The sequence below is a fragment of the Corapipo altera genome, unplaced genomic scaffold, assembly GCF_003945725.1.
Source record: "Corapipo altera isolate COAL_440 unplaced genomic scaffold, ASM394572v1 RXGC01000072.1, whole genome shotgun sequence".
Classification (NCBI taxonomy): domain Eukaryota; kingdom Metazoa; phylum Chordata; class Aves; order Passeriformes; family Pipridae; genus Corapipo; species Corapipo altera.
The window spans coordinates 2,033,105-2,168,376 of record NW_020884943.1 but is presented as its reverse complement, the minus strand read 5'-3'; the positions used below and the strand labels follow the sequence as shown (position 1 = coordinate 2,168,376).

The 135,272-nt window shown below is 38.2% G+C and overlaps 3 protein-coding genes and 1 long non-coding RNA gene across 8 annotated transcripts in view; 1 reads left to right on the top strand and 3 right to left on the bottom strand.

Annotated features, from left to right (window-relative positions):
• The window catches only part of FANCF (FA complementation group F), a 1,734-nt gene extending 1,359 nt beyond the window's left edge, over positions 1 to 375 (bottom strand). The window contains exon 1 of the mRNA XM_027662234.1: positions 2 to 375. Within this exon, the coding sequence (XP_027518035.1) occupies positions 2 to 369 (368 nt within the window). The 5' untranslated portion in view covers positions 370 to 375. The remainder of the gene's footprint in view (position 1) is intronic.
• Positions 376 to 17,115: 16,740 nt separating this feature from the next.
• Positions 17,116 to 101,596, top strand: GAS2 (growth arrest specific 2). 4 transcript variants are annotated; one of them, XM_027662049.1, is made up of 9 exons: positions 17,116 to 17,447; positions 27,224 to 27,385; positions 35,034 to 35,158; positions 51,820 to 51,961; positions 59,039 to 59,071; positions 60,590 to 60,653; positions 65,213 to 65,357; positions 68,673 to 68,780; positions 100,427 to 101,596. In XM_027662049.1, the coding sequence occupies exons 2-9, from the start codon at positions 27,244 to 27,246 to the stop codon at positions 100,643 to 100,645; spliced, it is 978 nt and encodes a 325-aa protein (XP_027517850.1). In that variant the 5' UTR covers positions 17,116 to 17,447; positions 27,224 to 27,243; the 3' UTR covers positions 100,646 to 101,596. The 4 variants fall into 4 exon arrangements, with proteins under 4 accessions (XP_027517850.1, XP_027517849.1, XP_027517852.1 ...); XM_027662048.1 differs by having other exon boundaries at positions 17,117 to 17,415; XM_027662050.1 differs by lacking the exon at positions 17,116 to 17,447 and adding an exon at positions 17,757 to 17,890.
• A 3,777-nt stretch (positions 101,597 to 105,373) lies between these two features.
• SVIP (small VCP interacting protein) lies at positions 105,374 to 110,556 on the bottom strand. Its single transcript, XM_027662052.1, has 4 exons — positions 110,454 to 110,556; positions 109,494 to 109,544; positions 107,531 to 107,644; positions 105,374 to 106,729 (listed from the first exon to the last, which is right to left on the bottom strand). The coding sequence occupies exons 1-4, from the start codon at positions 110,514 to 110,516 to the stop codon at positions 106,715 to 106,717; spliced, it is 243 nt and encodes an 80-aa protein (XP_027517853.1). The 5' UTR covers positions 110,517 to 110,556; the 3' UTR covers positions 105,374 to 106,714.
• Positions 110,557 to 113,279: 2,723 nt separating this feature from the next.
• LOC113956057 lies at positions 113,280 to 122,515 on the bottom strand. 2 transcript variants are annotated; one of them, XR_003530731.1, is made up of 3 exons: positions 122,472 to 122,515; positions 114,772 to 114,972; positions 113,280 to 113,789 (listed from the first exon to the last, which is right to left on the bottom strand). It is a non-coding gene; the product is annotated as an uncharacterized LOC113956057 (long non-coding RNA). The 2 variants fall into 2 exon arrangements; XR_003530732.1 differs by lacking the exon at positions 122,472 to 122,515 and adding an exon at positions 121,550 to 121,586.
• Positions 122,516 to 135,272: the final 12,757 nt, after the last annotated feature.

The following is a 135,272-nucleotide window of genomic DNA, read 5'->3' as shown; positions in this document are numbered from 1 at the left end:
CAGCGCCAGCCCGCGGGGCTCGGGACCGGCCCCCGCGCCGGGCGGCAGCAGCAGGCGGCGGAGCAGGCGGCGGCAGGCGGCGGGCGGCAGAGCGCGGTTCTCCAGCAGCGCCAGCCCCAGCAGCTCCGGGCAGCGGCCCAGGGCGGAGAAGCCGAGCGGAGGTGAGCACGGCTGAGCCCGGCGCAGCCGCCGCCCGAGGGCCTCCCGGAGCTGGGGCCGCGCACGGAACCGGTCGTGGACGTGCTGGAAGTAGCGGGCCCACTCGAGAGCCCTGTCCAGGGCCGGGGCGTCCCAGTGCCGCACCAGCGCCGAGCGGGACAGGGCGAGCAGCGCGGGCAGCTCCGCCACCCGCCCCAGCACGGCCGCCATCGTGCCGCCTTGCCGCCCTCGCTTCGAGCGGCGCCCCGCCCCCCCGCGCGGGCCAATCCGAGACGCGCGGGGGCGGTACTTGCAACTCTATTGGCTGAGCGGGACGTCAATCCCGTGCCGAGCAAGCTTTTCTTAAAGGAGCCGCAACCCGCTGTCAGCGCCAGTCAGTGATGGGCCCTCAGCCGAGAGCGGGAAATAGAGCGAAATTAAAGACAAAAACCGAGCACGATTAAATGTTGGGTTTTGGTTTTGCTTTTTTTTCAGAGTGGTTTTTTCTTTGTGTGTCTGTGTGTGTTTATTTTTTTTTCTTTTTTAAACTAAAGCCTCGCCTTTTAGGCCCTTCACCATTTTCATAACCCTCTTTTGGACGCTCTCTAATAGCTTTATATCTTTATTATATTTCGTCGCCCAAAACCGCACGCGGGGCTCGAGGTGAGAGCAAGGCAGGGCAATCACCTCCCTGGGCCACACAGTCTGTCTGTGCTAAGAGGTGCAGAACAATAAAGCGATCAACAACTTGCTTCTACTGCTTTCTTTTCCACTAAGGAAAACTGAAGTGTGTGAACAGAGCCGCTGAACCCATCGGAGTTCCGTGTCTCACTAGGAACATGCTCAGGCCTTGTCCCATGTCCACAGATCCTTGCCCTAAAGGTAACTTCAAAGCTGTTGGTGAGCATCTTCTCTGATTCACATCACCCTTGGAAAACAAAGCAAAAGGCAGATTAAGAAAATTGTGAATAAGGGTTTAGATACGAGGCTCCCCTCTTCAGACCCCCCTGCGGACTGTCCTAGATGGTTGCTTAGGAAAAATCTTTCTCAAGCACTCTCACGAAAACAGAGCTCTCATCTGAGTTATCATATTTTCTTATTTCACTCATCTATTTAAAAATCCATGGGGCTACTGGCTTGATGGTTGAGATCAGCTGGAGGTTAAGGGCCTAATACAGGCATTGCAGTGAAATTCTATGGCCCTTCTGCTTGAAGGAGCTCATAACAGCCCCTCCACATCTATGATACCTTAAAATAAGGTATCATTCTAAAATGCACGTTTTTCTCCTGAAAAATCTCTTTTAAGATTTCTGTTAGCTATTTCTGGAATAATAAACATAAAATTTTCTACAGGTGTCTTGAGATTTGTTACATTGTTAACAATGGAATTGCTTTTGTAATTAATAAATTCATAATGACCCATCATCTGCTTTGCCTTTACATTCCAAAGCATGTTATAAAATAATATACATTGAAGGGAAGATGGAGCATGCAAACTTGGTAGATACAAGTGCAAACACTTTGGGATGTTACTTAGTGTTTTACTGAAATGAAAAAGTGACAGAAATTGAAGTTGTTGGAATATAATTAAATATTATATATATAGTATCTAATATGTCATATATAATATTCTTTATATATATAGGCCTCTCAGGTTTTGTACAGCACCTCTTGAATGGGGGGCTTTGGCGTAGAGGAAGAAAGCAGTTTCAGTGAATTCCAGACCCTTGGTTTATTTTAGTGAAGGATATTTTTGGAGATACATATGCTTGATGTCATACAGAAGAGATATTTCACTTTACTTCAGAAAACTTTTCACAAGAATTCTTTCACATTACTGTTCTTTTCTTTCTTGGATAAAGAATATGGGTTTATATCCTGTGAATGTCTCCGTGTGTTTCAGTTGAAAGAAATCAAATAATCACATTTGCAGCATCAGGAAACTAACAAAAACAGGTTGTGAAAGTCTAACTAGCCTGGGAAAAACACTGAGTAATATGGTATCTGGAATACTCTTGCATGTGAAAGGCGATGGCCTGTGTGTTCTAATGAGTCTCTGTAGAGCTGATTGAAAAGTGGAATTTCCATTTTATGGAAAACTCTGAATATTTCAGCATTGGTTTTGTCTCAGGTTAGGGTGAAAAGTCTAAATATCAGCATTTTTCATCAAAGCGGCACAGGTTGACATCTGTGTAATAAAATGGTTCGTGCAAAAAGACATTTATGTATTTCTAGATATCTGGAGTCTCCAATCATGATGGGGATGCATATAATGAAAAATAGAGCCTAATTTGAAGAAGCTGCAGTGTTTTGCATAAGGACCCATTAGAAAATTAACTCAGGGAACAAACAAAACAAACAAGGTATCAGTGAGACTGGTATGATAAATTGTTACGCTACAGTAGCCCATAAAACCAATAATTCTTTACCCACACTCGCCATTGAAGGAACTCCTTTTCTACTCTGAATTTTGTGTTATTATTTGAGAACCTGGCCATTCTCAGAATGTATTTTAGGATCTTCCACTGCAAGAGTGGAATCTATTTATCAGTTGATTGGTCTGCTGGTTGTGGTGCCACGCAGCAATCAAATTAAATTGAATTCCCTTCTTACAGGTGAATTACTTGCACATAACTTTTACGAGCTGGTGCTCTCTTTTCCATGAGCAGTCTTAGTTCTAGCCAAGTAATAGCTGGCACAGCCCTAGGGTTCTCCCACCATCAGCATGATTACTAAACATCAAAATTTGTAGTTTGTAGTTACTGTCTATCAACTCATGATAAGACAATTGCTACCTAATAGTAATGCTGAGTTGCATAGGTATTGTTTAAAAGTATCTGTACAGTGCTAAGCTGCCTTTCTACCTGAGGAACCCCTATAGGATAGTTGAGACATACTTAAAAAGTACTGAGAGACTGAGGAGGTGAGGTGGAGAGTTGATGTTGGGGAAGGGGATAGGAAAAGGAAAGGTTGGGTTAGGATGTCAGGATATGCAGTAAGAGCACAGAGATGGGTGGATAGAATGGTGAGTGGATTTTCAGATAGCAGTATGTGGGGGGGTGGGGGGGTGCTTTCCTGCTTAGCTTGATTACTTTTTAAAAAAAGAAACTGAAAGTTTAATTCTGGGCCTCCCATAGATCTTTGGTTGTTTGATATCAATCTGCTTCCTCTAGTAATGATTCTTGCAGTAGTCTCTCATACTGTTCCAGGGTGTGCTTGGATGTGTATTTCATGTTATATAAACTGTGCAGTCTCTTTATTTTTACCTAACAAGAAATGAAACCCGCAATGATACCTTAAAGAAAATCACACAGAAGAATTATCACTTGGTTACACAGTCTGAAAAAGCAACCTCTTTGTTTTGCCTTGTTTGAAAGCAAAGAAGAAAACAGAAGAGAAAACAGGGTGTATTTTGAATGATAGGCTAGAGCACAGATTTACAATCACAACACACTGGATTGTTTAAGATCTCTGCTGTATGCCTCCTCTAAGTAGCTCTGATAGTATGAATGGGGGTGGCCAGTGTTCCTTGTGTTGTTGAGTTTGCCTCTGTTTTGTTGTTTTGTTTTGTTTTGTTTTTTCCCAGATGAAGTTTATTTTTTCATTTAACCTCTAAAATAAGCATTAAAATAAGAAAAGAGTTTTGAGCCTATTTGTCTGTGTTAAGCCCTAGTAAATGTTCCTCTGTTACAGCTTCTGATTGATAAGATACATGGCAAAGAAAGCTGTTGAGGAAGTAACAGCAATGTCAGATACAGACTCTGGGAAGTCATTTCCACAGTTCCCTGAAAACAAGCCCACTATTCAGTGAAGCACTGCAAAACAGCTTCACAAGCCTTGCATTTTATATGAATTACTGTGGTGTTTTATCTAAGCTGAGAAGTCAAGTAAAAGATTCATAAGAAGTTTTATGGAACTAGTGAGTTTCTTCACTCTACTTACGGAGCCAGTAAAATTCACTCTGGCAGGAAATAATCAGTTTTGAAGGAAAATTGGTCAGAGTAGCCAAAAGTCTGGATTTCATTGTTATATTTTCCTTCCTCTCAGAAGTCACATTGGCTGTAACGTGGTTATACTAATTGCACCGAATAGAAATTTAGGACATTGCTTACTCATTATAACTGGCATTATAAAACTCTGAAATGGTCTTCCCTTAGGTAGGGGGTGTTATCGTAAATTACAAAAAATTAATATGTTGAGAGAGATGTATGATAATCCATATTTCTGGCACTAATATTCACTTTTTAACTGTAATGAGATTTGTTTAGCTGCCTCAAATTGTGTGCTAGGCACAAGTTTGCCACACTCATTATCTAGTGGCTTATTCATAGTGAAGGCTCTGAATCTGTGAACCATTCTCGCAGAATTTATTTCTATTTCTGCAACAAACTCTGTGGAAAACTGAGATACCTGGCAGACTATGTCAGCCCTTCTGTATCTTCTGCTGCGGTACTCAGATTTATTTATTTATTTTTTTGGTAAATGTAGTCTCATTATCACAAGAAAGAGCAAGGCTGTGGTTGGCTTTTGGAATGAGAACAGATCAAACTGCACAATAAAGGTGATGAACCTATTAATTTGTACATCAGAGTGAGCCTCGGGCTGTACAAAAGGCATGTCTGTCATCAGGGGGATTTCCCCTGAAACCTCTTTGTAAGTCCTGCATATGCTGATTGTGGTGTAGCAGTGTTTTGGTAGCAATGCCCATTTTGATGCCTTAGACATGATTTCAGTGACAGGTGTCAACGGCCAAGCAGCAGTTTTGTAATTTTTTATAATTCACAAGAGTGAAAACTGATTGAAAATCAGTGTGTTTAAAGAGTGCTATACATAACACGTCACTGAGAGAACCTAAACCCTGCTCTAATTAGGAATTTCACCTCTGTCTGGCTATATCAAAAGTGAATTTTTAGGAAAATTATATAAAAAGACAGACTTTGCTGCCTACTCCCACTTCTAGTTTTAATACTATGAGGACTACAGTAGCAGAGCTACTAAGCTAAGGTACAGCTCTTCAGTATCACAAGTATAATTGGGTAGCAAGTGCAGTCTCCTTTTTCTAACTGTGAATAATTAATTAGAAGTGGTGAAGTTAGTTAGAGACTTCCCTTGCACTGGATGAGCCCTGTAAAATGACCACGTGTGCCTTCCAAAACACAGCTACAGTTGTTGTGTGTGTATTAGCTACGACTAGTTTTGCCTTAAAAGTTGTTTGAGCTAATGCATTTTTAGGTTAATCTGTTGTGGGATAAGAGCCTGTGCTAAGGTTGTTCAGCTGGTGAATGGTGAAGTATTAAACTGCTTGCTTTGATCACTTGCTTTTGTTTGCAATGCCTTTTAGAGAGATTTGATTTTAGCTGCTTATGTTAAGTATTTTTCTTATAGGATCAGGTGCACACATTCAGCCTGCTGAGACAGCTTGAACCCAGCTCCCCTTTTTAGGGTGCCTGTTAAGAAGTGTCTTAAAGAGCTATCTGTTTTAGTGATCACCTTATCAGGATCATCTGAAAATAATATTCCATAAAACTTGAGTCATAAAGACTGGCTATGGCTAAAGGTTTGGAATTTTGATCTATAATACTGTAGTACTTGTATGAAGTGAAGCATACTCAGACTAAGCTTAGTCTAACATCACGAGCTTAGTATTTAATGACTAAGTGTCTGTAAGAATATTGGAGTAAAAAAAATGTATGTTTGAGAATAGCAACCAAAAACTCTTTCCTACCTGTAGATTCTGTATATTTTCCTGACAGCTAAACTTCTGTCATACACAAGAGTACAGGGAGATCTTATATACATATTTTTATCTTAGATTTGGTTATATTTTTCACTTGCATTAAAAACATACAGAAACTTCATTGCAAGACAACTATGCATAGAGCTATTTATATATATATGTCTGGGTTCTAATAGCATAAATCACTTAGATTATTCACTTTCATTGCCCTGATATCCTCAGAACATCTCAAAATTGTCAGATATCACTCATTTGGAGCTCTGTACAGTGTCGTCATGAATAGTGCACGTCTGTGTATACAGAGAGAGCTGCATTAAAACACACATATGCACATGCTGGATAGACATTTCTTCTTTTTTTGGAGTGATAAGACTTTTATGTATCTGTTGTTTCCATTTTCATGTCTCCAAAGCTTTTATGTGAATTTTTCCAGCACATTTCTCATTATTCTCTCAACCTTTCCTCTGCTGAATGGCTGGGGCTTCCAGACATATAACCTGAAATGTCCTGGGAGAATTTACATAAAAACAATAAAACCAAGGAAATGGAAACCACAGAATATATACATAAATTTTTTTTTAATCTTTGCTAAGAAGCTCATTGGCTAATATTTACAAAGGAATCCGATTTTCCATTTTAACATCCTTTTCACTGTGAAGCAAATGTGGGAGAGTGGGATGGTAAGAATCATTCCTGAAGTGAATGAGGGCTTATATGTGAATCTCGTTAATGGTTAAAAGATCTTACTTTTTTCTGCCCTAGTATATCAAAAAGAACATCCCATGAAAAAACAAATTACATAGTTGCCTGAATTAAACAAGTGGTAACGCAAAGCTTTGAAGGGATTTTCCTCGCTACTTAAGAAAAGCATAAGGGTTTTTTTGTTTCTTTGTTTATTTCTCTGAACACGTATAAAAGAAGACTGGATTCTGTTATCTATACTTTTAGTATCCTCTGAAAGCAGATCATTAACACTGACACAGCTGCTTCTAGGATCAATAGTATAGTATAGTAAATTTTGGTTTCTATTGAGAGCTGCTTGTTAATAATGTTGTGTACCTGTCTCAAAAATGCCTCTGTAAGGTTTGTCAGGACCTTCCTGATGGTAAGTTCATATCACAGAAACCACTACCATAACTGTCATGTTGGCCTTATATTGATGTTTTCTGCAGAAAGGGCAGGTTAAATAAAGACTTAAAGGTTTTTTCCCAGCTCCAGAGTTTTTAACTTAATGGTGTCCTTCAAGAAGTTTTTACCATATTTCACAGAAAATAGAGGTACTTAATTAGTAAAAAGGCCCAGAAACCAAAATGCTTTTGTTGTGGCAGTTTCTACAGCAGTTAGGTTTGTGTACTTCATGTTAATTCCATATTATTTGGGCTGTCTGACTTCATTCCTCGCCCGGTGCACTCACAGATTTGTATAATGACAAAGACTGGAGCCTTTGCATGTATCCAAAACCCATCACAACATAGGTAATACATGTATTAGAATACGCTAGTTCATAGATGATCCTGAGATGTTGCCATTAGCTTTCCCAATTAGCAGTGTTACGACAGTGACTTGTACTTGCAGAAAAGAATATTAATGGGTTTAAAAAAAAAAAAAAAAGGCAGCAGAGGTGAAATTCCAGCACACAGGATATTTGCATAAACATAAAAGCCAGCAGAAGAAAATCGTTGTGCAGTGCATACCTGTGGATGGGGTGAAGGTGATGGATGAAGATGAATTCCTAGAATTAAAGAAAATGTCTAAAAGAGAACCCTTTGGTAAAGGTCTGTCTTTTGGGTTTTTTTGTGTGAATAAGTAACAGTTACCCAGTATTAAACGTGGAAATGGCTCTATTTTCTTTGGTGGTCTTTGCTATCAAACAGTGATTTCATTATGAATGAGAGGCTAGAATTTTCTGCTGAATGAAGTTATGAAATAAAGGTACTCGAGCTAAATCTAAATGTTAGTTTAGATAAAATCATTATGTTTTGTTTAATATTTTTGACTTAATTTTTAAATGAACATTTTAAAATGAAAATATTTTAAAGTTTTTAAAAAGGAAACATTAGGTTATATAAAATTTCAAAAGAATTCCAATTCTGTAGTAATGCTGAGGAAGGAGGGTTTCTTTTACCTCAACTGATTTTTACTCTAAGCAGAGAGTTTATCTGGGAGGTTTGACTTCATGTAAGGTATTTTCCATTCTTCCATTGAAATATTTTGACCCTTCTCATAGTGGTTTGAATGGATGATCACTGATTTGAACTGCTCTTCCCTAACTTGATCTTTTCAAAGGACTTGGGGAAGAAAGGAGGGGTCTTGTCCATCACTGTTCTTTACCAAAATTGAGATACAAGGCCTGGTTCAAAATTACCATTTCTCTTGCCAGTGTGTGAAGACATGGAATTGGAGATGAAAAAACCCCTGCCTGGTAGGATGCAGTGGTTCCTCAGAGAGCAGGCTTAGCATGGATCTACATCCAAACAGAAAATGATTGTTTCTCCTTTTGCTTACATTATATTTTTTGTTTATTTTTCTGGATATATAACTGTTTCTAACAGCATTTTGTTCGTCGTGGTTTGCAAGTCCTTTCTTTTACAGTTTTTGAAATCATTCCTATGTGAAAACTTTGCAATGTGTGTATTTAGGCTTCATACCAATCATGCAAGGTTCAAGTTATACACAGGTCATTGGTTCCAGGTCATTTGTCCTGTGAATAGATGCCTTCGGCCCAACTCGCCACTATCAGCTAATGCATCACTGTCCTGGTAACTTGGATTACCCAGATGGGAAGTACTGACAAAAATATTGGTCAAAAGTAACAATATTGACGTTATTTCATTTTTAAATTTCTATTTTTACATGTTGTTTTCATTAGTGAATTGCAAACAGTGACTTCAATGCCGTTCCAAGCGTCTCTCCAGTTATTATATTAATGGACATAAACACAAGTTTAATCCGCCAGGTTTGCTCATGGATTTCCTATTAAATTTTTCTCCAAAGTGATTCAGTATCCCAGTTCATAACAGCAAAATCAAGGGGAAATGTGCCAAATCCCTGGGGAGAGTTTTGGAAAACTGGGAATCTCTTTTTCATTTTATTTTATTTTTCAATGTCTTTTCAAAGAAGGCTATTCCAGACTCTCATTTTCAAAAATGTACATGTTGTGGGCCCGGAATTCTTTGTGCTTGCTCAGTAGTGCAAGTTTTTTTACTTTCACAGTATTGTAATCTCTTGGCTTTATTAGCATTTCTCCTGATTTGCCTTTTATAGCGTCTCACGAAGAAGCAGCCACTGAACTCAGGCTATCCATAGGATAGGAAATATTATCTGCTCTACTTAGGCTACCTATTTATTATTAGGTTAATAACCTGTTTTTTCTTATTAGAGTAATAAAAATTAAAGTTAGCCTAAGAAAGTTATAACTTTATCTATGTCCAGTAAGACTTAGTGTATGTTACAGCAGATGTGTATCACCAGTTATGCCATGGGAGATCACTGCGTATTTTTGTTTACCTTACATTTTTTTCTACAGATCAAATTTCACATCCATATCTACTGGGATGGAAATAGAGGTCCTTAGGATGGATTTAGACCCCAGAAATTGCATGTATTAAGACCGAAGTATTTCAGATCACACTGTCTTTCCCATTTATTTTTTGTTGAATGAAGCCTGAGTGCCACAGATACACAGTGCAGTGTATCATTCAGATAACCAATCTGAATATTCAGTCCTAATTGTTTGGTCTACTTTGTTCCTAATTCTTCTCACTTGTAAGACCTACAGTATTTAGCACAAGTGTTTTTTCACATTTGTTGAATTATTTCTTGATGTCATTATTTTGTGAGTTCTTTGGCTGGACTTGTGATAGATGAAGAAAAAGAAATTTACTAAATTTAAAGATCACACAGAATGATTTTTAATACTGGCATTCTGATCCTGGTCTTATTTGTAAGCATGGTTATAATGCTCTGAAGGCTAAAAAACTAGCTTTCTATCTCTAGCTTTCTCTCCTCATTATTGGTTTTGAGCATCTGGTTTCGAGGTTGGTCTGTAATTTGATCTTACTCAAATTTTCTCCACGCATTTTCAGAAACATATGTCATTAATGAGGGGAGCTGAGTAACTGGTCTCACCATTGCCTGTAATTCAGCCTATGACAGGCAGCAGGAAAGCAGAACAGTTTTGGCCAGCCCCAATTAGGAAAACATGCCCAAGGCATTGGCTATGGCATAAACAGGGCTGTGTCAGGCTCCTCCCAAGAGGAAAACTAAAAGCGTACACACACCGTCAAAAAAATCCCAACTCCGCTGATACGGTTAACAGCAAGAATAAAGAATCATTCCCAATGAAGAGAAAGGTAAACTGGAAAAGGATGATCTGTGGATTGCAGCTGCTGAAGTACCATGCTAAAAAATATAAACACTAGTCTTTTTTCAGGAATTAGATATTCCCTTATTGCGTTTCAGATTGTAATGCTGTCAACTGGGAATTTTCTCCTGAAGGAAACATGTCCTTACGTGAAGTGTAATGTCACAGAGATGATTCTGCAGTTGGTCAACTACTTCAGAGCAAGAGGAATGCTTGCAAAAAGAGGTAATACATTAAAAAAGTGATATTTCTAATTTATGTTGAATCTTCTGTCTGTGACACCAAAATGTTTAATAGGTGTCTCTTATCTCACAACCCTCATGAGACATACTTGATAGTCGTGTTATAGATTGGAACTCTGAAGCATCTGGAAGATTAAGTAACTTTCCCAAGATCACACATAGATTTCTTGTTTTGGTATGACAGCAAGTGATAACCAGAGCCAAGATTATTCCCAAACCAGCTTACTTCCCTTCTCCTTTAGCATTTTACCAGATATGTGGCTCGAAGGATAAGGAAGAAGTAAAGACAGAGAAGGGAATTATGTATAGGACCCTTCTATAAATTAAATTAATAAATCAAGCTCATCTTTATATAATTTTTGTTGTCCACTTGCATCAGACTACTTTATGAGACAAAGTTTTTATGAATACATCTATTTTTTATATGAGAAACCTGAAATAAAAAGAGATTTAACAAAACTCATACAGTACATAAATTTACAGAGCTGGGGAAAGGAACTGAATCTTCCAACCCATGAAGGACAGGAATATCTTATTAAATTAGCTGGCATTCACACTCTTTCATTTGGCAATGTAGGACACTGCAGAGGGAATGGTGTTCTTTCCATTAGGAATGCTTTGATGATGACACTTTAACAGAAGAATGAGAAGGAATGCTGCACTCAAAGCATTCCTTAAGGTATAAGATTGACTGCTTGAAGTGAGCAGTTGGGAAAAAAAATCCTGGAAAAAAGTAGCAATACACGTAGTATCTCAACAATAGTTGTCTCACATAGGGTACTTCTGTATGCCACATATTTGCTTTGGGATAGAGCTTGGCATTTTCATTTAGAGGTATCAGATCACTACCTCTCTTACTGAAAGACATTTTTCCCCATTCAGTACAATATTATGAAAATGTCTCAGTGGTGTGGGCAAATATCAGTGTGGACTATCATGTCTCAGTGGTGTGGTTATTATGACGTTAGGAAGACTTTGAATTGAGTCCATAGGACCGTAAGAAGAGATTTAAAGCTATATCTCTAGTTATCTGTAGTTCTCTCAGATTTGGAAAAACTGCTGGTAATTTTGTTCTTATGAACTGGGTACAAAAAAAGCCTCATCTGATTTTATTAATGCCAAAGGGAGTTTCACTGTGAGTGACATTAGCGACAGAATTGGGCCCGGTTTACTGTAAATAAAACTCAACAAACTATTTTCATGTGAAGTCCAACAACAAGGGGAATAAGTTAAAGGGAAGGAAAATGGAAGCAACGAATCTTAATGACCTCAAGAGAAACTTAGGTCAAGAGAAGGAAGACACTGAGGGCAAAGAGAAGAAGAGGGAAGGCATGAATTTGACCAGCCAAGGGGGAAACAGGTGGGAAAGTGTTACTACTCTGTTTAAACTAATTTCTGAGTTCTTGAATAATGAATTGGTCTTCAGGTATTTTTGGTCTGGAAATTTTATTACTTTCAAGGAACTGCAACGTGTGCATCTGAACTCTTTGTAAATTGCCTCCCAAAGCACAGCATTTATCTGCTAATTCCTATGAAAATTAGTTTCTTTTGATTCAGCTCCTATAAAAGAAGAAGCTGATAAAATTATTCCAAAGCACTTCCAGAACACTTACAAGAAGACAATGTGGTTGTGGTAGCTGTTGGTCTGTTTGCATCCTTTTTTTCTCGTTGCTGTTCTTGGGCTGTCAGCAGTCAAAATCTGATGCTTCTCTGTGACCTCAGATGGCATCTTATTTTAATGATTTTTCCATCCCAAGTAGAGACCAACCACAAAATCTGAGTCACTGAGGTCCTCATACTTTAGAAAAAATTAAGAACAACAATCTGCTTCGTTAATGTTTGAGGCACTGGTTTGTTTAAAGAGAGATTATGGCACTTTTATTGTCAAACAGAACATAGACTTTGGCCCAGTAATCATTGCGTCAACCCCAGTAGTTTTCTCGGTGTGTCAACTGCATGTTCTGGATCCATGAATAAACTATTACGACACTCAGCCAAAACACACTTTTGTGTATAAATCAGAATTGTGAGCACTTATTCTATAATGTTTGTCCCAGTGATGTACATATGATACACCTGGAACTTCTGAGCAGTCGGTGTATGCTGGTGCACAGTATGTCAATTCATTATAGAAATTATAGGATTATAGGATTATAGAAACCCGTGTTATTTGCTCAGACTTCATCCAGGTGAAGATCACTCCAAAAGATTAGAAGTAGGTATTCTTTAGTAAATGTGATGCAGATGAAACAGTTAACTTGTATTTGGACTTGTGATGGTGAAAATTTTTTTCCCTGAGATTTTCGTATTTAAGATCAAACCCAAAGTTTCATGGAAATTGTAATTATTTTTAGTTAGGTATAATTATATGGGTAGAAAGTACAGTTCTTTTGTAGTAAGTTTACAAGATGCAAGGACAAAACATACTACTTTTATGGCAAAGGACTTGTTTGAAGTTCATTAGTAGAGCTTTAAAATGAGGGTTCCACTGCAGGTTTGGTAAAAGTTCAGTTGACCATGAAGTCACTGTGTGTGTTGAACTGAACTGAGGATAGAATTAACTTACAGCTTGTCTTATTGTCATGCTAATTAAACAGAAAATTATGCATAACTGAAATAATTTTAAGTTCTATCCATTTCATTTTTTCCACTAGTCTTAAAATTGCCATACACAGGAAACATTTTAACTAGGATTTGTACATTTTATTCCAACTCTTTTAGAAAAAATTTAAAATAGGTGTATCTGGCACTGGTTAGTGCAATATATTTCAGTGAGTTCCACAAGGTTATATTTATTGATCTCAGGCCTGCAAGGCTATTGACTACTCTCCATTCATTAAAAGGCAAGGAAGACATGGAAATTTTTGGCAAAGTAAGTACTGTAATATTGGGACAATGATGGGTGATTTATGAAACACGTTCTGCACTCATTGTGGCTGCTCATATTCTTGACTCAAGTATCAGCAGTTTTTAGTCATCTGACCCTTCATCTTTCGAATTTTAACTTCTGTGGCATGAACTGAAAAAACAAAGAGAACAGAGGAAATGGTATTTCTGCATTCCAAACTTGCTTAATTTTCAGTTAAATAATTTAATTGTAGAGTTTCTGTAATGGCAAAAAGCAAGAAAATCAACAGGTATAATATTCTCCACTCAGTACACACTTCGCTCATCATTTCTGCTGCTCAGCTCGCTCAGTTGCTCTCTCCCATCTCTCTTTTAGTTGACCAAGGTATGTCCTCTTTTATGTATGTGCTTTACAAGTCATTATAGGAATGGGATGCCAGTCATTAATTTAATTGTATCCATTACATTTGACTGATTTTATACAGGTCAGTTGTGACACTGATTACACAGTGAAGAAGGAATATTTGGGAAATTTGGAAAATCATCAGGAAAGTGTGATTTACAGATGTGAAAAACCAGATGCCTGTGTCTCTTCTCTGCCTTCTGAGAACTTCATCCTTCTCTCTACACTGTCTTTCTCTCGGTCCCTTTTCTTCCTCCCATTCAGTGACTGCTGCTTCAGCTCCTTGGGCACTGAGAACCCTTTGATATAGGTAATTTTCTTTCCCATTTGTAAGGGATCTGCAAGGTACCTTCATAAGAAAATCCTGATATTGTCACAGAAGGATATAGCATCCACACATCCTCAGGGGTGGTGATTATAGACAGTTTACAGAAAAGGGCTGAGGAATTTCACATATTAAAATGGGCCATTGTGGTCATCCTTGCTGACCTCGTGCTCCAGAATTTCATCTCTAATAGATATATATAATAGATATGCATCAAGGTTTATGATGTGCAACCAAGTAAGAGTAAATCTTTAAGAATCTTTAATCCTGAATTTTTGTCCTAAACCATAGAAAGATTATGGGAATTTGCTGCATCTCAGACACCTGTATACATCTTCCATCTCTTACAAGAATTAATTTTAACCATTAGGAAGGAAAGATTATCTAAATGACAATGTGTAGAACCATTTTGTCGTGGTAATAGTATTGCTCAGCCTTCCTACATGCAACAACAAGCTTCACCTTCCTCAGTCACTATAAGTCCTCCCTCTCTGTCCCTAATTTTTCCTACGTCTGTCTTCAAATAATTGTTTATTCATATGCCCATTCATCCTCTTATTTTTTTGGAAGTAAACTGTCAAAAATGTTATCAGAACATGTGGACACTAGAAGTTGAAAGTGTGGGGACCTAAGATTGATTTTGTGGAGGACCAGTGAAAATTACAGCATTTCACAAGGAAACTTTTGTGTATTTCCTCTAAAAGGGTTAGTGGCAAGGTATGGAAATAACCTTATGTAGGAAAGGTGTTTGTGTTGGGGCTCCAAAGTTCCTGTGTCAAATTTGAAAGCCAAATTCTAATGCTAAAGTGTGAAGGAAGTGTGAATCTTATGCATCCATAACTGTGATGTTACAACTGAAGCTTCCCCAGCATTCCTATGAGGGACATGTCAGTGCACCCCTGGCACTGTGTTTCCATCACTCTTGCTCGTGTAGGATTTAATCCAACCCTCAGTGTTCTGTTTTTCTTAGCCATTATACTGAGTGTTGCATTTGCTTGTCTGCTTTCAATACTCATTAGAAAAAGGTCCATAGATAGTATCCATGAATGCAAACTGTATCACCTGTTGTTAGCTTATTCTTTGGTACAAACTGACCATACCAAGATATGCACAACCAGCTTCACCTTCAAGATCTTACAACTCCTTTTTCAGTCCTTCCCATTGGTGTCTATGCAAATGCTCACACTGGATTTATTGAGTGACACCTGGAAAAGCCTCAGCTTAACTCTCTGTGTAAAATTCCTCCTAAACTTAGTAGGAATCTTAAAACTTCAAAGAACATGTAAACCTTGAGAAGCTTTTACTGGAGATGTAACTGCTGCTTAGAGGAATGGTTTTCAACTTCCCTAGAAAGTGGCAGGGCTTTTAAATACAGGAGACAACTTAACAAAATTGGTCCTCTCATCTCAAGTTGGTTTTTATATTGAGATGATATAAATTGGATTTAAATGGCTTCTTCTTATTTAAAAAAAAAAAAATCTTTCTCAAGGTCAGATAAAAACTGTAAGATAGTCAACTGCATGCAGGAATCTGCTCCTCAGCAACCATCTGTTGCACCCCTGTGCATTTTTAGGATATATTTTCAGGGATTTTTTCTCCTTTTTTTTCTTTTCTGACCAAAAAATTGGATGAGCCAATGAAAATAGTCATGCCCAGAGGCATCCAAATTTTGCTAACCAGATCAAAACTAGGAGGTCATTTAATTCTATACTGACACTCACATAGTACATGGCTACAGTTCACCATAATTAAATATATCAGCATGCTGATGAAATGCTCTCATTTAAGTAGCACTCATCACAGCAGTTAATAGCCCATCAGGAAAGCATAATAATAGTATAGGAATACAATAAATAACAAAAGATGTGTGCATTTTCATTGGCCAGGAATTAATATCTCCTACTCAGAGAATAGGAATTTGCTTATAGTGCAATTTTTGAGAAATAGCCCAGCATTAATTGCACAAATCAAGTTTTCCCAGCAGATTAGTGTACAAAGAAATTAATGTACGTAAAAAATAAGGGTCAGCTTGATGTGTGTTTCAGCAATCAGGTTAAAAGAATTCTTTCTGTGTAATTATACATAATGTGTTTTGGTTAGGACAATTTAATTAAGAGACTATACACTGTGAAAGAGAAAAATAAGTGTGCTGTTTGACTGGGGCACTGTTATGGAAAGTGATAGCATGATAGCATTAGGAAACTCAACAAAACAATCTACATTCATGCATTTAGAGAAGCAGAAGTCTGAACATCTGTTTCCCGCTATTGAATTCACAAAACGGGCTTTGCTGTGCAGGGAATAAGTAAAAAAACCCCAACATTTGGAGAAGATTATCTCTGACATTTAACGAAATGCTAAAATGTCACAAAAATGACGTAAGATGAGAACGAAATGACTGAAATTAAGGTGTGCTAAAAGTTAGTTTGGCAAATGAAGCACTGATAGACAAGAACAAGCCAAGCCTCTACCCATAACTCTTTTGAAAGTGTACTATAAGAATGATCAATTTGTCAACAGCATATTTTTTTGTTCAAGATAGACTACCAGGTGGCATGAAATGGTTTTGGAGAAACATGCAGTAAAGAAGAGTTCCCCGGGATATTTTTTTAACCAGGAAAAAACCGAAAAAAGTGGCAAATAAAAGATGTGCCTATACGTGTTAAAAAAATCCAGAGATAATAGCCAAATTACAGAAAAAATCGAGTTTTATCTTGGATGTGAAATTTTCCTTTCTCCTTTTCTTTTCCTTTTCCACAATCAAGAGTCTTGGAAAGGGAGTAATAAAAGAGAAATAATAAAAGAGAAATGGAACCGAGAACCAACTCGCTGCCAAGGGCTGTAATACAATATCTCAGCATTTCAAGGGTAAATCAGTGCGAACTGCGTTTGCCGTCCCTCTGAAAAAAAAAAAGAAGTAAGTATTTAACTTCCGTTCAGTCAGTGCGGACTGCTGAAGGATAGGAAATCGGTGTCGGGGGGGGGGGGGGGGGGGGGGGGGGGGGGTTTCCCAAAGCGAGCAGCGAGCGGAGCGGACAGAAGTATGAAGAGCGGCAGCGCCGCTGCCACCGCTCTGCTCAGCTCCGCTCGGGGGGACGGCGGCGGCTGCCGGGGGCAGGGGGCCAGGGAGTGCGGCCCCGGAGGGGCGGCGGGAGCCCTCCCTGCCTGTCCCCGCCAAGGTGGGAGCCCTGCCTGCCTGTCCCGGCCAAGGTGGGAGCCCTGCCTGCCCGCCCCAGCGGGGCTCGCTGCCGGCCCCACGGCGGAGCCCGCCGCGCCGGCTCCTTTAAATTGAGGGCGTTTCGTGCATCTCGCCGGCTGCCTTCGAGTTTAAAGAGAAAGGGGCCGGAGCGAAGCGGGAAGGTGAGCTTTGCCCGGCGGCTCTTCGCTGCGGAGTAGGTGCTTGTGTTTGCTTTCCCCCGTGTCCCGAGGCAGCGGCAGGGCTCGGCTCGGCGGGCACCGCGCTGCACAGCTGCCTGTGCCTGCCTGCGCCTGCCTGCTTGGGGGGTTTTGTGGGTTTTTAGTGTGGGGGTTTTTTTGTTGTTGTTGTTTTCCTCCCGCTCTCTGACTGTGGGAGTTCGAAAGCATCGCGGAGGCGGAATGAGAGCGTGCGCGGGTGCGTGACAGAGGTCCAGCAGCCGTTCCCCCGGCGCTCGCCGCCGCCAGCCGGGGGGTCGCTGGCCGGCTGCCCCGGGCATCCCGCGGAGGGTCTCCGTGGTCCTGCCTCCCGAGGGGCAGACCTGGGAGCAGCGCTTCCAGCGCTCATGGCAAAGCCATTAGCTCAGCCTGACTGTGGAGGGGCTCCGAAGAGGACAAACCGCATCGGGCTCCGCGGCGGGTGAGAGTAGGGCGGGCAAGACGGAACGGAGAGGGGAGGGGGCTCCTGCTCCTGTGCGCTATCCCCCGGCCCCAAACTCTGGCTTGCCTGTGAGGCTGCTCCACGCAACCCTTGGGGTGCCGGCGGTGCGAGAGGAGGAGGAGGGCGGGTTTCTACGTGTGCAGAGCCCGTGGGAAATGGGAGCGCCCGCCCGGGGGCTGCGGCAGCGGCGGGCGGGAGGCGGCCGAGCCCCGCTCCGCTGCAGCGCTCCCGGGTCCCCCCTCCGCCGCCCCCACGGACAGGAGGACGAGACCCCTCTCGTGCCAGAAGCCGCCCTTCCAGGTTCTTGCTTTCCTCTTCAGGCTCTAGATTCAAATGCTCCGAGAGGGCAGAGTTTGCTCTCTAAGGAGGCTCTGTTTCTTTACTAGTGCCCTACGTATGAAGGTTGCTGTCTTCCTTATCCAGGATCGCTATCAGCATCCTGCTGCAGTGGTGTGTGTCATCCGAGCCTGCTACGTCTCTGCCCTTCTCCTAGGGGAGAAGGGCTCTTGGGACACCAGGACGGGTGCGTTGCAGGCTCCCCAGTGCAGTTACAGCATACTTCTGACATTGCTCTGAAATTAAAAATTAACAAAGTATTATTGGTTTTCCATGTACCTTAAATTATGTATATTTTTTTTTCCATTGTGCAGCAGATGTTGTGTCAAGTGTAGTGGTTTTGTGACGTGGATTGTGATTTAATAGGATATTTCTAAATTCTCATCGGGTGGTGCCATAGGCGACTGGATCAGCATTATACTATGGTACCATAGTTGGAACCACAGCCAAACCTAGGTGGAGGTGGTGAGGTGCTGAAGAGTCAGTACTGTCCTCAAGTTCTAGCTCTCACTGACTTCAGTCCACTTACTTATTTGGTCACTTTATTTGTTTTATCCCCAGTGTTATTTAAATTGGCGCACTTACTATCCAAAGTACCTCTTGAACTCCACTTTACACCTCTCAGTTAAATTTAACACTAATTTCAGGACAGAATTTAGAAATGGAACATCATAATTAAAAGCAAAGCTGATGACTGAGAGTCAGCTTGTAAGCACACTATGCAGACAGTATTTCAGCAAGAGACACACTTCTACTCCTTGTAAGATACAATATGCCAGTTTAAATATGTATTTCGTTTTCTAATTGGTGGAGGTGGAAACTTCTTTTTTACTAATTTTTAATGGGTAGTTTACTTAGATAAGCAGAAAAACATACAATAAGAAACAGGCAAAGAGAAATCAACTTCAAAGGTTTTGGACTGTGTTAGGAATCAGGCTCAGTTTCCAGAAGTTATAATTTTATGAGCAAGTATATATTGAACATTCCTGAAGGTTTTTTTTGGTCTACGTGAGAAGGACTTTCTGCTTTCCTTTGGGTAGAGGAGACATTATCAAGGCAATAAAATTGTTTCTGCTAGGCATAGTCCTGAAAATGTCTAGGCTTCCAATGATTAGATCAGATTTTTAAGTGCAGTTAACTTTGTTTTGGTCTGGCTTCAGACCAAGAGCCTTACAGGTCTAAAGTATTGGTAAGCTGTTGTGCCAGGTTCTCCATCCCCCCTCAAAGTACTGCACACGTTTGTAACGTATATTCATAACGTAAAGGACAAAGGCTTCGTGTGATTAAAGCTTACTTTATCAGTGTAGATCACATTTTGATGTAAGCCATGAAAAATTCTAATTGATTAATGAGTTTCAGATGGTAGTTCCCCTTCAGTACCCTTCCCCCTGCTCCTAAATGTACAGTATGCTCCAAGTTAATCTGGGAAAGCTCCAGAAACCTTGGGCTAAATTGGTTGTGGTATAGTTTATAAGGATAATAAAATAACTAGAATAATTGAATTTCCTTATAAAGATATGCTCGCTGCATTTGTCAGCTTATGTTTTATCTGCTCGTTTATGGCAGTGAGCAAACTAAGATTACAGGTATGTGTATTTAGGAGGATGCAGGCAAGAATGACCTGTTGTTTCCTACAGACAGGAAAGCTCTGCAATAGCTCTTGAAGAGGATCTGTGCGAGGTAGTAGCAGAATCACTTTAAAAGTGATTGTGTTTGTTTTTATGTATGTAAAATGAGAGTGATTACTGTTCTGTAGTAAACTGGAAATTGCAGGTGGTAAAGATTGACTTGGTAAGATATATTAGTGAGTGGCAAGTCTTTGGTTTTTTTCTAACTGCTTCTTTTAGTCCATTTTAAGGATTTCAAGTAAGGGAGCTTTCACAGTTCCACTTGGGGAAATGATTCCACTGTCTGGCAGATCTCACCATAGGGAACAGTTTCCTGACATTAAAAATATCAATTACAGAAGTTGTTACTTACTTCTGTGGCTCTCAAAGGAAGGCATTCCTATATCCTTTTTCCTCCTCTTTCTGCATATATGTGTGTGTATACACATTTGTATGTATATGAGCGAGGGGATGGAAAAACAAGAGCAGTGGGCTAACGTTATACTCTCCAAATCTTAAAAATATGCCAATACTGGGATGGGAAAATTGAAATCAGTTTTAAAATGTGAATGTATTTGTGCTATGTCTGTAAAACTGTCACTTGATGACGTGAAAGTGGGGGCAAGATGTTGCAAGTATGGGCACCAAACTGTGGGCAGCTTCACTTCTGCTTGCACAAATATGCATTTTGTTGTGCAACTTAATCTGTTTGTGAACACTGAATCTTTTACTTCAGCTTCTTTTGCACCCAATTTGCCATTACAGTAAGAGAATGCTTCACACAGTCCACTGAAACTCCAGTAACGTTTTGAAAGTTCTGTTCTTTTCCATCTGCTTGAGGTGATTAGAACAGGCAGGGAGATCCAGCAGAGGCCCTTGCCAGATACTCATGAGCTCTGTTCTGGCTTTTGATCCTCTGTCTCCTCTCTTTCCAGGATGGCTGCTTTCCAATAGCATTACCTTCTCTCTAAGACAGCAGGAGATTGTCTGCAGTTATAGCTGATACCCCTCTGTCAAAGCCAATGTGCAGTCTAGCACTCAAGTTCCAGTTCCTCCAGAGAAAAACTTGCGCTGCTGTTGTCTAAGTTGCTGACTGCTCCCTCTGCCACTGATTGGAGAGCTATTGCACAGTTGTGTGCATAATAACATTTAGTTTCTTCTACAAGTAATGGCTAATATGCCTCCTCAGTCACAGCACATCTCATTGCACAAGCTTCAAGCCTCCGTATTTAATACTGTGAAGATTTTCTGAAAAAGAATGCTTGAACCCTGGATCCGAGGCAGAGTTTTGCCACCTTCTGTTGCAGTTTTCCAGCTTTGTAGAGCAGCTAGGCCACTGAACTGGCATATGTGCTAATCTTCAGCCCTGGATAACTCTGGTTTGGCTGCCAAATGCACAGAGCCAGTCAATGAGCTCGCCTGCTAAGGCAGGAGTGCCTGGGTGGGCCAATCCAGATGTCTACACACAGTGTCCAAGTCAAACTGTTACGGTGCAAAGGAGACACTGTGTAGGACCTTTGCATCAGAGATGATTTGATTGATCACTATACAGAGTTCTGCATTTGCTTTATGCTGTATTTTTTCCCTCTATAGACTCTTTTAGATATATTTTTATTCTTTTCTAACTGAATACAAAGAAAAATGCTTGTTCCACTGGATACTTAATTTCTATGCTAGTTCTTAAGCCAAGTCATAAAGAGTGAGTGATTCAGCAAGACTCCTTCATTCCTGACCTGGAAGGATTGTATGTAGGAGCAAGTTAAAAGAAATGGTTCAAGCCTCCTTTTGTTTGAGAATTAATGCCCATGTTGTAATTAGGAACCAGGCTACAGCAACAATAAAACTTGTGTGATGCAGAGGGCACTGCATAGCCAGCAGCTTCTCAGTGTAGGTTATGTATCTTGTGCTGGGGCTGGATGAGCAATTTGAAGTAAAATCTTGCTGGTTTATGTGATTAGCTAGCAGGGTGGAGCAGGTGTATTTTCTGTGTATCTATGTATACATATGCATACCTGCACTCTTTTATATATGCATTTTTCCCATATAGAATTTTCCCCTCCTCTTATTATATATACTCAGTTGAAGAAAATTATTATCACAATTTTACAGGTAAGGAAGGTGGTTGGAATAGGAAAGGGAATTGAATCCAGGGATCTGCAACTGTGAGGGCTTCACTGTGCATCCAGTTCTACTTTCTAGATTAAACAGTCTTTTCCTCCTGTGTGTTTTGAGTACAGAGATTCTTGATTCCTTTTATTCTACCAGTTAACCCCAACAAAAGCCAGTGGAATTACAAAAGATCACTTGTTTGATTCTCATTGCTTTCACCTGATGATCAGTGATAACAATCAACAGCTAGTGTAAGTTACACTGCTGGCAAAATACAAACAGTGAACTACAATACAGAGGCAGCTAAATGCACTACTGTAAAGCAAAATAAGAACTTCACTGTTTGGTAGGAGCAAGCAGAGAGAAATAGGACCTTTCAGTGTGTTGAATCTGATACAGGTCACTGGGTGTACTGTGAACTATCCCACACTGAATTCTTCATCTAGACAATAAGTCTTAGGAATTTGAGATGTCATCCTCTTATTAAGAGAGGTGGAAAAAAAAAGCTGTGCTGCATAAATATGACCTGTAACAAAACAGAGTGAAAAGTAGTTAAAGAGGGTTCCTTGTCCCCATTCCGAATAGCAGGTGGAAGCAGTTGCTTTAAAGCATTTAAAGGTAAGTTTTGAAAATGCTTCTGCATATCACGTCAGCCTCAACAGTTTATAGAGAAGTGTAACATTCTGTAAAATATTTGACATGTTTGCATTGGCTAGTTTTGAACAGCTGTATATATATGATGATTTGATGTTGCTGTTAAAAAGTAGTGAGATTAGGAAACCCAATATTTTTTGGCTACTTTTGTTCATACTTTATGTCTGCCAAAAAGGAAAGGATGAAATAGTTGTTGGAGCCAGAGGCTTGCCTCAGCTGTGGTGAGGTATCCTTGAAAGCTGCTGTCTGCCTTTGAGGCAAGTTAGCCCATTTCTCTGACCAAATTCCTCACTGATAAATTGTCAATAAACTTTTCTTCAGTTCTCTAGAAAATAAGTATGTTTGGATATTTTAGGGAAGGGAGTTGAAGGTGTCTGAGCAATGAATCAAGAACCTGGCCTTGACCATGGGTAGAATCTTCAAAGGGGTCTTGGAAGAGCTCAGGACTCAATTGCTCTCATAATACCTTCACATAACTAACTAATTTTGTCTTCTTCACAGATCCCAACTACTGTGTGATGAAGCTGTAATAGTTGATGTATGGCCTACTACAACTAATGAAATAGATAAACATTTTAATGAAACTTGGGTACTTCAGTGCTGAAGTATTGTGGAGGCTTAAATTAAATTTACAAGTGCAGTAACAATCAGTGTTTGCTTGAAGAATGATTCAGAGTTTGATAGTTTCTGATGCTTGCAGTTTGATAACTGACCTGCAGTTTGATAAATGACCTGCAGTGTTACTTGTAGGGTTTGTGACAGAAGATGCAAGTAACTGATTATGCTCTGCTCCTTGAGAGCATACTTTAATTTTAAAAATCCAAGGTAGAAATGTTGTGGCTCTGATTCTAGCAGGGAAGTATTTTATTGAAGTGTAGAGCAGGTTTTCAGAGAAGTAGTGGGGAAGGGGAAAATTCATTTTTTCAGAAATTAAATTAAAGAAAACTTACACGGAGGTAAGGTTGGATTGTATGTGATTTGTCTATGATTCTTCAGTCTCTTCAGTGTAGACTTTCTCATTTCCCAGTCCTCACTTTGCATGTCTGCTTTGTAAATAAATCCATGCATTATTGTTAATTCAGGGCTACTGTTTCAAGCAGACTGAGCCCCACTATAGAGATACCTGAATCATTTTCACCTTCTAGAAATTTTTGCCAATCGTCTCTCTGCCTTTCATGATCTTTCCAGTTTCCCATTCTGAGAACCTGTGTCCTATTTAAACTACCTAAACCCCTTCTTGTCTCTGTATCTTCTCTTTTCATACTACCACAGTTACTTAGAAACTCAGGCACCCTTGCATCCTCCAAAATCTTTGTTCTCTCACTTTTCTTCCTTCAGGGAGTCTCAAGTCTCTTGAGGCCTTCACTAGGCTTGATTGGTGAGTTAGGTCAGTATGAAATATATTTAAAGACAACTCTGTATTTTAGAGATGAAGTAACATCTCAGCTCCCTGAAATCTCTGCTCTGTGTCTCCTCAGAAACCAGCCTGAAGCGTAAACAGACTGCAGTGCTGATGGGGAAACCCAAACCTCTTTCATGTAGCAGCCCCAGAAGCCTTCCCTCTGTTTTCTCTTAAGAAATGTAACTTTCAAACCTTAGAATGACTTCAGCTCCACCAGTGACAGCAGTGTATTGTATCTGGCTGGCTATCAGGCATATCATAATGTTGGTGATTAATTAGCCCCAAGTTCTATAGGGCACTTCATATGCAGGGTCTTGGAAGTGATGAAGGAGGTGGACCTTTCCTGAGGTGAAAGAAAAGGGTGTTGCCTCTGTTGTTTCCCTCCTGACACAACCCAGCTCAATGTGTGTGTGCCCTTCTAGCAGGGCAGACCCTACTTAAGGTTCTGTGATTAATATTGCTGGGTGCATCCTTGAAATATAACAGAATTAACTCAGGTTGGAAGGGACCTCTGAGGGTCACCTACTCCAACCCCCTCCACAAAGCATATATGAGCTGTGAAATTATCTCCAGTGAAGAGCTGCAATGTCTAACTGGTTCCTTTAGTACAATGGTTCTGCTTTTTCAGGTACATTTTTCTGATCTGCATGTAAAGAGAAACAAATTGCAGGATTTTGGTTCCTAAATACTTAGATATGTAGGTGTTAATAAACTGAAACATTGGTGCAAAAAAAATACTTTGCTTTATTTGTGTGCTGTATATGAATTGAACATTCAGGAATAAGAATTTTTTGAAGTTACAGTATTTTATCAATATAATTTCAGAGGTCATCCAAGAGAACAAACTAGTTTCAGTTCTGGTTCTCACTGTATCAATGGAGTTTATAGATTACAGAAATCAGTCAAAATTTATTTGAAGGCTCTTTCTGGAAAGAAAGTATATGACAGAGGTATTTATACTTGATTTTTCCCATATAATCTTTGAAGACAAGGTGGTGTCAACCATCTTGCCTCTCTTTCTTTCCAAAATGAAGCAGTGATTTGAAGGACTAATTTGTGTGGTTCTGAGTGACTGAGAGCAACTTTTAAATATACTGTCATTGAAATTCCTTAGCTGTTGGTAGCTTCTAGTCTGAATCGATCTATTTTGAGAGTGACATTCCAGATTGATTTTTGCGGAGCTAACAGCCCAGTTCTTCTCCCTCCCTCCCCTCCCTCACACCCTACTCTAAATGAACAGGTATGATTTGAATTTAATTAACCAGGAAACCATAAATCCAATCTGACATTTTTACAAAGTCAGCTTTCAGAACAGAGCTGTGCTTAAATTGCATACAAGGGTGCCTTAAACTTCTCTGCTCTGAAAGGATACATGAAGATTTTTTTTTTTTGTTAGAAAAATGTGATATCTATTCATAATTCAGAAATGCATGTTTATACAAGAGAATAAATCTTTTTTTAAAGTCTATTTTCCCTTCTCCCCAACTGAAAATATTGTCTAATTTCAGTAAGAAGTATATTTGTAGTAAAAACTGTGTCTGTCTCAAGGGCAAGCTAAACTTCAGGATTTTGGGGTGAGATACTGTCAACAGGAGCTTAAGGAGATCTTTTTGTAAGCATAGAGTTTACTTAACCCAAGTATGGTTAAACAATGCTGGAATATTTTAATACAAATATATCCCATGTAGCATAACATATTGTATATTTGGAAAAGTCAGTTACAGCACAATTTTATGTTAAGGCAATTGGTTTTGGTTGTGTTTTTTTTTTTGTTTTGTTTTTGGTTTTGGGTTTTTTTTTACATTTAGTAAGTATTTTCCTTTTTTGACAAAAGAATTGTTTTCAGTATTCTTGTTATTGCAGACCATAATGGATAGTATAACAAATTGTTCTTTTTTTTTTTTCTCCTGATGTGGTTTTTAAAGTCACAAACACTTCTTACCTAGTTTGAAAGGTATGCAAAGGACAAAAAGAAACAGTGTTTGCAGAGTGCCATAAGTTGAAGCCAGCTGACGTGTAATCACAGTTGGTGTGGATCAGCCCTCTGACAGAACTATTCCTTATGGATCTCACATTCACTTAGTGTCTGTCTAGTGCCACCTACACAAGACCTGGTGGCTGCTTTTCAGCAAGCTCCAGCCTGCCAGGCAAGGAAGTATCTCAGCTCGTTGCTGAAAGTATTAGGGTCTAGGTCTGAGGTTCTTTCAGAGAGGAAAAATAACCTTCTTCTAAAGAAATTCTTTCTTCAGCACACTTCTGCCACAGGTGGGGAATTGGTCCCTCAGGAGCAGAGATATAGGTCTAGAGGTTCTAACATGTCTGGCTGCTGCAACTCCCAACACCTAATACGTTATGTGTTAAATATTAGTTGTCTTACCCAAAACTAAAGCTGCAGTGTGTCGTCACTGAAGCAGAGGAGGATTTGGGAAGTGGGAAGTCTTGAGTGACCAGTGCTAACTGTTGTGCTGTTTTCTGTAGAAATAATCTATTCAGTCAATATATTTGGTGTAGGCTTTTTCTTTAATTATTCTGAAGCTGTAGAATAGACTGTTTCCATTTGGTTACAGAATTTATAAGTTGTTAATAAGTTTGCTGTAGTAGTGTAATTTGGTTGTTCCCATGTTTTTCTTGGGCCTGATCCAAAAACCTCTGAAGCTCTCCATTTAATTTGAATGGGTTTTGGATCAGGCACCATAGTGAGTTGTTAGCTTTGTGTAAAATGTTTATTTTTATTTGATTTTAATCATTCCTTCCAGAATATATGGTCATGTGTTGGCAACATGTGTAGCTTGGTGAGTACAAATGAAGTTGACGTTTATCTGTATGATTTAATCGCTTGCAAAAAAAAAAAAAAATCTGTTAACAAAACAAAGCTTTGGTTTGCAACCACGTGTTAGATCCACATCTGGTTGTCTGACATCTGATCTCTTAGAACTGTTGTTACTGTTGCTTTCAGAGTCATAGAATAGTTCTGGTTGGAAGGGATCTTAAAAGATCATCTCGCACCATGGGTGGGGACACCTTCCACTAGACCAGGCTGCTCAAAGCCCCATCCAACCTGGCCTTGACTACTTCCGGAGATGGGGATCGTCTTCGGAATGGGATTATCTTCTGTGATTCTAAAAACGGAAGCTTTGAAAATTTATTTGGTATAATGAAGTGCTTTTTCTTCTTTTTTCTTCCTTTTTTGATGTAATGAAACAGGTACAAGGAGCGGATAAGCGATGTGCACTGCCCTGAGCCCCAAGGCACGCGGGCCTGGCCTCTCCGACATGCACCAGTACAGTCAGTGGCTTGCGAGCAGACACGAGGCCAACTTGCTGCCAATGAAAGAGGATTTGGCCCTGTGGCTCACAAACCTACTGGGTAAGGCACAGTAAGATGGAATTCAGGGACTGGGCAGTAAGAACACTCTTTCCACTGGGAATTCAGACTCTTTTGTACATCAGAAATAAAGGTAGTTATGATTAGGTAACTACTTCCACATAGTGCAACTGCTAGCAAGGTCAGAAAAACTAATGAGTAATTTGCCTCCACAGTGTTTCTGTGAGTAGCATAAGTGAACCTTATTATACATTTCCTGTTTATTTTTTCAAATTCTCCTTTAATTTTTTTTTGCATGTGTTTTCTCTATTTAATACCATTAAGCTGAATGATGCTAATTGCTGCCATCACCCGTGTTTTCCATTTTTATTGATAAGCCTCCTAAAGAATACAGGTGTACTGACAGTCTTGAATAGAAGGAACCATTAAATAGTCCTTTACTGACCAAGCAGTCTAGTAATTGATAAGTGCTGCCCAAGGCAATGCATGATAAGACTTCTGGAAGTCATTCGTACAGGGGTTTGACCTACCACAGCTGGACCTGGGGATTTACATCTGCTTTGGTGTGTGAAGCCAAAGCATGTTGTTGCCAAAAGAGGGTGCAAACCAAACACCAAGAGAAAAGAATCAGGTACATATGAAGAAAGAGCAAGTCCCTGAAGAGATTGTCCCTGGCAGGAAGGAAAGAGACAATACTTTGAGATACACAAATCATTCCTGAAGGTGTACAATTTAGAAACTCTGAGCCAGGAAATAATATGCTGTTTCCTGAGATCAACTCAAGGAAAAATGACTTTTGGGTGATCCCTGCAAGTCCAAAGAATACCACCAAACAAATATATGACTTGCACAATACCTCATGCTAAAGGAACCATGCCAGCAATTCCTCTCATTAAACAAAGAGAAGAAAATATTTCGGAGGAGGTGATGGTTGCATGAAACTTTTGTTGATGTTATTTTGGAGGAAAATTTGGATAAGCACTTTTAAATTGGTGTGTGTGGTTTTGGAGGATTTATTTAATTTTTATTTCATTTTCTGAAAGTCTGTTCTGAGATGTGGGCAGTGTCTTGTCATGGCAAATGCTGTAGTTAAACTATCTCAGTCAACTGATTTCATACAATAATGGAGTATATCCAGTGTCTTTCATCTGCACTGTATTTCCTCTTTTTTTTAAGAGAAAGGGAAATATCACTTAGCTTTTAAGAGATGTAGTCAACAAGTACAATGTCAGTAGAATGCAAGAACACAGTATTTTTTGGGTAGATGTTACCCATTTTAGAGTTGTAACAGTTATGAATCCACAACTGCAAAAGTGGCATGTGTTTTAAGTGATGTACTTGTGTGGTACTTCAATTTAAATTAATGAGTTTGGAATACAAAATTGTCTAGGCAATTCCGGAACAAAGTTCAGAAATACTGACTTTTCATTCTAATTACCACAAGACAGCAATCCAAGTGACTGTTTTTTGAATCAGAAGCAGCACATTCCATTAAGGATTCATTATATTGTTTAAATGTTTTAAACAATGAAGTTTTCGTGATCCACTCTAAAACAAATAGAACCTTGTTTGCAGTTGGTAACAGAATTCTCCCACTGATAAGTTTAGGAATGAGGTCACTTTTTGAGCAAGGAAGTAGCAATCAGCAGGAGGTTCTGAAATGCCAACTGTAATTAAAAATCTGATTTTTCATATGGACACCAAATTCTGCACTGCAGAACTAAATGGGTGCAACCTTCTTTTAATTAAGCAGCATATACAGTTCATTTGCTTCATGCATCCCCCCCACACCTTCTCACATCAAGCTCTTCTTTTCTCAGAGTTTGTGCTGAAGAATTGAAATTACAGTGATTTGTTAAACCACTTTGAATTCCTGTGTAGACATTGTTATTCAAATTAATAATTCATTAAGTTAAAATTCACATTCAGAATAAATTAAGTGTAAGTGAATTAAAATAATTATTATTCATAAAAGTATATTAACTCAGAGTTCAAATTTGGTTTAATTACTGCATAATTTGGATTAACTTTAAATAGAGTAGGGATGTGTGAGCATGTTGCTGTGTGATAAAATAGATACGAATTTACAGCATGCTGTTACCTTGTAAAAACCTGTTTGTACTGTCTAATTTTTCAGCATCCGAAAGGGTAGAAGAATATGGAAGACTTTTTTTGTTTGGTTTGTGGTTTGTTCTTTTCTTTACATGGGACAAATAATGTATTTTGCATTAATGGTCAGTAGATTTTCACATGCAAGGATGTGCAAGTAGCACAGAACAAATAACACTGTGTGTCTCCACACCTTAGCTTGCTCTCTCCTGTATCTTGTGTAGCCTCATTGTTAGTGTCATTTATGTGTGTATTGTAAGCCTCATTTATGCCAGTTCTAATGAAATAAGGTTTCTCAATTTTTAAAGCACACAAATATGCATTTAAGTTAATTTTTGCCATTTTGGTTCATGTTTTGTTTCATCTATGTTTTAGTCATATGTACTCAACATGGACACAGAATCTTTTCAAAGAAACGTAGATTAAAAAAAAATAGTATTTTAGGCAAAAATAGGACTGAACCCCTTTGAAGCAGCTTGATCAACTGATGGTGTTTTAGGAAATTTTTGTGGAGAGGCAATTGTGTCCTACACAGTGTTACTGGAAGTTGAAAAGTTTACAGTCTTGCAGTAGCAAAGCCTGGTGTGGGTTCAAAATTACAAACTGGAAAACGTTTTCAGGATATTGTACTTTATAATATGAATGAAGGATTTTGATATCAGACAGAAGGTAGGCATAGCTAGAGTTTGACCTTACCCAATTTGTAAATTAGAAAACTGAGATACGTGGCGCAGCTGGAAAATAACGCTGTGAGAATGTTTAACCCTGAGACTTCAGACATTTTATTCTAATTTAACATGTTGTGGTTTGGGGTTTTTTTTTTTGGTTTTCACTACTACTTTTGTCTGCATTTTGTTAATTATTTTTGGAACCATGTCAGAGGAACTCAGCTTCTGAGAGGACAGTTTGTCGTTACAGCTGCATTGGTGAATAGATTTTAGCTGTCTGTACTCTGGGGGATGGAAAAAGGACGTTGCAGATGAACTTTGTGTGTCAGATAGGATTAACTCATACAATATTGTACATTATAGCATTGTGGGGGTTGTCGTTTGCATGCTGGAGAGAAAGACTGGAACTATGGATGTTGTGTCTCTTACCTTTGCTTCTCTCTGCTGAGCTTTGATGCCTCAGTCGAGAGTGGCAGTGGTGAAGTTAAGAAGATGTATTAACCCAGCTGTCTTGCAAGCCATGATCATGTCCTAGCCTTGTTTTTAGTATGTATAGAGCCAATGAAGAACTTGGGAATGCCTTCATGCCTGACAAACTCCAAATTTGGTAGGTTATATGTATATACTTACTTTAGTAGAATGCTCTTGTGGATGCTGAAAAGTTCTGTTCACCTTGAGCAAGCTGCACATGGGAATTAGCACACTTGGGCCACAGTACTCTTCTAGCAGAGGGAAAATGGCAATTTGAAAGGCTTGCCTGCCTTACTCTCCAGTACTTTCTTATGTTCTCTTGTGTGTCTGCAGAAGCAAAGTGGCTGATGTGAGAACGGGTGGGCCTCACCACCAGCCTGGAGTTTAGCACAGGTACAGAGAGATGGTCTCTCTGTTTTCCTCTGGCTATTGTGTGGAGCTCTGATCTTTCTACTCATTCCCAGAATTCATTTACAAGCTGCAGAGGGTTATATTGTCTTTTGCTCCATTCAGCTTCATTTAGCACATGGGACCACACCTTGGGCATGTGTCTGAGCTTCAAGGTTTCAATGCTGAGGCCTCTTCGGAACACCTTTCTGGGCTTCAGAAGCTCATAGCTGAGTGGCTGAAGGATGCAGGATGCTGAGGAATTGGACATGTAAATGTAAACTTCTGCACACAGAAGTTTCTTGGATGCAAGGGAGAAGGAGGCTTGGAGAAAAGGAGCAGAGAGGCAAGGATGTTAGGAGAGTTGAAGACTGGGCTAGGTATTTAAAGGTGTGTTGCAGGAGGTGTAAAGTTTGGGATTGTGGAGTAGGAAGTCTTGTGCAAGAAAACTCTTTCTTTGATTCTGAATTAAATCTCGTTCAGCTTAGTGTTTTTGTTCCCCTTGCTGTCTAAGGGGCTTCTGTAACAGTATGTTTATTTTCAACATCAGTTTGTTCAGATCAAGCCAGTGGGAAATGCAGGTCTTAAATATCTGAATATCAAGACATTCATAATGCTGATACTTCCAGTGATTCTGCTGGCACTGGTAGTTTCTCTCTTAGTTAAGTGGCTTTATCTAATTCTCTTTAGTATCAACATGCCTTTGGAATTGTTTATATGTCCCACTTCAAGTAAGTGATAATGTCTCAATGCTTTCAAAACCATTGCTTCTGCTGTCAGCTTGCGGGGTGTTAACAGAGTACAAAACCATTGCTTCTGCTGTCAGCTTGCGGGGTGTTAACAGAGTAGCCTTGTCAGAAGATAACTCATAAAATCACTGGCCTTTTGTTTTCCTTATTTTTGTCACATTTTGTTCTTTTGGGTTTAAGCACTGTAAATGTGTTTCAGAGATTCACCCCAGTGACATATTTCTATTCAAAAACTACTAGTTTTGTGTTGCTACCGAAATGTACAATTAAAACAGTCCATCAGCTAGTTCTGAGGCTGGAGTCAGTCTTACACTGTATGTATTACAGCAAATGTAGAAGAACTGAGTGCAATAATAGAGGAACCAACTAGATTATTGATATTTTGGGTCTTTCAGTCCCTCAGCCTTCTGCTGAAGGCTCCGGTTGTCCGAGGCAGCCCATAGGGAATGCTTTGTCTTTGACCTCTTGGACACACACCCAGGGCATGGTCTCTTTTCAACTATTCTGTCATGAACCTCCCAGTCTGGTTGCACTGTGACCCTACAGATAGCTGCTCATAGTTTCCAAGAGGTAGAGCAGTTTGACTTTTTTGGGGGCACCTGGTGGTTGTGGTAAAAGAGAGGGTAAGCAATGCTTGCGAGGTTTCAGAAAGCCTTCGTGTTCCTGTGTGTGTTTTCTTTTTTTCCCCCCTCATACTTTCAGTGTTGTTTTTTTTATTATACTTAATGTTATTACCATTCTGTAAAAATATTGCAACTGCTTTCTTGTAATTATAGGGGGAGTTATACATTTTTAATGGAGTTTAATGTTTTTTCCATACAAATACACAGAGCCTTTTTTTTCCCCTCAGGTTATGAACATTACTCTCATTTGAATCAATATATTTCAACTGTTAAATATGTCAGACTGTCTGTTTTAGCAAAGAAATGCCACCTTTTGGAGCCATAAAATACAGTGAATTGAAAGCTGACACCTAATATTCTTTTCATTGGATACAGATGTCCAATGCAAAATTCATTCTTTCAGATTTCATAAAGGGGAATAGAACTCAAATAATCCAGCTTGGTGTACAATATGCAGTGACCAAATTGCTAAAGCACTTGAAATAATATAAATGTATTGTTAAATAGCAGAAGAAGATAAAAGAATTTTTCCATGTCTGTGTAAAGAGAAAATGTCTCTAAATAGGTTTTATGTTTTTTATAACATTTTATTATTATGAAACAATAAATCTTTGGATCATAGGACTAGAGATATGTAAAATGTGATTTTTCTGTTTTACCCATGTGAAAAATTACATTTTGCAAACTAAAATAAAAATGCTGAGTATGTTAAAAATACTTGAAGTTTAATTTTTTAAAAAGAAAAGGAGTGTATTATAAAATATAATACTTTTAAAAGGAAAGAGATTCCTGTAGCACAGTCATTTTTCAAATTTTAGCTTTCTAATGGCTTTATAACACTTTATAAAAATGCTAATGGGGCAAATGGGAAAATATGTAGGCTAGAATGGTGGCAAAGGCTTTCGAGGTGCTGAGATGTTCCATTTTTTATCTGTGGGCTATTATAATTTCAGTCCTGGCTTCATCTGAACTGGAGACACTGTAAAATATTATCAGTTAGGCATAAGCTAACTGCATGTCTGCAGTGCTACTACTGCTCTCTTGCCTGGGGAAGTCATTTAGATATACAGGAGCCATGAAGTGGGCTATATGGCAGATGGAATTAAGTGGGAATAAAAAAGGGGGAAATTTCATGTTTAAACAGATATTTCTAAAGTAAAAATGTGTTAGAAAAAATAAGTTTAACTTCAATTGTTTTATAATGCTGCTGTGTTCAGTATTGTGACATTGAGTGTCAGATTACAATGCACCAGCAAGAAGTGCAGTTTTAATTTTTTATCTACTTCATTTTTGTGAGTTTTTCCCTCTCTTCTGAGCAAAAGATATAGAAAAGTTTTACTTTGCTTTTTTACTTCCCCCCTTTTTTTTTGACTACAAAATCCAGTGAACCTGTTCTAAACAGAATAAAGTTTTTAGTTTCCAGACATCTCCTGGAAGCAGAAGTGGATCTGGATGAGGTGGGGAACCACTCTAACTTCAGTTTTTTTAATATTTTTCTTTTTTTTTTTTTTTTTTTGACAGGGTAGACTATTGTTACTAACGTGTACTGTGTGACAATCTATGAAAAATGAGTTAATAGCATTATTCCTGTTTCTAAATGACATATATAAATATTGTGGGGGAAAAATATCCTATCTTAATAGGAGGAGAAAGAATTAGTCCCTGATGCTCTCTTGATATTAGTGGAAGTTAAGAGGGCTGAAAAATACAGCTCCTAGTCAAAAAAGTTCCGAAGAGAAGGCAAATTTTTCAGTAGAAATGTGAAAATTAAAACCCTTCAATAAGAAATAGGAATATTTTTACCTGGAAATGATGTAAGGATCCTGGAAGTTTAGTGTAGGATGGTAAATGATTTCTTTCTGGTCTGGCCTGCCCAGTCTGATGAACATGCACATCTCATCATGGGACTTGAGATCTCCTCTTCCAAGGGGGTGTAATTACATTGTACTGTAAGGTTGTCTGGTCTGCTGTAGCAAGGAGGGCAGTCTGTGGTAGCTGAAATAGTGTCATACAGGATGATGTAGTAATTGATATATTTTGATATCAAAGTATTTTGCCTTTGTCCTTGGAGTGCAGATTTTAATCCATGTTGCAACTAGATGCATGACACGAAATTTCACTCCTTTTTTTTTTTCTTATGTACCTAACTTTATTTCTGAAAAGGAACTTTCATAGGAGTGTTGCAGTAACTGTAGTATCTTCTATACTTCTTGCAGGACCGAGTCTTAAGAGTCTTCTAAAAAAATGTAGTCCTTTCCTTCTTGATATGATTTTCTACTTCTGTTACAAAATAAGCTGTTAGCAACTCTTATGCTATAGCTACACATGCACACTGGTGTAAACCATTTGCCTGCTGTAGTCTGTCTTTTAAAATATTGTGTTAAAAGCATTGGATTTTCATAAGTAAAGTGAAATACATGGAGTCTGATATGCTAGTCTGATTTTTCAAACATCACATGCCTTCCCCCTCCCAAAAAAAAAGGTTTTTTTAATTTATTTTCTGTACATCTACAGGTGGAGTAGTAGTGAGGTCATTCGCTAAATACTCAAAGTAATACAAGTTTTTCAGTTAAAGTGTATTGCAAATTATTGCTGAGGTTTCTATTGATTTTCTCTTTTCACACAAATGCAGTCTGTACTATTGCATGCTTTCTGCCATGTTAACTCTCTGTTTGCTGTTCAGGTAGAGAAATAACAGCAGAAACCTTTATGGAGAAGTTGGATAACGGAGCCTTGCTTTGCCGGTTAGCTGAGACCCTGCAGGAGAAGTTCAAAGAAAACAGCTTTGATGCAAACAAGCCTGGCAGAGTAAGTGTTGGTCAACGTTCTAGCATGTAATAACATTATTTGGGATATCTGAACTTTTTTGGTTTAGTACTGAACTTCTTTTTGCACCGTTAAGAGATTTCACGTGTGGAGATTCCAAGAAAGAGTGGGGAGGTAATTGCTCTGTGTAGAAGAACAACTGTATAAAGGTGGGGGAAATAATACTTGTAATTATTAAGGTAACTATGCAAAGCAGTTACTCAAAAAAACTACTTGTAATATGTGGAGAATAAGACAGAACAAGATCTAGCAGTGTGATGTGGTAGCTAAAGGAGAAAATGTGATCCTTGTGTTTATTTACAAGGGGAATGTTAAGTAGCTGTGGGAGGTGTCTTTTCCTCTGAAAACAGCTCTAGGGAGGCCAGTAATAAAACTCTATAGTTAGTTTTGGTGCCTCGAGTTTGAAGGTCCTGTTGGTGTACTGGAAGAGGTTTCAGCAAAAAGGTGCTGGAAGGATGCAGAAAATGTGAAACTGAGAAGATACTGAAGAGTTTTGGAAAGATTGGGTTAAGATCTTGCTTGAACACAACCTCCTTTTCCTTTAAATTATTTTCATAGGACAGTCTTACTGGGAGAGATTCAAGCGTGCAGTGATTCTGTTTCTGGGAGAAGTTGAATTAAAGGGTCGACACATTAAAACATTTATTGTGAAACTTTTTGTTTTTCTTGTGCATTCAGGTACATCTTCCTTGAAAGCTATAACAGACAAATAAAAAGCAGGTAAAAAAGAGGCCAAGAACATAATGCATCTTCTATCCTTGATGTTTTCATAGCTCGTCTCTAGCAGAAATTAGGGCACAGCGTGAATTTTATCAGCTGTTCTGAGAACTGTCAGCCTTGTGCCAGTTGCACCTGTATAAGTTGTTTTTCTTGGTTCCAAGTTCGTAATTGTTGTTGCAGAAGAAGTTTTCATGTTTCCTATTTCAAATTATAATCAGGGCTTGTTCCTCTTTATAATATGGTATTTATAATATTGTCTTCACCTGTGTCATGGTAGCTTCCAAGTGAGAAAACACCTATGGCAGTCTTTTTGATTAAGCCTAGGAACTAACTAGGCAGAAAGAAGGGTTACTTGTATTGTTTTTGAACCTAAATTACATTAGAAGCTGATTAGACACGTGTAATCACGTGTTGTCATTACTTAGATTTGTTGGTCTTTTATTTGTCAAACTGGTATAACTGACAATGCAAGTAAAGGGAAAAAAAAATCTGCTCTGCTGCTATTTTCTCTATGTATATTATTTCATATTTATTATAGTAAGAATTCAAAGAAATGGCAGAATAATAGATTTATGTCGTTGTAGACTTTTAGGAAGCTCTTCATCCTTTCAGATTGTAGTTCCCTGTGTAGCAGTCTTAGGCAATAGGACTAGCCTACACATTGAAAAATCTGACTTCTGGTGCCAAGGAAATTTATGAGAAGATTATGCTGTATGAAATTTAGCACAGTAAGAATTCCACAATCTTCCCCTAAATCATTATTTTACACCCTATTAATAATATATGTGAAATTTTGAAGCCATTTGACCATTTCTCTGCCCAGGAAAACAGAAACATGGCCTTTTACCTAGGTGCCCCAATGACTGGAAGAAGCTGCTGAGTTGTGTTGAGTTCAGCTTCTATCAAAATAGAGAACACACTTTTCTGTCCATATATGTAACTTTTAATTTTTTTTTTTTATGTGAACTTCTTCCTAGATGGAAAAGCTCCATGCAATGTTTTAGGTTTAGTTTTGTCTTAAACAAAGATAGGAAGATGAGATATCCTGTTCTGACTGATATGTACTACTGATCAAGAATTCATTGGGCAGCTCTTTGGGGCTGTCTGGCCAGTTTAGCAGCTATAGCAACAGATGTAAGAAGACATTAAAAACTAATACTGCATGCACTGACTCATCAATGTTTGCCATAATTCCTTAAATTCATATTGCAGTGCTCTGCAAAATAGCAGAGGTTAAACCCCTATTGCTTCTGGGTTAACTTGTGCAGTATGTTTCTAGTCACTGTCAATTTTGCAGTTTGTTTGTTAACTAAACTCTATATCATTCCCTTTCTTATTAGGGAACACTGAACTTTCTTCAGATTTCAGGAAAAGCCCCTAAGTCAGCAACAGCCTTTTTGAGTGTGGAATATGTTGGGAAAGCAGAAACCAAAAAAGAGTTGTGCCTCCCAAAATATTTTGTTCTCCAAATCTGAAAGGCATGTTGACATCAACACTTCCTTTTTGTGTCGTGTGGAGACACTTGTGGACACTGGGGACATTTTCAAAATACATAGGAAACTACTGGTAACATAATGTGGAAATACAGCTTTAAGAGGCTGGAGATTAAATGGTGTTCAATGCAAAAGTAGTCTTTTCTTAAGGGGCAGAGGAAGGGAATGCATTTGTAACTTTATGCATGCAGGAGACAATGGAGTTGTCTTTTATGAGTGACTGAGTAGATTAGGACTCTTGAGTGTGGAAAAAGAGGCATATAATAGAATCTGCAAAATCAGGAAGATGTGGTAGAAGTTCAGTTTCTACACAGAGACTACAGGACACTGAATGAAGGTAGCAGAAGCCAGACAAGCAAAAGGGGGGGACTTGTTTACAAACCAGTTGAACAATTCCTGTCAAGGACTGTTAAAATTTACCTGGGTTCAAGTAAATACTGAATAAGGTGATGGAAGAGAGATTTGTTGGAAGGCTGAATACACAGGCACCCCACCCAGATGAGGAAGTCCCTATAGATGAAAATTGTTGGAACTTCAGAAAGTATGAGAGTCACTCTTATGTTCTGTGTGTTACTGTTTCCTGGGGATGAACACCCTGCTGGTTGTGCAAGTAGACAAAGGCAACTCTATCCTTTCACAAGGGTCAAACTTCTAAGAAGTTATTTGAAATTAAATTTGTTAAGCAGCTGAACCATGCTTCAAAACCTGATCATTCTGAAAACTTTGATCCTTTGCTGGAGACAGACAAAACTTTTGAGTTTTAAATGAAAATGGATTTTTTTAACAGGGAGGGCAATATTAGACTGGTGGGAGTATATGATGTATTTTTTTAAGAAGTCCTTTTTTCCTCTTTTTGGAGATTTTTACAGTCATAAATAAATCTAACCATGTACACTTATAAAATGACAAGGAGATGACTGCTATCAGTCTTAATAAATGCTCAAGATTTGTGTGGTAGTAAGTTGTTGGAACTACCTGTGCTGCTGCTCCTGCTAATGATCAACTGTCTAGAAATTACAGACTTATTATTATAGCAGCAGTTATTCCATAGAAGTCATTCATGTCACAGGATGCCATTTTGTAATTTTCTCCCACTGGCTTGGATTTCATCTCCATGCTTTCCTGCCAGTATTTTACTTTTCCTGACAGATAGTTAATTTGAGAATTTCACAGCTGTACAAACAAACTCAGAGCATCAAGGCATGTGTAGTGTGCACAGAGCCCACATTTGATTTGATTTAGTTTAGTTTAGTAAGACCATTAATTAAGATTTTAAAATAAACATAAATAAATTGTGTTAATAGTTGGTACCATTTTTATAGGCAGGGCTTGTGTTAATGGTTGTTACCATTTTTATAGGCAGGGCATAGTAGTCCATCCACCATCCTTGAAGCTGCCTATATATTTATGAACTTTTCATTTAAAACAATGTCTTCATGATGAATGAAAACAGGTTGAAACTTTAATTATCCTTTTTCTCCAAGTTCTCAGAGGCTAATCAGATAAATTTCAATTCAGATCTCTCTTATAAATACTTCTGAATAATCAACTGGAACGTAAAATTTAGCCTCATTTTCAGGAAGCTAGTATCTATTGATTTGGCCAATAAAAGAAATAGAAGTAAGTACAAAAAATCAATCCAGGTGCAAATATTTCTGAACTTCTAGAATTTTTAATTCAAATATGCATTTAATTTTATTCTTTCAATAGGAACTGATTTAATAAGATTAAACTGAGTGTTCACTGAGCTGTTTTGTAGAAAACAGTGAGTTAACTGTGTCCTTGGATGTGCACGTCCACTTCCATTGACACTGTCTATGAAATAGTAATTTCTGCAAATATACATTCATGTATATCCTAATATTAGGAGATTCTGTCCACATCTTACCCACAGTCATAGTACCTGAAGTGTATTTTGCAATTTTTCTGTATCCAAAGCTTTCCCTTGGTCCTGGGTAAGGTACTTGGCGAATCTCATACCTGGTGAGTGTGGATCACTGTGGCAGCATTGGCTTCTCACAATTATGCAGGTTCACATCAGGTGAGATTTTTGGCCTGGTGACTTTGAGAGCCACGTTATGCATTTTTGAGAGTTACAATTAAGAGAGCTAAACAACTAATTGGGATGGATTTTTTTTTTTTTTTGCCTTTCATTAAGTTCTAATGTTGAAGTTGAATTTTTCAAAGGTGAAACGATTCAGCCATTTAACAACTGAAAATTCTGTTTTAAATTTCAAGATGTTTTTGCTTCTAGAGACAGTTATGTATATCTGTGGACGTAGAGGCAGAATCCTGTAAACTACAGGACTTGAAAAGACGGGGAATTGACCTGAATTGTGGCAATGTTGGAAGAAGGGGCTGGTGGCAAAAGAACAAGATTGTAAACTGGAGGCCCAGTATTTTCCCATCTCAGCTATAAGCTTACTGTTTGCTTTTGGGAGAATACATATCTGGGCTTTCACTTTCTACATCTGTAACCTGGGAATACTCTTCACTGTACAGTAGTGGCTTGATTTGTGAACATTGTAACGAGGTTTGAGCACTTCGGCTATTGCTGCCTCATTTGGTGAGCTGTGATTCCTATTAGGTAGTTCCCATTATGAAAAAAACATTATATTTAACTCTGATCATTTACAAGAAACATGGAAGCTTATGGTTCTCTAAATGTAGATGAGAGAAAGACCTTTGCTTGTGGATTACTGCTTCAGACAGCTTTGTGTCTGCCCTTCAATGGGGCCACAAGCAAAGGGAACTTTGTCCTCCTAAAGTAGAGAATCTGCACCAGTGGTTCAGAATTGGATCTGGAATCTGGGTCTTGCTTTTAGGCCCCGGATGGCCAAGCTGAAAGTCTGAGCTGGTGTTTCTATATGGTGTTTTTATTTATACTGCAGGCTTCAGTTTCTCAAGGTTATCCCATCCTACAGATGGGATGGATATACAGTATTCTGTAAACTTGGTTCCCTGAACCTGTCTGCCCAGTGTAAAGAGTCCTCAGCTGCAGTACAGCCATGTTCTGGTGCCTCCTGTAAGTTATAAATATGACTCTCCAGTCGAGAATTGCATGGATAGTGTTGCAGGAATTGTTAGGCTATGAACAGATTCTTTGTGGTCTGAGGGAGCAATTTTCTCGTCTGCACACTTGCACTTTCCTGGAGACTTTTATTTTGCAATAAAAGCTTCTGGAGCCAATTTCTAATCATATACAATACAGATATGGCTCTCAGTTACTTGGGAGGAATAAAAAAACCCCAGCATTGTCTTTCTGTGTATTAATCTTCATAGTGACAGACTGATGTGGATATGAGAGGAAAAGAATAATCTTGCAAAATGACTCACAAGTGCTAATCCATCTGGAAGGAATCATTTCCACAAGACTGTAAAGCTGTTTGTTGGAGAATTCCTTGTACCTTTCTCAGACATGTCAATGGCTTGCTGAGCTCCTCCTAGATTGCTACCATATTTCTTGCAGATACTGTAAGATTTGTCTCCAGTGGGTCACGTGCACAAACCTTCTATGCCTCAGCAAATAACTCCTACAGCTAAAGTTTATGCTTGCGGGAGGATTGCATGGTAGGATAGAGTAAAGGTTCTCACCAGACTATGAAAGGAGATTTCTGAACAATTCTAGGATATTATGTGTTTGTGTGCCTGGCACCTTCCAGGTGAATACACTGGAGAACTACTTAGAAGGGTTTCAGTGCACTTTAAGCCACACAGGCTGTTGGAGGCAGAGCTGCACAGTCCCAGAAAGAGCACTGAGACATCATGTCTCTCCAGACTGTTCTTCCCACTGGTACTTCTTGTCCTTGGAAAAGCATGGTTTGTTCTCTTGTTTGGCTAAAGCACAATTAATCTCTGCCGTGGACTGGCCTTGCTGCTATCAGTGAACCTGAGGCAGGGATTCTGCTGCACATCCCTCTCTCTGCACCTATTTAACATTGCAGGAATAACCAGAATTTGCATCACAAGGTCATTGTCAGGGGAAAAGCAGAGTAGATTTAAGCACGTAGCTCCTGCTTTGGTGTGTTTTAATGATTTAGATTGCAAATCAGGTCAAGAGGACTGAACTCTTATTTCCAAGAATATCATTTAACTAGAAAACATCTCAAAGCTTTTTCCAGGGATATTTAATTAACTTTGGTTTTGTATGTAATGCTAATACTTAAACACTTCATAAAATTTGTATTAAGGCCTTAAGTTTTCATAGCATTTTTACCATTACTTCAGTTTTCTGAGAGAAATTTTATAAACAGCTGATTTTAGATTTGCTGGGTTTTGCCTCTTATGTGAAATGTGTTGCAACATTCCTGTTATTTATTTTGTTAAATCTTTAAAGCAAACTGTAAAAGTTTTTCTAACAGATCTTTTTTTGTGGCTTTTTACTTAGACTATTAGGAATAGTCTGGAACAGAAATGTAAGATTAGGGACTTGTATGGAAATAACCATATGTATTTCAAAGTTTGAGAAAACATAATTTAAACCAACTGTCTTCAGTTTAATTGTGCAATTCCTAGGTCAAAGTTAGTGGTTTTTAGGGAATAATGAATAAGCAAGAACTGCAGAATTTGGTGCATTTACCAATAGTGAGTCTTGAACTTAAATAATGAGCCAAAATTTCTGAAACAATGGAAACAGTGAACATAAATGATGACTGCAGTGCAGAGGAAAACAGACATTACTTTGAGGCACAGACATCAATTTATAGATATAATTATGTCTAATTTTTTTTAAATAAACATATTCCCATTTGCCTTTGTATATGTAAATTTGCCCCAAATGCTTCAAGTACACAGCGAAGTTTTGTTCACAACTTTAGAGATTGCTTTAAGGCTGGTTTAGAATTTTGGCAGTATAGATTAGAGATTCCAACACGTTTTTCAAATCACAGGTGTTTTTAAGTTCTAGTCCTGCTTAGAATTCCCATGGCTCAAGCAGTTTCCTTGTGGTTTCTAATTGGAAAACTCACAGAAATTCGGATTCTTTATCATAAAGACAAGGATACAATTTTTCTTAAAAATGAACATACAGGGTTTTGGAGTACTTCCATAACTGCAGCTACCCCTGTTTGTCTAATAACACATCAGCTTTATTATGGCTGTTCTTGAAAGTCTTACCTAGTTTTGAGAAGCATGAGCAAACTGTAATTGTTGTTTATTTTCTTTATTTTTGTTTTAATTATTTGTGGTTTGGATTACAGTTTTGTGTAGAGGGCACATGTGGTTTTGCAGCCTCTTTTCTGATGTCATAGATGTTTCCTATTACCACAGCTGATAAAAAGGATTGTATAAATAATGTATAAAATGCAAGTATGGAATCAGGATTTCCAGAATGTTTGTTTCCACGTCTTCACAAATTGATTCTTTTTCCTTGCCTGTTTTTCCTAAATCTCCTTCCCTGGCTCCTGGTTGTTGCAAGATAGGAAAAGCCATACCTTTCTGTGCAGAAGCCTATCTTCTCTACTTGCTGAGAAACAGGGGGTGGAACACACAAATTTTCCACCTATCTACCTTTCCCTCACCAAACATGATATGCAGTTGGGGTGATTTAGTGGTGTCAGAAGAAATAATCTTTCCACACAATAATCATAGGGCTAATTTTGTTTCCTGTTCAGTTTTCCCAAGCAGCAATTGCCTGTTAAATTCTTCCTGAATGTTTTCGGTGCCTGCATAAAAACTGTGTTGTCTTTGTTGAACATCTGGAAATCCATAAAGCAAACAGATAATGCACCTCAAAGAATTCCATCCTTGTTTAGACTGCCTAGATGTTTATCACTGTCTTCCTTGACGCTTGTCTCATGGGAGGTGAGGCACCATTTGGAACTAATCTTACAGAAAGGCCTGGGAAACCCCCAGCCTGCCTCTGGCTCCAAAAGGTCACAAAGGGCGAGACTGATCCTTGAGAGAAAACCAGGTGGAAGAGGCAGAAGCAGCAGGATGGTAACACAGCACCATACCCACTGTTATATATTCCATCAAGGAGTTTGAATGGCTTCTTAAGTTGGCTATTCAGACTGCCAGTGGAAGGTTATCCACTCTAATCCCCCAGATCAAAGAAATATCTTGGTTATTTGACCACGCCCTTGGTGAAATTATGGAAGCATCTTTCAGTATGAAATTTTACATTACACCTGTAATGTGTTTTGATGGACTTCAACCATTCAGGCTGAAGTTTTTTGAAGCCTTGTTGTCCTTAGCTTGGGTTCTTCTGGAATTATTAAGGAGAAAACGTGATTTTGAAGTTTCTGTGACTGAAATTAGTTGGTTTTGCCAAAATCTGGTATTTTTCATACTTTATTTTCGGAGAATCGTGTCCCCTTTAAGAATGTGATGTTTCATAAAACATAATTGTGGGTTAATAAGATGCTTTCCAAAATATGTCCCGTGAAAATTCACCCAGATCTGGCCATTTCTATCTCATGGAAATATTTTAAGATCTCATGGAAAGATTGCTACTTATGCATGTAGTTGGCACGTTCGTTCATTCACAAGTTTTGCTGTGTGACAATGCCACAAACAAATGCAATCCTCCTATTGATTGCAATCCTCCTATTTTTTTCCTCATTTAATTGCAATATAAATGAGGGAAATTCAGAAAGTAGGATTCGTCAACAAACTCTAGGCTGATTCAGCTCTGACTTCTTAGGTTGTGATGGGGAAAAGCTCAGATTCATCTATCAAAGATAAGGTGTAATTGCCCTCTGAAAGAGCACCTGCGAGAATTGCCGCATTCTGTTCTAATCAAATATTATTGAAGAAGCCTATTATGAAATGCCAATTTTAAAAATCTCCGTTAAACATTAATTCTGAAACCCAGAGATCTAAAGAAAAGGTACAGAACATTCATTGAATGGGAATGAACTGCTGAATCCCTGTTTTCAGGAGCACCAGAGGGAGATCTTTGCCATGACCTAGGGTCTCTCTCTCATTTTCTGCTTATAAAATCTTAGTAAAATTTTAAAACTTTTTAAATTGCAGTCTCTCTCTTTTAGTGATATTTAATTGTAGTCATTCTCTTTAATGCTGTTACAGCATTAGAAAAAAAAGAAAAAAAACCCCATCCACCTTTGATTTTTGCATTTGGCCTGCTACAATTTCAGGATGTAGGAAAGTAGGAGCAGTGGCTTTTAATTTTTGGTGTGTACATGCCTGGAGTTTGTGAACTGCTTCTTCAAGATTTTAGAAGGCTATTAATAAACTTGTCAGTAGGCATAGATATATTAAGAGTTAGATGTCTGGAAGTTTTGAAAGTCAGTTTATAGACCTCCCCAAATCTTTTGATTATAGTGACTTAATCCTGTCCTCAGTTACACAAACGGAGTGGGCAGGAGCAGAGTCTGGCATCTTGTTTAGATGGGCTCTCTGTTGTCAGCTTTCCTTTAGTTCTGCTCTCCAGTGAAAGATTCCTGATTATGGATCTCTGTGTGTTATCCAACTGCCCAACAGCCAGGCTCTGAGAGGTGGCCTTCTGACTCCTGACAGACATCATGATTTTTGTCACCATATGTTGACAATGCATTGTGTCCCTAAAGTACATTTAAATTACTTATCAGTCAAATAGTCAAATGTGCTTCAGCTGGTGAACGAAGCTCCTGCACTGCTGCTTTCTGGCATTATTTGCTGAGTATCCCAGTTGTGGAGTTGCATTGTGTGTGGATGGAATTGTCTCTTGTATTCCTTGGCTTTCTGATGAGCTGCTAGAAGTGGAAGTTGCAGTGTTTCTGTTTAAATTAGTTTTTCATAACTATTAATGCTGTCTTTTTTTGAATAACCAGTCTTTGGCTGTGTGATGAGTAATACGTGTCTTGGACAGAGCACTGCGAAGAACAAAGCCATGAAAAAAATTCTTAACTTTTAAAACTATATTGTTTTTAAATTAAGCTTATTCTCCATCTATGCTTACTCTGAAGAACTAATACCATGTGAGACAATGTATTCTACTTTGACACTTAATTCCATGGCTAAAGCATTCACTTAGTTCTGTATTTATTTGAACATTGTGGTCTGTATGTTTATGTAGAACCTTGATCATGTTAATTATTTTTATTGGCATATCACAAATCTGCTAGGGATTCCAAAGTATCCACAAGTGCTTTCTTAGAATCAAGGAAGTTGCTAATAAGTGATTTTTGGCTTTTGATGACCTCTGCAGTGTTTACATAGGGTAAAAATCTGGTCAACACATGATCTTTAAACTTGAAATCCAATCTGCTCTTGCATTAAAATTACATATTTCTACAGGACTTAATATGCCCATGTAAAGGCTGTATTTCACCAAAGGACAATGTTTTGCCACTTGTTAAGTGAATTGCTTAAGGGTGCTTTCTTTGTTATAAGTGCAATGTTATTTTTCATTGATCTAGAAGTTGTTCCTAGTTCCATGTCTGTTGAAAAGTTTGGCAATTGTTATTGCTATCTCCTAAGTCTTCAAAACTTCCATATTGAGTTTTCACATTTTTAATTTTCCTGGGTTTTAACTTTAATTTTGCAGCTTTAGGAGGGCTGAAAGGTTTATATTTCTTTTCTTAGTTTTGTTTTTTTCTTTTTCTAGTGGGAAATGCTTTTAAATTCTATGCATGTATTTCCAAATTCAGAGTTGCTTCTATCTATTTTGCCTGTGCATTTAGCACACTCTTTTCACTGTTGGTCCAGTTGTTATATTTGAAAAGTATTCCATACTAAATGCGGTAGGGAGAAAACAAAACTGGGCCCACCTTGCTAAGGATTAGTTGTTTTACCTTGTAGATATTAGTTTCATTAATTTAATGTTTAGTTCATGCTTCATGGCGCTTTCCAAAACCTGGATTTTGGAACTGCAAGGTAGTCTCAGGTAAACTTAATTTTCCCTTGCTGAAACAAGTGTCTAAACACCCCTTTTGTGATTTATAAATGGGATCTGAAGTATATTATGTTTGAGTTCCTGAAGAATTAAGAACAGTAACTGAATAAAGGACGGTCTAGTGGTATTGTCACGCTGTAGTGAGGGGATTTGTAACAGCTCAATAAGAGTAAGTTCTTGTAGCAATGAGCCCCAATTCACTTTTGGTTAACAAATTAATAAAAGACAGAGCAAAATAACTTTTACAGAGAAGATTGTGGCAGAGCTGCTCTTTTGCATTCCCTATCAGCTAATTTAGATTTTTATAAGGGAAGGAGGGCTTTACCAAGAATACCTGAGCAAAAGGAGGGAAGAATTGCAAAAGAAAAAGAATTGCTACTGACCATAGAGCTAAGTTAAAGGCAAAATTGTAAAAAGTTCCAAGCCAGGTACATGTTCTATCTAGCTGATATAATCACGTTTCAGTAGGAAATGTGTAACAATAAATGGCCAAACAAGAGACACCCCTGCAGTCAGCTACTGCATAGCATAATTCCCTCCCCATTTTGGTAAATGTAGGTCATCAGGAGACACAAGCAAATTTTTCCTATGTGTACCTAGCTGACTGTAACCCTTTTTCATAGCAGACAAAATTGCTCCATCTTTTTATTCAAGCATAAGTGACAGTTCAAAAAGTTGTGAAATCGTCTGTTCACAGGGGGAAATATGATTAGGAGTCTTCAAAATCTGGCTCAAATCCTAAGTCTTCTATAAATAAATGGTTTTTTTCAAAATGTGTTCGTGAACCCTTATTTTGAAAAAACAGTACAAAAATACATTTTTCCGTGTGATTTCAGAGCATCAGTGTAAGAGAGTCCCTTTTGGGTTCAGAAGTGAACCTGACAGCATTTTTCCAGGATTGCATCATGTGTTTCACTCACACTTTCACATCCTGCATTAAACCACATGCATGCACGTCAACAAGACAAGATTGTAAAAGGAGTGTGACTGGGGAATTGTTTTCATGATATTTGATAGGAGTAATTGCGGCCACTGCTGTTTCAAAGCAACTGCGGTTATACTATACTATGTCAACAAAAGTCAGTTCTGCCATATGGAAACCTAATTACTTCAGAATGATCTGTTAGAAAGCACTTTTGAAATAGTCAGGCCATTTATACAAATCAGTAAAAAGTATTTGTGCACGAAACCTTTCTTAAATAAGAGCTTTCATTTGAATGTTACAGCGGCAGTTTTGGAAATATTAAAAAAAAGTGGACTTCTATTTAAAAGGTGGTAGGAAAATTCATTGGGTGATAAGAAAATATGGGTATTTCCCTATGATTTGTATGATAAACCTGGTGGTGCTATTATTGAACAGAAAAGAGGGTAGGGTTTTTTTGCTGTTCTCTTCAACAAGACCCTAATATTGCAGGAAATGGGACCAAATTTAGAGTGCTGCATTTTAGTGAGATCATGTGATGCCATGGATATTTATATGTGTAGTATTTGCTCCAGAAAATTACTTAAAGCTTTTTTCTTTTTTTTTTTTTTTTTTGTCCTGCAATAATGTAGGGGGTTTTCCCTTCTGTGTCCCAGGGTGCCTTGTTTTTACATTTGGGTGTTTGTCACTTCTGAGTTGTTTAGGACATCTGATAATCAAACATTTTTCCTGTCGCTATAAAATTAGAGAACATCACAAATCTGCTTAGTTAACTGTGGTGTTCTGTACCACACTCTTACTACCAAAATGTACTTCTAAAAGACACTGTAATCCTTATAATTGTAAAAGAAATGTTACAATTTCCATGAATGTCTAAACTTCATAGTGAAGCTGAGTTAGCCAGCTGTGTTTAAAGGTCTATCTTAGTTGTCAAGGTATAGAAACATAATTTGTGGATAGTCTGTTAGGTGCATGAAATTTCAGATGATTTCTGGCACATAAACCATCTGTTCTGAATTGGTCTTCTTGAAAGAAATTCTATATTCAGTCATTGCGATATACCTAAATCAGAAGATATAAAATATTTAGAACCAGATGGATTAATGTGTTATTAGTACAGCAGTAACCCGGGGGAAAATAGGGGTTTCTGCATTCCTGCCAGGCATTGCAAGGCCTTCCCAATGGCTCCTCTAAAGAAAGGCAGTGCAGGTTCTCCTGGCTACCTCCTCACTTCTAGCTGCCTGTGTACTGCTGAAGGAGTCTGGGCCAAGGAGCAGCTCCTGGTCTCCTGGACCAGTGCTGTGGGCTTCTTTGTGCCCAGTGGGTCTAGGGCCAAGGAGAGCAGATGGGTTGTGCCCATCCCGAGTCCAAGTCTGCTCTGATTGCCAGATGGCAGCCACCAGTCTTGTAGCACAGTTATTTTTGGTTGTTGTTGCTTGGCTTGGGTTGGGATTTTTTTTGTTGTTGTTGTTCAGATGTTCGGAAATAATATGAGTGGTTTATCACAGACTTCCAGAACAGTGTTTAATACCCTTAGCAGGACATGAAAGAATATGGGGTTGTGGCAGTTTAAAGGCACAGAATCATCTGGAGTTGGAGAAGTGAGTGGAAGCAAACAAACCCAGTATGATTCACCTGTAATCCCCTTCTGAGCTGTTCCTGGCATTAGAAACAGCTTTTTTCTCAGAGAAGACTTGCTGGTTTTCTGCAAAGGCAAGGCTGAGAGCAAAGTAACACATGAACACTGTGGAAAAACCAGAGATGAGAACTGAAGAGGGAACTGGGAGGTGACATGATCTGACACTGCAGGTCTGCTCTCACATGTAAAGTAACTGTAGCCTTATTTCCTTTCCAAACTCTCTGAAATACCTTATGCACAGGTCTACAAGTGCCAGGAATACTGGAACTGGCTTCTTGTAATCTTCTTCCTGTCACAGTGCTATTAATCCAGGATTTGTGCTTTAAATTGGACATAATCAATCAAAAATTTCAAAGAGTATGGTTGTGCCAGATATGATTTGTTTGGTCCCCTTGACCTATTTACTCAGTTGGTTCAACATCCACTTCAGATAATCTGGTCCAAACAGAGATAATATCAGAAAAGAAGTTCATTCTTTTTGATTTATCGTGTTGTTAAACCAATTTAGAGCTGCTGGTCATCTGATTCTGTGAGAATATGGTCAAGTGTGTTGTAGGTACAGTGGATGTTTTATGTAACTAGATTAAGATACAGTGCTGTGAAATGGCACCTCTTTGAATCTACTGACAAGTTGGGGTTAATTATAAACCAGCTGTGTATTTCTGAAGGAACTGATTCCAGAGAGACACTAAAATCCACACAATAGTTGCTGTCAGGACTGCACCATTGCCAGTGAGGGCTGCCACTGCCTGTACTGGGGTCACCCTTGGCTCCTGGTTTATTTTCCCTCATGGCACAGCCCAGCTCCTGCTGCTCTCCACCTGTTTTCCCGTCTTGCTTTGTGCCAGTCAAACGTCCCTGCCCTCAGTGCCTGTTCGTCTTCTGGACTGGAGGACATAAGGTCAGCTTAGACCTCTCCAAAATTATTTTGAAGAAGGAACTCCTTAAAGGTTTCTTAAATGTCTTGTGTAAGATTTAGTAGAAAATCATCAAACAGAAGTCTTGTTTTGACAACTTTCCTCTGAATGCAGGCTGGACTAGTTGACCTTCCTCCAACAGGCTGCCAGAGACTTTTATGTGACTCCTTTTAAAAGAAGTGGGTGCTCTTTTAAGAGTATTAGACTTGTCCAATTAAAGTCTCCTGGGAAAGGATTTGGGGGCAGACAGAGACAGACAAATGCTACATTACTTCTTCATAAAGACTGAGTCAACAAAATGAAATTCAATGTGTGAAGCAGTCTGTAGAGTATAATAAGAATTTGCCTCAGGATACAGATACTCATTGTTTCTTTGAAAAAATTAGTGTGATGTGAAAAAGGTGCTAGTCTAGAAATGTGCCTAGTGCTAACAGCTTTTTATTAGTTTTTTTTTTTTTTTTTTTGAAAAGAAAATCTCTGTTCTGTGAGGAACTGAGCATTCCTCCTTTTTTTTTTTTCTGCCCCCCCAAAAGAATGGAAAGGGGTTAAAAATAATTTAAAAACTTCATTGCGCTCTGATTTGAACTTCATTGCGCTCTGATTTGTAAGGTTGTTCCATATCTAGAGCCCCTTGAAAGAATTCAGGTTTCATAGTTCTTTATTTATTCTGGATTAGCGAATAACTGTTTTTACTTCCCTACTTTCTTCCAACTTCCCCTCCCTCGTTCCAGGTATGGTCTAGGAGGCAATATGGTGTTTGTGACACAAGGTTTACTTGGATTTTTCTTTAAAATATCATTTAAAACTGGTCAGTGTTTTATAATACCTTTTAGAAAAGTATTTATATCTCCTTGCAAATATTTTGAACCATAAGTATAATTTTTGACAAACAAGGAAGTGTAAATCATGTAATTGGAGTAAGAATCATAGAGGAATGACAGTTAGATGGTGATTTGAGGAAGAGTTCTAAATGCATAGATCTGTAAGATGTTTATATATGTTTATGCATCTGAGACAATTTCTAAGTTCCCATTGACGTATCAATAAAATAAGTAGAATGGTATTTATCCCTGCAGTTGTTCTATTTGCAGTTTATTTGGTTGGTTGGGTAAATAGTGGTGAGTAGCTTTGTGCATGTAGAGGTATTCTGCCATTACATTGTTGCTGTGTCTAATATAATATATAAATTCCTTCTAAGCTGTCTTTAAATACTGACATTATTATGCTACTAAAAGCTATTTAAAGAGAAGCCTACTCCTGTGTCTTTTTTTTGTTTTCCCCTCTCTACATTTCTAATAATTTTTTTTTTCTTTTTTGGACTGTTAAGGACAGAAATTTGGAAACAGACCTAGGAACGAGCATTTTACCATGAATTAAGGCTACTTTTTATTTAATGGAATGAAACCTTAAGTGAGAACTAAATGCTAAAATCCTCTTTGTATATGTCTCAATAAAGGTACCAATATGAGCAAAACTATTGCTGTGGTAATTACTCTGGTTCAGATATTGATGCTGTATCAGTTACATCCTCTCTGATATCAAAATCATGTATATGGAACTACTCTGGTACAGTGAGAGCCTGTGTTAGCTAGACCTTGACCTTGGAGCTACTGAATTTACATTTCTGTGTCATGCACAGGGGGCTTGTGTGTGTTGTTAGGATGGAGACAGACTTACTTATTTGCTCTAATTCCCTCCTAACTTAGAAGTGAAACTACTTCACCCTTTATTGTGCAAAAGTTCAGTTCCTAGTTTAAAGTCTATCTTTATGAATTTTTTAATTTTTAATTTTTTTTTTTTAATTTGTTGAACTGGACTAAACAGTAAATCCCAAGACTGTAGTTGCTGATATTCCTAAGAAGTAACTCATGTTGGTTCAGCTCTCAGCTTCACATTGCCTGGACTATAATATGCTTTTTGGAAAGATCTTGTGGTTGAGAACTTGGTGCTGTTAAATTCCCTTGTCACGCTGCTTTGCTTGGAATTCCTTAATGGCCAAAGCAATACACTGGTGAGAGTCCCCCATCTGTGCAAAAACTACATGTTGATTTCATAATACTTAAGTTTTATGCCAGCACGTATCATTTATCTAAATAGAGAATTTTCTGTTTTTCAGACTTTACCAGTTCGGAAGATTCCATGCAAAGCCAATGCTCCTTCGGGGTCTTTTTTTGCACGGGACAACACAGCAAATTTCTTATCCTGGTGCAGAGATGTAGGCGTGGATGATACCTGCCTGTTTGAATCAGAAGGTTTGGGTATGTATTTCTTTAGGTAGTAGTAAGTTAAAATAATGGGGTTTTTTGTGTTTTGCCTTGAAAGACAGAATGGCTCTTAATAGATCTTGACTCCAAATCTGACCTCTGTCTGTGTTAATTCTGCCTCTTATCTGTGGAATGAGCAAATAAAGTACACAACACATAAAATTCATTTAAGTCTATTTTAAGAGGAACTTAAATGAGAGATGAATCTTACTATGATTTCTTGCATGCAGATAATTTTTCACTCTACACAAATTTTTTTTTCAAGCATGAAGGCTGTTTCTTAATTCAATGTATAAGGTGGTGTTTTTCTGCTTTGGGAGAGCAGGATACAAGTGCACGCTCAGTTCTGGCTGCAGAAATTTGGCTATTTGTGCAGATTTAACGAGTTGCACAGGAGGCAAGAAGATACAAAATTTTTCTTTCCTGTGCTGCCCCTTTTTTTCCAGCTGGTTCCCTTGTGCAGCTCTGAACAAAATTTATCCAACACTCGTGCTTCAGGGTGTTCCATCAGAAGAATCGGACTGCTTAGGAAATCACTGTTCTAATACTACATATTCTTCATCAGTTGAACTCTTCTCTCTTCAAAGGAAAACTTAGGAATTTTGCCTCAAGAGTTTTTCAGCCAAATTTCATGAAATGAAGGGAGTCAAACGTTTGTAGTTTGAACTCAGATAAAAGTGTAAAGCAGTTGTGGTGACAGACAGATTGGTTTCTGTGGAAGACAAATGAACACACTGTACTGAATCAAGAAGTTTCTTTGTTCTGTTGCTCAAAAAGTCTGCCTTGTTGAAGGTCTTATATGTGTTGCAACTGATCTATTCCCATTCTTTTACACTCTTGCTCTACTTTTGTAGTCTAATTAATATTTCTGAGGCAATGGTTTTTTTCCCTTTTGTCTGTTCTTCTATCCTGTGAGGTTTTTTAATGACATTATTTTTTAAGCCTGGGAGAAAATTATTGGCATAGAAGTGAGTGGTATCACAAAGGTGACAAATAGTAAGGTGGATATATGTATTGACTTTTTGTTATTTGATTCCTCAAGATGAAATTTTTATTTGATATGGTAAAATCATGTGGAAGACGAACAGTAATTGTAGTTTCCATGATTTGAAATGGTGGAGAAGTTGGTCATTGTCTAGGATGAAGAAACTTGTAAACACCAGGAGGAGACACAGACCTGCAATGCCTCAGGCAGGCAGAAGAACCTGTGGTTAATGCAATACTAAATGTATTTAGAGTTTGTACTGCTATGGTAAGCCCAGCAATTTGCCATTGTTCAATTAATAAGTCAATTGAGAGCACGTTTAAAGGAATTTTCTTGTGCACTGTTAAGAAGCTAGATCTTGTTTAGAGATGGAATTGGCATAGCTGGAATATTAACGTTAATTTTTCCACATACACAATGAATGCCTTGCCTGCCATAGCACAACACAGTGCAAATACACCTGGAAAACTGGTGTTCAAGAGGACTTCCTCGCCCAGAAAACTGAAGTGAAATGTGCCTGAACACACAGTGCTCAAACCTGTGCTCTATTAGCTCTGATTAGTGACTGATTTTCTTCATTGATTGAAAACTAACATCTGTTTTCCTTCTCTTCTTATAGAATGCACTAGTAGAAAATATTTATGGTGTGGGAAATAGGATTAGGACTTGATAATATTTTGACCCATTTTTATGGACTTGAGAAGGAGGTGGTGACCACACCATTTTAAAAAATAAAGAAGATAGATAAAACCAGTAGCTGCTGTTCTCCCTCAATTTGAGCTCTAACTCAGAGTTTCGATTTTATTTGAGCTTTTTCTAATGCATTAGGAAGAACCATAACAGTTGCCAATCTAAAGCTTCTGTGTTCCTATCTCTCCCACAAATCCCTTCACCACTGCATAGGAAATAAAAGTTCAGCAAAGGTAAGTAATATCAAGGATTCTTTTCAAAGCAGTGAGAAACGTGTGTGAATGACACCAAATTGTTTGCACTGCCTCATTGAATTCTGCATTTTTGATAATAAAAAATTGTGGTGAAATTACAGTTACAGAGGTAACTTTTTCATGTTTTCTTCTGTTTTTCCCTGTAACCATTAAGGTGTAAATTGATTTGTAAATTGCTAGTGACAAAGCAGCTGTTTTCTGCCTACATTGGAGAGCCTTACTCATTGTCATGTTATCAATTGAGTAGATTTTTATCCTCATTTCTTACTCTATTCTGTCTGCCTTAAGGTATGTAAATACTGTATTATTTAATTAGATGCACATAGTGATATTTTCTTCATGCCAGTTTATAATATAAAACATTCCTGAAGTCTTTTTCTGGCAAATAGGTATTCTAACAGTGTAAGAGCGATTCTGAAGATTTAGTGCACTGAAATATTGGAATGATGGATTTGTGACACTACTCATTTATTTAAAAAAAAAAAAAAGTGCCAAGTGTATTAGAGATCAGCAAAATGAGATCTATATTAGCTAAGAAATTATTAATTGCTATTTTCTCTCATTAATTAAAAATACATTCTCATCAAGATGAGTTCTGAAGTGTTTGAAATCATAGAAGTATAACTGCACACAAATGCATCCAACACTCCCATCCTTTTAGCCCTGAGACTGAAGTGACAAGGAGGTGACAAATGACAAGTTCCTCACTGGAATGGAACTGTGTCAAACAGCCACTGCAGCAGATAGGGGCAGTCCATGCCTGACAAATGTGCACGAGTGATGTGGGTGGGAATCTCGAGTATTCCTAGAGGCTTTCTTCTGCAAAGGGTTGGTGTTCTAGGGCTGCTCCAGACAAGCAGTTGAGGAGACCTACTCATGTCACTTCACTTGTGGACTAATTTAGTAACTCAGACACTTGTTTCAAATTAAGCATGGTTCAAATGCTTTCTTGGATTTGGGCTATTCAGCTGAGCTAAACAAGAAAACAGGATTGAAGTCTTTTTTTCAAAATAAATAGAAGGAAAAATAAATAGAATGAAAACTAGGTGCTTGCTATGCTGGTAGATATGATTAGGTCTTCTAATCAGTACTTACTTTAAAGATCATTGAAAGACAACATTGCTGAGCTAAAAAGTTTGAGGACAATGCACTTGCACTACTAACTTGTTAGTAGTCTATAATAAATGTATTTTGTCTTGCTGAACATTATCATGCTTTAACATAGGTTCAAGTGCAAACAAATTGGAAATACAGTTTTCTGTTAAGGCATAGCAGGAAAGTCTCTGAGTTAATGCCTTGGCAAAGAAAAGATGGGTGCTGTGTACCTGTTGTATGAGCTGGAGAAAAGACATAAACATCTGTAAAAATCACAGCAACAGAGTATGAAGGGATAATCTTGAGTACTGCAAGATAGCGGGAGTCTCTGCATGCTCTGTGTACTCACTGACCAATTTAGCATGCTTATCATTTTTTTTTTTTTTAAATTTTTATAGTTAGTGTATTTAAAGAAGAAGGAGTTAGCTTTGTTAATACCAAAAATATGACCCAAAGTCCAAATTTTGATCATCTGGGCAACTCTTGAGATACAGTGTCATTGAATGGGATTCTTAGATGTAACAGAGGTCAAAATTTGTCCCGTATGTAGGACTCTCAACAGGATGCACTAACTCTTTGCAGCGTAAGAGTAGTAACACTGCCTGTAACTCCTCTGGTCCCATTGTAAGTATACTTTGTAAGTTCCCCTGTGTAGGTTTTAGGGCAGCAGACCTACACAGCTATGGTAATTTTATTTATGAAAGTATTCTAGGTGGAGATATTTGTAATGGTTGTGCTCAAGCCTGAAGAGTGTAATGCTCGAAGAAAACTGCTTGGACAAATAGTAAGAATGGTAAGATTTTCTATGATTGCTTTAGTTAAGTGAACTTAAAGCATAAGTTCTGAACTCTTTGTGGTAATGGAGTGTTGTTGGATGATTATAGGAATTGGAACCAGTGGCTATTCTGCATCTCTTCCATGATAAAGTCTACCCGCCAAGGAAAGGGTTTGCCACCAAGTGTGCCAGCATGCTGATGTGTGTCCTTTGTTTGGGGAGTTGTTGGATGCTGTTGGTGTGTTAATGTTTTGTGCTTGTATATTCTGTGAGTGTGTACACACAATATGTGACATGGACTTCTTTTGATGCAACTAGAATTTAATGGACAGGTTCCCTAAACAAAAGCATCTAGTGTTTTAGTGGAAATAATAGACATAAACACTTTTGATCTCTCTTCTAATGTTGCTGGTTTAAAGTTTTTTTTAAAATAATTACTAACCTAGTTTATCAGATTTCATACAAGATAGAGTTGTTTTGACTGTTCTTCTGCACTGACATATTTAGATATTGTAACAGCATGTAAAAATTCACATGAAGTTGCATCAGAATAAGGTTTTGTCCCATCTTTCACAACACTTTACTAAACCACTCATAATATTATTGAATACGTCTCGTTTTGAGGACTATAGAAGCATCCTGGACACTGTTATTACAATTGCATTTACATCTTAAATTAATGAATTCCAGTAAATTATTAGTGTTTAGACGATCTCTACATTCCTTCTAGATGAATTCTTTACTATCTTTAGATATCCTGTGTTTGACACCTTAATTGTTTTTAGACTTCCATAAGTGATTGTGCTGAAAGGTGATGAGGGGGAGACACAAGTGTGTCATAGCATAACTGTTTCAGAAGCAAGGATTTGTTTGGGATAGGTTGGACAGAGGGTTTTGAACAAATCAAAGTTAAAAAAACCCAAAAAACAAAGAAGACTGGTGTAGGATCAGAATAAAAAGTTTTAAAGGAGAAGGTGAGAGACAATAGAAAGAGGATCAAAGGACCAACCTTTTGGAAGACTTTTCCTAAGCTAGTGTGGATTCTGATGGCAATTGGAAGCCTATAATAATAAATACTAAGCCTCTTTGGAAAACTCTTTGCTTCTAGGGAGCTAAAGAATGCTTTAGAAACAGAAATCATATTCACTTTTTTTGATTCAGCTATGCCTGATATCTTAAAAAAAAAAAAAAGGTAGTTTATGAAGGAAGACTGACTTCACTAAAACTGGTTTACAAAAATTTTGGGAGCCAAGATTTGAAACTTGGCAGAGAAGTATGAGAAGTTTGTTCCTGTATCGTGGCTGGGCATTCTACTATTTTAAAACAAACACAAACTCACAAACAAAACCAAAGACACGAACATTTGTTATTGTGAAATCTTGCTTTAAACATACTCAGAAAACACATGAACTCCACGTGCAGCAAGTGTTCTGCCTCCCCACAGTCCCAGGCTGTGGTAGTGCTGAAAGCAGAGGCTGCTCCTCCTCTGCTCTCTCTGCTTCTCCTGGTAGGATCCAGGCACTTAGGAAGGCAGCCCTGTGGAAGAGGGTGGTGAAGGATGCAGAGATGTGGTGAACAAGAGTAGAAATGGAAGTACATGGAAGGAACACACAGGGTGAGTGAACAGAAGAGGAAGCCTGTAACAGGAGAACAGGGCAGCAACAAGGTGGAAGTAGCGTGAAGAAAAGTTATTGCCAGAGAGGAGCAGGGATAAAAGCTTGCTAGGAGCTTAAAAGGAATTATTGTTATGAAAGAGTGGCTGGAGGTAGCTTGAAAAGATGCAGGCAATGAGGACAGCAGGTAAGAAGCATTTGAAGAGATGAGATGGAAAGCAAAAGGGACTGTATAACTGCCAGGACACCTAAAATAAGCTGGACTTGCATGCACTATTTTTAAACCTTCCCATGGCATTCTTGTCAAGCAAGTGTCAACAGTGAGATTCTCAAGCAAGATGGATGCATCTTATGCATGCATAATGCATGAGTCTTTTGTATTTACAAATTGCTACTTGCTTATAATCACCCACTGGGACAATTCACCTTTTTAATATTTGATAGGGGAGGACTGAACAATGATTCTCCAGGAATTTTGTTTTCTTCCCTACATGAAAGCTTGAAAAATTGTAGGAAAATGCATATAAAAATTGTATTTGTGATGCAAAGTGAAGTATGGTTTACTTGTTATGATAAATCTATCAACTTCCCATGTCATCCAGTGGGTACAGCAGTACACAAAACAACATTAATTTGTCTCTGAGGTCTCCAAATGCATATGCTGTATAGTCCTCAGGAATGCTAACATTTTCTTGTCAGAAGCACTGTGTCACCGTCTTCTTATCAGATGAGGAGATGTTTGTTTTTGTGGTTGGTGATGGCCTGCACAGCTCTTCATCTTCTAACAACGATTTCACCTTGTCACATTGTTCAGTGTGAAATGCATGAAATGTGTCTAGATTGTGTTGAGTCAGATTTGCTGAAGGACTTGAATTTTGTTTGGGTAGAGCATTGACAGAAAAATATTTTACCTGTTTTAATCAAATTCTCTTCTAGTTGTATTTAAGGATCTTTTTGCAAAGAACAGTCATTGAACCTCTCTTTTTCTCCTCCATTCCAAAGTTAATCAGATGTGCATATGTACAAATTACAACTGAGTTTCTTTGACTATTCCAAACCCAGCTTCAACCATTTATATTTCGGGGAATGCCTTTTTTCTTAAAATCATGTTTTATTTTAGAGCAGTCCCAACTGGTTTAAAACCAAAGCAGCAGAATACATTTCTAGGGCCACGAGTGTAACACTTTAAAAATACTGATTACTGGTAAAGGTAAATGTTTAATGGTATTACTGTGTTGTGGCAAGGAAGAATGTTGAGAATAGCTGAATGTCCAAGATTGCATTATTTACATTTTTAGTAACAGATGGCTGAAGGATAAAAATATTTTTTCTAGTGCAATACAATTCCAGTTTTCATGGTCTTCACTTTCACTTCTGGAATATATTTGGATGAGATCAAAGAAGAAGAGTGCATATACCTGAAAGGGCTACAGAGACACTAGGAAAGGATATTGGGATGAGCATTCAACTCACACCACTTATCATACATTTATTCACATCAGTGGAGCTGGAAGTTGGAGTTGCAGAGGTTGAGGGTCTGCCCCAGAGTGTTAGTTATCTAGAGATGTTTAAGTCTGTGGTTTCCTATTTTGGGTCTCATACGTAGAGCAAAGTAATTACTTTCAGAGCTTTAACTAGACATTGAAATATCTTTTTCAGGTATGGTATTTTTGCTTCATGCATTTGAGTTAGGTGAGTCTTTAGATTACCAACTGTTTATACAGCTGATGTCTTGACCTTTACTCATTAGAAACAAATCGATTTTGATGCTGGTGTTTTGGTTTTTTTTCTGATTTATACAAATACAAAATTACTTTTTGGTGTCAATTCAATCTGAAGGGTAAGGTAAAAATCTTTTGATTATCGCTGAAGTTTTTAAAACCTTATTTTTATCCACAAGATTAGGGCTTTATTGCAGTAGGTATTTCTGGAGAATAGATGATGATGTACACATAAATGACTTTTTTCTTTTTTTTTTCTTCTATTTTTACTCTCTTCTTTTTAGAGTTTTGAGGAGTTCATTATCCAAACAGCCATAGACCTTTCTTCATTTACTGATTTTGGGTTTTGCTTATATGCTTAGCTGAACTCCTTTACAGAACATTACCTATTGGAGTCACTGGGGGAAAAAAGTTACATTGGTTTATGTTGGTATTTCATAATTGTTATGACCCACCCCTGAAGGTGAGGTTAACTGAGGTTCTTGTTAATAGATTACTTCACATATGGCAGGTTTATTTTAGAACAACATGCAATAGAAAGGAGGTATGTAACCACTTTGGTTATTATCTCTGGAAATGCAACAGTATAAAAATATAAAGATATCACTTCAGAAAATACGTAAGAAAAAGAAAGAAAGAGAAGGAAAGGATAAGAGTAGATAGTGGAGAGGAAAAATATCACCACTTATGGATCAGTGGCAAAACACAATTATTGCTATTTAAATGTCTGTTGGTCGAAGTGATGGTTGCAGTCTTGATCTGTAGGAAAACCCATGAAACACAGAGTTCCAGGGGTTAATATACGTCAGGTTCAGGTGGGACAGCTCAGGTGAGAGTTCCTGCTGTGTCTGAGCTGCTTCTGAGGCTTAAAAACTACATGTTCTCTGTGGAATCTAGGCATGAAAACTTGCATATATATATGAGTATGTTAAGAAGTTTGTTTGGGATTTTTGACTGTGATGAACTGAATTCCTAAAGCATTCTAGCTCCACTTTTGCTTTAAGAGGAAATGTATAAAAAATTCAGGACCAAATTTATAGAAAGATATATCTTTGCTAATGCAATTTTGTTATTTTTGTGATTTAAATCGGCTAAGAAAAATAGTCACCTTAAGGAAATGAATTCTCTCAGTTTATAGAAAGAAAAGTATCCCTCTAATGTTATTTTTAACATTTGACTAATTTAAGTGTTCTGCCAGAGTTCTTGATTATTTTTAAATAGTTATGAATTGCTTGCAGATTACCAATTAGCCCAAATAGTTGCTCGGTGATTTAGATAACTATATGGAACTTCCTAAACCTTCTGCACTCTGAGAACCACTCAATCCCATCCTTTTTATTCCAGTAAAACTCCACTGCAAGCCAAAGAAAACTAAGTCTTATCAGAGTCAAGAGTTACAGATGTTGATGATTAGGTTCCGTTCCATCACTTAGATCTTTAAAATAGCTTTTATTTATCAGTGTTTTCCATCTTCATTTTCCTTTTCCAGTACTCCACAAGCAGCCAAGAGAGGTGTGTCTTTGTTTGCTGGAACTTGGAAGGATTGCAGCAAGGTAGGTGAAAATATTTAAAGCATGATGAAATATTTACATTCTTGACAGCAGTGGCTATTGAGAGACTTGATAAATCAGCACTTCTCAAGCTAACTTCTGTGCCCATTAGGTTCAAGGAGAATGGTTGTCTTGATGTCACTCAAGACTATCTTGAGGGCCATTGTTAACAAATATAATGAAATCTCTGTACCATAAGTTCAATGAAGGTATTTGTTGACTATCCTTGTATTAGGAGAGGAAAGAATTGAATTTTTTTTTTCTAAATTAAGCTTTGAGCTGTTTCTCCTTCTAACAGTCAGATCTCTCTATAAACAACTGCGATTTAATTAACTTTACTGGTAATAAATTGATCTTCACATGACCTAAATCTGACCTAGATGTTTGTAGCCTTGCTGGACCTTCAGTACATTGTGTAACGTTATCTTTGATGTCAAGACAACAGTGACTTTTGCTAGACAGTCAAAACGACTGTAACTAGAACATGATTTTCCCTTTTTACAGATGCAGATCTAACCAACATAGTGCATAAAATTTGCTAAAAAATACATGAACAGCACTGCTGCTGCCCTGTCTGGCATGTAAATTGCAGTTGTGCTCATCCATGTGTATCCAACTGGAGTGTCTCACTATTCAGATAGTTTCATTAATTTCAGAAGAATTCCTTGTGGTGGCAATCAGTGTGGAGGAGACCCCTGTTTATTCCTAGCTTAAGAATTAATATTGGTCGTGTCATAATTGTGTTATGTGTATTCATATTTTGGGAATGAACTCACATGGGAAACTGCTTAATTAGGCATTTGTTCCTTGGTCAAGTTTCAGAAAAACCCTTGCTGTCAGCTTGCATAGGAATAGCAATGACCAGAAAGATTTCCCGTTTTCCGGAATTTTGTTATCTCTGTGAAACTTGGATTCAGTCCAACATGGAAATAACAAATCATTTTACCTTCCCATGAATAAGAAAGTAGGCGTGTAATGAAATGGAGTGTAATGAGTCTTAATTTACCTGAGCCAAAAACTGTGCTTTCGAGATCCCCAGCTTGGAGAGAGAGCCACCAGCACCCAGCTGTCAGGAATGTCTGCCCCAGGTTGATTCCTTGATAGTATCCAGCTTCCTCAGGGAATGTGTGTCAGTGGCAGTGTTGGATTCTGCTAAAGTGGGTTGAGTTAGATTTAATCTCATTTTGCAGTGAGACTTTGATTTCTCAACAGATCTACAAGGGAATGAAAATGGAATCTTACCCTTTTATATTTGTCTTAAGCTTCCATGTTCCGGATGTTTTCTGTTCCAAACATGAAAAGAAACACTGAACAAATAAATAAACCATGTTTTCATTTATTATGCATTTCTGCCCCTTTGCCTTTAAAATATTTGTATTTTATTTTATATTTGTATTATCATATATCATGAATGTATTTTATATGTTGTGTTTATGTTTCTGTATTTATGTTTCTATATTTTAATTTTGTTTATAGGTTAGGGGTCAAATATCTGTCTACTTGTTCCTGCTCTAGTATCTCTTCAGGAACAAACAAACACTCGTTTATAATCTTGCACATTTCAAAGGTGCATAAAAAACCTGTTGAAGTGGAACATCAGGTTAAACATAATTGAAAACCAAATATGGGATCCCGATTTTGCCTGAGCTGAGGTAAATTAGAACTGTGTGGGAAAGGAGAATAATCGATGCTTGCCCCCACTAAGTTTAGGAAAGCGGACATTAAACTGACGTTGTTGGGCTGCTTTAAGGAGGAGAGGAGTCAGATGTCTGCTTGCTTTGTAAAGCAAATTGCGTCTGTTCGCACTCTTGGGGGTCTGCTTCCGAGAACAGGAGCTGCAGAGATCTTTGAAAAGGTGCCTCGGTCTGTTTTTAAAGAACGAAAAGAGTAAGAGATACTGAGGAACTTTTTACTTTTCCTTTTCTGTTTTGGAAGCAGAAAGATATGTTCAAAGTGGCTTACTCCTCACAAGGATTCAGCTTGTGGCACACTTTGCCCAGCTAGATAACTCTTAGTCTTCAGGGGCTGTAACTCCCATAAATCGACCTAAGCCTTTCTATTTGATGCAAATAGGCTTATGATTGAGGCACAAATGAGCAAGAATTGTTTGAGGAGGAGATAGAATGGAGCTCTGTTCTGCTAAACGTGAACCTATTCAACAGATACTCTGTGGAGGAAGGGAGAAAGGTGATAATTTACCTTTGCTTTAGCAATGCTTTTAGCATGTTATCTCTTAGTGTCCTTTTAGCCAAATTAGAGACATATGGATTTGATGGATGGACTGCACAGTGAGTGGGAAACCGGTGTGACCACTTGGCTCAAAGAGTGGCAGTTCAAAGCCCAGATACTAATAAAAATAGAATTGCCTGATAAATTATCCTGGATTTCAGTTGTTTATGAAAACAAAATTCTGAAGTCATCTGCAAAATTTCAATAGCTAAAATGGGCCCTTGTGTGCACTGGCAGATGTCATGTGGATACAGTGAGAAGATTTATGAGAGAGGGAAGTGTCCTACAGGATAAAATTGACAATACACAGGACTGTTGCAGTGGGTTGCACAGGTCCAGCATTCTTCCAAAGTATTTGAAAGTCAGTGATTGTACAATGGAAAACAGCTAAATTATCTTTTCTGCATAAAAAATGAAGTTCTTGGGTAACTGTTAAACTCTGGGCGGTTAAACAACCCCCACAGGTATTTTGGAATTACTGTTGAGCAATTTCAAGATCTTTCTGCTATTGTATTCAATTTTACCGTACTAAAAATGGAAAGTGGTGCTCTAAGAAGTCTAGAGGAGATCATGTTACAGTCCAGTGCTGCTTCATTTGTAGTTGTGAGAGACCAGGCTAGAAAGGAGCACAAAAGGAAATTCTCAGCATACCTACCCAAGCAGAATTTGCACCTCTACCCCTCACAGAAAAGATGTGGGTTTTACACTTTGAGCTTTCCAGCAACTTTGCTTCAGGTTGATTCAGTATGTGGAAAAAAAATGCCTGCCTGTTTATTAGTTGATTTTATTTTCCAACTTTTCACCAGAGGAATTCAGAATACTGGAAGCACAGGGAGCTTTAAAAATCTGTCCCGAAGACAAAAAGTGGAATTTATGAAAAGCAGTGGAAGCAAAGAAGCAGCATTGCTTGGAGTGAAAGAGTTTTATTTGATGAGTAAGGCTGTATGCAGGAGCAGGCTTAGAGCCCAGTAGGAATTTAATGATTTACAGCCTGTCAGCATCTGCAGACAGACAGGAAGTCAATGGATTGTATATAAGTGCTTGCCTCAGTGTTGGCTGACTTTTCATTAGGGAGACTGCACCAGTTAGAGGCCAATACAAGCACAGATTTGGTTCTTAGTTTCCTTTATATTAATTTACTAAGCGGTGTGACTAAATTAAATGTTATCAGAAAACCATGAAAACTGGTATATGTGCTTGTGCCTCTTCTCTGTACACTTCTAACATTATTATGGTATTTAGCTTAGATTTTCATGATACATATTTGTTACTGCCCAATATTTTAGTGTCCAAATCTTTACCTAGATAAGTCAGTATGGTTCTGCATCTGGGCTATGGACATTTCTGCTACAGAAGAAAGTATGGTTTCATTTATTCAAGTAGTTTGCCATGAGAAGTCTACCTGGCATGATAACTTTTCCAAGCTAAAATCCTTCTTTGGAAAAAGAACTCTCTCCATTTTTCTGTGTTTTGTTCAGTGTTGGCAAATAAAATAAAGTAAAGTAAAAAAAAAAAAAAGGGAATTATCAATTATTAGGAAAATGGAATGGGCCTTCAGACTTCTGAAGTGTAAAAGCTCTGCTGCTTGCTGTGAGACACTGACTCAGTCACTTGCCATAAAGCTTTCAAAAGCTCTTTCAAAAAGAGCCTTGCTCTCCAAGGGCTCTGTTCTGAGTTGCTCCATGCTGAAGTTCCACGTATTTGGTTTTAGCTGGATCTTAAAGTCTGTGGCTACTGTAAACTGAGATCTGAAGATTGGCTGTCAAAAATCAGGTAGAAAAAGCAATAGCAAATTTTGAAAAATAGTGGCCATATCTCTGTTTATTTATCCATAGATTTAGTGCAATAGCTGAGACCAGGATGAGCCTTAATCCCTTTTCATCTGGATTTCCTCGAAAAATACTAACACAAAATATAAATTGTCAAGTAATTTGAAAGGATGTTGTTTGGAAAGAAAAGAAAAACTAAAAAAAAAAAGGCAAATGTGCTGAGCTTGACTCTATCCTGTATGGTATAGCAATTTTGAGGTCTAGTGTTGTTCATAAATTAGTTATTCACCAACATATATGTGATCAGACAGAGAAGTTGAAAAAACCCTGTATTTCCTGTAAATTTGATTAACTGAGAGACTCAATCTAAATTCATTTTCTCTATTAATTTGAAACAAGGGCAGTAGTGATTGATATATTTTATACATGTTTATTAATGAATGTACTGTTCTGTTATTGCACAGTAGTGCAATACAGAAAGTAGAAATCCTTTCCACCATTTTGTTTTAAAATATGCAGTACTTTATGCTAACTAGTAATATATTATTTGCATGTTTCCAAAAGGTTTGGGGTGGAACCTCCTGGATTAATAAAGTTAGAAAAAGAAATTGAACAAGAGGAAACACTTTCAGCTCCCCTTCCATCTCCTTCACCGTCACCAACAAAGTCTCCTGGGAAAAAGAGCACAGGGAAACTGTTGGATGATGCTGTAAGTTGTGGGGGGAAGCTTCTTCCTATCTGGTCTGTTCTGATATGCGCTTACTTGCAAAGCACACACAAACCTGAGTTTAACATTCCTCTGTATTTTGAACGTTTGCACGCTGATAGGGTTAATTTGTTTTTTATCACAATTATTTATGTTGGAAACTTGAAAAAAAAAAACCCAGCTCCTCACACTGTGTAGGAGCTCTGCAGCTTAGCCTAGGTTTGTGCTTGGGGGTCACGTTCCCTTCTTATTGCTCCTTTACTTCTTATTCATCAGCTCCCACTTTGGTGCTTTGTCTGAGGAAGGACTGAGTCAGGACTAGGGGATCTGGCTCCTACTGACTTGTATTGAATGTTAACAAACGCTTCTAAGATATTTCAGCCTAATTTTTATGTTGCTGTTCTGCATGTTTCTCACATAGTAAAAAAACCAAGCATTGTTTTCCTCGTTGTTAGAACAAAAGCATCTTGTTTTGAATTCCATTAAACTCATTGCAGCATACTGAGTGTTCATTTCTCTGCTGCAAACCCATAGGGGTTCATTTGAAACAGCTGGATTCAGATGAAAAGGACACATTTTGAGACCATGAAGAGGTTAAACTTGAAAAGTACAAATCTAGCCTGTAAAAAGAAGCAGTTACCATAGTAACTGCTACGTTGTTAGGTAGATGTGCCACCTGGGAGTTACAAAGCACTTCTTGAAAAATCCATGTGCCACTTTCCTGTTACAAAGAGCAGATGGAATATAATGTTCGTTCATTTTATTGAAACACTCTTTTTTTTTTTTTCTTTTATGCATATAATTGCATTTAAAATTTTTTGGTTTGCATTTCTTCCTTAACTGCAAAAGTACTCATGTTTCAACAGCATTGAGAAAGAACAGTTCTGTGTAGAAGGAGCATGGTGACTGCATATCTTGTAGAAACAGAGCAGAGAGTATGAAGGTTGTCTCTAACCACGTCCTTTAATTTAGAAAGCAGTAGGGATAGAAACAAAATGGAATTCATCCAGCTAGATTCCTGACCCACACTGCCCCAGACACTCACACCATAAAATAGCAGCAGTGCTCGTATAGTCCAGACACAAAATAAAATAGAATATAATTCTTCCCCCTGCTTCCTTATTTGATTTCCAAATTCCACTCAATAATACTCCTCTGTCCTTTGGGATAGTAAGGCAATGGAAGCCCCAATAGCAGGATCAGCAGTGAAGGTCTTATTATTCTCTGTTTCACACTGGTATAAATCTCTTTGCTTTCATTCTCCAGAGGCTGAAGAAGGCTCTACTTTGCTTACACAGTTCAAAACAACCTTGAGCCTGTTAGGCTCAGCTACTCCAGGTTTTTGCTTGCTTTGATGAACTCTGATAGGTGCAGCATTAAGGCGTGGTTCATACTATCTATTTTCAGCTTCGAATTTCAAGTGTCTCCAGAGGTGATAAATGCCACGTGGTATTGTGGCAGAAATCCCTGATAATTGAACAGTATTCAGAGGGCCATTGCCAAATAGGTCCCTCAGCACAATCCAGCCTTAGTACTGCATTCCAAGAAATACAGCAATACACCTTTTTCATCCTCAGCAACCTGCACTTGGATTTAAATCATCGACCGCCGACTTCATGCAAGTTGTTCCTGTTGTACATTGGCTGTCTAAATAGTTTGATTCACCAGAACTGGTGAACTCTCACCCATGTTGATAAGATCACTTGAGGAACTAATTTTAAAATTCAAATCGTGATTCATTCAAACTGAGGACAATTCATCTGATACCTCAGAAACACTTTTTTTGTGTGTGTGTGTAAAATACATGTAGAGTTCCTCTGCTAAGTGTTATTTTAATTTATTTTCTTTTTTACAAAAATATTATACCCTGATTTTAAAAAGCAAAACAAAATAAAATCATTAAGAATAAGAAAAACCTCCACAAAGGAATAAAGTTATTCAGATAACAGAACTGAATAATTTCAGAAATAATTGGAAAGCCTTTAAATCACTGAAGAGGGCTGGTTTCAATAGCATAGAAACAATAATTGCCTACCTTTTATGTTCTTTCTGGCTTATTTAACATACTATAACTTAATTCTTAAAGCAGGTCTGAAAAACATTTGTAATTCAGAAGCCTTTTGTGTTCATCTATTCACAGTAATTAAAACACCTATCAAAGTGCCATAGCTTTGCCCAGATATTTTATCTTGTTATGAAACAATGTAAGACTTTCATTTTTCAGCTGTTCTGACAATATCCTTCCCTGGACCTCAGGCTGTTTTTACAGGCCTTGGTTTCCAAACTGGATTTAAGAATGTCTTTGGAATACTTTTTTGAAGTGGAAAAAAAACATCTACAGGTTCCTGTGGCATTTTGCACTGGTTGACACGGGTGTACTAGGTCACCATTCGTCCAGGAAAGTGCAGGATGTGGAAGTGCTACCCTTGTTCTTGCTGTTCTGTGCAGCCATGCAATTTGAATGTCAAGTAAGGGTTTCTCAAACAGACCTCTTCTTTTGGCATGGATGCCTCTGCTACTTTCCCATCACTGAAAAGCACAAAAATATACTTTTTGTAAACATCAGTGCCTTTGGTAGCACATGCAAGACCAACGAGGCCGGAGCAGAGCTGATGCAGTTATTAAAAAGCAGGAAAGTGGTTTTCATCTGTCTTTTCTCAGCCCTTGTTTCGGGGGGTAGGTAGGTTTGACAATGGACTAGAAGCCCCTTTAAATTACCCTTGTTTGCATTGTGCCCTTAATGGGGACATCATCAAAGGGTAGTTGGAAATTCCTGAGGAATTCAGTCTTGGCCTGAATTTATGATTATGTTACGGTATTTTCTGTATGGGTTTTTTTAAGGTGTTAGTGGACAATTTGAAAGAGGCAGAGCCTCTTATGGATGAGAAAGATGCTTCTGTATTTATTATACACATTTAGAAGAGAGAATGCATCTTTATGACATCTTCCTTTTGCCTGTTAGCCTTACCAGCACTTTGAGTTGATTCACCATAAAATACTGAGAACATGTCTACAAGAGTTTGGTCCTGAACTCAACATAAGGAACTGTTTGGCTTTAGTTAAACAGAACAAATTTAATGTTGAACTGTGTGACGTTCATCTCCATTTTTAACTCATCACAGCTATTAAATAACTGTTGATATTGGAAGCACCATAGGGTGCTTCCTAGGGTTACAGAAATATTAAGAAAATTAGGAAAAACTAAGAAAAATATCATCAATTAAGACTTATGTTACAGATATGACAAATATCTTAATGAATATTTTACTACACATGCTATTTTAAACGGTTTCTGTTAATAACTTCTGTGTTTCCCAGGTTAAACACATTTCTGAGGATCCACCTTGTAAATGCCCTAATAAGTTCTGCGTGGAGCGTCTTTCACAGGGAAGATACAGAGTTGGAGAGAAGATCCTCTTTATTAGGGTAAAGGTTTTATTTTTACTTTGTAGTGAATTGCTAGTGTCTGCTACTTTCCACTTTGAAAATTACATCACTGATGAAGAGGAGAAAGTATTTTGTTGTTAACCAGCACTGACTCATTTTTAGGACGCTGTTGGGGAATAAATAAACTACAGCATGTTAGCTGAGCCAAGGAATTGTTAATATGTGGTAGATCCTTCTGACTTTAGGTCATTGAATTTGCTCTCTCTTTGATAAATGGAAACCAAAAGAAAAGTCTTCAGAAATGGACGTGGTGACTTCCTCTCAGTTTGTCTTGAAAGAACATCCACTGCACTAAAACAATCTTTCTTTCACGTTGTTTTGGCTGATACTATTTGACAGGTCAGGAAACAGATCAAAGGCTTCATGATCATTGAGTTGCCAAATCATGACTAAGATATATTGCTCGAGTAGAATGAGCAAAACATTAATGTCCATAGTACTTAATTTGATTAACAGATATTTCCAAACCCAGACTTGCATTTCAGAGTTTGTATGTAGAGTATTAATTCCCGTAGCACAAAGTTAATCATTAGTATAAATATTTGCTAGCATTACTAGCTGGCAGAATTTAGCACAGCTATGCTTTCCAAACTTAATTTTGATCCTCTTAATCTCCGTTTATGTCTGTGGTAATAATGATTGAAAATACGCTAATCTTGCTATTCCACAGTAATATGTTTTGTGCTCTGCTTCTTTCCATTCTCCTCTCCACATGCACTATTCTTGAGCCACGACTTGACACAGGGATAGCTCTTACTCTCAAATAACTGTTATCCCTGTTTCGCTAAAGGCACATAACTGTGGCCTGATAAAACTGAGGATTTAGCACCTATGAGAACGAAAGAAGTCAGAGGGACTCCTTCCCAACTGTAGAAGTCAAGTTCCTAGTTCAACACAACACCAGAGTGCTTGTTGGGTCATAAACTTATGCTTAACATAACTTGCAATGAAGTCAAATCTAGATAAGGATTTGGGTTTTCTCAGGAGTGTGAAGTTGAGAACACGTGTAAGTACTGTGCTGAAAAAGGAGTGAGAACTCCCAATTAACTCAGTAATATCAGAAAGAAGAAGAAATAAAGGATTTGTTAAATCTCGCAGATAGTCTGAGATTTAACATGCTAGTATAAAGGATTTATAGCTTTTCTGGTTCTTAGCCAGTGAGACTTTTTTTTAATTCTGCAGTATATTTAAGTACTGGCTTTATTACTAGGTTCAAATGACTGAAGAAGGTAATAATCATTAACCAAAGACCTCAGTAATCTGGCACAGTTTAACACTTACATTTTCTTCCTTTCGATTTTAACTTCAAAAAACAGCATCGAAGTATTTTTAATCTTCTAGTTTTGAGAAATTTGAGTTTTGCCAGAATGGTGAGTGTCAAATTCTCTTTTGCTGGCTTCTTTATTTTGTGGTCTAGTCCATGCCATATTTCATTCCAAGTTTGCAAACAACACCTTTTTCATATCATGCTGCCACATTCCACATTGAATTGTGAAAAAAACCCAAAACAGTAATACAGATTAGATATTAAACTACAGTATTAGAGGTCGTTCCTGCCAAACTGATACTAATGGAAACTTGTCGTGAATTTTGGTGGAAGCAAGTCCCTTTTCCTTAGTTTTAAAAGACAATTGTCTTTGGTTTTGGTTGGTTTGAACCTCTTTTTGGAGCTCTTCACTGGATCACGGTAAGTTTTTTGTTCTTCCTTCTACATGTTCTTATCATGTACATGAGCAGATTTATTAGCCTTTCTTTGGAATCCTGTGGACACTTGTGAAAAAGCACATTTCAGATGTGTAGCTGACTTTTAATTTTGTTGATATTTGGCCACCCTATTTGATGCCACTGAGATGATTCCTCCTATGTTATATGTTCTTTACACAGCACGACACAAAACTGTATTATTAGTCTATTAGCTTTCTCCAGTAACCTCTATAGGACTTAAAACCTATATAATTTCAGTGATTCTACAAGTATGCCATGTGGTAGGAGTTGACATCTATTCATTGATGATTAAGATTGTGGTTTTTTTCTGAAACTATTTAATAATATTATATGTGTAAAAATTTTCTTCTAGTTCTGCAAGTTCTGCTAAAAAAACACCCAAACAATCAAACAAACAAAAGCAGGAGAAAACGTGTCCCAAGTACCTCTTTTTTTTAAAATTTATATCTGTATATGAAAGAAGTGAAAAAGGAACAGCAAAGAAAAATAAAATGTGGCAGAACACAGATTTCACACAAAAAAATCACAGAAAACAAGTTACATGTGTCAATCTAATTCTAAGGAGAAAGACCCTTTGGAATATGTAGCAAAACAGAGAGGGGACAGTCCTTCAGAATTTCTCTTGTATCATAGTAACTTCTTAAGGTAATGGTCCCATTAAAATTGCTGGAGTAATTTTTTAACACAGGAAAATATTTAAATTGAAAAAAACCCTTGTGAATCTATGAACTAATGGAATAATGGAAATCCATGAAAACAATAAGATGCTTAAATCTCCTGATAAAAATGAGTGTCCCAAAAGCAGTTCTTTGTGCATGCATAATCATTTTCAGTTTATGCCTTATAATTCTATAAAATATAAACTGAACACAATAATCATAATGCTGTGGTTACTTAGATGCTAAAAATTTATTTTACATAAAAAATTATCTGCTTGTGAGTTCTTTTTCTTTCCTCCCAAACAGAAATGAAAGAATCTAAATTCTATTCAAACAAGATGGAAGACATGTTTTACAGTAATGGATTATGTTAATAACTTCAAATAAATGAAATGACCAGTTTATTTAAAACTGAAACATTGGTTTACAATTAGTGGGATCTCTGTATGTGTGCCAAATACAATTAATTATTTCCCTGTTTACTCTCACATCCTACCATTATGCCTTAGTCTTTCAAATTGGAACTGAATTAATAAGCCTATCTTAAAAACTAAAGAATAACAAGTTATGAAAACTTGAACAAATATATGTTTTATAACTTGGGAAAGAGACTCATAGAGTCTGAAATGCTTACTGCTTGCAGAAGGCAGCACAGGACTGATTTAGATTAATAGAGATTTTTATAGCAAGAAATGTCAGTCACACCTTTAAAAAAAGTACTTTTTTCCACAGTTTCAGTGACAAGAATTCTTATTTCTGGTTATCTCATGTTTGTTACATTGTATAGGTGTAAGTATAAACATTTCCCACAAACTAGCAAGCTTCTCTCAGAAACATCTGTTGTGACAACAATCAAATCCTTGGGTTCTGCACCAAAATTAGTGAAAAATTATTTTTTCGTGCAACTAGAGTCACATTAGATGATATAATGCAACCTGGCTTTAAAGCTTCTCATTTTTCCCAGATAGATGTTGATAAGTATGTGGTTGCTCTTACATGTACTTCTAAAAATTAATATCACTTAGCTTTATTTTGCTATGGTAGTAATAAAATGTTTGTTCAATGCTTTTTTTTTTTCCCTTCTAAATCCCAGGAAATGAAAGGTGTTATTTATCTGCTACAGCACCTGTGTAGAAACTTTATTTTGGGATTTACTAACACATGTGTGCGTAATATCTGTGTTTATATATATAATAGCACTCTGCAGACAGTCTGTTGTGCACTATGGCCTCTTCCTGGTGAGAAAAATGTACTTGTGTATAAACACAGAAGCACATTTGACTCCAAACCATCCAGGTAGGGAGGACATATGTCATATAAGAACTGGAAATGAGAGGAAATAGAAAGCAGATCAGATTATGCAGTTCTCAAGAACTCAGATGTCTTGTTCTGCCTTTCCAATCTAAATACATAAGTTGTACTCGTAGGTTTTGCTTCATGTGCTTCTGTCTTTTGATTTTTTTTTTCTTCAGCATCACTTTCCTGGCTTTTTTCTCTTCCTTATTCCAAAGATTTTAACATCTGTTCTGCTTTTCCCAGGCCCATTGATTTCCAGTCTGCAAAATAGTTTACCGTTTTAGCACTGAAATTCCTTCCTTAAGCTTTATCCATAGCAAATACCTTTCAAGGGTGTCTAAAAAAGTCAAAATTATAGGCAGATGGGGAGTTTTAATGAAGCCCAGCTCCAAGGGAGATGTAGTTGGATGCCTGGGATCTTGTGAGTGATTTCTGAAAACACATCGTGGGTCTCAGGGCAGCGACAGTCATTGGCTTTCTTTGGCTTCTAATCTCAGTCTCCTTATGTTTGTAGACAAACATACTCAAGAATGCAAAAGACTTCGGGAAAGATGTGCCTGAGGTCCAGCCCTAATTTGTGCCCCAAATGTAAGGTTGTTTTGGAGACCTTTCAGCTGGACACTATCATGTGCCAATTCCTCTCCACCAGCTTTGCACTCACAGAGTAGGTGGCACATTTCAGTCTTACTTGTGGAGTTCTTCTCAGCTCTCTCAGGTTTTGTTGGTTGTTTAAAAAAAAAAAAAAAAAGGTCCTTAAAAGGCCAGTAAAATTCACTCCACAAGACTCAAAAGCTTGTGGACAAACAGGGATACAGAACATGTCAGTGAGGTGACCAGAGTTAAATGCTACCTGTAGAAGGGTCAGGAAATCTATTTTCTTTTATACTCTGACATTACTCTGTTGACATCGGGCAGACCCTGCCCTCCCCCAGCTTAAGTTGCAGCTTGCTTGTTCTTACAGTTGCACTTTCTGTCCTGCCTCTCCCTTCTTTTCTTAATTTTTTTTTCCCCCTATCCTGCCTCGAGCTTTTCTTACTAAGATTTAGAAGCTTCTGTGGAGCCAGAAGCCCATGGACATCTCTTTGATCACTTTGTATTTGGAGATTCTGTGTTTGCACTCAATACAAGAGCAGCTACAGCCCCACTCTCGGGTTCTGTGAAGCCTTGACATTTCTAGTTAAATGGTTGACAGACCTTCACTGAGGGTAGGCCAAACAATAAAGTGCCAGAAATTAAATAAATATTAGTTTGCCCTTCTTGGTTTAGTTTTCTATAGTTTTTTTCATTGATATGCTGCATTTGTGGGGCCATTCATGTTAATTATGTGTCTAGAACTTTGAAAGGATTCATTGTAAACTTCTTTGCAAAAACCCTTCATAAATCAAATTTGTAGCTGCTAATTTAATGGAAAAGTGTTAGAGTGACTCCTTTTTGCTTTCACACCAATGAAGTTCTTGTTAGACTTGGCTGAAAACTTCTTGACAAAATGCATGTATGGGAATGCATGTCAGAGACATTTCAGGGGAACTGACAGGCTATGCAATAGCTCTGCAGTTTTTCTTGTTGGCTTAGACCTGTTTGCCTCAGTGACCTCCTTCTGTGGACAATCAAATATTGTGTCTTCTTTAATTCCCAGTGTCTCCCTCGATGCATTATTGCATGGTGAGATCTCCACTCGGAGATCTGAAAAATCTTTAGCAAACAATATTGTGCATTTTTCAGGTGTAATGCATCTTAGAGAAGTGTCACATTCTAGTTCTTGAAATGACTAATACACCTGTGGCAATTTCCTGCCAAGGTATTTATCATTTGAACTTCTAGAGATGAAGTTATAACAATATTACATTCCCTGAAATCAGTAGAAAGAGAACTCTCCCTTGGGAGGAGGCCAGGGTAGAGTATTCTGAAGCTTTATGTGTAATATCTTTAAAAGCATTACCCACAAATTCCAGCTGACTTCCTTAGCAATGCAGTTCAGGTGTGGGAAGCCTTTGGAGTTCCCTCAATGCAGCTGGTGCCTGCAAGAGCTGAAAATGGCAAAGAAAGACGCCCCCAGGTGCTTGAGTTCCCTCTCTGGCAGGAATGTGCCAGGGTAAAATCACCCTGCACACAGTGCCAGCAGCATGTTCTCTGTGGCAATTAATTATACCAAAAAAATTGTCAGTGCTTTAAAGGTAAATAAAGATGAGTAACAAAGTTGGATAAATATATGTATTATAAATGTCATTATTTCAGACCTTTTTTCCTAAAATGCTGAGAGTACAAAAATAGACTAAATTATGTAACTCCCGTCCTCTCCTTTTTCTGCTTCTGTAGCTCCTTTTATATGAAAGGTACTGCACTGGCATCTGCATATCTAAGAGCACTGATGCATTGCTGATCTATTCCACCATTAGGCTACGGACAAGCATTTTCAAAATTAAAAAGCCTTTATAGTGTAGAGAACCACAGATTGGGTCCCATAAGTTTATACTGAAAATATTGAAAGGGGAAAGTATTTCCTTTTTGTTCAGTTATCTTCTAGTTGTGTTTCTGTTTAATAGATGGATCATTTTGTAAGAATCCACTTAAAGTTTACTAGACAATAATATATTCTACATTAATGATGTGGACAGCAATTTGTGCTTGAAGTTTAGAACCAGTGAACCACATTTTTTAGAAATGGAGATGCAGCTCTTTGTGGTGTTGCTCTTTAAGAAGAATAGCACTGAGCTTTGCATTTCTCACTTAAGCTTTTTTGACGAGCTGAAAAGGTCTTGTATGACACCAATGTGAATAATATTTAACCCAGTTAAGGTAAGCACATCTGTCTTTTGTAGGGGAACGCTACAATATTTTAAGGGGTGAATTTAAGTTGATATTCTTCACTGTCATTTTAGATAATTACTATACAATGCTAATTAAAAAGGAAAAAAACAACCTGATTCTTTGTTATGATATCCTTTGTCTACAGTATATTTTTATACTGTAAACATAACTTATGCTGCCACCTAGAGAAAAGACAATAAATGCAGCTTACCTGGAGCTGGTGGCATGAGTAAACCAAAGCTTCTGCACTGTTCATAAGAGATTCTCATTGGACATTTAGGATTCAGGCATAAAGTGCATTGATTATCTATTGCAGTATTCTTTAGCTTCAGGGTAATCCTCTTAAAGAACTCGTTGCTTACATGGCAGTTTCCAGCTGGGCTTTACATCCTGACTCAGGAATGATGGCTCTGCACAGAACTGAGTTGGCCATGATTTAACAAAAATGGTGTGTAGACTTCAAAAACATTTAATGCAATGTGGTTTGGCCTTTCCATTCCTAAAATACCAGGAAAAAGTTTAAAATGCATTTTAAAAAGTGTTTTCTTTCTTTGTCATTGTCTTGTCAGTGTGAAAGCAAGGCTTTTTCCTCTTGTTGTGTCCAGGTACACTTTGTAAGCATTCATATTGTTGACTAAACACAATTTATATCTACTGTATTTTGTTTTCAAGCTCCATTGCATCTCTGTGGCAACATGCAAGATGTAAGTGAAGGTATAAAGGACTTTTTACAATAAATAAACACAGTAGGATTTCATCCCGTGTAGGAGATCGATGGCTTTGTCCTCCATGCTGCCTTCTAGTTCTGATCAGAAGAAAAGCAGCCAATGCTGTATTTCCAAATCCTCTTTATCATGTTGAAATATAGAGCACTGTATTTTAATGAGAATAGTCATGATTTGTATGGCAGAGAATTTATCAACCAGTCTGTTCCATGAGGATTTTTTTTCCTGACAGAAGTTGTGAGATGCCCACTCTTCCTGGAGAGACAGGGGGAAATTGAATTTTTGGTTTTTGTTCTCTTAAAAAACACTTTATTTTTTTTTTTTTTAATCCAAGGGCTACATTGTCTCACCTACAGGGTTGTGTCAGTGGAGAGGAGCAAGCAATTCCTCTCTATTTTTGTGATGTTGATTAACGGGATTGTTAATCAAATCACAGAATTACATGGCATTTTATATTATTTATCTTTTAGATTAAAAATTTAAAAAGTAAAGTGTCTATTTGAGATATTCTTTGTCAGAAATTATGGGGATTATTTTTACATTGATTTCTTAAGATTCCATCTTGAGGTGTTAGGTTCCAACTTTAAAAGAGAAAAAACAAGACTTCAACTGCATCTTGATTATTTATCAAGAAACTCTCATGGAAGAGAATGAATAAAACAGTGAGACATTTACTCTTAACAGTTATGCCCTTTTAATTATTTATTAATCCAATTCCATTTGGAAGAGCCAAAGACTATGAAATAATCATATCTATTATATATCTATAAAATAAATATCTATTTTATGTTGCAATAGCATAGGAATAGTACTTTAAGGATATATTGAACAGTGATTTCTAAGTGCAGACTTTTAGATTTTTGTGTAACTACAATGCAATAAAATTTTTCTTTTAAATGTAATTTTCTTTTAACACTTTAGGACAGTATTAATAGTTATTCTCACTTCCTCTTTTAAATTCCATTTGCTAATGTAAATAGTTAAAGAAAAATATGGCAAATATTTTTATGCCAGAGAAACTGGCAAATATTTTTGCCAGTAAAACTATTCTACAGTAAAATAGAATTAAAGAAAGAGATTTTAAGGTTAAGTACACTCAAATTTGATTATATATTTTCTTCTCATCCAAAGACAACTTGCCCTTCGAGGCCTTTGTGTTGAACATGTATAAAATTTAGTTTATGATCAAAATACATGAACAGGTTAAAAATACAGGTTTTAGTAGTTCTCTACCCTGTAATTACTGCATTTTTGCCTTGATGGAAAGTTTATTAATTATCACATGAATTATACAGAATAAGTACCAATTCAGAGGCAGATGCAAGTTAGACAAACACTTTTGTAAATAATACTGATATAACTTTAAGTAATTTTAAAAATTTGCATTAAGGCCTTATCATAGAATCACAGAATGACTCAGGATGGAAGGGAGATATATTCCTTATATCTAATCTCACTCAGCTCTCTATCAGTTTAAAACTATTACTCCTTTTCCCATCTCGTCACAACGTGGCAAGTTGCTGCTTCATCTGCTGGGTTTACTTTGACAGTCTTGCTTTTTTTTGTATCATCTTAAACATATATGACCATGTTAATGTCACAGAAACTTTAACAGAAAATTGTGTTTAAGAGTAATTATTTATTAAGGAGACATATTTATAAATATTTGGGAAATGCATAGCCATAATAATTTCCTGTGTCATTTGAAGGAAGATTTAATAATTTCAAAGACTTCTTAAATATGAAGGAAGTGGGTTTGTGCCTCTGTCTCAAAGTTTTGTACATTAGACTACCTGTAAGGGAACTGGTTTCCACCTCCTCTGTGTTCTGCCCCACCAACCCCCAAACTGAAACCCTTCCTTTTCCTGAATTTTTAACTCTTTTTCGTTTTCAGTGAGATAGAGGTATAACACTTGATCTTTACACATCTGAATTTCAGTCTTGAACCCAGACACAGTTTTGAATCTTTCCATTAGAATGACAATGGATATAAATCCATGTGCAATGGTTCTGGTGTGGCAGGGATACTCAAAGACACGACGTGTGCCAGGGCCTTTTGTCTTGGCCACCAGCTGATGGCTTCCTGGTCCCCTTCTACTAGTCACAAAATGAGAGTGTCTGTTGGAGTAATTTTGATTTTTTTTAAACTATCACAGATAATTGACATTTTGATACCATTTTGCTCTAACATATTGCTTTCTACGGAAGACATTTGAGCTCAATTACACTGGTATCTCTTCAGGTTCCAAAATATCTCCTGGTTTCCATCAAGGGGACACATTAAAAAAACCCAGAATTGTAGTAGCTATTCTTTTTACAGCTCAGGTTTCTCTTTCAACAGTGGACTTGAGAAACATGTTGCCATTAGCTAGCCCGTTATACACCCAGTTAAACTAATCTGAAACTTAGTTTCAGACATTGTAGTTAATGATAATACTTTAACATTGTTTTGAACAATAAATTCTTTCAACTATAGGGTAGAGTTTAAAAATTTTTAGGTTAGAAAGTTTCCCAGTCGAAAATTTCCCAAGATCATCTTACTGCCATTTCTTTTTATTTTTATTATCTGGTCATCAAGACAGTGATCTGTATTGTTTCTTCATCTATTTTCACTGTATTGGACAACTTTTTTTTTTTTTAAACACCAAACAAAAGCAGACAATATTTCTATGGAACCTGACTGACTTGCTGAGGACCTACTTCCAAAATTATTACCCTTTTAGACAGACTTACAAAACTACTGATGTTTTCATATTCTGTTTCCTGGGTTTGGTTTTTGGTACTGTTCTCCATGTATTTTAATCCTGTCTTAAATCCCAGGAAGGAGTGTCTTAATGAAATGGTCATGAAAAGTAGTGCTCAGGTGAAGCTGACACTTCATAAGGGCTGCACACACAATCGAGAGGATTTGCTTGGTTCCTTGGACACTCAAAAGTCAGGTGGAAAATAATCTGGTCAGAGCCCACAACTCCTGTTGCAATTTCCTTGTCCTTCTGGGTCAGGAAGCACTTCCCAACACATGGAGATGGAAGTTGCTGAGCTCCCACAGTGTTGAAATGTAAGGACTGGCAGGTAGGTGAACTGAAATTAGAATAAAGGAATACCACATGGAAATGTGTAACAACTTCAACATAGATCAGTCAGGTTCAATATCGAAAGCATGGAAAAAGTGAGTCTACAAAAGATCCTTACATGAGGGGAAAAGTAAAATCCATCATAAATCCATTCAGGATTATCAGTTATCCTGATCCAATACTCTGGTAGCTGGCTGAGATGTATCAAGGAAGTAGGAAAAGTAATATACAACTGGAACGTTTTATTTAGGCAAATATAAACATGAAGCAAACAAAAGTAACTCTTATTTTCCCTTTTTGTTAGAACAAAATTTTCAAATTGTGTGGGTTTTTTTCTGTTTAACGTGGTTCTTTTTCTGTTCCAGGAAACATTTTCAATGTGGAAATTAAAATAGGTATTCACTAAACTTGTTGCAAAAGTCATGCAGAGGGATTTTTCGAACAAAGCATTGATTAGACCATCTTTAATTGTCTGATACAATTTTCCCCCAAAGGTGGGAAAGTACAGTAAATATTAAAAAGGGTAATGCATTGACTTTGGGCTTCCTAAGTGTCCCTGGCTGGTTCATGCCAACAGGTCATAATTTCCACTTGTAAATAAGGTTGATTTCTCTCTTTCAGCATGATTGGAATAGTGCCCATTTTCTCTGTTCCATCCTATATGTTTCCAGTCTGTTCCTTGTTCAAATGAATTAAAAAAAAATGTAGAAATGGGATCTATGATTGGAAAGTAAAATCAGTGCCTAAAGGTAAGGTCCAAGTCAGTTTACAGCTTGAGCAAAAAAAAAGTTAAACGCCTTCCTCCCCCCTCCACCTCCTGATGTCAAGGCATATTATGTTTTTTCCTTTGTATACCTATAAAACACAGACATCTATTATAAAGAATAAGAGGATAACCCTGGATGGCCTAAAAAACCTCCTTTGCAAAAAGTATGTATTTTACATTTTTTTTTTTAATTTTTATTTAAAATTTTATTTTAAAATTTATTTTCAGTAGTCTTTTATGTGTAAGGTATAGAACCACAGCAGCATTCAGGATTCTGTGTAAAACCTTCAAAGCCAACTGACATAAATCAAGTAAAATGATGGGCTGAAAACAACCCCCAGGTTTTCAGAAATTACTGTGGTGTTCATGCAAATTTCTTGGTTTGTTTTATGTAACAATTTCCTCCTGATTTACTGAGGCGTGAGAGGGAGAAGGAGCCCTTTGCATTTCATAATGGTACAAAGAACCCTGTTTCTGTTTTCCTTCTCTCCTCCCCACGCCAGTCTCTCAAAGTATATATATATTGGCAAGCCAAAGAATAATATCATGGCAGTTTCGTGCTGAAAGTGTATATTGTTCTCAAGTCTCCCTGCTTCTTTTTAGTCTGCTTTGCTGAGCGGTGGGTTTGTTTGTTTGGGTTTTTTTCCTGTTTTGTTTTTGTTTAAATTTAATGCAGTGTTTGCAAAGGATGCTATAGAAAGTCCTACGTAAGACAACTTAGATTTTGAAGGAGTCCCCGACAGCCTGGTCTGCAGGTGCTGATAATTGTGTTTCATTTTGTCACAGATTCAGGTATAATATGACTAAATTAACTCAGGGCTCAGTGTTACTGGCCTAATTTTAGAACAGATTTCCAACTGAGGAAAAGTAATAGCAAAGACAGGGTGTGTCTATTTGGGATTTTTTTTATTAGATATTATCATTTAAGTGTTCAGTCTTGACCTAGCCCTGATGCCCTTGCAAACAGTGCAAAAAAAAAAAAAAAAAAAATCTGTGAAGTAAAGTTGATTCTCAGCACTTCAGCAAACCCCATCAGTACAGAAAAGCTAGTGAAGATAAGCAAGCAGCCAGTAGTTTTGGAGTACCTGAGTATGTATGGAAGGGTAGGGGAAAGAGCTTTTGTTAAATGTGCTGAGCATCCACATCCCTTCTTTCAGGCTGGTGAAAAGCATTGCAAAATGTCCCTAACATTATCATACTGACTAGGCTTGTGATGGTGCTTCCCTAACTCCCCTCTCTGTTCCCTGCTGCTGTTTCCATTTAGTCCAAAAAGCTGGCCCGAGGGTTAAGCCAGAGGAGATGCCTTAAAGCTCAAAGCTTTGTGCTGTGTACCCTGGTGTCTGTGGCATGAAATCTTTGCTGTAGGAATTGTGGAGATCAAGTGTTTGATCCAGGTCTGGCAATGTTATATATATATTTCTGTATAAAAGATTGTTCGGTGAGTTATTCTGTGAAGCCAAGAGTCTGGCTGTGTTTGGCTCAGAGCCACCAAGTAACTTCTTGCAGATTCTAGTGAATATTAATCTACTGATGTTTAATACTTCAAGAATCGTTATGTAATATCCCCAATTTTGCTAATGCTGAAGAAAAGAGACCGATACAAAAAAATAAGAGTATGCTAATGATGAAAGATTCTGTTGATGTGAAAACAGAAATAATTACATTTCATACTGTCGTCTTTACATTCATGTTTCTTAGCTGTTCAAAATTCATAATATCTGCTCAGGGGATATTTTGAGAAGAAAATAACGTGGAAAGAATTTCTCAGAACTGGTGCTTAGCATTAGCAAGGCTTGTCTAAGGGAAAGATCTCTGTAGCTTTGTCTCTGTCTGGAGCTGCTGCTTGGGGTTATCCATGACCATGTAAGAAATTAAAACTAATAGTCTTGTCCTAGCATTTAGTTTTCACTTTCGAGATTAACGTAATAACAAAACCTGTTTAAAAAGCAAAGTCTTTTTAGAATGGAAGCTTAAAATAACTTAATAGATTCTCCAGTCTGAAGAAGATGTGGCCAGGGCACACCACACAGATGTGGGACATAGGAAGCACTGTCTGCTCCACAGTTCAGATGTAGCAGCATGAATGAGAGACAATATTTCAGAAGGCATTTCAGCCAAGAATGTTTCTATAGCTTTTTCAGGCTTTACTGAAGCATCACCTGATCACCTTAACAGAAAAAAACCCAAGCAAACAAAAAAACCCCCACCCTTCCCTCCAAAACCCTGCCAAAATCCCAGAATGACAAAACAACCAACCAACCCAACCCCAGCAAAGATAAACCCAAACAAAAAACCCAAACCACCTCAAAACAATGTCATCATTGTGCAAAGTCCTCTTGTAACCAATTAATAAGTTTTCTATTGCTCTACTGGAGCATTATCAAAATCTGTTATTCTAACAGTAAGGCAGAAGTACTTCTCTGATGGAATTGAAATCTAAAGATGAAGTATCGAAGTACACAAGGATATTTGCATACTTGATCCTTACATACTGGATTTGTCTAAAGGTAGTTCTTCCTTTTGTTACACTTTTTTCTGAAGAAGTTTTGCATAATTCTTGCTATTGCAATCATGATTAAAAAGCATACATGCAATAGAAGTGCTGTTTCTCTTCCTACTGTGTTGTAGTCTCTCTGTCTCCTGCAGTGTAGGACTAAGTAGTATAAAATTTATTCATGGTTCTGGGGAAGTGACAACTGGTTTGTGTTCTCCAAGAGAACATATAGACCAGCTACACGTAAATGAACACTGAGGAAAACACCTTTTCCAGGAGTCAGGTCTAAATCAGAAACAAGTTTACATATTAAAAGGGATAGAAACTCCAGGCTACTCTGTTAGAGTAATCAGTGCCTTTTTGGCAACCAGCACATTTTCCCATTCCAAGATCTTTGCCAGAACCTAAAAAGATCTTTCTTCTGGTATTTGCAGAAAGATATAAAACTGATGACTGCAAAGAGATCCAACACACTAGAATATATACAACAGGGGATTTCCATGTGATTGAATCGAAGTGCTGTCAGGTTACAGCTGGCAGCCATCAAAACTAAACTAAATTACTAATACTAGCTTTAAATAATTCATTCCTGTGTCAAGAGAGTTATCAGAGCCCTAAAATTATTAAATACCCACAGAAAAACAGCACTGTATGAAAAATATGCGCGCTCTTTAAGTAGGACTGCTTCTCCTTTTAACCCCATCCATTCTTTGTCTTCACTTCCATGCCAAGGAAGTGGCTGGTTTTTTGGTAGCACTCATGGCACTTTAAATGGATTTCAGGGCTTGGCACCTGGTCAGCCTCTCACAAGTGTCATGAATGTACAGTAAACTGTCCTGGAAAGCATTCCAAAGATAAACTTGGAATTCCACAGAACAAAGTGATGGTATTACCATGATTTTTTCCTGGATCTGTCCCATGGAAAAGTTAATATCAGATGTGCTCTCAAAGTAGGGCTGAGGAGAACAAGAATACCATAATTTTCTTTTCTACCAGTTTGGTGAATCTGGGCAATAAATCTTGGCAGTTTCATGCCCATGTAAAATACATTGTCATGTGTCGAAGCAATTAAAAAATCAAATTATCACATCGAACTAGATGAGACTGATTTCAGCTGAATTTCACTTTGTGCTAAATTTTTTTAAAAGAAAAGCCTGAATTAAAAAAATATCTGAAATGATTCATATGTATACAGTTTAGAACATTAGAAAAATTTGTTAATGTGGCTGAGAAATGAAATACTTCTAATTTGTATGTTCAGGTATGTTCAGTATTGATGCAATAGTACTGTAAGGCTGTATATGAGGTGCTGGTAAAGAGGTTCAAAAATGGGTGTAGTGACTGTGACAGAGTAGTGATGTGTATAAAATAGTCAACTTCAACACATAATATTCATACATTTTGTAATTTGAAATGCAGATCCCTAATTTCTCTATGGTACTATTGATTTCAGAGCAAACCCATTTTAGGTTCAAATTAGGTTCAAATTCATTGGACATATGATTCAAGATGATGGCAAGTGCTAATTTGATCCCAGAAAGAAAGGAGAAAGGTTGAGCAAGAGAAGTTGCTGTTAGTGAAATATCAGGCAGCCACGTCGTCGTGTGTTAACTTGTGCTTATGGTACCCTCATCAGTGCAATTAATTCATCCCTGATCTGCATTTGGATGAGTACCTCTAGAAGCTGGGAGAGTGACCAGATGTGGATTTCCTGCCTTCACATTGCATCAGAAGTAAAGTTTGTCCACTTAATGTGCTAGTTTAAGTTCTCCAGCCATTTGCACTCTTGTCCAGTTGTTGTACCTGGTATGTAATTTCCAGTATTATTTATATTCTGGTCAAATTTGGCCCAAAGATTTCCATTCAAGCTGCAGTCACTTGAGCTATAGTGGATTTGAAATATTTAATGTACTACAGATGGCACTTGACTAGATTTGGCTCTATAGCCAAATACATATGTGTATTTGGATCTATAGTCAAGACTGATGGTTGCAGTCTTGGATAAATAATTTCTGATCTGTAATACCTTAACTTTATTTGAAGTTATTTATTCCATTCAGATTGTTTTCACAATTTTTTAACACATTAGTATAGCCTCGGTTCCTTACTGACAACGCTGCTTTCATATATTTGCAGTGACATAATTTCATTCCAACTTTGTAACATCATGGCCCATAGACTCACACTGACATCATTTTGCAAACTTTGAGAGGATGCTTTGTACTGTTTAAAGGAAATTAAGCCCAAGTATAAACATTATTGAAATTATGCCACCCTTGTTCTCCCCTCATTACCCCAGTGTAAATTAGAAGGCATTTTAATGAATCCCATGGAGTTAAATAAATTTATATCAGGCCTGCTCATTTAAAAAAATAACCTCTAGTCTTAATTCAAGCAAGATCTGATAAAACAATCTGTCTCTAGATACTTTCCAAATGTAATTTTCTTGGTTATGCATGTAGTTCTGTTGATGTAAAAACCAGGGGATGGAGGTAGGAGGAAGTTTCCAAATCTCTGCCTCTTACTCTGGGACATCTGTGACTGTTTTCATCATTTTGGTGTTGCCTTGAACTGTTCATATATAAGACTGTGGAAAACAAATCTTGAGAGTTTTGTTCTCTTTGTCTCTTAGATCTTATCTAAAACCATACAGACCAAGGTTTCCAGCATAACTAAGAATCATAAAACAGAAGGCATCTGAAGCACTCTGTAGACAGCCAAATAACCCAATATCTTGGGTTATCTGTGCTTTGCACAGGTTTTCTGAAGTATCTTAGAGAATCCTGACAATTCTTGTGAATAAAATCAGTCAGTATTGCTTGCAGGAATATTATCTGAATATTGCCAGTTCACCGATTTTTAATTATAACCCCTTTGTCTCTGTTAAAGGTGCTAATAACAAAAATATTCTTGTCTGAAGTAATTTTCCCATGAAAGCTATAGTTGTCCCACTTCAGTGTTAGCAGGAATACTGCAGGATGGAGTTGGCAGTGCACTCACTTCTTGGGACCTGGACTTTCTTAGATAACGTTTATTTCCTGATTATGTTCTTTGATTTCAATTTACATGAAACTTTAAAGATTGCTTCTGTTTATAATATTTATATAATATTTATATGTAAAGGCAAATCGAGATGGAATTTGGCAACAGTGAGAACATCATGTTGCTAAAAGAGATAATGGTCAAATTTTTTTTGTATGTGAATTGAATTTAGAGTGAGGCCATAGGACAATTAGAGTGCAGAGACTTGCTGGCACTTAGGACTAGGATGAGAAAATAGTGTGATAAAGAGTGAAATAAAATATAAAAGTGATGCATTTTTCAAAGTCAAATGCTGTACAAGTGAAAAAACCCATATAGAATCATAGATGGATTTGGGTCAGAAAGAACTTTAAAGATAATCTAGTTCCAACCCTCCTGCCATGGGCAGGGAAAATCTGGAATTAATCAAAAATAGCATGAGTGTATAACATCCTGATATTCAGCATAACTGAGTAATATTAAATATCAGTTGTTAATTACTGTCTGTTCACCAGATATACAGCAAATAATAGAGCAGGTATACACATATGCACATAATGACCTTTAATTTTAAGTGTTGGTCAGCTCATGTTTTTTACCTTGCCATGCTCTGCCTACTGGGCTTATGAATCTACAGGGTCATGAATCTAGGAGGGCATTTTTTGAAAGAGGAAAAGGACATCTGGTTAAACGAAGCTATAGAAGTGGAACTGTATAAATAGGAGAGAAAAAAGAACCCTTTTTCTTTTCTTAACTATCCTGTCCATTATTTGTTCTTTTGTCCATGTACCCTTCTTTATACACATGATATAGCCTAGGATAAGGCAGGAGTGGTATTGGTGTGGAGTCCAGAGTTCCATATTGCATGTGAGAAGTCTTGAGGGTGTAGGTGCAACTCAGGAAGGGAAGGAGTTGGAGCCTGGAGTGGTGGAAAGTTAGAAATTCAGGACACAGCCTGAGTGGGAGGAGATGGGATTACAGCTCCTGCTGCACTACACCATGAGGGGAAACAATTGGACTCCAAGCCTTGGCTCCATGGTCTAGAAATTTTTGGAAGAGAGTCAGACTGGAGGATCTGTTTCAGTATATTGGAAATTAATTTATACCTCTATAGATGGTGCAACTGAGGTTTTTGAGCCAATTACCCAAATTACTTTTAGGATGTGAGTTAGCAGCATGTCAACTGCTCCCCAGGAAAGGTTCACATGCAGTCTTTCACCTTAAGGTAAAAGTTAAGCAATAGTCCCTACTGGACTGGTAATAAAATTGTGCTGCATCTATTTGAGCAATATTATGGCCTCAAATAGCAGACAGCTAGGAGATTGGGATGAGAACAGTTCCCTCTTTTCTCCTCCTTGCTATTTTGGATTGCCGTGGTGCACTTGTAAAGAGAAGGTTTGCACTTCTCTCCATGTCTGTGCTTATTCCTTTGTGCTTCCATTATTTGGCAGGTTTTAATTTTCTCTCACCTGTAATGCAGGTAGCAGACTTCCATAAACTTGTAGGTTGTGGAAAGTGAAGGAAAAAGCCATCTTGAATAGGAAAGATGGAGGAAAAATAGATGGATTAAATTACTGAAATATAACCCATCCTTAAACACAATAAAGGTACCTCAATGTTATTTAGTAATTCCTGATGCTATTAGAAAAGATTTTTGTAAGCAATACCCTCGATGTAGCCACATTTTAATGAGTCTTTTTATAGGGGATACTGTAAAACAGTAGTTTCCTTCGAAAAGACCATGTTGTTAAATAGATTTAAGGATGACTAGACAGCAGCACATAACCTTTAGAGTTAGTCAGGATAAAGGCCTGATGAATTTATTTACATCTCTATTCTAGGATCGCTAGGCAACCAAGGACAAATGGCTTTATGTCTGGCTACTACATTGTATTGCTTTTAAAAGCTTTTTAAAATATTAGTTCTTTGGCACAGGAATAAATTGATTTAAAGCATACTACAGCTCCTCTTAGATAATTTCTGGGGTTTAGTACATGATCTCCACGGGTCGGTGTAGTCGTATGGCTGGGACACACGTCTCACTTCAGTTAAACTCCATCATTGCAATGCATCATGATGGCAGTGTTATTTTGTGTTTGTGTCTTTATTTTTATATATTTATTTACTTTAATAAGCTGCAGGCACACAGAGATAGGGGCTAGTGCACATTGAAATTGTGCACTGTAGGTTCTGCCTCTTCAGGCACATGTAGACACCTCGATATTTATGGGCACAGACCAATTTCATCTGCAGGCATTCAGTGAGGAGTTATGATAGTGCTCTTAATTTCAACCACTCACTGGTTTATCTCACTTATCGGAAACTGTACCTTTTATTGTTGATGTTTTATCTACATGTATTCACAGTTCCTCCCTTTGAATAGCCAGCAAGCCCGTACACAGAGGAAAGGGAAAAAAATAAGTCTTGTTATGCCCAGCCTAGAGACTTGAAGTGTAGAATTACAGTATATTTACTTGCTGAAGGACATGTAAAACATATGTCTTGGAGCTTGCAATTAAACCTACATCTGTCTCACAAATTTGAGGAAGTGAAATGGTATTATTGTCATTGCATATTATTTTCTCCTATGGGTTGGATCAGGCACCTCAACACTCACCAGTCCTGAAAGTAATGCCATAAAGAGGTAAAAAGTCTGAGTAATAAAGACATTATTGAACTTCTCATCAGAAAAAAAATGTAGGCAGTTTCTGCACCTGAAAGTGTAAAGACCATTCTGAAAATGTCCAGAAAAATGCAAATCTTTCTGGTATTCTTTTGTTGGGGCCCTCACTGCAATCTTTCTCCAGTCTATAAAACACCTCAGACTTATTGATTTTCCTTTTGCTTACTTGTTAGTGCCAAACCAAATGAGCCAGCTGCTAATCCTGAATTAGTTCATAGGAGGCAGAAAACTATTGAAAGTCAAGGCACTGGTTGTGCTGACCAGTGCAGAAGACCTCTACAGTGTCAAATAATTTTTACTTCTTCTCAAAGATAAATCTGCAAACATAAAACACATGGCATTCAGTTCCTTGTTCAGGTGTCTGGAGACTTTCAATTTTTATTATTTTTTCTTTGCACAACAGAGTGCAATTCTTTTTGAGATCTTCACTTGTCCAGAGCATACTTTTATTCCTTTTTCTCATGCCTTTAATTGATTGTGGTGTTTGTCTGCCTCCTTGTGATTTTCTTTATAACTGCAACCCTGATATGTTTGATGGGTTTGGTTTAGTGGGTGTTTTTCTGGTGGTGATGTGTTGGTTGGTTTGGTTTGGGGTTTTTTTTGTTTGTTTGTTCTGATTTGTTTGGGTTTTTTTTAATAGGCTGTGCTAAGCAAATGAATTGAATTGTGACAAATCTAGGCATGCTTTATTTTGTTTGTTTGTTTTGGCCTCAGCACATTAAACTGAAATGCTAACAGTCAACTTGAGGATGTTACCATACCTATCTCAACTGAAATTAATTTTGAATGCTGGGTAAATCAAAATACCTTTAAGCATAATTTTAAAACTTCTGGGTCGTGATTTTTACCACTAAGAGAGATGTCAGCATTTTTATTTCAACAGGGGGCAAAAGATGGTGATTTGGGGAAAATGGCCCACAGTGACAAATATTAGAAAGATCACAACTGCAGGGAAGTTATTGCTGGGTCTGCTGATTGGTATCTCTGAGGAGGGGGATGCACAATAAAGGAAACAATTAAGCATTTTAACTCCAGCTGCTGCCCTAAGCTTGCATACACTTGAAAGTAGCTGTTTGAAGCAATTTGGAAGGTTAAAAGGAATATAATCCAGGCAGAGTTAGGGAAACACACAGGTTGCTGCAGGACATGATAAGTGAAATCAATCCATACTGGACTTAAAATGTCTGGGCCACTTATCACGTGCACATCCTGCCAGAGGCAGGGCAAGAAGGGTTCTATAGATGAAGATGTGGAGGTTTTTATTCGGTTGCTGGAGATATTTTCTTTTCTTTGGCTGTTTTGGGGCTGTTACTCAGGAAATTAGGAGAGACAGAACGAGTCTTGAGAAAATAGCTAGAAAACAGATGGTACTTTAGGGTTCATAAGAACATTTCCATGTACTTCTGCAGTGCCATAACACGAGCGTGTTCACATGCAACCCACGCACATTTGCATGGTGAAAGCCCAGATTCTCTGAATTCAGTGGCAAAATCTAAGTGAATGATCATTCTGTGCACAAATGCACTCTGTAAGTGACTTAATATCCTTAAAGAAATGTTAGTTAGGAGAATCTTGATTCTCTGGGCAAAATTAATTCCTTTTGTACTTAGAGAGGTTTCTGTTTTAAATTTGTGCACAGTTTATAAATAGAACTCCTATTTGTTATTTTATTCCACCCCTCTAAGTTATTCTCTAACACATTTAACTTTAGAAAGTGAGAGAGAATTGCCTCTTTATCTGCTTTTTTCTTTTTTTTTTTTTTTTTTTTTAAGAGAAAACTTTCAGGGCTCCAAATGCTAATAGATTAACTATTATAATTAAGAAAATGATTTTTTAAGTTTTTTTATTGAAAGGTAAGAGCCTTTTTAAAGCAATCACACATCAATTTATTTTAGCAGCCTCATGTTTCTGTTTTTGAATCTTTTTTTCTGAAATATAGTCTTCCCCTACCCCCCCTTATTTGGCTTTAGTACATCTCGTTTTCCATATCTCCATCCAGAGACACCATTTGCCAGTTTATACTTTCATTTACCCTCATAAACTCTGTCTGATTTCTCTTCATGCATTTAATCTGTTTGCCACACCATTTCTTCTGCTGAGCGTTGCACGAAATTCTTCTTATGAGTCAGTGCTGCAGCTTGAAGCAACTATTCTGAATAGTTGATATTGAATTTCTGTTCAATATCACAAATTTCAGTTGATTGGGACTAGATCTTCCTTGTGGTTGGCCCAGACATATGTGTCTGGAGGGGAAGCTACAAGAAAGTGTCACCCTTATTGCCCTCAGAGTCACCAGGTATCACCCAAAGTGCTCGGGAACGCACAGTCCCTTTATCTACAAATACCATTCTGAATGTGAATCCCATATCTGATTATTTTTCCTTGACATTATTCCTCTTTGTCCAAGACATAAAAGCCTTCACTTGTCAGAAATTTAGTTGTTCTTAATGAATAGGAAGTGTGTTTACTTCAGCCTGCATCTGTGTTGTTTCTCGCACACAAAGTTCTCGCCTACACAGGATGCTTTTTTCAAACAGTAACCAAGGTTCCAGTGTTAATCAGACACCAAACATGTACTATTCCCAAATGCTATAAAATTGTGTCAGACAGAAACTTAAATGTAAGGTTTGAGGGAAAATTTGATCGAGAACAAGAATCCCAAATGTCCAGATTCTCATGTGATCTTTTTTTTTTTTTATCAGTACACGTCCAAAGGTGTACCTTGATTTCAATTAGTCAGGCAGCAATATTTGGAATATTTCCTTCTGGTTTTGTGCTATAGCGGACTTATAATAATTAGTTTCATTAAGTGCAATATTTGTGCTATAGTCAATAGCTTATTTTGACCTTTCCCAATGCCTCCCTTTGTAGAAATGTTTTATGCAACTTTTCCTTAACTCCAGAGGTCAGTAGGCCAATTCTTGGCTGTTTCTGGGATACAAAGAGTGGCTGATCTCCTGTGCATCGGTAGTGTATGTGATTATACCAAGCATATTCACTTCGTCTCTTGCCATGCACAGACAGAGGATGTTGCATTTTTGCAATGTGAAAGGGGAAAAATTTCCCCTTTCCTCACTTGATTATCTCTTTTTCAGAAGGCGAGACATTATTTCATGGCCTCTGAGTATCTTTAATGGTAGAATGACTGCAGAAATGCTCCCCCTCAAGCTGAGTCTTCTACCCTAATCAACTGATTGTTCTTCAGTGTCTCTGGCTTAATGAGATCTTTCCATTCACTTCGCTGTGCAAGTGGATCATTCTTTGTTCCTATCCCATTCCTACAAAATTCTGTTTCCCCAACACTGCATTCCATGTGTGTCTTTGTGCATATCTCAGGTCCTGATGTCAGGTATAATGTGCGATTTTCTCTATCATTGCTCCATCGTTTCAGTCTCTACCATCTCTTCTGCAGAATGTGTGTCAGCTAAAAGTCATCGCTATTCTAGATCGCATCATTTACGGGACAGTGTTGTCAGTCCCACTTTCAGGTTTGTCCTTTGAGTCTTTAAGTCGTCTTCAAATATTTTCAGTAATGACTGTGAGTTGCCCAGAGATTTCCCTCCCTGTCCTTCATTATTCCATGCCTTGCAACAATTTAGGATGTCAATGTGCTGCTTGATTCTTGCTTCCTCTTAGATGCCTGCAGAAAACAAACTTCCTTTCCCCTGCCTCTCAGGCACTGCTGTCTCTCACATTCCAGTGGGTGTTTCTGGGTCACCTGCTTGTTATCATCTCATTTCCACATCCTATTTTCTGCTCTCCCATTCTGTCACCACCCTGCTGTTGCTGCACTTCTCCTAATCCACAACTGCTGATCTTCTGACAACCCCTGCATGTTGTTAGATTGGATTTACAGGAGTGCTGCTTTCAGCAATTGCTGTTGCCCCTTTTGGGAGGCTGTGTGCTGTCCTAGTGGGACCTTCTGCTGTTACATCAAATGGGAGAATCTTCTAGTGGGAGAATACCACTGTAAACATGCTATTTGCCTGCTCTCTGCTGTAAGGGGAGGGTCATGGTCCTAGTTATTCCCCTTGGATCGGATAAGCCAACTAACATCCTATTCATTCTTAGACACCCTGTGTTTTCATGATAAAATACATGTTTCCTGCCTTCTTTCTGACCTCTATAAACCAGGATGCAGCTAAGAAGCCATCTCAGCTTCTCCATATCTGTACCTCCACAGGGGGAAAGCTCTAGGAACAATTTATAAACTTTTCCCCCTTGGTATTCAGTTTATAACCTGATTACATGCTAGTTTGCTGAGCTGTGAGTAAATCTATGTCCATTTTTGTTTTCATTTCATATTGCTTTGATGCTTGGGGAAGATTTGCCATAAGAGAGGAGCAGGATTTAGCTCTATGTAAGGGTGAAAGGCAGAAGGTTGAGATACTTGCAAGCACTGTCCCCAGATTTCTAAAGGGTTACACCAGTTCCACTTGCCTTCCCGACAGGGGGGATTTACAATTATGTATGACTTATATGTCACTTAAGCAGCATTACAGCTTTTTAACATAATATAGATCATACCAACAAGGTATGGCAATATATGAAGTCTTTATTTTTGAGCTACAGCAGTCTGATTTCAGTGGAATCACTAGACACTTATTTTTTGTGCTTGTCTGTCTTCAGCACACATGTTTTCTGTTCCCAGTTGCATTACCAGCCCTGTGCTGGAAATGTAGCATCTTGTAATAGTGTTTCATAAGCACTGCAAAAAAAAAAAAAAAAAAAAAGATTTTTGACTGATAAGGTAGTTTAACAACTTGGGTAAGTATTGGAAAAATAAATTGAAAAGTTGTGAGGTGGAAATCTCAAATGAGGTCCAAAGATCCCCTAGCAGGAACTTGCTAATGGAATATAGAAGATTTGAAAAGAAACTGAGTCCCCAAGAGACAAAAGGCATTCTCATTTCAAGTCAGCTTTACTTACCCTCTCTTTGCTTAGGTTTTTCACAGAAAGGAATGTTTTTGAGAATGGACACTAATGTCAGTTTAGAAACAGGAGAAATCAACATGCAAGCAAAATGACCAATCAATTAATGAGGATGAGTTGGGTGGAAGCAATTTATTTAATATTCTAAATGAAAGAGAGCTCTCTGCTGTGTGATTCACTGAAGGAAAGCAGCTGATGCTGTAATGCATCTTTTCTTAGAAGTAGCTGTGAGATGAAAAGGGGACTGAGAAGGCTGCTTTGGTAGGAGTGGATTTAATTAACAAAGGACACAGTGGATAGGGTTTTAAAGCCCTTATCCTAGGGGCTTTTTTTTTAAAAAAAAAAAAAAAAAGGAAAAAAATTACTTATTTTAGCAGAAGGGTCTGATTCAGATTTCAGAAAACATAACCCAAAATACATTTTGAAGAATTGGACTTCCCATTGACTTCAGCATCAGTCACTTACTGAAAATGTTGTGTAACTGGTCTCATTTGGTGCTGTTACAGTTCGTTACGTTGCCTCTGAGACCTTTGGGTGCATATGTTAGTTAATCTGCTAGGAGACCAGAAGTTAACTTATTTACCTCAGGTGGATCATTTTAATATCAGTTTTGAAGCTTGCAAGCTTATGCTGCAAGTGTTATTAGTGAGACTTCTGGTTTTGTGACAAAGTAATACTGCTTCATGTTCCAAACACCAGACCCTTCACCACCCAGAGACTGGTATTTGCACGTTGATGTGAAAACAATCTTAAGAAGTCAACTTCTGTTATCATAGATAACACTGTAAGCAAAGGAGGAGGTGTAAATAACAGACAGCTGGATACCTGTAATGGCCATGTTTACTACATGGTATTGGAGAACAAAAGTCAGATTATAACTCTGCCTTCCAAAACTCCCTCAGCTGACTGGCAAAGGTCTGCACTGGCTGCATCATTTTGGGAATAAGGCTGCAGGCTGAGTAACTCACTGAGCTTTTCATCAACATCATCAAAAAGAAGACGTGATTTACAACTGGGCAATGGCTCTCAGCACTGAGACCACCAGCCAGTTTACAAAACCCACCAAGAAATGATGTTTCAGGTCCGATTTGAATAAGCAAAGTACAAGTAAGAAAATCTCCATATACCGTCTGCCCAAGTTATGTGCCAGGTTTTAAATTTATTGATTTCCAGTTTAATCCTTTTTAAAAAAATAAATACTCCCTTAATCAGAGAGGAGCATTGATCTCATTGATGTTAAACTTTTTTTCTTATTGGAACTACTCTAGTTTTGGCTTTTTTTTTTTTTTTTTTTTTTGATGCCAGATGGAAACACATACAAAGTCCTACTAATTTTGGAGAAGGAATAGGAGACAAAAGTGTGTCTGTTATTGACACACTTCCAGAGAGAAGTACATCTTCACTTTATTTTTAAATTTCCATTGCTACTTTATTTCAAAATGTATTACTAGGTTTAAGTGTAAGTGTTTAAGATACAATAGGTAGTATCTATTTCATTTAATACTATACTACAATATTACACTATAATAACAAGTTATAGTGCCTAATATTATATTTTATAATGATACTGTAAGCTGCTATCACTTTACAAATCCTGAAGAATTTCTACATCATTTTTGAGACTCAACTATGGAACAGAAAAGTGACAAAAGTCTGGGTAGGAAAGAAAATTTAAATAAAACACAATTATAATTAAAGATTTCTTTCATAGGATAGTGATTGTTAAAAGTATCTGTTGTCCACTAAACCTGACAAGTCTCGTTAAGTTTAAAGTTATTTGAAGATAGATGGTTTGTTTTTTTTCTGAAGAGTAAGTCTTCTTTGAAGGAACAACAGTATCTGTGATAGATGATATGTTTGTCTTAAAGCTGTCACTATATATAATATACTGCACCTCTACCATTCCTTCTTTTATGTTTTGTACTCCAATTATAATGATAGTTTTTGCCTAGGAGAAACCCTCACTTACTTTAAACTTCAAAAGACTTAAGGTTAAGCTTGAAACCACTGTCCTTACTGGGGCTGCCCTCCCAGATATAAGTCCTGTCTGCAGAGAGATGTCTATAGTCCTCTCTGATTAATTTTGTTTGCAGAGTGAAGTGACAGCCAAATTCTAAAAATGAGAAAAGTGGATAATTACACCTGCCATTTTCTGTTTCATACTTTTAATGTTTAAATAGCCTTTTGGGTATTTACACGTTCAATGATTATCTAGATGCCTTTTGTATTTGCATACAGGAAGTCTGCTTGTTTATTTTCCACCATTATAATTATAGATATAATTATAGATAGATAGATAAAAATATGTATAAAATCAGGAATGCTTACCTTCAGCTTGTTTTGGGAACATAGACTTGAACCAATGAAGCTTATAGATCATTTATAAAGTATCATTCCATCCCACTCTTTTTTATGCAACACATTCTAAGAGATTGTTTCAAGAAATTAAGTGGATGCCTGTTAATGTGTTTGATACAGCCCAAGATATAACATTAAAATAAAATTCTTTATAATTCAGAATATTCATTCTAAAACCAGACTCTAGTACAGCTAGAAATATTGTGACAATGCTCTTGACATCTTATTTTCAGGCTGAGATTTTTTATAATGCTTTTTCCAGCTAAGTGAGGTTCATTTAGTGTGATTTACTACATGTAATTCCTGAAAATGAGAGGGAGATGTTGATCCAGTGAGCTGTCTATTTTCCATGTCATTATCACGGTGTCTGCAGAGAGGGGAAGTGCAGGTTCCTTTATTGTGGTTATAGAATGACAACACAGAAACTCAGAGGTGGTCCATAAACAAATCCATATGTAATGGCTGAAGTGATAGAAGTTGACTCATTTGGTACTTTTAAAACTAGTAGACAAAATCCAAAACAGTTTTGCATAATCTTATATCAAGAGGGGGGCTTAGGCAAGATGTGACTTAATGAGGGATGACAAGGAAGAATAAGGAATGTGTTTTTCCTGGTTTTCAGGTGGGGAAAAACTTATTTTTACTTATTTACCTCTAGGATAATTTAGGTTGGAAGGGACTAATACTTTGCTGTCTGCCAAAATACATGTTAATAGACTGTAAGTAGATTACTTCAGTGTGGATGAATAATTAATACCTGGAATTGGCTTACATAATTTGCACTTTTTCAGATTTGCAGAGGTCAGGTTTAATTTGAATCCCTGAGATGTGCACTTAGGCACATAAGCGAGCTCTTAAAAGTCTAAAATAAGCTTTTTGTTTTTATTACACTAAAACCTTTCTCTAAGAAGACAACACACACACATTCAATAACAAAGGAAGAATGTAAGCCAAGAAAAAGCATAGTTGGAGAGAAGCTTTCTAGCTTTGCTCCATATCCTCTTGGGAATTGCTCCCATGATTCCTTGTGTCCATAAGGGTCAGTCCTACATATGAAACAGCAGCAATGCCCTTTTTAAAGTGTATGCTACAGTGGCTGTAAACTTTTTAAAATTGGGCTGTATCTAAATCCAACCTGACTGATGATTAGGTCTGATCATACTGCAGGATTTTGCTATATATTCTAGGATGAATTCTAGAAATGAAGTCGCATAATCTTTGCTAATAAGCTATTTTTAATGTCTGTAATTGTGGCTTGCAAGCAAATAATCAGAAGACTATTACACACTCAGTTGTTTTCAGGTCACTGAATTCTCAGGGAAGTAGAAAAACTTAATGTAGACTTTACATTCTGTCAGTCCCAAACACAGCCACAGGCTGCAAGTCCTCTCCTAACATCAGTTCTTCATTTCACAAGTAAGAAGAGAAAGACTACAGTCTCTTGTATTGAAGAGATGTCCTGTTTCATGAGTATGTCCACATGAGCTATGCCCTATGGAATAAATTGTCATTATTTGACAATAACATATTCTAAATACAGGCCCAGAGACTTGCTGGGGCAGGCTGGCAGCCCAGATCTGGATCCCATTCCTGGTCTGAGGTTTGTATCCTGCTCTCACTTTTTTTGTTGTTGCTTTTTGGGTTTTTTTACTAAGAACTGTTAGTGAATAATACTGAGTGTACCGTGTGTGTGTGTGACAGCACACAGCTATACCTACTGATGATAATGAGTCTGAGTGGCTTATATTCAGTAAAATTCAGTGTATTCAGTTCTCTTTCCCAATCTCATTAATATTTCATTTTTAGAGCGTGAAATTTGTTTTTCACGGCCAAGGGTGTGAATCCCTACATTATTTTGTCAAACACCTTTGGATTTTATAGTCAATATTCTCTCAGTATGTAGCCTACACTGTTTCTGAAGTTGGCCTAAAGTCACACCAACTATCTACATTTGCTTTAGGTTGCTGCATTTGGTTTCCAGAGCCCAGCCCAAGTTCCTTTTGAGTCGGTAGGATTTTTGTGTTGGCTTTTGCAGTACTTGGATCATATCCATAGTGTCTAATTCCTCCTCTTGCTTCCTCTCCCCTCCTGAAAAACCCTGTAAGAAAGTTATAATCTGAAGAATAACAATATTGGGCCAGATTTTCAGTTCCTATAAAACTGAATAGATTTTTTTTTTCAAGTCAGTAAAACTCTGCTCATTTAGATGAGCTTAATATCTTTACATACAGCCTAATATCACTTTAATAAGCCATCAAAGCCTCTAAACTTATTTATGTGACAACCATAACTGGTTAGACTATATTTTACAAAGTCCTATATTTTACAAAATCCTATGCAGTGACATCTTAACATCACCTGACTTTCATCAACTATTTTCCTTGTTATCTCTGGATACAGCCCTGATGCCCACCAAAACAATCTGTCCCCCTCTGTGATGCTGTTACCTGGTCATCTGTTTTCTCGTATGTTTGCTTCACCATAGATTCAGCTTAAAGACAGATTCTACAGAGAAGAGCTTCAGACACAACTGAAATAATGAGATTTATGGCAATCATGAGCATATGTTGGATTTTATTTTTAGAAAGGATTTTCTTAGTTTCAGTTGGCTGGAGAGTGGTGGGGAAATACATGTATGTCATGAATGTATTTACATTGATAGTGACTGATAAAAATTATTATTCCAGAATCCACCTTCTTATTTCTCAGAGATCTCATGCAATTGAAAGGGTGAATTGGGTGGATCATAAAATCTCAGAAGTTTCATCTTCAGCTGAAGTATGTTGGGGAGGAAACTGCTTTTTCAGTTAGAAAGCAGAGCAAGTTATTTTTTTTTTCTTGGTAAGAAATCCTTTATACTTCTCTGAACCTGGAGCAATTATGAAGCTAGCAGAATTATTCTGGATTCATGCTGATGTTACTAACATCAAAATGTGACCATAAGAGTAAAATGGTGCATTTGTGGCACAGCACAGCATGAACAATTGCTATATTTAGGATGTAGGAAAACCCAGTCTGCAGAAAGCAAGTACTCAATGAATTCTACAATAGTATAATAATACAAAGCAGAAGGAACAAAGAGAGGAAAGATAAAGCATGTATGTTTGACTTGAGCATCAGGAAATGGCATAGTTTATCTGCACAATAGTCCCTAAGGGAAACTGAACCAAATATACTTTTTGCTAACTTTCCATCTTAATCAAAAGTCCAGGTACTAACTGCTCTTGGAAGGTGAACCCCCCCTGTGACAATATATGGCAGCTGAAATACAGGCACATTCAACCCCTTCCCACGGCATCATCCCATATTGTAGTGCACAGGTTGGACTTAGATTGTTTTAATGTGCAAAGTTTTTGGGGACAGTTCCCAAATGGGTTTTTTTTCAGGCATTCAAAGAGAAGAGAATTGCTAAATAAAACTCTGCAAACTATTTTCTCAAGGCTCTGTCACCATTTGAACTGCAGTTTTCAAACTGGACGTAAAAACCATCTGCTTCTTTCATGATCTGTTGTGCAGGCTAAAGGCGCGATTCAAATCTCATACCCTTGGTCAGGGTTCAAAACAAAGTCTTGAAACTAGAATACAGAGCTTGAGAGGAAAAAGTGTGATGGGTGAAGATGTGAGTGTGATTCTGCTTTCACACCGGTGTAAATCTGGAGTAAAAGCTCACCTGTGTAGACCTGTTGTCTGACGCTCACACAACCCCGAGCAGCAGCAGGGACTCATTAACTTACCTAAGAGTGCTTGAGCATTTCCTTGGGATGGACCAGAAGTAACTTTATTTTCCAGTATCCATAAAACTGAATCGACTTCCCACTGTGGTTTCAGGTAAAAACCAAAATGCAGAAGGAAGAATTTCCTTGCATAAAAATGCTTTAAGTTAAAACTGTCAAATAAGATTTCATCTGCAGCTGCTTATTCAAATGAAGAGTTCCATTCCTTATAAACTTACCCCGTTTTTCAAACTTTACTGTACAGCTGGCCATGCTTTCTTCACTCTAGGTGAACCTGTCTCCTTATGTCACAGAATGCAAAGAACATATTTTCAGGTTGAGGTCCAGTGTTTGTTGGTTGGAGTTTCTTTTAAGAATGAAATTTTTGCCTTTTATTATGTGTGATTTTGTTTAATTGAGAATGTTTCTTGTTTTGTTGTCTGTGCTGTGTGTACTAATCTGAATTGTCCTATGTTACAAAAGGTTTATGTGCCACATAAGTCTCAACTGCAAATCCTGGCAGACCTCAAGGGTGTTTTGGGGCATATTAGAAGACATCACCATATAGACATCACCGTAAATCCAAAATCAAACACCCAGACTAGGTTAAACATCTTCTAGAATGCCTTTTACAGGATCAATCTTTAACTTCTGGTGCTATGGCTAAATGTTTAGCATTTCATGAAATGTCCTAATCAAAAGATTTTTCAGTGTGGGATTTAGGATGTGGCTTCTATAGAATGTGCTGCTTTATGATGCCTCACTGGTATTTATTTGACTGTTCTACATTATTAGAATGTATTGTCGGCAAGACTAAATTGTTAAAATTAATACTACTTCATTTGATTAAATTTTTTTTTCATATTTTTAGAGATAGAGGAGGTTGTTTTGGTTGCTTGCCCTTCACTACTCCTTTTAGATAGATCCCTTATCCTATAAAGAAAAGCCAGTTTCAAGACATATAAAATGGTGTCTTTACTAGCATATTTTCAAAAAAATTAATCTGAAAATATTCATGTTGCCTGACATATTTCCACATGAAGAACAGGATCACTCCCTGCTACACGACTAGAAAAACATGTAGCATTCATTTACATAAAGCATGAAAATCTTTAGTTTAAAATACCAGTTTATTTTCTTACTTTTTTTTTTAATTTACTTTTAGAATGCAAATAAAAACCACTACTGTTTCTTTTCCTTCTATTGCAAAGCAGACTAGTAACATATGTTCTTGACTTTCATTTAAAGCAAGCACAGCTTTTTCCAGCAGAAAAAAAAAAAAAAAAAAACAAAAAAACGTGATTTCCCACTGAAAGGTTGCCTCTCAAGAGTTTTTGTTTTGGTTTTTTTTTCCTGCCTATGTAATTTCAGATGCTGCACAACAAACACGTGATGGTTCGTGTTGGAGGAGGCTGGGAGACTTTTGCAGGTTACTTACTGAAGCACGACCCCTGCCGAATGCTGCAGATCTCCCGAGTGGACGGCAAAACTTCTCCGATCCAGAGCAAGTCTCCGACCCTCAGGGACATGAATCCAGACAATTACCTGGTTGTTTCTGCCCATTACAAAACCAAGAAGGAGATTAAGTGAAATAAGCTTCTCATGTGTGAGTGGAACTCTATGTATGTAGGCCCAAATTATTTTCTCAAGTGTAGCGAATTTAGTTTATGCTTTAAAAGGACTTCTGAAAATTTAAGACAGACTGGAAATGGCAACCCATTTTGAAGATCTTTTGAATTGTAGAACTATTTATTTCTAGTACTGTATCTTTTATAGCAAATTACCCTTGATAGGCTGATTACTACAATCAGATAATAAATAGACATATATTTTTAGCCTAATTATTACTCTTTAATACGTGAATGTATACTTAGAGCTACATAAAGGAGTGGATCCTGTTAATGGAAGAAAATACACAATACACTTGTATGAAAATCTTATTACTTTGAATCCTTGACTGTTAGGCTAGTTGAAAAATATATATGCAGGTGGAAAACGAATATTTGTGGAAATTATTTGGTAATGCCTCTTGAAATGAAATAAAAAGTGACTATTTTTATGGTTTGCAACCTTTTCTTAATCAGTAGAACATAACGGCTTATTGCATGCCAAACAACTTCCCAAAGCCATTACTTTTTAAAAAAAGAAAAAAAAAGCCCAAGAAACCCCACCCCCCACACACCTTTTTACTCTTTAAAGCTGAAGACGATGCTGTGTTAGAACTGTGTGTAGATCCTTCCTGTCCCTCCAGAGCCACAGGACACTGCACTGTTCTTGGACATGAGCTTTTCCTTCCCCTTCTTTTTAATTTTGTTGGTCATGCCAAATGTGAAATATTCGTCACTAGAGTGATTCACATTCTCATAAATCATTCACACACCTCTAAAGGCATACGTGGGCTTAGTTCATTATTTTGGCTACTTTTCTATGTTTATATTTGGTAATTTATGTGCCTTTTAATGTCCTAGAAAAATAATTTTGTAGGATTATTTCACTGACTGTATAAATTTACAAATGAAATAAATTTTTTTAAAATACTCATACATTTTGAAAGTCTTATTTATTTGTAATCTGTCATCCTCCCTTTGCTTCCTACTGACCAGATGCTTACAATATACAATACTGCTTGCTGCCCTAATAATGAACTACGCAAAGAAAGGGGCAAGCAGATAGCACAGAAATACCCAAATTTTATTGAAAATTAATTTTCCTTTGCAGGAGAAACAAAACATTCAAAACTATCCTTGGAATATATTTTATTAGTACTGATTGGTGTTTTTCTCTATTTTCTGATGTTTAATTTTAAAACATGCTTCTTATGATCTGCTCCTGTGGTCTTTAAAATTACCAGTAGAATGTCTGCAGGCTAGAATCAAGACTGTCTTTCATGTTCCATGCCTTATTAAAATCAGCATGTTGTATCTCACTTCTGTGGAACAGGCCCAGCTCACCATCTAGAAATACCTGCTAAATACAAACAGTTCACAACTGCTGGGTGCAGCAGGACATAATTCCAAACAGGTTTTCAGAAAGAAAAGACACAGCCCTTTATTATTATTTTGAGACACTTTCTAGGAAGATTAAACATATATCCAAGCAATAAATCTTTTGAAAAGTCCATAGGAAGACCCAGTTGTCATAGAAGCAATTCATGCCCCTTTTTCTGCTCCCTTATGGCAGCAGAACACAGATCACAAGCAACATTACTTTTCTAAAAAAAAGCAGCGCAGCTGAAAAATGTCAGGATCTTAATATAAGCACTGAGAGATCTGTTTTCAAATGAACAGAGGGGAAAAAAAAAATCACTCCTGAAAGTGTGAGACGTTTATTTTGAAATAATTAGTTGGATTTCACAGAATCGTAGAATTGTTAAGGTTTGAAAAGACCTCCAGGATCATCAAGTCTAACCTTCGTCCAAGACTAAGTTTGCATTGCTATTATGTTGGGGTTTTTTAAATATTTGAAGGGGTTTACACATTAATAAATCAAGAGCAGATAATTATAAGAAAGGTATTCCTAGTTTTATCCAAACCAAGATTTTAAATTAAACATGAACTTCTTTACATGCTTGAACTGTAGCTATCAAAATAGTCTTTTTTGATTCAGGGTACTCAAAAATCTTTTTTTAAAAAAATCATCTCATTAAAACAAGTCCTGACTTAAAACTTCAACTTTGCCAGTTCCAGAATGGAACACTATATGGACCTATAAAGGATTTTTTTAAAGTACTGCCACCTAATCTGTGTAAAAAAGGTAAGACTTACTGCATTTGACTGCATTGGTGTGGGTGTGGATAACAGAAGAGGAAGTTAAAGCAGGAGCATCCATAAAGCAAACAAAATTAAAAAAATACAGTAAGCTGGTTAGCACTGGAAGAAGGGGTTGTAGTTAAGTGTTGCTGATCTGATAAATGGCATTTTCTTAGTGTATTAGATCCTTTAGCAGTGTAGGAATTGGGAAATTTGTTAGGAGCCTGAGGCTCTATTTATGAAGCTAAAGCTGAGCAGCAAAATCTTGCTCAAAGAGGTACAGCCCTACAGCCCTTGTTGCAATGATGGGGGCAGAGCAGCTTAGATCATTTTCCATGATGAATGCTATGTAGTGAGCTTAGCTAACTCTACTGCCCTGTAACATGCCTGAATTTCAGTGTTGAGGGGGTTGGAACTCCTAAAAAAGTTCAACTCATATAAGCTGCAACAAAGCCTCTTCTCAAAGGCCTTGTAGACCAAATCTCATGGGAACTCCAGCTGGCTGTGAATAAACTGTGCTGAACCTCGAGACAGATAAATTATGGGAGATTATTTGTGAAAAACATTATTATTGTATAATGTCAAATATGCCTCACATGCTGGAAGGCATTCAGAATTAGTCTGGAAATGTAACATCTGTTATTGCTTGTTTTAGGAAGTAGCTTCTGTCCCCTTGCTGTTCACGCATTACCTGGAGATTTTCTTCCAAGCAGGATTATTTACATCACTGATTGAGGATAGTTTTTTTTCATACCTGTATTATACTGATAATTGCTTGTTCCTTTGCATTACCACCTTTTTTCTAACAGCAATTCAGAGAAGATATGTAAAATCCATGGTAGCTAGCTCAAGGGCTGCTGGTGGGGCTGAGAGAAATGAAGAGGCAGTATGTGTGTGGGAAGGTACAGCAAGCTCCTTGTTACTTAAGACCCAACACTGAATTCATTACACATGTTCATTTTAGATCTGGAAGATGAGCTGTTTGCCACACTACAACGTTACAGATGCATCTGCTGGAAATGCTGACAAGGGTTTGGTTCTTTTTGGGCTTACACTTTGTACTGCTCCGTTGGCTGCTGCCCTGCAGTACCTAACAGGTATAGTGCTGCTTCTTTGCTCTGTCTCCTGCTTTCTTAGCCTGTGGTTATGTTACCTAAAATAACGTTGAACAAACAGGTGGGATTATGCAAATGTTTATGGGGCTGGACAGGTTTGCCCAGACTCTGGAAAAACTGCTGGCACCACTCGTGCCTGATGAGCTGTGTCCCAGGAATTTAGTCTGTCACTGTGCCAAATCAACATGCTGAAGTCACCTCTGTTCCTCAGGGCCCATTGTGGTCCCGCCCACCCTTGTGGAGACACAGCTTCTGTGTCTTCCCAAACTTCAGGATGTTCTGCTCTGAACACTCTGTCTCTGGCATAATCGGTGTATTTTAACAATATGCAGCAGCAGATGGTTTCACTTGCTGTTACTGCAACAAAGACAATGCTATCACAGTCCTGGAGAGTCAGCCTTTCATTCCAGCTTACCAGCACAGGGCTTGGCCTGCCAGGAGTTTTTGAAGTGATCTGCGAGACGATGCTTTCAGAAGATGAAGAAGAAAAAAAAAGGCATAGTTGTACTGTCAAGGTCTAGATAATCTACATGAAAAGATGCACTTTAACAACCTCTGAGGTGAATTAAACACCTAGGATCAGGGGGAACAAGGACAAAAGTCCTACTGTGTTTCATATTTATTTAGTGCAGCACTAAGAAGGAGAGGGAAGACATCTACAGGGAGAGAGCAGCTTTAATCTAGAGAGCTCTCAGCCTTGCTGTTCAATGTACAGTTCAGGTACCTATTGCTTGTACACTACTGAACTGCAGTATTTACTGCAATTAATGTTACCCCACAACTTAAACCAAGTGCTTTTATTTACCCATGTAACTTCCCAGATTCAGTTGAGCCTGGCCATTTGGACAGTTAGTTGTATATGTTACAGGAACTTCCTTTAAAATAGCTTTTTGTAACCTAGAACTACACACTCCCCAATCTTCTGACGGGTTTTGTAGCTGTAGGAATAAATTTGACATTCAAAACAAGGACTCTTGCAAAGCACAGATCTCTCTGGATTTTACGTGCAGGATGGGGAGAGAGAAGAGCAGGAACTGTGACTGGTTGCATGAAGTTATTCCAGTGGCTTTACATGAAAGTGTCCATGGTACTAATGCAAGCACAGACTTGTCATCCAAGCCCCTGCTGTATGACTGAGCAGAAGACACTGATGGTTATTTGCTCCCCTTGCAGATCTGGGGGAGCAGGATGACAGATAATGAAGAGGAAAATATATTAAGCTTGAAATATCTCAAGTGACCAACTAAGCACAAGTGCTGCTTAAGTGTCTTCGTGTGACCTACTGGCATGTTAAGATTGAAATTCACATTTCAAATTAAGGTTTAGTGTATTTTATTATAATTCAATGCATTTTCACTAGACTTAAAAAAAAAATGCTATGACCAGTTAATATAATGAAGAGAGCAAGTGTCAGCAACCAAAGGAAAATGAAGGCATTCTTCTGCCAATGACAGTTTTTTTCAGCCCAAACATCACTTTATTAATATTGAAAAGTCTCCCTTCTCAACTCCATTCTGAAGGCTAAGCCAGGAAACTCATTGTGTCAGGACTGTGCTCCTAGGACAGCATCAGACACTACTGAGAGAGGTAAAAGATGAAATACATAGTTCAAGGGGGGGGAAAAAGAGCCTCTGCAGTCTAAAGTAGGTCAGAAATGGGGCCAGTGCAGTACTGAGTCCGTGCATAATGCTCTGGGAAAAAAGAAGAGCTAGATCCTTAGTGTTTTATCATGTTCCAACAAATTTCCCTCCTCTGTCAAGGCAGTAGCTCGAGCACTAGTTTGAAAGTCTAATTGTAACACATAGTTCACATTGCTCTAAATAAGCAACGGTAGCTTCATGTTTGGGAAAGGGATTATAGACACTGCTGAATACAGAGTATTTAGAAAAGGTTTCTGCATCATAACAAGTCCATCTATGCAGGGCAGAAATTTTAGGAAATGAACCTAAAACAACAGATTATGCAGTAACTGTTTTCCTGTTTGTTTTTCAGAATTCTGAGAATGGCAGCACTGCCCTCTTGTGGTAATAAAGGAGAACAATTAATAATAAGATTTTTAATGTTTAACTTCCACAATTCATTATAAATACTTACAGACTCAAATTCACATCAGAAAATGAGGAGAACAATTATTAGACTTATAATAAAACAGCGTTCTTGTTCTATGTATACAGGATCTGTAAAGGTTTCTATTTTTTTAACTGGTAACAAAATGATTCTATTTGTAAGGACTCACCATGAATCTGCTTTTCTTTGTTTTGAAAAAGGCACTAAATTCCTAAGCATTTCAAAAGTCATTAGGAAACGAAAGAGAAATGCTGTCACCTGCATATTCAAATATATATATATATTTATGAACAACTTTCTACATGAGGACTTAAAGCTTATTGAAGAGCTTGAAATAAGCATCAAAACCAACACGTGGGAACCTGAGCTGTGCCTAGGCCAGTCATATGCAGACAGACAGACAGACATCAACTGACCAGACAGCACACACAGACTGACTGACTACAGGTAAGGAGGCCACTTCCAGGTGAGAAAACCCATCTCACTCCTTTGACAGGGAAGCAACAAAACATGCACAAACAAACAAACAAAATTGGCAAAACCTTAGTGTTCAGAGTTAGTTCTTAAGATTTTTAGTGAATGTTTCCACACGTTGTCCCACAATGGCAAAGTACTGCTGAGTCTTCATATGTAAACAGCAAAAGCCACATTATGAGCAGGTGCCACTTGGCTGCAGAAACTGGCAAGTTATGGGCAATAAAAATCCTCTTCTCTTCGGAAGCCACGTGTTATCCCACCTGCCACTAAAGACACAAACAGCAAAACACCACACGTTTGTATGAAGATAGGGAAAAGAAAGGAAAAAACCCAACCAACCGACCACCACAAGGTTGTCCAACTGCAATAAATTCTACAATAAAACACCTTTTACACCCAGCAGGTGAGGGACATGCAGTATACCAGTGGCATCTTATACAGACTCCTGCCTCCTGGGTCAAAAACAGCAATGAGGGTGAAAGATGAAGGCTTAGGAAGCTTCAGTTTCAATGATCAGGCTGAATTCTCTATTGCTTTAGAGAAATTATAATTCTTCACTAAATCTCTGCCTGGCCTTCTGAGGGAAAGTTTACATTAGAACAGCAGTGAACTGAAGTTCATCCATATTTATGCCAACACTGCATGTTTCTTTTTTAAAGAGATACAGATACATTGAACCCAAGGCCACCTCCCTACTTAGTTCAAATGCTTTCTACAAACTCTGAGGGAAGAGAGACTTCTCAACCAGCATTGAAAAGGGACACAGAATACAGGACAACACACTGATGAGGTCCCTAGTGCTGAGAGACATGTAAAACTGATGCATCACAGATGCAGAAAACAGGGAAGAAGAGAGGAAATTAAAAAACAACCTCTCTGCCATCCCTGCTGTGTTTGTGTCCCACTAATGAAGTCTCATTAAGAACACTGCGTGATAATGACATGAGAAATACTTCCATTTCTACTCAATTGCCCTTCCTCTTGGTTTTTCCTCAAGTTATTCAGCCCTGTATATGACAAAACAGGATTTTCTCAGTTGAATCACACTGTTTCTTCTTGAAACTTACTCTCAGCCCTCCTTCTCCTCCAGGACGTGAAGCTGCCATTCTTTTTTCTATTTCTTCCTGTTTCTTCTTCTTCTGCTCCACAGAGTAAGCATTCTTAATACCTCGAGAGGAAGCCTGGGAGAAAACACACTTGGGTAAGACCAAGTTAGGTATTTTTCTGGGGAGAAAACAAACTGCAAGTCTTGGCAACACCGTTTTGGGAACTGTGGTTTGCGTGAAAAGACTGAAACATTTAGTAATGATATTAATACATCAAGGTAGCCCTTTTAGGAAACTGCCTCATACTGTGAGCCATAGGTAAGTGAGGGTGTTTTGTTTCATACTGTTATTACATCCAGGTGAATATATTTAATGCAATTACAGGTACCTGCTCTGCATCCACAGATGCAGAACCAGAACCTCTGTTCCCCGAAGGCCACAGATTTGTAGTCTGTGGTTTTTCCAGTGTCAGGGCCTACTCCTGCCCTCACAAACAGGGGAGAAAAGAGGTTGTGCTAGTAGTGCTAGCCCAGGCTGTGAGGAAATTCAGCTTTCAAATTGTGATCTGTGAGAAGTAACGTGTGAGAGAGTCTACCCTTCAAACTTTCATAGGCTGTGTGGATAGCAGGAATACAGATGAAAAACTGCTTCACATCCTTGTGGTGACTGCCTGCCTTTTAGAAAACTGGTGTTCCAAGTGAGTCAGGTACCCAAACTGTCTACAGCACCCTAAATGGAAGAACAGCTCACACGACTTCAGACTGGATAATGAGCAGTTAAGAAGCATTTACAGGAAAACACTAAGCAGAGAAAGACATCTCCATTACCCACCATTCAGAGGGTAAAATGCTCTCAAAGATAGCAGTGAAAAATCCTGGTAGATTTTTTATCTCTTTGTCTTTCAAGAACACAAAAAAAAGTAAGAGAGTGTGATACTTTCGGTTTTCTTTAGCAGCCTAACAGGTCCTACAAAACTTCAAGGCCATCCACAACCCAAGTTACTTCATTTTTCCTTTCTCTTTAGCCAGTTAAGAACTAAGTATTTCCTAAAGTTATGCTTAAAAACCCCTTTGCGATTGAAACCCACTTGTGATTAAAAATAACACGTGAATTGCTTTTAGTACATAGTATGAAACAAAATCAAGAGGTTTTAAAGGACTCTAAAGCATCACTCAGCCTTTGCTTCAATTATTTAGCAAACTCTCTTCAAACAAGGCCAACACGGTCCCCATGATCAATGGTCGATTTCTAATTCAATGTTTAAATGTCACTGACATTCATATAAATAACACGTTCCTTTCTCTTCACAGTTCAGCTATGGTCTCCGAGATACACCATTCAAAATCTACAATAAGTAAAGAGTTTATTTATAAGCTTTTTTGGGAGGTATGGAAAGAAAAAAACCAGACTGGCTAGTTTTATGGTCTGCTAGAACATTTGCATCCTACCTTTTTTAACTTCAAAGATATTGAAGGAGTTAAAGCTTAGCAACCTTAAAAAGATAGAAGAGTAAGTTCATACTAAGTCTTTGCAGGACTTTGAGCTGATAAACATGCTCAAACTGTTGCCACATTGATAAACTGAAGTTGCAAGTGCATATAACTGGCATTTTTTTAAGAAGTACAAACAACTGTTTGTCTGCTCTGGTTTGAAATATTTCTCATCTTCTTGTTTTCAAGTCTCAGAACAAGGAAAAAATAGCGTTGAACTTGAACTTTCAATTCTTAGGTTGTTTTTTTTAATTACCATAAAACTTCTCCCATCCAAACAAACTTAGTTACCTGGCAGTGGTCTTTGAGCATCTACCTAGCTGTGAAATTCTTAATATACATATAAAAAAGGTATAAAAAACATTAATAATACTAGGACATTATTTAGTGACAAATCCCACAATCCAAACATGACATCCAGTATTCCCACAGAAGTCCCAGCTCTTTTCCCCATAAAAAGTAGTTTGAATAAATGGCGTTTTATCAGACGTTACCTCCATCTGCCTCTTTTCAGCAGCTTCTGCTAGCTGTCTTCTTTTTATTTCCTAAATAAAATGTTAAAGACAGTGAAATTTTATTCCAATACAGTCTGTGCATTTTTTTTTAAGTCTTAATTTTTAAGCATGACTCAAATCTGTGATGCGAACTGCCAGTAAATGTCAACCTTAAGTCAATTAGCATCATCCTTCCCTTCACTGCCAGTCGGCAAAAACGAGGTGTTTTCAGTGACTAATGTGCCAGAAGAGCAGCTGCTGGCACATTTACCGTCCAACCCCACCAGAAATCGTTATTCAGCTTGTCTGCATCACGCCCTCACTCCAAAAATCCAGGCTGGGGTGAGAAGGCGCGCAGTGTGCATCCCTTCGGGAGTTTGGAAAGGGGAACGCTCGCTCTTCCAGGCCAAAGGGGCTCCCCTTCTCCTGCCCCACGAAATCCTCAGCCGAGGGGCAGACAGCTCAGAAGAGGGCTCCTACCCACCCAGCGAGAACGCCACCCGGTGCAGGGCAGGTAGAAGCGAGCACCACTACGCACCGAAGAGATAAGCCCAATCCTTCTCACTTCTCGTTAAAATGTGGGTCGCACTGGCCACGATTACGCACAAACACCCCCCACGCGAACCCCCACCCCGGTCTCCGCACACCCGCACCGGCGCCCAGGCGCGGCCCGGGGGTCAGAGCACCAGCGGGCAGCCCCGGGCCCACAGCTCTCCGCATCCCAGGCCGAGGGCCGGGCTTCCTTTCCCCGGCACAGCCGCTGCAGCAGCTGCAGCAGCCGCAGCAGCCGCCACAAAACCTTTTCTTTCGGCCAGGGTGCGCGGCAGCCCCGCGGCGCGGCCGCCATGTTGAGGGGGGAGGTCACCGCCCCCGCGGCGCTGGGCGGCACCGGTAAACAACCGGGCGGGAGGAGGACGAGGAGAGAAAGAGGGAGACAGGGGGGCTCGGTCACACACTCACCGGGTCAGGCGTCTCCACCGCGTCCTTGGCGGCGCCCCCCAGGCAGGGCAGGCACTGCCCCATGGCGGGACCGACCGCCCGCAGGCCCCGCGGCGGAGGCGGCCGCGCCCCACCCACGGCCCCGCGCGGCGGCGCCCGCCCCGCCCTGTGCCTGGCGCGGGGGCCGGGCCGGGCCGGGCCGGGCGAGATCCCTGCGGGAGTTAATTAAAAGGAGGTCGTTCTGTGGCGGCAGAGGGCCCGCTGTGTGATTGATTTCCCAGCCGGTGCCGGGCTCAGGGCCCGCTGGCGGTAGGCAGTGCTCCCGTTCCCCGCCCGGCGCTGGCGAGGGCCGGCGTAGCTGTCACCCCGTGGTGTCTTTTTCTGGCTGTGGGGTGATGGATGGAGTTAAACCTAGAGGGGGTTCGGAATTCTAAGGTAACAAGCAGCTGCAACTCCCTGGACGGACTGAGGTCAGCATGCTCTCCGGCATAAACAGCGATAAACATCTGCTCAGAGGAACAGAACGGAGCGTGGCACCAAGTGGAGACTACGTGGCCCCTCTCCATTCTGACCCCAGCAGAATGGGAGAACATTGCGGTACTGAGACAGTACAGTACCTGTCTGACTAGGGAGAATCAGGATGTTCTGCTGCTGAAGCCAACAACCATGTCGAACCCCCTCCTCAGGTGCCAAACCACGACCACCCCCCCCCTCCGATTAGGTACACCGATAAGAAATAAAAGGTATTTATGACTAGAGCCACTCAAACTCCACCCACACAGAAAGCAAATAGTATAAAAGTAAGGTGGGGATGGGGAAAGTCAGAGAAGATCTCCAATGAAACTCCTGGCATCAGTCTATGGGCTGAGTCCATCCTTTCCCCTCTCAGAGGGACGCCTTGGGTGAGAAACATACTCTAAGTGCTTTAAATGCTGCTTTTAGGACTAGAGCTTTTACTTGTGCTTACCCCATACTATATTAATTAGATTGCTTTATATCAGAGCTTGTGCTCACTTAATATATGTATCAGTAGATTGCTTTAAAACATATTTTTGCAGTAGACACTATCACTGACAACCATCGAACCTTAATAACCTGTCACAATTTGTATTAATGAAAAGGATTATTCCATAAACTGTTAAAGTGAGTCCTTGCAGTTGCCAGCAGCAGAAAACACCTTGGCAGGACCCACTGAGCGGTTCTGGCTCTGTTGAGTTCCCCCTAACAAGGGAGGTCAAGGTCCCCTCTGATCTTGTGAATCTGTCGGTGAAGGGTCTCCTTACAAGGTGTTGACAGACAGAACACCAGGGTCTCAACTTTCCTGGGGGACTGATGATCAAAAATCTGAACTCCACCTTTCATGTGGCACTGCCTTTTCTGCCATTTCTCCCTCTTAAAGAAAAGAAAAAAACAACTCCAGCATTACCCTGTTCAACAGCATTTCCTGAATTTGAGTGTTGGAGCATGCACCCATTCCCAAGGGTTATGTGGAGACTGTAATATGTATTCTCCATAAACCATCATGCAATTTCTACCCAACTTCTTGTCTGCGTCTGTGATTTTAAACAAGGTATATCTTTTTGCACCCATGTTCTTGTCCTGCCATTTAGTCCATGAGCCTGGGATGTCATACATTACTGTAAAGTACGAATTTAAGTTTCTGTGTTTGTTCCCTGCAGCTGTAATTAGGCATAGAATCATGTAGGTTGTGTACAGTCATAGCGTGGTTTGGGTTGGAAGGGATCCTAAAGACCATCTGGTTTCAAAAGCCCCTGTCATGGGCAGTGACACCTTCCACTAGACCAGGTTGTTCAAAGCCCCATCCAACCCGGGCTTGGACATTTCCAGGGATGAGGCACCCACAGCTTCTCTAGGCAACCTCTGTCACTGCCTCACCACCCTCCTCTTAATATCTGATCTAAATCTACCCTCTTTCAGTTTAAAGCCATTCTCCCTTTAAAGCTAGTCGTATCACTGCATGTCCTTGTAAACCTCTCCAGCTCTCTTGTATGCCCCCTTTAGGTGCTGGAAGGGGCTCTAAGGTCTCCCTGGAGCTTCTCAAGGCTGAACAACACCAACTCTCTCAACCTGTCTGTGTAGGAGAGATGCTTCATCACCCTGGAGGTCTTCATGGCCTCCTCTGAACTCATTCCAACAGGTCCTTCATACGTTGGGGCCCCAGAGCTGGATGCGGTGCTTGAGGTGGGGTCTCACGAGAGCAGAGTAGTGGAACAGAATCGCCTCCCTCGACCTGCTGGTCACACTGCTTTTCATGCAGCCCAGTTGGCTTTCTGGGTTGCAAGTGCACATTGCCAAGTTATGTTGGGCTTCTCACCCCCAAGTCCTTCCCTCGAGGACTGCTGTCAATCCATTCCTTGCCTAGCTTGTATTTGTGCTTGGGATTGGCTCAATTCGTGTGCAGCACCTCGCACCCGGCCTTGAACTTCCTGGGGCTCGCACAGACACACCTCTCAAGCCTGTCAGGTCATCAGAGGGGGTTACTGCATTGTTGAACTAAGTACTTCACACAAACTACAACACTGACCTGGGCTTTCTGGCCATCGAAAGTCTCACTGGCATAGTGGGAGACTGAGGAGGTGTGCTGGAAGGGGGAGCAGAAAGAGGCTCACCTGCTGCCTGTCCCTTGCTAATGAGGCTGAGATTGTGTGCAGGTGGGCACAAAAGCTCAGCAGAGCACCTTGGCTGTGTTGTGTCGTCCTGGGAGCTGCAGTGGAAGTGCTGCAACTTTCCTGCTCCACAGTGTAGTTTGTTAGGAATTAACTTCCTGCTTTGTAATGAAAGCATTTTTTAAATGTTATTTATTTTTAGAGTATTGAGGTTCCATTATTTTGTGGAACTTTAAGTGCTCAGTATTTGTCAGGCTTCAGATTAGAACTGTTGGGTGTAAGTCCACTGTTGGATGTGTTAAGATTTAGAAGAAGATTGACAGAACTTGCTTGGACAGAACCCTGCGTGGAGAAAGAGAGCACAGGTTTCTGAAGGAAGTGTGACCTGATCAGACAGGTAACTGAAAAGGTGAGTCGTTCAGGAAAAACCTCAGTTCTTTTAATGTGCCTACACAACAGAGTCAGAAAGTTGGGTATTGAGAAGTAGCAGGAAACATAGTAACAACTTGTGTTCTGTATCAAAGAGCTTACAGGTTGTCGCTGATGGTTTTCAAGGCTGATGATTTTGTTGCTGAAGTAAGAAGTCACTTAGATTGAGGTCCTTTAGTAGCTACTTCTTTTGGGATATCCCCAGATTGTTAATGTCTGGTAGCTCAATAGTAGCAGATGATGGGGGTGTGTGTGTGTTTCTTTTACTGATTTGAGGGCATTTTCATCCACTTCTTCCACCCTGCCAAAAATTATTGTAGTAGAATAACACATTAGTTATGTAATTAACTTAAAAAACCCCACCAAACCCTACATTTAACATTGTCATTAACAGTAGTAGCACGGTTCTTTTAAATGGGGCCGCTAGGCTGATTGATTTGATTGATTGATTGATTTTTTTAAAAATTCATCTGATGAATTGTATGTAGTGAGTTTTGAATATCTGATTTAACAAGAAATACGTATTGAAAATGTCAGTGACCTTTCTACAGGATTTTGGCAGTACATCAGAACATTTAGCAATCTGTTGTCTATTCATTTGTAACAGTTTAGTTATGGTGACATTTTTGTAACTATCGAATTATACCATAACTTTTATAAATGTTGCTTAGTGTCTAACTCTTATCTTCATGATATCCAGCAGGTGGTACTGTTGACACTAAAATTTCCTGTATTTCCCAAATCCATAACCACACCTTCAATTTACTGTTTTGGTTTAATATTACAGGCAGTTGTATTATTGCTATTGCATGTAAACCTAGCAAGAGAAACCATTTCTGACTGATAGTTTATGAAATTATCATGCTTATATGTTTGTATAACTGCTATAAAATATATATTATGTTTATGAAGTTCTCATGCTTATTTAATTATTTAAAAAGTAAAACTCATTTATTCTGAAATTTTCTGAAATTATAGTTAGATTTTAACTTGGATCCGTTTGGTTACTTATTACACCTCTCTTGCAATTATTTTAATTTTAAAATTTAGGAATCTTTCTTCAAGAGATGACAAGTGTCTGTAAGAGTGGCCATGAATCAATTGTAACTGTTGTTTGGAAATCAAAAGTTCTTGCTTTTGTTATAGATGGCTCTTAAAGCAACTTTCCAGGAAAAGCCTAGAACAGCTCAGTGCCAGGCTGTCTGCTGGAAAAGTAGCTGCAGCATCTCTGGATGTTTTTATAGTTTTTTGTGGCCCTGATGTTACTTGTAGTCATTACCCACCAGTTTAAATACCAGTAGGAAGCCTCTTCAGCTAATCAATGCTGTGAGTGCTTTCCCTGGGAGCAGCAAAGCCCTGATGGGCAGTGCTGTGTGCCAGGTATCCCTCTGGTTGATTAACACTGACACTCTCCACAGCAGTTCCACTCAGTCAGTCTCACTTAGGCTGTTCCTTCCCTGGCTGTGTGGTTGCATGTCACCATCCTTGTGGAGCAGGAAATTAAAGGGGACAATCAATTTCTGACTGTGAAAGAGTTCATGTATGAGTGTAAATGCCACCTGCAGTACAGAGGAATGTGCTTGTGGAGCCCTCTTGGTTACAGACCGGCAGGTCAGGCTGGAAGAGAGTGATCCCACCACTGCCCTGGCCTCTTTGGGGCCATTTAGGTGCTCTGTAAAATATGTATAATTCAGCCAGTAAGTTATGAGAGATAAAATACGATTTTTTATATATATAGGTGTATCGCGAAGTTGTAAGATATCCAAGTTCCAAATGGGACTGGGTGTCAGGGTCTTTTTTGGCTGGATAAGGGAAATATAAAAGTTCTTTAAAATCTTTCAGGGCCACGTGGAAATTTTGTACACAGGGGTTTCTTCTCTCTCTTTGGGCTAAGAACAAAGGAAGATCCATCATTTTTGACAGAGGACACCTTACAGCCAATCAGAAAGAAGGGAAAGCCTCTTTTTCAGAGAAAAGAAACCTTTTAAGGCAAAAATGAATATACTAAACTTATCTGAAAAGGGTGGGATTTTGTGAAACTATAAAATGTATGGAATTTAATTCCAAAGGGTCTTTCTCCCCAAAAAACTCAGTGTGAGACCAGACCCAGCATGCTGAATAAATTCTTTCGTCTGTTTCATGAGTTTTTGCTGTCTTTCTAAATTTAAAAGCGGAATTATTCCCACAAGTGGTTAGCTGCAAAGAATTCTGCTGCACTTTGGGCATACAGACCAGACTGAAGTTGGCAACAGCGCTGGTTTTAGAGCCTCAGCTGCTTTGATCTGGCCTCTTCATGTTTGAGGAGTTCAAGAGCAGCCAGTTGTGTGAAGTCTTCCATGCAAAGCACATGAGTGGCAGGCTCTGAGTATTACTGTAAGGAATTAACAAAATATAACTGGCAATTTTTATTTGTAGCATTTTATTTATATATGGGGAGGTTGATTCCCACCACAAAAGTTATGAAATCTTAAGACATAAGTTCAATCTCGCCTCAGTACCTTCATTTTACTTCCAACAGCATTTGTGGTAGAATAATATAAGGATCTTTTCTTACTGCTTCCAAATCAGGGTCTTTATTATTATAACGGATTGTGGGCCAAGAGAAAAGAGATGGTTGCATAGGATGAGCACAGTTTAGTGACTTAGTATTTTGTGTTGTCTTAGAGAAACTCTCAAGAGTTTCTCTAAGGCAAGAACCTTAGATTTGTCTACCTCAAACAAATGACAAAGATTTCTAGGCAGTGACTAGTTTTGGACAATGTGGAAAACTAGCTCTTAAATCTCTAACTTCAGAGGGAAGATAATGCGTATGAGCATAGTTGAATATTAGCAGTGAAATAATAATGAACTTTAATTTTTTTCCCTTTACTTAGGTGGGATTCTGCAGAAAATGTTGTGAAGGACATGGGATCTGTGAGCAACAGTTAGATGAAAATACACAATTAATGGCATGGCAGATTAAATGTACTAATTCTCAACAACATTGAAAGCTTTTGAGACTTTTTTTAAAAAGATGGTGGCAAGGGTTGGGGTTTTTTATTATTTATTTATTATTCTAACCCTTTCTAAGCAGAGATGAGCAAATATGGGGTAATGCTTAATTCTAGATTACGGACACAGATATTCAGCATTCACTTCATGAGTTTTCTCAAATTTCATTTTAGATTTTAGCTTAGGGATTACAGTGAAGTTCAGACTGCAATCCAAGCTCTATAAGATCTCTGAGAGTACAGCTTTTGTTGAGGTCCATGAAAACTGAGCATTTTTTAAGCTATGCCTTAACTTGCATCATGGATTTTCAGCCAATCTTCATAACTTTTTTTGTTAGCAATGAATCCCTTTCCATTAGTTTCACATCTTTCTTCATAGATCGTCACAATCTGCTCCACAGAAGCAAGACAACTTTAAAGGTTTAAGGATGTTGCTAGTTGGTGACTAAAAATGTGCATAATACATACAAGCCTTTTTGTCTGTGCATTTTTCTAATGTGCAAAAAGCCATACATATGCAGCACTGATATTTCTGGGATAATTCACTGTACAACTCAGTAGCATCATATCCTTGAATAAAATCTGTAAAAGCATGTGGAAGTCTTATTAGGCTGACTATCCAGCATATAATGAAAAACTCTGAATCTTTGATGAAGCTCCTTCCAATTTCTAGTTAAAGCAAAGAAGGGTTTTAGGTACTGTGCTGAGCACGTTCATATGATGCATTTGTCAGTCCAGAATTCCTCAGTTAGACAGTAATTAGGGACTGCCAAAAGAACATCTGTTTACAGTCACCACTTCTAGGGATAAATCCAATTCATGAAATAGCTTCTGTTTGAGTACAAGGGTGATTAAAACCAAAAAGGAAGATTTCACTGCTTTTTAAGGTCAGTTTGCACTCTGCTTGCCTTTGTGCTGCTCCACAGTCTGAAAAATCGCTGTACAACACACTCTTTTCCAAGCCATACAGCCATGCATATGCTTCCTCCCTCTAGCATGTTAGCAGAGATAGACTCAGAGCTATTTGGCATAAAATGACTTCTAAAAGAAGTAAAATGCAGCCAGTTTCCCCGCTACTGGATGAGAATGGGAGCAGATGATTCTTGGCCTTTGTGCATTCTTCCTGGTCTCTGCAGGCACCTAATATTCTCCAGCCCTGCCTGGGGCACCAGTTTTGTATCTTGCTTATGGAAAGGAATTTTCAGGCTCTCATGTCTTGCTTCTGCATGTCAAATACTGGTTTGACACAAGGGTTTGCAGTCTGTTCCCTACCATAGTGTCAGGCTTCCAAGAGACTGGTACAGTCATAAAGCACCCCATTAAAAATATATATATATGTATATATTCTGGCTGAATTTTTTTCCTGCTCAAAGTTGGCTTGATACAGCTGCTCTAACACTTTCCTCTTTGATTCTTTTTTTTTTACTAGTTGACCACTCACTAAAGTGGGTCTCTACTGTAGAGCTGCATCTTTAGACTGGAGAAATGTTTAGGCTCTTGCCAAAGAGAGGGCTTTGTGAAGAGGACAGTGAGAGCAAGGACATCCTACAGAGTCTTCTACAAGGCACTGGTATTTTCATACTTAAGTGTACTTGTACTATTTGTGTGTGTTTGTGTTATTTTTTTATTTTTTTTTTTAAACCTGATACATTTGCTCAGTGTTGAACACTTGGGCTCACTCACACATTTTAAATCAATATTGCAGGGATGGGGGAAAACCCAAGAGATGAAGGACACAGACATGCATTTCTTTTTCTTTCATCCTGGAAATGTGACTTAAAAATTAAACCTTTACCTTCAGACAAAAGTAATACACACTTGCTGTACAAAAACAAAGCATCACAAATTGATGTTTGCAGTCAGCAGATGCTGCAATGTCTGACAACATACCATGTGTACCATTTTTCTCTTTCCTTTTTTTTTGTGTAGAGTGTCAGACTAGACCTTAAGGATAAAACTTGCAGTGATATGTAAATTATTCTGTCACCATGGGTGACAGAATATGCATACCATGCTGTGTATATACCCATGGGTGTATGTTCTGACATTTATAAGAAATGTATGGTAACCTGTATGTGATTCCATGAATGTACCAATGCTTCTTTGCCTCAGTTGTGTCCTGGAAACAAGAACATACCTGAACTTTACCTAGACACTTGGACTGTGTCTAGTGATAAATTCATGAGTAATAATTTTAGGATTTCGTTTACAGTGAAATGCCACATCACAGTAAAAGGAATAGAGAATAGAAACAGGAAAACTAAAGGTAAAAATCAATTATATAACATTATAGTGAAGTTCTAGGAAGTTCTAACAATTAAATGTGTCAGGGTTATGCAGAAAGACAAGAACATTTTTCACACTTAGAAGAAATATATATAATTCTAGTATGTTGGTTAATAATAAGTGAACTATGCGATTTCTTTATTATTGCATTTGAAATAGTATGATTTGTAGAAAATCTTCATAAAATTACATGAAACTTCTACTTTCCTTGTGACTGACTATATTTAATGAAGGCTCTAGGAATAATTGAAGAGAAATCATCCCACAGGCCATATAGGTTGCATCCCATTAACCACAGTGAAATTCAGGAAATAATGAATAAATGGTAAACTGCCAGAATTTTGCCAGTGTATTGTGTTGCCAACAAATCTTGTTGCAGAAAATTGTCTTTATTTACTGGTGTTTCCAGAAATTGCTGCCATATTTTTCAGGATGCATCAGTGTCTGAGAATGTTAATGTTTTAATCCCATACTAGAAGAGAATAGCAATGAGAAGAGAAAGCCCTTTATTGCTCTCTGATATACATTCATGGTGAAAAAAGTGTGTTCCTGCTAATTACCAGCTTTAAAACAAATGGGCAGACAGTGAGCCTTTCCAAGGAAACACTGGACCTGTGCAGGGATAAGGTGCCAGCATCTGGGAGCACGTGGGAGGTTTTGTGACTGGTTGTGGAGAAAAAGCAGTGCAGGTGGAAGAGTAAGTGGGAAGTATAAGTGCTTCATGCTGGCTCTTACTTAAATGCATCTTCAGAAGCAGTACTTGCTGACTGGCTGCAGCATTTAAAAAGAAAGACTGGCTTTTCTGTGAACTGTAGATCAAGTCCAAATCTCCTTAGTATGATGTTTCTGTGGCAACGTTATGCCTGTTTATTCTCTCTAGCTGAATGCAGACTTTGGATTCAGATAAAGTTACATTCCATGCCAGAAACAAGTTATCATTTAAAAAACATGAATTAAAACAGTTGTGCCCAGCTACTGTAGATTGGTTTGGACTTTTTGGTGGGATATCACTGAGTGTGAACCACTTCCAATTGAGAGCTGACTGTAAGTAAATTACAAATTTCTCTTTAAGCCTGCCCAGTTATCAGTCAGACTTTCTTTATGAGCAACTCTTCAGACTACAAAAGGAAAGTTTCTTCAAGCACTACAGATTATGCATACTCTGCTACAAGTTATGGTAGACAAACGTGCCTTTTAGAACTGGCTGGCTTCTCATCATCATCTTAAAGGACTCTAGAAATCTCAGTAAAACTCAGGCTGCAAATTAATCGTGACTATATGTTTTGAGTGATTGCAAATGTGAAGTTTATCCCAATATATTTTCGAACAATGCATAAAATGAAGTTGCACTGAGTGTGAAACTGAGGTGTGACTGAAGTAGTCTGTGTTATCCAAGTCTCATGTCAGATTAGAGGAGCCCCTGAACTGCAGCAGTGTTGGATACAAATGGGCATTACGGAACAGTCAAGCACTAATGTGGCACTGTGGGAACTGTTAATGTTGCAGGTCTTTCTGTTACTACAGTGACAGGCTGAAAACAAAAAAATAACAAAGTACAATAAGCCTGTTATGGAAGATAAATTCTATTTGTCTTTTTAACTGCCTGTTGCAAAACGTTTCTACTATTGGCTTACTGAGATATGTTTTCATTACTGCTGTTATGCTTCCTATTTATCTCCAGTTTTAGTTTTTGACTTGTCAATGACTAAATTTCAGCTGGTATTTAATAACTATGTTAACAGAAGAATTGCAACTGGATTGCCAAGGTGGGAGGTGCTACTTATTTAAGGAGTTTGTAAAGCCAGAGGCTGATCTCACGGGTATAAACTGTACTCACAAGGTGGTAGTTGTGCATCAGGTGAATGGGAAGGATGCCCCAGTGTGATTGATATCCTGTATAAATAGAAAATGATCTTCCACAACATTTTTCAGCCAGGTGCCTTTTTAAAAATAGTTTTCTGAACAAGGTTTGGAATATATTTATATTCAGTACTCGACATAGAAGTGTACAAATCTTGTAAGGGAATCTCTGCATCCTCCCATCTCTCTCTTTCTCTCTCCCCCCCTTCCCCAAACGATTGTCAAGTGTGATGTTATGACAAGTGCTGTCACAGCAGCACATCTTCTGTTGGGTGCTGTTAAGAGCACAAATTAAAGCAAACCAAGAGGGAAGCTGGTGAGTACACTCCAGAAAGCCAAGACGTGACTTGGAAAAATAGCAGTGGAAGTTTGTTTCAACCATGAAAATATAAATTCGTATGAAAGAAACAGAAGAGGAGCAATACAGTACTATTATATATCTGATTATCTGTGACAGAATTTAATGACAAGCAAATAGTCAGTGTATCATTTGAGCACAGATGTTTCTGAGTGTCTCAGGAATTATGTCTACATATTTGAAGAACAGCTTCTATCTCTATTCCAACGTGTAATTCTAAAAGCCAGCAGCTAATTTTTTGAGCAAAAAACAAGTTTGTAATGAACAAGATCCCAGAACTCTGCTTATTGTTCCACAAAATGAAGTGTCCTCATGATATTAAGACCTACTGTTAAGTATGAACAGTGCACAGATCTCATATCATTAAAGCAACCATTAGGCTAAATGTATGTATTTTTTTATTTTTAGTAATATCTGCTTGGTGGGCAATGTTTTGGTTTGATTTGGGTTTTTTTTCTATTAAGCTTCTTGTGGTCTAATTACACACTACAACTTCCACAAACATATTTAGAACCTGAAGAACGTGTTTTTCTGACTTAAAACTGAGCATTTTAAAAAGCTTCATACCTTCTGATGGGGAAGAACATGTGCACCAAGTGAAAGCTTCCAAGGCCAGTGCTTTCCTTCATGCTATTCAGAAAGTTTCACTATACCTTTGCATAGATGTGCTTCCACAGGGTGGAAGGTGGTGATAAATTACCCTGAAATTTAATATTTGCAGAATGCCATTTTCTTTGCTTAGCATCCTGCTTAATGTTAAATAGCTTGTGTTTATACCTCTTGGAATGACAGGATATCTGACTCCCATGTTATGTAAAATGCCAGGACCATAAGAATAGAAGCTATTACTCTGAGTGAAGAATTACAAGTGATGAAAGGAAGATTTAACTTTTCCCACCTAAATAATTATATTCCCTAGTCCTTATGTTTCCAAAGGAATAAAATCTTGTATCCACTGATGTCTTTGTGACATTTACAGTAAGATTCATTCCTGGTGAAAATAGTAAGACATTAATGCCGATACTCATCCATGTAAAATACTTTTACAGGGAAATTCCTTATTATGATAAGATGATTTACACTGATAATAACATCACTTTCAGGTGTCCATCATTAACTGCAGATTTTACAGAAATGTTACAACATTACATCTGAATATAACCAGGTTCTGCTCAGAGAGGAGCTTGTGTGCAGCTGGATCCAATATTAACCTCAGGCTTTGTCCATGGTTTAAGTCTAAGGAGTTATAGAGGTGTAATTGAACCTTTGCACAACTTTGTCCCACGGGGTTAAGGATGGCAAATCATACACTTATATAAAAATGAGTGATTCATTATGAAAAATGATTGGACAAAAGGTCTTAATCAGAATTATTTACTGCACAGCATAGAAACTAAAATGACTAGTATAGTATAGTGTACTATATCAAAGCAATTATATTTAAACTAGCAAAAAACCCAATTATTAAATAGAGATTGATGTTACTCACCAAGACCAATGACCATGGGTAAATCTCTTCCACTCATCCTTGAGGAGTAACTTCGAGGGCCATCCCCACCCAGGGCAGGAATCTCCACACACACTCTAAGAAGGAATGTGTTAGAAGAACTTGCCCTTTGTAAGTGGGACTGGACTTTTACAGCATGAAGTGATTGACTGTCAGTCCTGTGTCCCCACACCGGCTGTGCCAGCTTAACATTTTTAGATAAGGGTACTTTACCATGTCTGCCACACCTTTACCTCACTATCAGGGTGTTTAGCATAGGACTTGTATATTAATGTCTTGCAAATGAGAGTGTGTGAAAAATAAATATGCTATATTTTTAAAATATATGGTTTTATATAACTGTATTTATAAAAGAATATAATGAAGAGGCTGGAAATTTTAGTTGGAATAGAAACGGGTGCTGTTGTTCTTCAGAAATATTATTTACTGTCTTGAGATTTTTCCAGAATGAAGTATAACTGCTTTGTTAATGGCTGTTCACCCTGCAGATTAAAATAATTCATCTAATATATTTGGGGCTTTACTTTTCACTGTTATTTTTCTTTTCACTGAAGACGTAAATGCAATGCAAACCTCATTTGTCGAATCTGTTAATCTCTGGATTAACAGGAGTTGTTAAACTGATTTGCAGAGCTTGTTTTGAGAGCTATTAAGTGTCACCTCTTTCCCCACACTTGATTAAATAGTGACTTTTGGGATTACTGCATATATGAAATTCTTTTCAATGTAGAAACTGTTGTTTTGAAGACTTTCTATGAATTGTAGCAGAACTAGTGCTGCATTTTAATTTATTTGTAAATGCACACAGTTGTTTGAATACTTTTATTTTATACTTGCTCTTCCAGAAGACAAAATTGAATTTAGCATTCTTTCAATATATTGGACACTCTAAAGTTTGTGTGAATGAGAAGACGTGAGTCTGAGTTGAATTTTATGTCTGATGTTGTAGGTCTAATTAAGCAAGCTGTCAAACTTCCAGAGGAGTTACAAAATCTCAGAGGAGTTGTGTTTTCATTTTAGGCTAGTCTTGTCCTTTTCAAATGTAGGTCAGAAAATGGTTTTATTAATTCATGGCTTTAAATAAATTTAAATGTATTTTTTTCTTCTGAAGTTAATTCCATTATGAAGAGTCCTATGGCATTTAACAGGAAAGAAACCAATAAGGTTTTCTACATAAATTACATTAGAAATGTGCATATTTTATAGGAATTATCTGTTTTTTAAAGAAGGTCTTTGAACCCTTCCCCAGAATTGTATTGTAGGTATAGATTTTTTTCTTCAATGCCAGGAGATAATTTAGGTTGACTATTTCTTTGTGATATTTTAATATAATCTCCCACAAGGGTTTCCATCATAAGATGTTCTGCTATAATACACGTCATGACATTATCTTTCAGGTGAGTCAGTTGTGCTGATTTGAATTTAAACATGAGGTGAAAATATTTAGTTTATTTTAATAGAACCATAACAGAGATGGAAAGGGAAGAAATTACTCTTACCTTTTGGATGTTTAAAAAGTGCATTGCCTTGGCTGACCATGACCTACTTCAAACCATGCTTGGTTATGTGAAAAGTTACCGACTGCAGGCATAGTCATTTAAGCACTTACATGTAATAGATGAGGAAAATGGAACCTGGCACCCTCTCACTCACTAACAGGCACCCAAACACATAACAAAAATGTCTTTTGGGGTTTTTGTTAGATTACACGATATGCATACTTATATTGAAATCAGAATAATTTAACATTTTTTATTCCTAAGAGAGGAACTCCTTTTCCGTCCATGACTATATTTTGCTTTACTGTGCCCAGTCAGCTTGTGAAAATAGATTTATTGTCTTGTCTGTTGGTATCACAGCTGTTTGTGCTTGGCTGAGCAACCTTAAAATTTTTTTTGTCATTACGTACGTGCTTACAGGTTTATGAGTAGCTAACATTCTGGCCTTTTCAGGAGAAAATATTTAATTTGTGGGGATGAATAAAAATACCTGATGCCTGATGTGTGTAACAAGGAAAAGGGAGAGCTTTGGTTCTGCTTTTACAGTAATTCAGCTGAATTGTGGACAGAGAAGAATTAGGTTGTAGGATAGCTCTGGGTCACAGAAGCACCGCTTCTGAGGGCAGATGTTGAATATCAGCGCTGCCTGTCTTACGTTCCCATCAGAGACCTGCTGGCAGAAAATAGTCTTGAGCAGTCTGAAGTGTTTTAAACAGGAAGAAGAAGCTGAATCACGTCTCGGTTCTGCACAAACTGACACGTGCCTCAGTCCTGGCCCACGCTCAGTGCATGGTGCTTGCTGTTTGACGATCCATCCTGCCTCTACCCTTTCTTCCCTTACTCCCTTTAGGAGAAAAGGCATCATTCAAAACTTCTAGGAAAGAGTTCCAATCTTTGGTCCAAGGAAAAGCCAAGGGCAAGGTGCTGAAATGCCAGAGAGCACAGAATTCAACATACATTTAATCCTTATTTTTGATAGCTAAGTCTCTTGCCAGACTGGGTTTCTCCTTACCAAAGTCTGATTTCGTGCCTAACTTACTGTCCCTCTGCTAAACACAAGGCTTAGCATCCTATTTTCAGGGTGGGTATTTTTAAGTGAGGTACTGCAATGCCATTTCTGATGTCAAAATCACTTTATAATTATAGTTCTTATGCTGTATAAAGACTGATTAGAGTTGAATGCAGTGTTCAAATGTCATGATGAGTATGTAATGACTTCAACATGCATGACAGCCTGCAGCTGGGGGCCTCCATTGAACAATTTTTATTCTATTGAGTCTTTCCAAATGAATTCCTCCCAGTTCTTTCTTGTCACCAAGTCTGAGATGTTAAACTGGAGATAACAAGGGTTTTCTGAAAGTTGTCTATTATTAAAAAGCCAGAAGCAGTAAGGGTTGAATATTCAGCTTGTGTGGAATTGCAGCATCTGCAATATAATTGCGTCAGATAGCAGGAAGTGCACAACTGCCCTGGGTGCTGCCATGCTGCTCTTTCTTTATTAAAGAGCAAAGATCCAACAGATGAGAATAGTCCCTGAGTAATAGCTCACTATTCTTTAGAACATCTCTGGAAACGTTCCAGGGTAAGGGAAACAGTTTTGAGCCCTGGGAGATGTCAGTTTTGGAATGAGGAGAGAAGGTTTTATGGCCTTCAGATGATTGCTGGTTAAACTGCCTGGTGAAGGAAGCTTGTGCTGACGGCATGCTTGGGAGAGCAGGGCTGCAGCTGACACCCATAGTCCTGGATCAATATCTAATATCACTCCCTTGACTTTGTTCATTGCATAATAAAGCTACAGCACCCTGAGCCCTACTAAGAAGCTGAACTGAACATTCATGAAAATGGGAGGACTAGAAGTGAAATTGAGCACGTGGTCTTAGGGTGAATTTGGATTATTTGTTTAATATAGGGGATTTTTCTGTTGAAAGAGGTTTCTGTATATGAGTATGTTATTGGAGTTTAGTCCACCGACCCAAACAGTAAATGCTGTTGTAGAATAATCTGTTCCAGAGTTGACCTTTCTCTGGAATGGTGGAAAAATTACACAATAATATATTACAGCCAGACAGACTTGCTCTTTATTGTCAGCCAGGGAGATGTATGGTGAGAGAATGAGAAGGCTGACTTGAATTTTATTGTGGGCTCTCATGCCTGGGAACCTGGGCAGAGCATTGCCCTGGGCTTCTGGGTGCCCTGTCAACATCCTAGCACAGGACTCTGCTGCTTTCTGCATAGACCAAGTCACTCTACCTGTCTCCATCTTCATCCCTGTGCATTCAGTAGGAAAATTCTTCTGCATATTAAACATTTGTAATCTTTCATAAATGCAGCATCCTCTGGTTGCTTTACCACCACTGTGGTTGACCTCTGGAACTGAGAAAACTCTTTCGATTTAGAGTTTGTTTTTATTTTCCTGACTGGATGTGGTCTTCTTTTAGGATGTTTGCAAGCATCTTTTGTACCTGAGGTGTCCTGACTTAGCAGACAAAATGTGCAAATGTTTTTGAAGATCAAGATAGAAAAAAAAGGGAGTCCTGTTGTCCTTGAATCTTGGAGTACTCTTGTCCAGGAGACCTGAGAAGTGATCACTATGCTATTTAATTTTGACTGGTAAATTAAAAAAGACATAGCAATACCATCAAATGATTAAAAAATTAACATAAACCAAAGTTAGAAATTTTCAGATTAATTTCACTACTGCTTGTTTTTTTTCCCTCAACCTGATTTCTGTTGGTTGTTTTGAGTATTCTCGATGCAAAATACTTTGTACCCATGTGCGAACAATAATTTTGGGGTTCATTTTTCAAACCAGAGATGTGTTAGCTTTTAATAAAAGAGAAACTTTCATTTTTTTTGGTTTTGAACAATGTGCCCTTAATATGAAATTCTGACCCTGTAAACTTGTCTTCTGTAAACTGCTCTGTGGGGTTGTTTTTGGTTGTTTCTTTTCTCTCTCTTAGCACTATATCCTACAACATAGGAATGCTTAATACCTCTATTATATGGTTCTCTTTAGCATCTGTATCCTTTCAAACCCTGGGGCTGCAGACAGGAAAAAGGTGGTCTCCTGCTCCTGGACTGACCTTTGCTCCCTTGTCCTGTAATTATTTTGGCAATTCTACCACTATAAGGAAGGGAGGACTGAATCATTTGGACAAATCCTCAGATTTGGAAAGAAGGCTCAAAGTTACAGCTGTAACACTGCATGAACATGCCTACAGATGCGTGTCACCTGACCAGTAATTTGAATAATTCCAAGTACTCCAAGCTTCCTTGAGCCAAGAATTCACCCTTTTCAGAGCATCTACTATTTCACACTCGAACCTACACGGGTGCAGTCAACCAAGTGAGCTACACGGCTTTATAACTGAATAATTCCTCTCCATTTTAATGGAAATCACCTGTGGCCACAGAAGGCAGGACATTTGCATAGCATTTAGTATTTCAGATAGAATATTTGGGCCTTCTGCTGTACTCTCCCTCAGCAAAAGGCAACAACAGGCAAAAAGACTCCATTCTTCTGGTGTCTGTGGGAGTTCCCTGGATGGTGCATGTCAGCCCTTGTTTCTCACACACGCAACTATTGTCCCACTGTAGGAAATTTTTGCCCCATGCAGATTTTCTAAATCTACAGCCCCAGCAGCAGGTCTGTCTCCTGATTAGTCAGTTTATTCCCTAGCTGTTCCTGCTATTATTCAACCCTCCACTATTATAACCTTTATTTTTATGTGATGAGAAAAAAAATTGTTTTTCTTCCTATGTCTAGCAGAAACCCTTGGAATAGCCTCTTTCCTATGAACATCTGTACCTGGCAGCTGCTGGGCTCTTGCCCTCCTGTGATAGGGCATAGTTAGTTTAAAAGATTGGTGCTGATGTGGTTTTATTAACAATGGAGGAGTTGTGTATTAACATATGTTTTTTGAGAGACTGTGGTAAGCCTTGATGTGATTATTTCTTTCAGCAGCTCATTTCTTCCTTATCTTTGTGGATTTTTTTTTTTCTACTTACAGAATATTCCCCACAAGCCAATTCCTGGATAAGAAAGGTGACCCTTACAATGAATGTGGAGACTTTCTTTTCGAAACATTGCACTAAAACACCTGCTGAAATTATTTTTCTACACCTATATATGGTGTACAAATGAATCCAGTGTTCAGTTGGTTCTGTCAAAAAACCCTGTAACAGCTATGTCAGGGTGCTGCCTCATGCTGATAAACTTCAGCTTGACTAAGTTACAGGTAACAGAAATAGGTTTTGCAATCAAAAGTCAGAGCAAGTATAACCACAAGGCTCTGTGATGTATTGCTCCATTGCAAGTTGATTTTTTGAATGATGCTGCTGTTGCATTGAACAATATGAGCTTGCAATTGTTGTTTGTCTGTGTAACAGTTGTGTGCCTGCAGAGTTAATTTTCAGGTCTTGAGGCTGTTCTGTATGCATCTTGTGCTCATGTAGATTTTCAGTCTTTTACTAGGTTTAGGCAATTAAATCCTAAAAAATAAGTCTTATGCTTAAATGTAAAGGCCAAATCCTAGAATTGTTTTTCAGCTAAAATCAGTAAGGCAAGACCTGTAGCACTCATTCAGTGAAAGATTTGCTTATTTGAGGCTGGATCCAACTCTGTATTAGGTATTTTCATTCAGTGGATGTACATCCCTTCCTTTCTTCCTCCCAAAGGAAACCTGACAGCTTGTCTGTTCCAAAGGCTGTGAAATATTGTCAGGTTTCAAAACTAAATGTTTTAGCCTCTCTGACAAAGTCAGTCAAAGGGCAGGCACATTTCTATAGCATTCTCTGAAACCAGCCAGCTCTGCACCAGAGAGAAACTGCTTTCATGAAATAAAGGCTGCAAAAAGACATATCCCAAAGTGCTGCCTGTGAATGTGCTTTGATGTTGGAGACTGCACAGGCTGCACTTCAACCTTATTCTGCCACTTCCAGAAAAGGAGGAAAAGTGTCAGACCTTGTGAGGCTGCAAGTCTTTTCTTTACAGATTCCCATATTGGTGGTCATTTGTGATGTGATTCTTGGGGTTGTCCTGTTCAGGGCCAGGAGTTGGTCTTTTATGATCTTTGTGGGTCCCTTCTAACCCAGGATGTTCTGTGATTCTGTGATTCTCTGGAATCAGTTGAGGAACTGTGGTGGGAAGGGCCCTGATGTATTTGGCTCTGCCTTGGTTCTGGAGGAATATACTCATCTAGTTTAAATTTTTGAGTTTGCCGTTTCTTTAATGGAGGATTTGAATTTGGTAATCAAAAATACAGGAATTTTATTTTGAGAGGAAAAAACAGAGCGTGGTCTTTATATGCCTGACCACTCAGAAGCCGGTATCTAATACAACCATAGAATGATTTGGGCTGGAAGGGACCTTTAAATGTGATTTAGTTCTGTCCTCCTGCTGTGATCAGTGACACCTTCCACTAGGTTGGGTTGCTCGGTGATGACATCTGTTGTGTGTGAACTGTCAGTTCCACATCTCACAAGAGTCCTTGCCAGTTCAGTCCAGGCTTGTGGTGATGTGGGGAGAAAATACAGAGCATTTAGCTTGTGCTTCTTGGCCTTGGCTGTGGGACCTGGTCAGGTCAGGCATGTAGAGCTGTCCTGAGATCAAATCAGTTGAAGGGTTGGAAGTGCTGATGTTTTAACCCTTACCTTTGGCCAACTGTCGCCACTTCATCTATAAGCAAATTAACTGTTTCCTGTTATAGGTGTCTTGGTAGTTTTGTTAAGAGACCATATACCCAGGGCTTTCTAGTGCTGTAGTAGTGATAATTTTGGCATGACATAATTTAATCATGCAGCCCTTGGCTGATCTGTTGCATTTTCAAAGCTGTCAAAATAGCACCACTCTGGAGATTCCCTACTTCAGCTGCAATTTTACTTGGTTCACTTGCCCTGCCCTTGCTGCCTTTAAAAGACGAGGTCCAGTATTTCCATTAGCAAGGGGATTTCTGCCAGAAAATATTTTAACTCTGCTGTGGAATGAACAGTTCTTTAAACTTTGAAATTATTTCAAAGTGTTCAAGAGCCTGGGGCAATCGTAACCGTTGAGGCTGCAAATGATCTCCAGCTCTAAGGCATATTTCCTATTATTTAGAAGCACTACTTGCAATTTTGCAAGATCAGGGTTTTTGTTTTTAAATCATCCCTTGGTCATGACTTTTTTCTTTTTTTTTTTTTTTTTTGCATCGTTTCTGCTATTAAACCAGTGTGTAAATTTATTCAACTGTACTTTTTGAGGACCAGTTGTACCATGCCTCAATATATTAATGTATTTTCATGTAGCAGAGTCTAGAAACACTGAAAAAGTGTCTGCGAAGCAGATTGTGTGTATTTCTGGTCTGCCTAGAAGCAGGAAGGCGAAATCTTTCAATGGATTGTTTCTCTGAGACTGATAGCCAAATGCTACAGATTTTCAGAGCTCTGCTTTATGTAAAAACTGCTTTAATTGAGGGCATGCCCTTTTGGGTGTTTTGGGATTTTTTTTAAGACAGAACTTGATTTTAGAGTTCCATCCATAAGTATTTGGATTCGTGATCATTGGAATTGTGAAGGGAACGTGTAGTACTTTGGGAGCATTTTACAGCAAAAATAGATTTATAATGATGTAGTACTTAGAAATAGATAATAAGGGATATAAAGAGTTGGGGTCCTGGAAGTAATAGAGCTGAGTTTATTGTGATACTCCCTCCTGAAGAAATTTACTCACATTGAGGATAAATTCAATGAGTCACGTGGCTAGATTGATGCTGTGTCTCGTTCTGTCATGGTATGTTCTTTGAAAGAACATGCATGTTCTTTGTTTCTTCATAGAAAAGGAACTTTGAGCAAATCTAAATAATCCTAGTGATATAAATGTAGCCTAAGACTGCAACAAGATCAAGGACAACAGCAGGGGTGTCATCAACAAGTCTTGCCAGCGTTAACTACTGTGATTGTGAAGTGTTAAGACTGATTTTTAGGGAATTCTATTATACATGAGATGTTTACAAGGGTTGTCAGAGAACAACACTTTTCACTAAAGAGAGAGGGGAAAAGTGATATGCATTTTAATAGGGAACGGGAGTATGTTGTGAAGGAAATATTTCTTTGTTATCATCAGGGGAAAAAAAAGATAAAAAAGCTTTTCTAGTGAATTTTGAAAGAGAGCAAACTTGACACCATGATTCATGACTGAATTTTCAGAATACTTGCCCCTCGCTGGTGAGTAGGCATATGTTACATCTTTCTTTTTTCACTTCAGGAGAAAGCTTGATAGGGTTTTATGCACTGAGACAAAAGTCACCATAGATTCCTATTTAGCAGATGATGAAATGATCTTGTTTTTTCCATTATTCTGATATAAGAAGTTAACTTTGATATTGAAGTAAGGTTTTCCTCCAATATTCTGTATTTATGTGTCGAGGTCCTTATATCACAGAGAACAATTTGTGTGCATCAGGAAGCTAGAAGCCTTCTTAACCTACATTTTTCTAAACACAACTATCATTAACCCAAAATTTTACTACAGTTTTGTGAACTTGCTTACTTGAGCTTTTGTGTGTAAGATGTAAGTGAAAACTTATCTTCGACACGTGCCGAGATAATCAGTTTTTCTGGTGAGTGTGCAGAAGCATTTAATCTCTAAATTCATGATGGCATTTCCCTTTCCCTTCCTACCATGAGGAAAACATTCACAACTTGGAAGTCACGATTCTTTTATTCAGTGTTTCTCTCTAAATAATCACTGTTCCCTTTCTACATGTATTTTACTTTTTTTAATACATTCTTAGTGCATTTGGAAGTCTTAGCTGTCTAGCAGAGTGTAGGGTAGATATGGCAGTGATATAGGGCATGCAGCTGACCAGAGAAATTCAGAGCTTTTTAATGACCATGTTTAAGGATCCTCCTCTATCTACTCTTTGCACTAAGAGCACAGTACAAATGGGCAAGGCCAGTTCAGCGAACTTATGTTCAAGTGCAGTGTAGGTCCTTATTTTTGACCAAAATCCCTGCTAAGCAGAGGAGATGGTATATTGATATAGTGTTTTCTGTAGCCCAATGCAAATCTAAGGTGTATATGTGACTATAAATTGTGAAGTGGAATATAATTATTGCGAAGCACTAGTCTCTATCAAAGTGGCATGGCAAATAGAAATCGTAGAAACTATCTGCCAACTTCTTTCTTACTTCAGGGGAAGCTTTCCTGCTCATCATAATTCTATATTTGTCATGTTTTCCTGGTACTTTGTAAGCTTCTAGCTCCAGTCAGTGATTGTTATGGTAATAATATTTTCAAGTCCTAGGGATGCCTACCGGGTAAGAACTGTACTCTATGCACGCTGAATAATTGTCTTGAGCTGACTTTTATGGGGGATTAGAGCTTGTCTGTGTATTACTTTGAATTAGTATATTTCTTGGAACATATTTTTGCAGTCAGATACAATCACTGGCAATTCTCCAACATTAACCTGTCACAATTTTATTAATAAAGAGTGTTATTCCATAAACTGTTAATGTGAGCCCTTGAAGGGTGCTGGCAGCTGCAGGCAGTGAGTAAAGGTGTAGAGCCCCAGGAGGGGGTTCCTCTGCTTGGTGTGTGACCCTGAACAAGTCAGTTGAACCACCCTTTGATCCAGTGAAGAGTCCCCACAACGGGACGCTGACAGACTGGTTGAGCACAAGGGTCTTGCCTTTCCTGGGGCACTGACAGACTGATCAAACACTCAGGGTTTGAGGAAATCTCCCTTTTTCACATGACAGAATGGCAGAAATTCTGTTTTAGAAAAAGCTGAATGAGTAAAATAAAGTTTTTAATGAAAACCCTGTTTTCCCATATCAGCCAGCATGTGAACGAACACAGTAAATAGCAACAAATAAGCTGATTCATTCATGAAAGCTCATTATAGAGGCAAATAAGTATTTAAATACAATAGAAAACGACGTTGAAGTCCCGATAAAGATAAATAGTATTCAAAAATAACCTGTGTAACTTGTTTTGGGCAGCAGAAACTGCTTACAGTGGCTGCAACACCTTTAGAATGGAACTATTTTAAATAGTGTTGCTTCCACTCCCTGGCCCGAAGCATTAATCATTGGAAAGAACTTTCGGGAGGTGAGGAAAAATTCTCTGTAAGTAGGTTTCATAAAATCCAATTGGTGTTTTGATACCCAGATAAAAATGCTTCCACTTCCTGATAGCCCGAGGGAAAATCAGTATTCATCACCATATGGAGTAATGAAGTATCTTTTTATGCTGGATTTCTTACTGTGGGAGACATTCTATTTGCAGCAATAATGTGGGAAAGGAAGCAAGTCCTAAATGGAGGCTCAGAGCTTGGAGCAGAGGCAGGCTGACTCTGCTCAGAAACATTTTTCAAGTTGTTAGAAATTATTCCGAAGGTCCATGGTCCACAGGAAAAAAGAAAAAAGGTTACAAAGAGTAAATTGAGATTATCGGGGTGTTAAGGCACTGCATTAATCCCTTGGTTTATTCTAATATAGGCAACTGCTTCATAAAGCAAAATAGACTACATCAATTCAAATAAAATATAGTCTGTACAAGTGTCTTCCTGCACTATTTAGTTTCCTTAAACACTCAATTAACAAACACTAATATTATCTCTTGTTCACTGCAAAGCACTTAACAATTTAGTTGCAAAGGAAAACGGGTATTTAGCCTGTTTTTGGTTGTAATATAGCAATGTAAAAGCATAAAGAAAAGCACCCAAGAAAATGTGTAAGGGAAAAGAGAGAGAGAGAGAGAGCACTCAAGGTGAAGAGAGAAAAGAATAAAAGTTTACAGTCACCACTCAAAGGTCTCCAGTGAACTTGGTTGTTGTTTTTGCTGGTGCCTTGGTCCATCGGGGTGTCACTAGAAAATCCAGTGGGTTTCTCTTCCCTCAGAAACCCTCCTGGTGCCTCCCCCATGTGTGTGGGGTTGCTGTTTTTACAGTCACACTGTTTTTTCAGAGGCTGGAGAGGATGGTTTTTGTATAGTCATTCATGCTTGGGGAGCAGTGGAGTGTGATGCTGGGAGGTGAGCATCACACATCCAGAGAGGGCCAGTGGTCTCCTTTAGACAGGCAACACACACACAGAGAAGCATCACACACCCAAAGAGTCACCCCTCGGGCCTTCACAAAATCAGGTGATGAGTTTCTTAGCAGGTCAGATGATGAATTTCTCTTCAGTGAGAAAGTTGCTTTTCTCTATTCATCATTAGGAGAATTACTGAGATGCTGCTCCTTGCTGATGTCTCTAGACAGTGACAGGCTGTGCCTGACTGTCCCAGTGTGGTGCTTGGCTCGTCTGGTGGCTGGCTGTATTTTGAGCCTGGGATATCAGTCATTCCCTCTCCTGTGGACTGTGGGTGAGACACCTTCCCCTTGACATGTTTCATGGCTTAATTTGGTGACAAAGTGAGTCCATCCAGCCTGAAATCTTCTACAGTTGTTTGGAAAAAAGCTAATTCAAACTATTCTTGCTATTAATTGTGTAAGACTAGTGTCAGTGTGGCAGCTGGGGCTTCAATGGGCCCTTTGCCAGTGATGAAGTACACCTTTGGTAGCCTAACCTCTCACAGATCACGAGCTCTCTTCCTTTTTTATGAACCTTTGTTGACTGTACACCAGAGAGCTCTCTTGCTATTACTTTATTTTACAAAAAAAAAATCAAGTGAAAGTTTGTTTCCCCCCTCCAAACTTCCACCCAAGTAAATTTGCTGGAATGGCCTTTCTTTTCCAGCAGTGCTATAATGGATGTTAGCAGTCCCCAGGACTCCGGGATTGATTATGTGGAATCATCCTGTTAAGTTTATCACAGCTCCGCTATACCACTTTTGCAACATTAACTATAAAATCAATATGGAAAAAACATTTAGATAAATCAGCAGTTGAAAGAATGATGAAGAGATGTTCATTGAAACAGAAATAAGCTTTAAATATACCGAATGTAAAGCAATCCTTACAGAAATAAGGAGCGTGAGCTTACTTCAAATGAGAAATTAGCCTGGAAGGCAGCAGCTAAAAGGACCTGGGGTAGCAGTATGCAAGCAACAGATGATGGTGAGATGCTTTGCAGGCAGATGAGTAAGGGAGTAGTAAATACAAGCAAGGAAGTGATTTGTCTTGTCACAGCACAAGCAAGAATGATTATGCTGGTATTTGGTGCTGAGCTTTCAGTGACTTCTCTTAATGTGACATGCAACTGATGCTCTAAAGGGGGTTGGAAAAGAGGTCTGATGCTTTTGAAGGCAGATGAAAATTCACTGGAATGACAGGAGGATCAGGCTGTTTAATATTTT

Bases quoted from the DNA above. Each gene is read 5' to 3' on its own strand.
- SVIP (XM_027662052.1), bottom strand. From the start codon at position 110,516: ATGGGGCAGTGCCTGCCCTGCCTGGGGGGCGCCGCCAAGGACGCGGTG. The intron at 109,545-110,453 runs GTGAGTGTGTGA...CATTTTATTTAG, and splicing joins CGGTGGAGACGCCTGACCCG to GAAATAAAAAGAAGACAGCT. The intron at 107,645-109,493 runs GTAACGTCTGAT...GTTTTCTCCCAG, and splicing joins CTGAAAAGAGGCAGATGGAG to GCTTCCTCTCGAGGTATTAA.
- GAS2 (XM_027662049.1), top strand. From the start codon at position 27,244: ATGTGCACTGCCCTGAGCCCCAAGGCACGCGGGCCTGGCCTCTCCGAC. The intron at 27,386-35,033 runs GTAAGGCACAGT...TTTGCTGTTCAG, and splicing joins GTGGCTCACAAACCTACTGG to GTAGAGAAATAACAGCAGAA. The intron at 60,654-65,212 runs GTAGGTGAAAAT...TGTTTCCAAAAG, and splicing joins CTTGGAAGGATTGCAGCAAG to GTTTGGGGTGGAACCTCCTG.